Source organism: Lolium rigidum, chromosome 6 (genome assembly GCF_022539505.1).
Source record: "Lolium rigidum isolate FL_2022 chromosome 6, APGP_CSIRO_Lrig_0.1, whole genome shotgun sequence".
Taxonomy (NCBI): domain Eukaryota; kingdom Viridiplantae; phylum Streptophyta; class Magnoliopsida; order Poales; family Poaceae; genus Lolium; species Lolium rigidum.
In genome coordinates, this window is record NC_061513.1 from 341,265,289 (window position 1) to 341,409,467 (window position 144,179).

General features: G+C 43.2%; 4 protein-coding genes across 6 annotated transcripts; 2 read left to right on the forward strand and 2 right to left on the reverse strand.

Moving 5' to 3' along the window:
- Window positions 1-18,940: 18,940 nt before the first annotated feature.
- On the forward strand, window positions 18,941-22,148 carry LOC124667136 (serine/threonine-protein kinase Aurora-2-like). Its single transcript, XM_047204463.1, has 9 exons — window positions 18,941-19,009; window positions 19,620-19,730; window positions 20,299-20,445; window positions 20,544-20,639; window positions 20,723-20,818; window positions 20,903-20,999; window positions 21,103-21,220; window positions 21,603-21,675; window positions 21,782-22,148. The coding sequence occupies exons 1-9, from the start codon at window positions 18,974-18,976 to the stop codon at window positions 21,881-21,883; spliced, it is 876 nt and encodes a 291-aa protein (XP_047060419.1). The 5' UTR covers window positions 18,941-18,973; the 3' UTR covers window positions 21,884-22,148.
- A 1,453-nt stretch (window positions 22,149-23,601) lies between these two features.
- Window positions 23,602-27,260, reverse strand: LOC124661107 (ATP-dependent 6-phosphofructokinase 6-like). The gene is made up of 11 exons (XM_047198963.1): window positions 26,852-27,260; window positions 26,402-26,448; window positions 26,265-26,304; window positions 25,990-26,190; window positions 25,431-25,643; window positions 25,273-25,341; window positions 25,052-25,181; window positions 24,893-24,933; window positions 24,574-24,798; window positions 24,256-24,459; window positions 23,602-24,136 (listed from the first exon to the last, which is right to left on the reverse strand). Exons 1-11 carry the CDS (start codon window positions 27,080-27,082, stop codon window positions 23,921-23,923), a joined length of 1,617 nt encoding a protein of 538 aa, XP_047054919.1. The 5' UTR covers window positions 27,083-27,260; the 3' UTR covers window positions 23,602-23,920.
- A 32,028-nt stretch (window positions 27,261-59,288) lies between these two features.
- Window positions 59,289-64,381, reverse strand: LOC124660353 (mitochondrial-processing peptidase subunit alpha-like). Of its 2 annotated transcripts, none has more exons than XM_047198156.1 (13): window positions 64,272-64,381; window positions 62,788-63,033; window positions 62,406-62,702; window positions 62,146-62,313; window positions 61,883-62,050; window positions 61,707-61,787; window positions 61,524-61,590; window positions 61,067-61,161; window positions 60,883-60,955; window positions 60,741-60,811; window positions 60,623-60,672; window positions 59,764-59,876; window positions 59,289-59,675 (listed from the first exon to the last, which is right to left on the reverse strand). In XM_047198156.1, the coding sequence occupies exons 1-13, from the start codon at window positions 64,305-64,307 to the stop codon at window positions 59,623-59,625; spliced, it is 1,518 nt and encodes a 505-aa protein (XP_047054112.1). In that variant the 5' UTR covers window positions 64,308-64,381; the 3' UTR covers window positions 59,289-59,622. The 2 variants fall into 2 exon arrangements, with proteins under 2 accessions (XP_047054112.1, XP_047054113.1); XM_047198157.1 differs by having other exon boundaries at window positions 62,788-63,030; window positions 64,272-64,351.
- Window positions 64,382-87,017: 22,636 nt separating this feature from the next.
- LOC124665391 (NAC domain-containing protein 75-like) lies at window positions 87,018-92,616 on the forward strand. 2 transcript variants are annotated; one of them, XM_047202803.1, is made up of 7 exons: window positions 87,018-87,096; window positions 87,189-87,372; window positions 87,488-87,668; window positions 88,216-88,796; window positions 89,509-89,760; window positions 90,641-90,733; window positions 91,940-92,616. In XM_047202803.1, exons 2-7 carry the CDS (start codon window positions 87,259-87,261, stop codon window positions 92,018-92,020), a joined length of 1,302 nt encoding a protein of 433 aa, XP_047058759.1. In that variant the 5' UTR covers window positions 87,018-87,096; window positions 87,189-87,258; the 3' UTR covers window positions 92,021-92,616. The 2 variants fall into 2 exon arrangements, with proteins under 2 accessions (XP_047058759.1, XP_047058760.1); XM_047202804.1 differs by having other exon boundaries at window positions 87,491-87,668.
- Window positions 92,617-144,179: the final 51,563 nt, after the last annotated feature.

Here is a 144,179-nt window from a genome sequence, read left to right on the forward strand (position 1 = left end):
GTATTAAAGAATGGACCGGGGTCCACAGTTCACTAGAGGTGTCTCTCCCATAAGATAAAAGCATGTTGGGTGAACAAATTACAGTCGGGCAATTGACAAATAAAGATGGCATAACAATGCACATACATGACATGATAAGTATAGTGAGATTTAATTGGGCATTACGACAAAGTACATAGACCGCCATCCAACTGCATCTATGCCTAAAAAGTCCACCTTCAGGTTATCATCCGAACCCCCTCCAAGTATTAAGTTGCAAAGCAACGGACAATTGCATTAAGTATGGTGCGTAATGTAATCAACAACTACATCCTCGGACATAGCGCCAATGTTTTATCCCTAGTGGCAACAAGACAACACAACCTTAGAACTTTCCGTCACTCGTCCCGTGTGTCAATGCGAGCATGAACCCACTATCGAGCATAAATACTCCCTCTTGGAGTTAAAAGTAAAAACTTGGCCGGAGCCTCTACTAGTAACGGAGAGCATGCAAGATCATAAACAACACATATGTAATAACTTGATAATTAACATGACATGGTATTCTCTATCCATCGGATCCCGACAAACACAACATAGAGTATTACGGATAGATGATCTTGATCATGTTAGGCAGCTCACAAGATCCAACAATGAAGCACAATGAGGAGAAGACAACCATCTAGCTACTGCTATGGACCCATAGTCCAGGGGTGAACTACTCATTCATCACTCCGGAGGCGACCATGGCGGTGTAGAGTCCTCCGGGAGATGAATCCCCTCTCCGGCAGGGTGCCGGAGGAGATCTCCAGAATCCCCCGAGATGGGATCGGCGGCGGCGGCGTCTCAGTAAGGTTTTCCGTATCGTGGTTTTTCGCATCATGGGTTTCGCGACGGAGGCTTTAAGTAGGCGGAAGGGCAGAGTCGGGGGCCAGACGAGGGGGCCACACAATAGGGCGGCGCGGGCCCCCCCTAGGCCGTTCCGCCTTGTGGTGTCGCCACCTCGTGGCCCCACTTCGTATGTTCTTCGGTCTTCTGGAAGCTCCGTGGAAAAATAGGCCCCTGGGTCTTCGTTTCGTCCAATTCCGAGAATATTTCGTTACTAGGATTTCGAAACCAAAAACAGCGAGAAAACGAGGAACCGGCACTTCGGCATGTTGTTAATAGGTTAGTTCCGGAAAATGCACGAATATGACATAAAGTGTGCATAAAACATGTAGGTATCATCAATAATATGGCATAGAACATAAGAAATTATCGATACGTCGGAGACGTATCAAGCATCCCCAAGCTTAGTTCTCGCTCGTCCCGAGCAGGTAAAACGATAACAAAGATAATTTCTGAAGTGATATGCCATCATAACCTTGATCATACTATTTGTAAACATATGTAGTGAATGCAGCGATCAAAACAATGGTAATGACATGAGTAAACAAGTGAATCATAAAGCAAAGACTTTTCATGAATAGTACTTCAAGACAAGTATTAATAAGTCTTGCATAAGAGTTAACTCATAAAGCAATAAATCAAAGTAAAGGTATTGAAGCAACACAAAGGAAGATTAAGTTTCAGCGGTTGCTTTCAACTTGTAACATGTATATCTCATGGATAATAGTCAACATAGAGTAATATAACAAGTACAATATGCAAGTATGTAGGAATCAATGCACAGTTCACACAAGTGTTTGCTTCTTGAGGTGGAGAGAGAGATAGGTGAACTGACTCAACATAAAAGTAAAAAGAATGGTCCTTCAAAGAGGAAAGCATCGATTGCTATATTTGTGCTAGAGCTTTTATTTTGAAAACATGAAACAATTTTGTCAACGGTAGTAATAAAGCATATGAGTTATGTACATTATATCTTACAAGTTGCAAGTCTCATGCATAGTATACTAATAGTGCCCGCACCTTGTCCTAATTAACTTGGACTACCGGATCTTTGCAATGCACATGTTTTGACCAAGTGTCACAATGGGGTACCTCCATGCCGCCTGTACAAAGGTCTAAGGAGAAAGCTCGCATTTTGGATTTCTCGCTTTTGATTATTCTCAATTAGACATCCATACCGGGACAACATGGACAACAGATAATGGACTCCTCTTTAATGCATAAGCATGTGGCAACAATTATTATTCTCATATGAGATTGAGGATATATGTCCAAAACTGAAACTTCCACCATGAATCATGGCTTTAGTTAGCGGCCCAAAGTTCTTCTCTAACAATATGCATGCTCCAACCATGAAGGTGATAGATCTCTCTTGCTTCAGACAAGGCGGACATGCATAGCAACTCACATGATATCCAATAAAGAATAGTTGATGGCGTCCCCAGAAACATGGTTATCGCACAACAAGCAACTTAATAAGAGATAAAGTGCATAAGTACATATTCAATACTACAATAGTTTTTAAGCTATTTGTCCCATGAGCTATATATTGTAAAGGTGAATGATGGAATTTTAAAGGTAGCACTCAAGCAATTTACTTTGGAATGGCGGATAAATACCATGTAGTAGGTAGGTATGGTGGACACAAATGGCATAGTGGTTGGCTCAAGTATTTGGGATGCATGAGAAGTATTCCCTCTCGATACAAGGTTTAGGCTAGCAAGGTTATTTGAAACAAACACAAGGATGAACGGTACAGACAAAACTCACATAAAAGACATATGGTAAACATTATAAGACTCCATACCGTCTTCCTTGTTGTTCAAAACTCAATACTAGATATTATCTAGACTCTAGAGAAACCAAATATGCAAACCAAATTAGCAAGCTCTAAGTATTTCTTCATTAATGGGTGCAAAGTATATGATGCAAGAGCTTAAACATGAGCACAACAATTGCCAAGCATCAAATTATCCAAGACATTTTAGAGTTACTACATGTATCATTTTCCAATTCCAACCATATAACAATTTAACGAAGAAGAAACTTCGCCATGAATACTATGAGTAGAGCCTAAGGACATATTTGTCCATATGCTACAGCGGAGCGTGTCTCTCTCCCACAAAGTGAATGCAAGGATCCATTTTATTCAAACAAAACAAAAACAAAAACAAACCGACGCTCCAAGCAAAGTGCATAAGATGTGACGGAATAAAAATATAGTTTCAGGGGAGGAACCTGATAATGTTGTCGATGAAGAAGGGGATGCCTTGGGCATCCCCAAGCTTAGACGCTTGAGTCTTATTATAATATGCAGGGGTGAACCACCGGGGCATCCCCAAGCTTAGAGCTTTCACTCTCCTTGATCATATTGCATCATACTCCTCTCTTGATCCTTGAAAACTTCCTCCACACCAAACTCGAAACAACTCATTAGAGGGTTAGTGCATAATAAAAATTCACATGTTCAGAGGTGACACAATCATTCTTAACACTTCTGGACATTGCATAAAGCTACTGGACATTAGAGCATCTCCACTAGTCCCCCCGACGAGGCCCCCGGTGAGCGTTTTTTTCATCCGGACGGCGTAATTCGGCCCAGTCGCGCCCCAGGTTCCTCGATTTCGTCCGGATTTGGGCCTAAATTCATCCGGCGATCCCACGCCATCCCCGGCCCCCGGGAGCTCTCGAGGACTCCGGACGAAACAAAAGCGCGCGAAACGGCGAGGAAACTTCCCGCGCGTCTGGTGGCCCCAACTTGTCGGCGAGAGAAACCGATCGTCGTCCTCATCGCATCGTCTTCCGCGCGCTGTAAAAGCCTGCCGCCGGTCGGCATTCGCCGGCCGCGTAGCTTCCACGCGGCGACCAGTCGTCGTCGCATCGTCATTCGCGCACGCATCGTCTTCCGCGCGGCATCAATCGCCGGCGCTCGCCGCGCCCGCCGCTCCTATTTAAGGCCAGGCCGCTCGCCGCGACGCCCCTGCTCCACTCTTCCTCCATTTTCCCCCTCCACTCACCGGCCACCTCCAACGAAGATGGCGTTCTCCAACGACGACGGCGCAGCCTCCAATGGCTTCCCCCGCCGGACGCTCCGTCAGTGGGAGGGGCACCTCCTCCACCAGGCGGGGTACCCCTGCCCGCCCGACACGAGGCCTCCCGGCGGCGGGTGGCGACTCAGCCGTGGCGGCGTACCAATCCCGCCGCCGCCTCAGGGCGACGCCCTCGACACCGCCATCGAGGAGGCGCGGCTGACGATGACGGACGAGGAGCGCGCCGACCCGCGCCACCACCCCGAGAACTACACGCGCTGGAACTCGTACTTCCTTCGGCGGTGGGAGCAGGAGCTGGCGGCCTACGACGGCCCGCCACCTCCGCCTGCGCGCAACAACGCCGCGGGACGACGACGGTGGTGGAGCGCGCCGGATAGAACGCTGGCGAACGTCCTCGATCACATCGAGGGCGGAAACTTTCCGGTGCTCACGATGCCCCCTGCATCGAGGGCGTCGACGAGCCGCCGCCGGGGAAACGTCTGGCAGCCACGGCGCATGGCTGCCAGCTCGTCGTCTTCCGGATCGGCGCCGAGGTCGTCCTTGGCGCCGGTGAAGAGGGAGGAGCCGGCGTCTCCGCCGCCGACCAGAGGGCGCAGCAGCGGCGCCCTCGTCATCCGCGACGAGCCTTCCGCGCCGCAGGGCGGCCGGAAGAGGACGAAGAAAGAGGCCGCCGCCGCAAACCAGCTCGCCGAGGAGGAGGCAAAGCGCGCGGAGGACGCAGCGATGTCGGAGGCGATCGCCGGATCGCTCGGGACATGGAGGAGGAGAAGCGCGCGGACGACGCCGCACCGGACCGGGCCGAGCGCGACCGGGAGCGCCGCGCAGGCGGAGCAGCAGGCGAGGCTGTTGGACCTGGCCGCCGCGCAGCGACTCGCCGCCCGCGCCGGCCGCGCCGCCGCTCCAACCGCCGCCGCCGTCCCATTCGTCGACCTCGAAGCGTCGGACGACGAATGGTACAAGCCTTCCCCGCCTCGATGGGGAGACGCCGGCCAGGGCAGCAGCAGCCAGGCCGCGCCGCCGCAGGTCGACGACGACGGCGGCTCCGACGACGACGGCGGCGACTACACGGTGTTCTACCGCCATTTCGGCATGTAGAGCGCCGTGTTTTAAAATTAGCATTTGAATTTCCGTAGCCGAATTCGAAATATAGTCGAATTCGGCCTCTATGTATGAACTCCGCCCGTTATGTAGTAAATATCATTAAATTTAGTCTATATTCACCCGTTTTTAGCCGTAGTTTGTCAAGTTTCCGTTTTTTAAATTCGCCTCGTCGACTTCGCCTGGGCACGCGGCTGGGAAACTGCTACTCCCCACGCCAAATCTTCCTCCAATCCGGACGAAAATTTCGCCGGATTTGGGCGTGGGGAGCGCCAACGAGTGGGGATGCTCTTAGTGGATCAAAGAAATTCATCCAACATAGCAAAAGAGGCAATGCGAAATAAAAGACAGAATCTGTCAAAACAGAACAGTCCGTAAAGATAGATTTTATTAGGCCACCAGACTTGCTCAAACGAAAATGCTAAAATTGAATGAAAGTTGCGTACATATCTGAGGATCATGCTCGTAAATTGGCTTAATTTTCTGAGCTACCTACAGGGAGATAGACCCAGATTCGTGACGAGCAAACAAATCTGGAACTGCGCAGTAATCCAAATCTAGTACTTACTTTTCTATCAAAGACTTTACTTGGCACAACAAAACTTAAAACTAAGATAAGGAGAGGTTGCTACAGTAGTAAACAACTTCCAAGACACAAATATAAAACAAAAATACTGGAGTAAAAACATGGGTTGTCTCCAATAAGCGCTTTTCTTTAACGCCTTTCAGCTAGGCGCAGAAAGTGTATCTCAAGTAACATCGAGAGATGGTGTGTCAACAGCGGGGTTTGGAGTTTTCTCAACCATGCATAGTATATTGGATACATAAGTTTCAGCGTCTCCCTTCTCATTAGTCTTGGGCTTGCTACTCTCATCAAACAAATTTTCAGGAACAAGCCAAGCATAGTTATGTTCTAGTGCATCATTCATAGCTAGGAGTTTACATGGTATTGGTGCTTTGATCTCCCCACCATCATTAGCATTATTAGTGTACCTTATCCTATCCATATCCATTTTTTCAAGGAGACCAACAAAATTAGTACGAGAACCAAGCATATTAAATTTAGCAAAGACCTTTCTAGCCTCTCTTGCTAGACCACCAAATTCTCTAAGAAGGGTTTATAAAACAAAATCTTTCTTTTCCCCTCTTCCAAATCACCAAGTGTAAGAAACATGTGTTGGATTATAGGATTAAGATTAACAAATTTAGTTTCCAACAGGCGAACTAAAGCAAGCATCAAGCAATTTCATAAGTAGGAGCAAGTTCTACCAAGTGTCTATCTTCAAAATCTTCAACGGTACTAACATGGGTGAAAAATTCTTCTATATTGTTCCTCCCAATTATAGACCCTTGTCCTACCGGTATGTTCTTTGTGGTAAAATTAAAAGAAAACATGATGAATCAAGTAAAGTAAATGCAAGTAAACTAATTTTTTTGTGTTTTTGATATAGAGTGCAAGACAGTAAATAAAGTAAAACTAGCAACTAATTTTTTTTTGTGTTTTGATATAATGCAGCAAACAAAGTAGTAAATAAAACAAAGCAAGACAAAAACAAAGTAAAGAGGTTGGGAAGTAGAGACTCCCCTTGCAGCGTGTCTTGATCTCCCCGGCAACGGCGCCAGAAAATATGCTTGATAGCGTGTATTTCACACGTTCGTTGGGCAACCCCAAGAGGAAGGTATGATGCGCACAGCAGCAAGTTTTCCCTCAGAAAGAAACCAAGGTTTATCGAACCAGGAGGAGCCAAGAAGCACGTTGAAGGTTGATGGCGGCGGGATGTAGTGCGGCGCAACACCGGAGATTCCGGCGCCAACGTGGAACCCGCACAACACAACCAAAGTACTTTGCCCCAACGAAACAGGTGAGGTTGTCAATCTCACCGGCTTGCTGTAACAAAGGATTAACCGTATTGTGTGGAAGATGATTGTTTGCAGAGAAAATAGTAAAACAAGTATTGCAGCAGATTTGTATTTCAAGTATTAAAGAATGGACCGGGGTCCACAGTTCACTAGAGGTGTCTCTCCCATAAGATAAAAGCATGTTGGGTGAACAAATTACAGTCGGGCAATTGACAAATAAAGAGGGCATAACAATGCACATACATGACATGATAAGTATAGTGAGATTTAATTGGGCATTACGACAAAGTACATAGACCGCCATCCAACCGCATCTATGCCTAAAAAGTCCACCTTCAGGTTATCATCCGAACCCCTCCAGTATTAAGTTGCAAAGCAACGGACAATTGCATTAAGTATGGTGCGTAATGTAATCAACAACTACATCCTCGGACATAGCGCCAATGTTTTATCCCTAGTGGCAACAAGCACAACACAACCTTAGAACTTTTTGTCACCGTCCCAGGTGTCAATGCGAGCATGAACCCACTATCGAGCATAAATACTCCCTCTTGGAGTTAAAAGTAAAAACTTGGCCGAGCCTCTACTAGTAACGGAGAGCATGCAAGATCATAAACAACACATATGTAATAACTTGATAATTAACATGACATGGTATTCTCTATCCATCGGATCCCGACAAACACAACATAGAGTATTACGAGATAGATGATCTTGATCATGTTAGGCAGCTCACAAGATCCAACAATGAAGCACAATGAGGAGAAGACAACCATCTAGCTACCGCTATGGACCCATAGTCCGGGGGTGAACTACTCACTCATCACTCCGGAGGCGACCATGGCGGTGTAGAGTCCTCCGGGAGATGAATCCCCTCTCCGGCGGGGTGCCGGAGGAGATCTCCAGAATCCCCCGAGATGGGATCAGCGGCGGCGGCGTCTCAGTAAGGTTTTCCGTATCGTGGTTTTTCGCATCAGGGGTTTCGCGACGGAGGCTTTAAGTAGGCGGAAGGGCAGAGTCGGGGGCCTGACGAGGGGCCCACACCATAGGCGGCGCGGGCCCCCTAGGCCGCGCCGCCTTGTGGTGTCGCCACCTCGTGGCCCCACTTCGTATGTTCTTCGGTCTTCCGGAAGCTCCGTGGAAAAATAGGCCCCGGGTCTTCGTTTCGTCCAATTCCAAGAATATTTCGTTACTAGGATTTCGAAACCAAAAACAGCAGTAAAACGAGAACCGGCACTTCGGCATCTTGTTAATAGGTTAGTTCCAGAAAATGCACGAATATGACATAAAGTGTGCATAAAACATGTAGGTATCATCAATAATATGGCATAGAACATAAGAAATTATCGATACGTCGGAGACGTATCACCCATCCATGTGTGAGTAATTCCCCCGATGTAGGCTGAAGGAGATGGTAGGGATTGGATGAGAATGATCATGTAATAGCATAAGATTGTTAGGGCATAGTGCCTAGTGTCCGTAATTGGTACTTTTATGATATTGTTGCAACTTGTTATGCTTAATGCTTGTCACTAGGGCCCGAGTGCCATGATCTCAGATCTGAACATGTTATCAATTCATTATGATATTCATTGCTTTATGATCTTACCTGCAAGTTGTATACACGTATTGCTGTCCGGAACCCGAGGCCCCAAAGTGACAGAAATTGGGACAAACGGAGGGGATGACGGTGATATGAGGATCACATGTGTTCACAGAGTGTTAATGCTTTGCCCCGGTGCTCTATTAAAAGGAGTGCCTTAATTTCCAGTAGATTCCCTAGAGGCCCGGCTGCCACCGGCTGGTAGGACAAAAGATGTTGTGCAAGTTTCTCATTGCGAGCACGTACGACTATATATGGAACACATGCCTATTGATTGATTAGTACTTGGACACCATTTTATTGTTATCTCGCAAATGCCCCGCTTTGATTGTTACATGAGTTTCTCTCATCCATGCAACGCCCGTTCATCCATCCTCGTGCCTACAGTATTTTAATACCGCTATTTACTATAATCACTACTCGCTGTCTTTGTTATTCTGCTGTCGTTAGTTCACCGTCGCTACTGCTATAAAACTGTTACTACTGATAAACTCTTGCGAGCAAGTCTGTTTCCACGTGCAGCTGAATTGAAAACTCCGATGTTAAGGCTTTCAAGTATTCTTTGTCTCCCCTTGTGACGAATCAATAAATTGGGTTTTACTTCCCTCGAAGATTGTTGCGATCCCCTATACTTGTGGGTTATCAAGACTATTTTCTGGCGCCATTGCCGGGGAGCATAGCTTTATTTGCAAGTTCACTTGGATTGATATTGTTCGCTACAAATTCTCCATCATGGGTAAACCTCGCGATCCTAAAGTCGCCATATTACCATCCACTACAAGAAAAGGTACAACTCGAGTACCTCTCGTCGCTCTTGATTCACCATCCGTGATTGATAAACTTGTTTCACCACCACATGCTTCACATGCCGGTACTTCGCTAGATCTGAAATTTTTTATAATATTGATGATGCTTCGCTGTGCTTGATGATAGTGGTTCATTGGGATCTTTTCTAGATGCTACAATTGCTAGGTCTAGACAAATTGAAAATGCTGAAACTCCTAATGAAAATGCTGCTACACTCGTTAATTCACCCGAGTCCGTTGAATACTCTAGTGATGATCTTGATGAAGATTATGTAGAACTTGATGATGATTTTATTGATAAATGCAATGCTACTACTGATGCAAGAAAAAATAAAAAGTTGCTTGCACAACATAGTGTTAGATATAAACTGTCTCTTGATCCTAAATTTGCCACATCTCCTATAAACATTAAGGATAAGGATTATGATTTTTCTCTTGATTTGTCTCACATATCTATTGTGGAGAAAACACCTTTTTGTGGTACTGAAAAAGAAAGTGTTGTAGAACACATGATTGAGCTATCTACTCGAGTAGCTTGTTTTCTCGATGATGTTAAGAAGCGTACTTATTTCGTTGCTAAAATTTTCCCTTTCGCATTAAAGGATGATGCTAAAACTTGGTATAATAGTTTGCCACCTGATTCTATTAATAATCCAAAAGAATTGCTTGATGTTTTCTTCCGGAAATACTTTCCTGCTAGTGCTCAACATATTGCTTTGCATAGAATTTATAATTTTGATCAAGAAGATGGAGAGAAATTGCCTGAGGCTTGGGCTAGATTTTGCTCTCTTATTAGAGCTTGGCCTGACCATGATTTGGAAAAGCATGATTTACTTGATATATTTTATAGTGGACTAACCATTGAGTCTAGGGCATACCTGGATAGTTGTGCTGGTTGTGTTTTCAGGAAAAGAACTCCAGACGATGTCGAAGAATTATTGGCGAGAATAGGCCGGAATCATGATGATTGGTCTACACCTGAACCAACCCCGACACCGATATTGAAGAAGAGTGGTATGATTACATTAAATGATGAAGATATGAGGGAAGCCAAGAAATCTCTTAAAGAGAAGGGTATTAAATCCGAAGATGTGAAGAATTTACCTCCCATAGAAGATTCATGTAAGATCACTCCCCCTTCATCCATAATTGAGGTACACTCTCTTGAACACTTTACTAGAGAAGATATTCCATATTCAAAACCTCCTGCTCAATGCTTAGATGAGTTTGATAATTATATTGTTAAGCAAAATAATTTCAATATGAGAGTAGAGAATCATTTAATGCAAAATTCTCGAGCTATTGGTGAATTGCATGGTATTGTGGAGAGAACCTCCAATGATGTTAAGATGCTTGTTAAACATTTTCAAATGGTTCAAACTCAAATTGATCAACTCACTAAAGTGCAAAATGACTTGTTAAAAGATAATTCTAAAGAAAAACATGCTTATGTAGTAACAACTAGAGGGGGTGTTTCTACCCAGGATCCTCTATATACTGAAGGGCATCCCAAAAGAATTGAACAAGATTCTCAACGAACTGAAACTAGTGCTCCATCTAAGAAAAAGAAAAAGAAACATAAAACTGTTGTAGAATCCTCCGAGCCCGTTAATGATCCTAATAGTATTTCTATTTCGATGCCGAAACTGAAAGTGGTAATGAACATGATAAAGATGATGATAAGAATGATGCTTCTGATAAAGAAGAGGTTGAAGAAGAACATGAAAAGCATGCTAAAAATAAGAAGTATACTAAAGAAGATTTTATTGCTAAGAAACATGGTAATGAAAGGGAACCTTGGGTTCAAAAGCAAATGCCTTTTCCTGCTAAGAAACTAAAATCAAAGGAAGAAGAACATTATAATAAGTTCTGTGATTGGATGAAACCTTTATTCCTGCAAATACCTTTGACTGATGCTATTAAATTGCCTCCTTATTCAAAGTATATGAAAGATATTGTCTCTAACAAAAGGAAAATTCCTAATGAGGAGATTTCCACTATGCTTGCTAATTACTCTTTTAATGGTAAGGTTCCAAAGAAGCTTGGCGACCTGAGTATACCGACTATTCCTTGTTCTATCAAGAATAATTATGTTAGAACCGCTCTATGTGATTTGGGAGCGGGTGTTAGTGTTATGCCTTTCTCTCTTTATAAGAGACTTTATTTAGATAAGTTGATACCGACCGATATATCTTTGCAAATGGCTGATAAATCTATTGCTATTCCTGTTGGTATATGTGAGGATGTTCCTGTTCAAGTTACTAACAATTGCTTGATATTAACTGATTTTGTTGTGTTGGAAATGCCCGAAGATGATAATATGTCTATTATTCTTGGGAGACCTTTTCTTAACACTGCAGGGGCTGTTATTGATTGCAATAAAGGAAAAGTTACTTTCAATGTCAATGACAAGGAGCATACCGTTTATTTTCCCAAGAGGATTGAGAAAGCATGTGGAGTTAATACAATTTCTAATGTGAGAACTATCAAAGTGGGAACTATTGATTGTCCAATATATGAGCCTAAAGAAGAATATCAAACTCTTGTGATTGGATCTATATCAATACAATACAAGGTAACATGATTGATTTGAGGTTTATTTCTTCATATGCTATGTAAAATTTATTTGCTGGCAAGACTTGATCAACCTTGTTAACAAATTCATTTTATATGCATAGAGGAACTAAACAACATCTCTTTCTCCCTCCACTTGTTCTACTTGCTGTAGCACTTTTGTTTTTGAAAAGTTCTTTAGTTAATTAGAGATTTCAAAAAATTTCCTGCCCAGTAATAATAATTTTGACACCCAGAAATGTGCATTTTTCAAAGTTTTCAGAAATTCACAAAAATTATACCATTGGTCCTATTTTTTGATGAGGCACCTGGGAACACCTGGGGATGACCGGTGGGGCACCCGTGGTGGCACCCCACAGGCCGGCGCGACCAGCAAGGGGGGCGCGCCACCCTGGCGTGTGGGTCCCTCCTTGCCCCACTACATCATCTCTTCCTCCCACTCTCTTCTCTCTCCCGAAAAAACTCGCACCAGGTTCCTCTCACTCGCGTTTTTGCTCAAGAGCTCCGTATTTCTCGATCTCTTTGCTCAGCCCAGATTTCTGTCTGGAATTTGGCACATTTGCTCTCCGGTATGTGACTCCTCCGATTATCCAAGTAGAATTTTATTTGGTGGAGTATATCTTGAATATTGTGCTGCTGTAGGTAACATGTTTAGTGAGCTTGCATGCTTGTTCTAAGTGGTAGAAACTAGTTTTGATGCATGATTAGTACTCTAGCAAGTTCCTATGGTAGTTTCCCTCAATTATATGTCACCAAATCAAATTTTATAATGTTTGTTGAAATTTTTTAGAAAATGGAAGGGAGTAGGCACCAACTCAAGCAACAAGAATTGGAGGTGCAACAGGTCATGAGAGTTCACCGCGAAGAAGGAGTATACCCCGCTTACTACCCGTGCATGGATTTTATGAGAAGTGCAGGAATCTTGCAAGATGTTCAAAGTCTAATCTCTCGTGCAGGGTTGGATGATTTTGTTGTTGGTGAACCATGCCAATATGCAAAATTGACTATGTCTGTAGTGCAGGATTTTGAATTCAATTGGTCGCGATCTAACCCCATGGTTCGGTACAAAATTTATAATAAAGCTGTCAACTTGCCATTCAATGATTTTTGTGCAGCAATTAGAGTGCCGCAATGGGGATCATGCGAGAAGATAAGGGGATCGCCGCAAGAGTTCTTGCACCTCTTCAAGATGATTTGTCATGGAAGAAGCTTCTCAGAGGATGGTGGTAAAATCAGTAGTATTCAACTCCCAGCTATTCGTTACTTTGCTTATTTCATCACCAAGTGCGTTCTTGCTAGAAAGAATGGAAGTAAGTTATCTATCCAGGATCTAGCCTTTCTAGCTGCTGCATTACAAGGTGATAGGACTTACAACTTGGGTGCTTTGATAGCCAATAGACTTGCTACTAACCGTGAGAAGGGTGGAATTTGTGGAGGTCTCATCGCCTCTCGTTTATTATCTATGCACGGTGTAGAACCTCACCATCTTGATATTCAAATTCCCATAGAGAAACTTGACATAGTATCCATGATTAAGCATGAATTTGTTTCTGACTCATCCAATTTGAGTAACCTGTCTTACAGGATTACATTTTACAAGAAAACTTGGAGAATAACTAAGAAAACTGAAAAACTAGTAGGATTGCCTGCACCTGTTCTATTTAACTTTGGTTCCAAGAAGGATTGGTCAGTCACGGAAGGTGAACTGAATGCATACATAGAGGGAGATGGCCATCGTGCAAGAGACAACACGGAGGAGGCCGAGGAACACCTCGACTCGTCATCCGATGCGACAAGTTCTTCGCATCAACAAGTTGGGCATGAGGAGCCTCCATGCTTTTCTTCCGCATCGGGACCTTATTATGACTACGCCATGTATGATCCACCGGCGTGGAACCCAGACCCTCGCCGGGGTTGATCTCCACTTAGGCCAAAAGCCTAAGCTTGGGGGGAGGTATACCGGCATCACTCATTCTTTGCATATTATGGTTGCTGGATACTCGTACATACTTGTTTAGTTTCTTTGAGTGGTTTTCTAATGAGGGGAAGATGATATTTGGGGAAGTGCTGCCTGAAAACAGATTCTGGACTGTTACTAAAAAAAATCGTGTGCACAGCCAGAACGTTATTTTGAGCTGCCAATTTTTGTGCATGTTCCCCAGGTTGTTATCTAACTTTCATTAGTTGAACACTTTTCGATCTGAGCAGCGTAAGATTTTCTTAAAAATCGATTACTGAACTGCAGTTAAGTTTTGGCAGATTTCTGCCATCTTGCTTTTCTGTGTTTCTTTTAGTTTTCATTTTCTTGTTTTTTGCTTTGTTTCTTTCCTAAAACACAAAAAGACCAAAAATATTTCTGTTGTTTCTCTTTATCACTTGTTTATTTTAGTTTCTTGCTTTTATCTTGCTCTATTTGCTATCGTTGGTTTGCTATAAGAAAACCCAAAAAGATTTTGCTTTGTTTGCTCGTTTCCTTTTGTTCTTGTTTCCAATTCGAAAACACCAAAAATATATGTTTTTCTTCTTTGGTTTTGTAAAGTTCATTATGAGTTCAATGGTCTTCGGTGGCTGGAGCGTGGTTTTCATTTCCTATTATTCAAGCTACACAAGTGAAAATGCAATAATGACGATCTACGACAATCCGATTGTGGTGAGAGGCTGGTATGAACTCTATTTGTTTTCATTTTTGTACATATACTCATCCATGTGAGCATGCCTAGTTGGTTCATGTGAGGTATATGTCATTTAAGAAAGTCTAGTAGTTCATGATCTCTCATTATTAGCTCCAATTTATTAATATGAGTAGCATGTCATACATATTTGCTTGCATTGTTTTATTCATAGATAGGTATGACATTGTGGTATCCTCCTCTGAATAATTCACTTGAATCAACTTGGCACATGCTCACGCATGCATATGACTGAACAAAATGTCAATTAAGCCTCGATGATTTACTTTACCTCAGAGTTCTTGTATCACTTTTATGCCTCCATTAATTTATTTTGTCGCAAGCATGATTATGACAAGTCATCGCTCTCTTGATTGTCGCTTCCCGCCTATTGCTAGCCTTCACTTGTACCGAGCGGGAACGCCGCTCGTGCTTCCAAACACCGAAAACCAAGTTATTCCGAGTGTCCACCATAAATACCTATGCATGGCATTTCAAACCATTCCAAGTAAATTTTCATGTGCTACCTTTAAACCTTCAAAATGCTTCTCAATTTGTGTCAATGTTTTATAGCTCATGAGGAAATATGTGGTGTTTATCTTTCAATCTTGTCATTTACTCCCGACTGATTTTCATAATGGACTAGTGGCACATCCGCTTATCCAATAATTTTGCAAAAAGAGCTGGCAACGGGGTTCCCAGCTCCAATTAATCAACTTTCATTAATAATTCTCTTCACATGTTTTGCCCTGATTTATCAATAAGCAACTTAAATTGCAAATAGACACTCCTCCATGGTATGTGATTGATGGAAGGCACCCGAGGATTCGGTTAGCCATGGCTTGTGTAAGCAAAGGTTGGGGGGAGTGTCATCCATAATAAAACTAAAGTACGTGTGTAAACAAAGAGAAGAGGGATGATTTACCTTGCTGGTAGAGATAACGTCCTTCATGGGAGCCGCTCTTGAAAGTCTGGCTGACGAGGTAGTTAGAGTACCCATTATCATTCGTTGACAACAATAAACATCTCTCAAAATAATTTTACTCCTGTTTTACAAATGAAAAGCTCTAGCACATGTTAATCACTGCTTCCCTCTGCGAAGGGTCAATCTTTTACTTCTACATTGCGTCTCCATCCTTTTGTTTGAGCACTTTCTTGAGAGCACAACTGTCATTCTTAGTATAATATGCTTGTCCCAAAATGTGATTAATGGTGGTATAACTTTGATGCTTTAATCTTTGATAATCTATATTGCCAGTCTTCTCATGAACCTCAAAGGTGCCCAATCATTTATGTTTTGCTGTACAATTATGGGCAAGCGACCACTTTATCATATCATTCTATGAACATAGACATGATTCATGATGCTCATTATTAATTTGTTGGTACCTTTTCCATGATTGACATGGCTATTAGATGATTTTATTTGCATGTATCTTATTATGAACTGGTTAAGTACTTGCCATATCATGAGAATATTTACATCATATGAACAAATGTGTTCGTGAAAGTTCTTTTATCGCACTCAGTTGTTAACTGAATTGCTTGAGGAAAAGCAATAAGCTAAGCTTGGGGGAGTTGATACGTCCAAAACGTATCTACTTTCCCGAACACTTTTGCTATTGTTTTGCCTCTAATTTGTGTATTTTGGATGCAACTAACACGGACTAATGCTGTTTTCAGCAGAACTGTTCTGGTGTCTCGTTTTTGTGCAGAAATCCAACTTTCAGGAAAATCCTCGGAATTTATGCGTAAGGTCCTATTTTCCCAGAATATTGGTGGAGCCAGAAGGGCAAGCCAGGTGGGGGCCCGAGGGACCCACACGCTAGGCCGGCGCGGCCCTAGTGTGTGGTGGTCTCGGCTGGCCCCCGACGCCCTCCTTCGGACTACTTATTGCCTTCGACCTAAAAACGCACGGGGGGTTAGAAGAAATCGCCAGAATACATCCAGTACGCCGCCACCGTCGCGAAACTCCGTCTCGGGACCGAAACTCCGTTCGGCACTCCGCCGGGACGGGGAATTGGAGGAGATCATCGCCATCATCACCACCGACGCCTCTCCATCGACCAGCCATGTTTCCCCCATCCATGTGTGAGTAATTCCCCGCTGTAGGCTGAAGGGGATGGTAGGGATTGGATGAGATTGGTCATGTAATAGCATAAGATTGTTAGGGCATAGTGCCTAGTGTCCGTAATTGGTACTTTTATGATATTGTTGCAACTTGTTATGCTTAATGCTTGTCACTAGGGCCCGAGTGCCATGATCTCAGATCTGAACATGTTATCAATTCATTATGATGTTCATTGTTTTATGATCTTACCTGCAAGTTGTATACACGTATTGCTGTCCGAAACCCGAGGCCCCAAAGTGATAGAAATTGGGACAACCGGAGGGGATGACGGTGATATGAGGATCACATGTGTTCACGGAGTGTTAATGCTTTGCTCCGGTGCTCTATTAAAAGGAGTGCCTTAATTTCCAGTAGATTCCCTAGAGGCCCGGCTGCCACACGCTCGGTAGGACAAAAGATGTTGTGCAAGTTTCTCATTGCGAGCACGTACGACTATATATGGAACACATGCCTATTGATTGATTAGTACTTGGACACTGTTTTATTGTTATCTGCAAATGCCCTGCTTTGATTGTTACATGAGTTTCTCTCATCCATGCAACGCCCGTTCATCCATCCCTGTGCCTACAATATTTTAATACTGCTGTTTACTATAATCACTACTCGCTTGTCTTTGTTACTCGTCGCTGTTATTTCACTACTGGTACTCGCTATAAAACTGTTACTATCGATAAATTCTTGCGAGCAAGTTCTGTTTCCAGTGCGACTGAATTGACAACTCCGCTGTTAAGGCTTTCAAGTATTCTTTGTCTCCCCTTGTGTCGAATCAATAAATTGGGTTTTACTTTCCTCGAAGACTGTTGCGATCCCCTATACTTGTGGGTTATCAAGAGTTTATACCGAACTCTCGGGAAAACACTAGTAGAAAATGTACTTCTCTTCGAGTGTGGACTTTTGTAGGACGGGCTAAACATAGCTCGTTTTTTGAAAATTTCAAAAATAGCATTCTAAGTTCAAAAAAATCCAACAATAAAATATTGATGTAGGCAATGTTGAGTTGTATCATTGTGTAAAATTTGAACCCCAGATACCATATATTCGAGGCAGCATAAAAATGACAAAATCTGGCAGATTTTGAGATTGTGAGATTTTGTACTATTCACTATTATAGATATCAGAAATTTTCATTTTTGCATATCCTCGAATATAAGGTATTTCGAGTTGCAAATTTGCATGCTCGGTAGAACACAAGATTGTCTACATCAAGATTTTGTTTTCAGATTTTATTTGAAACTTAAATATATTATTTATGAATTTTTTTAAAATGAGCCGCATGTAGCTCAAGCTACATTTGTGGATTTCCACTTCTCTTTCCTCTTCTAACAACCTACAGAACAAAATAGTGTTGCCTTGTGTGCTCAACTCCACCAAGCGAAGGTTTCGTATTAGAATTGAAAACAAATATGTAAAGTAACAAAGTAAAGAAAGTAAATGCAATACGAAAGGTAAACCAAATGCTATGCAAAAACAAAATAGTATGGTAATGGTAGTGGTGTAATTTTTGTGATAAAGCTAAATGAAATAAAGATAAATATATTTGTATGGTTCTTATGCAATCGGGTATTGAATAGGTATGGTTCTTAATATATCCAACTGCTATTACTATATTATGACATAGACATTATAAATATTCAGTAGTTCAATTTTTCTAGTGAGAAAGACCCGATTCTAGAGTTTGGCACAAAGCCTTGTTGGCTTCGTCCCTGTCCGTGGATGTATGTCCAAAAATGAAGTTGCATTTATCGATTCAAATTCATGTTTGGACCATCAATTAACCAATCATGTATACACAAAAAAGGCACATTGAAATTCATATTCACAAATACTTTTATATAATTATGGTTGGTAACCGTTTACTAAATCTTATATACACCCCCCGTCCATAAAAAAATGTCGAAAGTTTGTCTAAATTTAGATGCATCTGCTATACATTAAAAAGTGAATATATACATCCAAATTTAGACGTGCTCTTAGCATTTTCTTATAGACAGAGGTAGTTTGTGGTCAAAGCTTAAAATACATCTGAAATTTTGAAACAAGACGGAGCATTTGTACACGATTGACGACCCGCTTGCTCTTCCGTAAGGCCCAGCATCACGGCCTCAAAGTTTTTGCTGAGCCCATATGGAGTTTTCAACGGCTGGCACTGGCACGTGAGTGGCACGCACGCAGGGAAGAATAATCCGACCGTTGAGGCCTCTCCCGGAGAGCCTTTAATTGAACTGCGATCCAGAAATTCCCCAATTCCAAACTCGCCTCGCCGCTCCCCACCTCCCCTGCGCTCCCCCGCTCCACCGCCAGCCAGCCGGCCGGCCATGGCGATCTCCACCGATTCGCACTCCGAGGAGCAGGTATGTCTGCTTGCTCACCCTCCCTCCCCTCCCCTCCTCCGGGTACCCCTGCCAGATCTGTGCGGTTCTTGTGGCCGTGTGGGAAATCTTGGGGGTAGCAGCCAGAGTACTCACGACCTCGCCTCCCGGCTCGCTCCCACGAGCGACCCCGGAGGCCACCAAACCCTAACCAAAAAAGGCCCCGATCTCGTGCCTCCCTTACCGCCGCCGTCGCCGGCGCCGGCGGCGGTGGCGGCGCCCGTCCGTCAAGATTCTTGGGATTTGGCCAGGGACCGCCGCCGGGATGTTCTTGGGGGTGGCCGTTTGCTCGCGGCCTTGCTCGAATCGAGCGGCGATCCGATCTCGCATGATTATTCCCCTTAATGCTAGGGTTAGATCGGTAGCTGACGTCAGCCAGCCGCGGAAAGGATCAAGGTCCTCTTTTCTTTGTTTGGTTCAAGATTGCATTTTGGGTTCTCAGCTTCCTGTTATGGTTTGCATGGTAAAAGATGCATTTTGTGCGTCTTATATCGTTTGTTTGGCCCACGAAGGCACTTTCAGACTCACCAGCATAAGATCTTCCCATAAAATGGAAGAACTATAATGTGTCTTTTCTGTCCACTCCCTGTAGGCTACGCAGCATTCGCAGGAGGAGAAGCGGTGGGTGCTGTCTGACTTCGACGTCGGGAAAGCGCTCGGGAGGGGCAAGTTCGGCCATGTTTACTTGGCCAGAGAAAAGAGAGTAAGATGCTCTACGCCATTTATTTATCTCGTCAGTAATATGCTGTAGGCTATTTATCTCGTCAGTAATCGTAGCATGTTTTATTGTTCAGTGCTGTAATGGTACTCTTTTGTTCTATATGTAGTAGGCAGATTAACTCAGAATCATGATTTCATTCAAGGGTTTTATGTTTTGCCATTGATGGGCGCCTGGACCTGATTAGATCGTTACTGTAGGTGGTTCAATAATTAGACCTGAGATCTATCTGTTCTGCGACTAAGCATTGGTCCACATGTGTGCGTTTTGGGTTTAGAATTAGGAAACACACAGTAATACACATGTTGAGGCCACAAGTTTAATATATATGCTATCTGTTGCCTACTTTTGACTTCTAGTTGTAGCACAATTCCATGGTAAGGTACCCGTTTCATGAACATTTTTCATACATAGCACAATTCCATTGTATGGGGCTACATGTTCTCTTAAAGATGGCAGGATTACCAGCAAACATGTTGGATGTGGTAGCTCTTTAATGTCGTTTGGAATTGTTAATACTCAGCCTTACACCATTTTCTTCCTATGGAAACAGAGCAATCAGATTGTGGCTTTGAAAGTTCTTTTCAAGAATCAGTTGAAGCAATCTCAGGTGGAGCATCAGCTGCGGCGTGAGGTCGAGATACAGAGTCACCTTAGGCACCCCAATATTCTTCGCCTATATGGCTACTTTTATGATCAGGTCCTGATTAGCCCAACTACAATACAGAGAAGCTTTATTTTCCTCATTTTGTGTCCTCTCATTCTTATCGTGTGTTCTTTGTCATGTGGATTTTGCAGACCCGTGTGTACCTGATCTTGGAGCATGCTGCGAAAGGTGAGCTTTACAAGGAGTTGCAGAGATGCAAGCATTTCTCTGAAAGACGCTCAGCTACCGTAAGTATCTCTTTGCATGTGTTTCATGGTAAATGTACCTTTTACCCACTGTTCGAAGTACTAACTGATTCACTGGTTTGCAGTACATAGCATCATTGGCACGAGCCCTCATCTATCTACATGGGAAGCATGTGATCCATCGAGATATTAAACCAGAAAACCTTTTAGTTGGAGCTCAGGTATTTGCACTGTTCTATTCGTTTTTTGTGATCTGGAACAGTACTCTCTCTGGCATTTTACATATGCATATGATTTCATGACAGGGAGAGTTGAAGATTGCGGACTTTGGTTGGTCTGTTCATACCTTCAACCGGAGAAGGACAATGTGTGGAACTCTAGATTATCTGCCTCCTGAAATGGGTACTTAATACTTCCATGCCAAAACTGATTTATTGAGAAACCAAATACCCTAAATTTTCATATATGCTTTTTCTTGCCTCCTAACTTGTTGCAATTTGTCCAGTGGAGAAGACGGAACATGATTACCATGTCGACATATGGAGCTTGGGCATCCTATGTTATGAGTTCCTTTATGGTCTCCCACCTTTTGAAGCGAAAGAGCACTCCGAAACATATCGAAGGTAACTCATGATGAATGCTATGATTTTACTTTCTTGACTCAATGTTCTTATGAATCTTGCTTCCTCCTACTTTATAATTTCTTCTAAGTGAGCTACATATTCTGTCATAAGTGCTTTAACTTTCTACTGCTAAGCAAATGCTATGCATGTTGCTTCTACATGAAACAGACATATGTTACATTGATCACTGGTTAGCATGGCTAGGCATCCTTTTTTTAGGTTCAGGTTTCCTGGTATCCATCATCAGTAATAGATTTTTTTTTACTGGATCACATGTTTAAATCGTCGTGATTGAGAGACTAGAGTCACTTCCATGCAACTCTACTTAGCTCCCATTGGGCCTTGTACTTTTCTTATAAGCTGCCTTATTTTTACAATCCAGGATAGTGAAAGTTGACCTGAAATTTCCATCGAAACCATTCGTTTCTCCTGCTGCCAAGGACCTCATTTCACAGGTAATTAGTTCATGGCCTTCTTTCAGATCATGATTGTAATATGAGGTGGTTTTTGTGACAAGTGACGAGAGCATCTCATGACTGGTTTGTCTTGGACTTGTTGCAGATGCTTGTTAAACACTCCGCGAATCGGCTTCCCCTCCATAAGGTCCTGGAGCATCCCTGGATCGTCCAAAATGCCGACCCTTCAGGCGTGTACCGAGGGTAGAGTTTGGCTCGACCAATCACTTCAAAGAGGACCCCTGGAGCACTCTTGGAGCACCCCTGAATTCTTCTCATTGTTGTCATATCTGGCTTTTGTTAGCCGTGTTGTAGTGCTGTTGCTCCCGGCCGCGGGCTTTTGTTAGCCGTGGCATAGTGCTGTTGCTCCCGATCGCAGCTGCATCGATAATGTTCATTCGTTCAAGCTTCAACTTTTCTCTTTGAAGATCCTGAAGCTAGCTTACTTGTAGCAGTAGTGCCAAGAATTTGTTGTGAATGTGTATCCTACTCTGTGTCTCTTGTTGTTCAGGACAGCCGGTAATGTAAGAGGTTTCTGCAGTTTATTTATGTGCTTGTTCATTACAGGCTAATCAACATGTTCATTCGTTCAAGCTTCAGCTGTTCTCTTGGAAATCCTACCAGTAGTGCCAAGCATGTGTTGTGAATGTGTATCCTACTCTGTATCTCGTTGGACAGGACAGATGGTCTACATATTTAAGCGGTTTCTGCAGTTCATTTCTGTGCTTGTTCAACACAGGCAATCAGCGCAGATGCCTTGTTATCTGCATTCTAACTGTGATTCAGCTAGCTTATATTCTCGATGAAGATCCTGAAGCTAACTTGTAGTGTCAAGCGTATGTTGTGAATGTGTATCTTCCTCTGTTTCTCTTCTTAGGCAGGATAAGCCGGTCTATATATTTAAGAGGTTTCTGCAGTTCATGTATGTGTTTGTTCATTTCAGGCTAATCAAAGCAGCTGTTATCGGCATTCTAACTGTGATCCAGGTGATCGAAATAAATAAATTTCCAGATAGCCCAGATTCAGAATAAAAAGGCTCTCAGGTGATTTGATTTAATCAGTGTTTCACCCTTTTCACACTCTCGAGAGCAACACCAACGAAACGATACAAAGTATCTCCACTAGAAGTGTTCAGTTTATTCCGTAAAAAAAGTGTTAAAGTTTAGTAAATTTACAAGAAGAATGATAATGCTTGATATGTCTATGAGAGAGAATAGGGGTGAGAAAAATGAGATCTTGCTTTATCCTCGCTGCTTACAGTGCTTCTTGTTTTCGTAGTGGGACTCACTAGAGAAAATCCTTGTCAGATAGCTCAAACAGCACTTGTACGACTCAACAACTCGAACTCCGCTCAGAAAAATAAACCTAACTTGCTTGCCAACATGACAATCAAGCCATGGCAGAATCTCCAGCTCACCAACCATGTAAGGATGTAGCATGCAGAACAGAACAGAACAGCAGAAGTAACACAAGTAAAACAGAGTGTCAAACAGTTAACTGTATGTAAAACAGTAATTGATATGTCTTGCCTGAAATTTTGTCTCCATCCCCTGGGGCCAATTTTGTGTCGGTGGAAGTGGAAATCATCGGCGGCACCTCACCTCTCCCCTTGGATTCCCTTCCAATCGCCTTCTTGGCTTCCTCAATCTCCAATTCAGAAGTGGGGATCCTCAGGTCCTTCTGGCTCTTGGAATCGGAGATCGATCCGGATTCCAGGGCGTCCTTGTAACTACGCGTTTCCATCTTAATCAACGCGGTGTGAATTTGCTCTAACCTATTCAAGACTGAATTCAGTTCCTCCGAGCGTGAGTCTGCGTTGCTGACTCGTCCTTGTCGCCACTCCTTTCAGATTGAATCAGTTTTGCAACTTCTTTTTTGATCTGATGAAGAGCTTTACAATGTGATCCAACGAAAAAGTTACTTTGCTTGACAAATTTAACCTTGGGTAGGGTAAAATGATAAAAGTGTTCATTTCAGTAAATTTACAACAGAATCAGGGATTAACTGCTGCGAAAAGAGCTGCTGAGCATGCACCCAAAATTGAGCTTCTAGCAAGTCTCCAAAAATGACCTTCTACCACAAGAGATTACTATTGTAGAAACCCTTATTGTATTATACATTAATTCTCAGGAGAAGTTTCTCTACAAGGCAAACTAAAAAAAATGATAAGAGAAAGTGGTTAAAAAAGGATAGCTCTAATTACACACATGCTCAATATATATCCATCTAAATTATCTTGTGCTTCTCACACTACCGCTGCTGACCCATTGCAGTCAGGTGAACACTTCGCCGGGGAGCTGTCGAGGAGCTGCGTGTTTTGAAGGTGGTGGCGCTCGTCGTCATCGTGCTTCATGTTCTCGACATCCTCGTGGCTCAGGAAGCAAGGCTGGTTCGTCGAGCACAGAACCCTCGCCCACATCCTATCAGTGATCACGACTTTGTTCTGCTTCTCCGTGATTCTCTGCATAGGTTACCAAAAGTTTCAGGCTATCGGCACAAGTTTTTTTAGCAAGTATTAGCATAAGGTTTATAGGACTTCAACTGAACGCAAGGTTGATGATCACTGTTCCCTGGACTTACATAGAATGGGATGTAAGCATGTCTGCCGTTTACGGGCGCGACGGTGTAGCCAGTGTACCCTGCCATGGCGCCATGGAGGGCGCTGTGTGCAAGCAGAGTGCAGTAGACGTTGTCAGAGGCGTTTGATCGGACCGCACGGATCATGTATGTCGGATCGATGTACTTGAGAGTTATGGGGAAGTTGGTTTTCTTCTTGAAATGATCCTGCATGATTAAGAAAGCCAAGCAACTCAGTGGAGGAATAAGATCATGTCTCATAAAGAGCCTCGTTTGTCCCCACATTGACAAGGAAATGAAAGTCTGGACCAGAAATCTGACCTTGATCTTCTGGGATAGCCAAAGGCCAACATCCAGAAGCAGCTTATTTCCCGAAGCATCCTGAGTGTCCACAAAATTCATGCTTTGGGCGATGAGATCTTGGCCAGCACCCTCGGCAACAACAATGACCATATGACCACTGTCCTTGAGCCGTTTCTGAATGAACTCAAGGAGGCCTCCTTTTCCTTCAAGGTAGAATGGTGACTCCGGGATTAAGCAACAGTCCTGAGATTACAAGCAGAGCAAAGTGGTCAGTCTAGACTCAGCATTACTGTTACGTTGATTATTGTGATGAACTTATAGGATGATAACAACATACCACATCACGACTAGCTAGAGTAGCATACATGGCGATAAACCCTGCATCAGTAAAATTTAAAACTCATTATTTACTTAAAACCACATTACTTCAGAAAATGCAGGAGCAGGTATTACTTGAAGATGTAACTGCAAGTCTATAATAGGGCAAGAGACGTACCACTGTTACGACCCATTAGCTTCACAACACCAATGCCATTCTCTGCACTTTCAGCTTCGACATGCGCAGCGTTGATGGCTCTTTGAGCCTCCTCCACAGCAGTGTCAAATCCAAAAGATTTGTCAATCACCTGTGTGAACAATGCAACATCAGTCACAACCAAATGTGAAAAACAATCACCCGTGTATACAAACGCAGGGACACTGGAAAAAGGGAAGTACCGCAATATCGTTATCTATGGTCTTTGGGACACCGACCACTGCACATTTGAGTCCCCGTCTACGGACTTCCTGAAATGAAGTTTAAGCAGTTGCATGTGAGATAAGACCAAGCATTGTGCATCTGATTGAGACCTTCCTGAAGTAGCAATCCTTGTTACCTCATATATTACGGAAGCGCCTTGCTGAGTACCATCACCTCCAATAATGTAGACCTGGTTAATACCACGATCCTGAAGACTATCAACAATTTTGGCAGTGTCGTGTCCTCCCCTTGAAGTTCCGAGAATGGTTCCCCCTCTCTTATGGATGTCATTCACCGATTTTGGTGTCAATGTGACGGTGTTTCGTGAATAGAAACCCTTGTATCCACCCTGCACATTGCACATCCAGAAAGAAGTTTAAAAAACAAAAAACAGAATCAACATAACAGATGCCGAATGTTAGTATTATTTTCAGACTTAACTAATGAGCAGCATCAAGTTGTTTGTTAGTGGCGGCTAAAAATGCATATTGGTGTCACCATCAGTATTGTGTTCTCGGGCAGTTTTGCTCTAATAAATCTAAAGTACAGTACATTTCTATAAGCAGTCCGAATCAGTCACTATAATTAAGTAACCGAGCATCGTTAGCATCGTAACAAAGCATTACCTAAAATACTAATTTGAACATTGTAAATTACACATCCGGAACAAACAAGAGCACCACGAAAGTCCTCACCTCAATGCCGACGACGCTGGTGATACCGTACATATCGTACAGGCCGCACACGAGCTCACGGATGACCGTGTTCAGCCCGGGGCAGAGGCCGCCGCAGGTGACGATGGCGGCGTTCACCTCATCGGACTGGAAGTAGACCCTCTGGCGCGGCCCGGCGCGGCGGAAATGGGTGCCCCTCGCACTAGTCTTATGAACAACAATCTGCAACAATCCACAGAGTTTAAGCCACCAGACTAATACCCTGCAACGGTTATCGCATTCTGAAAAATTCTCACCTTCTGCGTGACGGTGTCGTCCGTGTTGACGAAGTACTGCCTGGGAGAACACGTGGAAGAAAGGTCAGGTTTGGCGAACATACGTGTTTGGAAGGGAACTCAACTGTTGCTGGCACGAAAAGGTGGAGAATTCTTACTTGACGACCGAGTAGGCGGGGTTGTCCTGGAGGGGATTCGGGTACGTCTGCAGATCAGCAACAGAAGCAACTGGTGAGCAATTGATTCATCAAGGATACTGTACTACTTTTTTCGAAATTGAAATTTTCAGCTTTTTCAGGGGATCCATCGATTTCTCTAGGTTTGGAAAGAGGAAATTACTGGCTCCAGCAACGGATCGATTTTTCCCTTATGTTTCAAAAATCATCGGACCAACTGAACCGCATGGTGTGATCAGTTCATCCTCGAACCCAAGCTAGAACTGGCAAATTCCTCTTTTTTCGATAACGAACTGGCAAATTCCTGATCTAAATGATGTAACAACAACAGATGCGGCAAACTCACAGAAACGGCGCCAAAAAAAGCATCAGAACTTCGGACAATCGGGAAAACACGAACCGATCGAAAGCGAGACAGCAGGGAGCACGCACCGGGAGCTCGGGGAGGTAGTCGGTGAGGTGGGGCACGTCCTCGAGCACGTACCCGGCGTCGCCGCCCACCAGCTTCTTCTTCATCGCCCACTTGCACGCCGACGCCGGCGCCTTCGCGGCGGCGGCGGCGGGGGGCAAAGATTCCGTCTTCTGCTCAATTAGCTTGAGCTTCTGCTCCGCCAACGCCGCCGCCGCCGCCGCGGGAGCAGGGGCGACGCGGACGGACTCCATGGCAGGGAGGGACCCCGTCGGTAACCACGAGGAGGCAGGACAGAAAGTAAAGAAAAGGTTCGCGATTACAAGAGAGCTTATCCGCGAATTGGGAGCGATCTTGCTGGTGTCTGCGTGTGTGGCGGGAGGGGAGGGGAGCCGCGGGGGAGTTTATATATCGGGATTAGCCATCGCGCGCCGCCGTTAAGCGCTGTGTGTGTTTGACGGCGGCGACAGAGAGGGAGAAGAGGACCAGAGGAGAGTTGGACTTGGGAAGGTTCGCGGGGTTCCCACGAGGGGCAGCGGGGTTTCCGCCTATTTACGGGTCTGCCATTTCGTCCTGGTCTTGCGCGAGAAGAAATGTCGTCGGGCGGAATTACTATGATACCACGGGACACTAATGCGGCGTGTACCGTACTCTAGGGTGTAGCCGATTTTCTGTTTCTGTTAGGTCACTTTATTGGTTGCTCTTTTTAAGCTGGGAAAAAATATGTGCACTGAAATGAAATCGTCTATGTTGTTATGGTAAAATCCCAACAATTACCTCTATGTTGGTGTACCACAAGCACAACATCAAAAACAAAAATCATATGCACACATTAATTGGTTTTCTCCGCCACGCGGTGAGGGGGGGGGGAAGGGGGCCGGCGCCCTTCAAAAATCACTACGTCAGTGCCGACCATCCGACAAGGATTTCTCCCATCCCCTACTAGCGAACCACGATCCCGGACGCTCCATGATGCTCCGCCAACCTCGCTGCCCACCAACTCGCACCACCACGTTCTTTGCCATCACCACAGCCGTCTCACCGTGGGCCAAGTAACGAAGACCGACGGTATCGAGTGAAGGCAGCTAGGGACGAGGAGCGACTGAACAGCGACCACGCGGTAGGGGACAACCTCCACCGCCACCCGGGAGCACCACGGCCGACCGAGGAGATCCCCGTGCCTCCTCTCCAAGTGCGCAGATACGGGCATGGCCGCCACTAGCACCGCGCGGGCTTTACCCGATGTCCTGCAACGATAGCGGCAGAGGGGAGGAGGGGCGCTAGAGTCTAGGGTTTCCGAGGAATCGCCCGAGTCCGCCCTTGGGAGACGATGCTGGGACGAAACGTTTTCTCTCTCAAACTTGTTTGTCCAAACATATAACACCACTCGGCCATCCAACCATGGTTTGTTTTTCTCGATTTTCTACACCTTGATTCCGTGAGAGGGGAGCGAACCGGATCCTTTTGTCGATTCTCAAGAGGGCGGTAGAGACGAGAGGAAGGGAATGGAGAGAGAGCTGGTCTCCTCGCACAGGGTAGCAAGTACATAAAAAAACAATCACGTTCAAACCTCGTGCATAGTGCTCAGATATTTTGTTGCTAAAAACAATTTTAACACAAACGTTCAAAAATATGTACATGTACCTAGCTCTATGAATACACACATCTTATCTCTCTGAACATATTCAAGAGATTCAATTTAGAAAACTGATCTGATAGATCTTAAGATGATGAAGTGAACACAAACACTCTATGACGGAAACGTGGCCACCCACTAGTGCCCAGATTGTATACACGTATCGACATTGCAATTTTCAAAGTGTGTAGGGAGATTTGCTTAACGTGCAAAGCATGATACTTACCACGTCGAACGAATTAAAAATCGATGGACTTGATCGAACCATGTAGCGCTCCTAGTATTTGACCGGTGGGACCAGAAGAACTCCGCGTGCTCACGCCACAACACTTGCAACAGAACAGAAGGGCATAACTGGAAATCCTGAAAAGATTGGCTCACGTGCCCACCGGCCAAAGTCTCTCCCGCGCTGGGACCCACATCACCGAACAGTCTCGACCTGGCAAAGCATATGCTGGTTGGATTAGCAAATGAAAATGGCATCACTTGTGTAATTTCTCCCAACGCCAGGTCCATTCCCAAGTGGATCGTCGTGACGTGTCATCACACCTAGACACATCAAACAAACAGGTGGGGTGCACGGGATCCAACTCGTACATCATTTACTTTTTTGGATTGAAAAACTCTAACAAAAAAGTGTTTTCAAAACCTGACAAAACTTGTTTATTTCAGACCACTTCTTTATCTTTCTCACCTTTTTCTTTGCGCCATCCGCTCGTTGATTTCGACACCTTCGGACCAGCCCACTTTGCATGTGAATACGAACAAAAATAAGTGGATTGTTCTATGCGGTTAATACGGGCATTTTGATGTGGCTTTGTGCGAACAAAATGGTACTCCTACTCATTTTACGTTTATTTTTCTTTTGAGCCTGTTGTTGGCTGCGCCTGAGAGATAAACAAGGTCACATTATTGCCGTTAGTAGCTTCCGTCTGGTGCATGACACGTGGGGATCTTAGCAGCGTGCCTATTGACGTCATGGACTCGCATGCAGGCCTTGTTGACTACAACAACTCCATAATGCTTCTTTTAAAAACAAAATAGAGATCTGGTTTCTTGCATATTGTTTATTTCCATTAATACTTGAACCTCGAATTGACATATTCATTGTTTGAAAGAACCATGCGATTAGTTTCGCAAAAAAAAAACATGCGATTGCTATTTTCTTGCACTTCAAATAATACACAGAAGAGACAAACTTCTTGTGCTCCAACATCTCAGGAGAATTGCAACCAAGGATCATTGATGTTCATTTGATTATTTTGTGAAGAAGAAAATAGGGGTGTGTTTTTCTTGGTTGAATAAAAGAGTTTTGTTAAAAAAAATTACATCCTCGCATGAAAATATAAGATTGCATAGGCATGCGTATAGTGTAGATTTTAATACTTTGATTACAAGTATGTCTGGAACTATATATGGCCTGAATAATGATGTTATACTTGTTTTTCAAATACCATTTTTCAGCTATTTGGCATATTATATGAAAATTAGTCGAAAAGTGACTTTGGCACATGCGCATCAGTGCTCCCGGTTTTAAAAAACATATTTTTGAGATTAAAAAAGTCGAAAAGTGACTTTGGCACATGGTTGTTGACTAGTACAACAACTCCATACTGCACTTCTTTTAAAAACAAAATAGAGATCTGGTTTCTTGCATATTGTTTATTTTCATTAATACTTGAATCTCGAATTGACATATTCATTGTTTGAAAGAACAATGCGATTACTTTCGCAAAAAAAAAGAACCATTCGATTGCTATTTTCTTGCACTTCAAATAATACACAGAGGAGACAAACTTCTTGTGCTCCAACATCTCAAGAGAATTGCAACCAAGGATGATGTTAATTCATTTGACTATTTTGTGAAGAAGAAAGTAGGGGCGTGTTTTTCTTGGTTGAACAAAAGAGTTTTGTTAAAAAAAATTACATCCTCGCATGAAAATATAAGATTTCATAGGCATGTGTATAGTTTAGATTTTAATACTTTGATTACTAGTATGTTTGGAACTATATATGGCTTGCATAATGTTGTTATACTTGTTTCGCAAATACCATTTTTTCAGCTATTTGTCATATTATATGAAAATTAGCCGAAAAGTGACTTTGGCACATGAGCACCAGTGCTCCCAGTTTTTAAAAACATATTTCTGAGATTCCAAAAATTTTAGCTTAAATCAGCACATACATATAAAAAAATCTTCTGAATGTACTGTAAAAAATTTCGGAAGAAAATATTTTTTATTATGAACTTTAGAAAAAAAGACAAATTTCTGACAAAAATCGTCCCTATACAACCATAAGTTTGTTTTTTCTGTAGCTAAAAATATAACATAATTTTTACCGAAACTTCGCACGAGTATTCATGACATATGTATGTATTCATGGAATAATTCTTATGATTTTTTGAAATATAAAAATATAGTTTTAAAATATTTCAAAAACCGGGTGCTCATGTGCACCAAATCTTCGCCAGAGATTTGGTGCACATAGGCACCAGTGATTCCTTTTGAAAAAATTAATTAAAAAACATATTTCTAACTTTTAGAAAAATCTGAGAATAAATTATGATATAGCTATTATTATATCCCACAAACGTGTAAAATTTCACCTGGTAATAATGTGTATTTTGAGCTACAAAAAAAACAAATATGTGGATCTGAGTGTAGTGATTCAAATCTCCAAAAAGAAATCAGACTTTGTTATTTTTGTATAGCTCAAAAAATAAAACATTTGTAATTGAGATTTTGTACGTTAGTGGGATACATCATCAACTCCTTTTAGAATTTTGCTACATAATTTATTTAAACACATAAATATTTTTATTTTATTTTTTAATACGATGAGAGCACTGGTGCCCAGGATTTAAAATGGCTTTTCGCAAAGTTAGTAGTTAAAATTTGGATTTGATTTTTCAAAAAGTCAAACATGCCTTGAATTTGTGGTCGGGGGAGTAGCCGGTAAAACTATAACAAGATCAACACAAAGGTACAGTTAGCTAAATGCGCCGCAGCCAAGTAGATGGCCTTCCTTGCTAAGCTAGTCGGTTCACTTCAAAACTTTGCGACACAATGGTGTATTGGTGTGTACATCAAATGTCCCTCCTTTTAAATAAAATTTCAAGAATAAGATAACAAGAAGTCCACAAGGTTCACAAGCCACTGGCTAGAATATATCTTGGAACTTTAAAACATAAAATGAACGCGGTCAAGAATCTAAATTGGTCACATTCCCTTAGTTCAAGTTGAGCAGAATCGGTGAAATTCCTTTATTTCGAATACCATTGTAGAATGTTCGGTTTCAACTATTACAGCCATGAAAAAACACTAGTTCAGTACAACACTTCTAAAGACATGTACATTGCAAGTCGCCTTTAAAAAAATAGGAGGACTATTGCTTAAGCACTAATTTCTTATTTTATTGGACATGTGCTTAATTAGACACATGTGCTATAAAAATAAACATTGGTGCTTGAGAAAAAACGGTTGTTCACTTTTATTTTTTGAGAAACACAGTACAATCGCAGGCGCTCACATACACGCGCATACACTCACCCCTATGAACGCACACACGCACACCCTACCCCTATGAGCACCTCCGAAAGACCGAGCCGGCGGATTGGATCTTGAAATTGACGAAGTCACCACAGGCGCCTCGCTGTCGACGGAAACGTCGCCTCCCACTGAAAGAATATTCCTCCTTTATGAGACACACAGATGTCAAACCTGGGGTTTGAACGGTTGTTCACTTTTATGAACACCGTGCTAAGCATTTTGCATTGTACACGCCCCAAACATGCAAGTGCCTCAACCTTCTCTGCGTACCGGCAGAACCTTCAAGTTTTAAGAGACAAAAGTACGTGTCTTCACGATTGTGTTGTTATGGTTCCTATATTTGCCGCACAAATGTCTGGCAAGAATTATGCATCCATAAATTAGTATCAGTCCATTCCGAATTATTAAGAAAATACAGTAGTTTTTTTCACATTACTATGTATGTAGAATTGTAGACGTATTTCAGTGTGTCAGATCGCTCATTTCAATCAATCAGCATATATAGTCTGTATTGCTAGAGGATCGAGGAATAATGAATACGTTGTGGCGCTGATATTTTGTTATTATTATTTGCAGTTGCCTAGTTGGGATCGTCTTTGCCCCTTCCCCAATCCACGCCAGGTTATACAGTATATGGTGAAGGACGTTACTAATTAAGCGGCATTAGCATTCTATGTGCTCGCTTTGAACGCTGTCGGCTATACCTTGAGTACTACCAAGCTAGGCGGTATACCATGCATGCAACGCCAACGGTACACCGGAATTTCCCCCATTTAAAGTAAACAACTACTCCTAGTGTTCAACGTACACATGTGCATGCCATGTGAACTCTCTTAGAAATTATATGTACTTCTTGAGTTTATTTCTTTATAAACAAATGATTACCAAAATGCCACCACCGATGTCTAAGCCGGTGCGAATGACTCGAACATTCCACCTCCATATATTATAACAACAGAAAAACTTATAAATGCAGTTCACTATCATGTCTCACCATGCATCATCAGATCTGCTCCCACGTCCGCGTTTTGACTGCGTGATCTCGTACAAGATGATGTGCGACAAGCGAGGACGGGCCATGTAAAGGTCATATCTTTTGAAACCAAACATGTTGCACGAGGCACCTACTATTTATTCTTGTCCATGAACTTCCATATGATCACATTGTAATTAGTCTTGCTTACTTGTAGAAAATAATTTTATGATAGGTAGCAAGTATGATATTTTTGGCTTTTCCGCGGTAAGTATGATTTTTATCTCAAATGGTGGCGAGATGTTCTCCTCATTTGAAAAATTAAGAAATTTTTAGGACATGAGACACAAGAATATGGAAAAGGGAAGTCCAAATACTATAGCACATGCATGTATAATAACTTTCGTAATAATGTACCTCAATAAATTTGTACTGGCAAGTTTCCATTTTGCCCCTCGCTTACAACCTTCGTGAGCGTCGGCCATATTGAGGACCAAGCCTCGTTGAAGCGCCGCAATGGTACACCGCCGCAGACAATGGAGATTAGAAGACGAATGAACCACATCGGCTAGGGCTATGCCCTAATCCTCGCAGACGGTCGGGCTAGCGCCGGTCGGCCAAGTCAGCAACCAGCTCGCAAGAAGGCAAAGGAGCCAGCAGGAACAACACTCGAAGTTGTCGACGATCGCGCTGAATTCTCACCGGCGTCGCCGCTTTCACCGCATATGGAAGAAGCTCCACGTCGTTGCAGGGGAAGTCAACGCCGATGCGAAGGAGGAGCTGGAGTACCGTTATTCCGAACGGCGGTGAAACCTACGCCAGATCGACAACGACGAGGAACACAAACACTAGCAAACTAGGACCCATTGACACGCCAAACATTCTTAAGTCAAAAGAATTTGATGAAAGCTCTCTCTCTCTATCTCACACACACACAAGGAAATAAAATGTATAAACCGTCAAAATAGAAGAAGTAGCGGCGGTCTGGTTGTTTTGACAGACAATTTTTTTTGGTGAGGCTCGTTTTGACAGACATGGACCGGCCAGAAGAAAGTTTTATCCGACGTGAAAACGAAAAGGCGAGGAGTACGAACGGGGAAAGACGAGCTAGAGGGGTCACCGGCCACGCACATAGACGACGACGCGACCGAACGGGAAGGAATCCACGTTCCACGGCCGACCACCATTCATTTTTTCCTAGACTAGATAGTCTCCGCCCATGATGCGTCTCGTCGGTGTCATGATAGCACCAGGGAAAATGGATAAAGGTGCAGCGGATTCCGATTTCTGAGTCGAAACCAGAGACCCGTGGCGTGATAGCCTCTCACGGTCTCACCCGGTTTGTGATAAGCTGATCGACGACACGGGCAGCCGCATGGGATGCCTGCAAACCGGTGGGTTTTGGGAGGGTGAGACGTACGGTGACAGGAGGATGCATGGCAGGATTCCCTAGGGATATTCTTGTGCTGCCTAACTAGTGTCGGATGTTTGGTTGTGACTTGTGCGGTTGGTTTTTGAAGGATTATATTAAGATGACGCGGCTGGTTACAAGTTATTAAATAAAAAAGATGACAGTTGGTGAGAGCAACAAATAATGCATAATATAGGTGGTGTCCTAAAAACTAACTTTTGCACCGCTTAGGACAAAAAAGCAAAAAAAAAAAAAACTGCTCCAACAGATGCTCTATAGGCATTTGGTGTTGCAATTTTTTGCCACAAGTGTTGTAGATTTATCAGTGGACTTCCGCGGCGTTCGATGCCGCCAAGATAATGGCTGACGTCCAGCGTTGGTGGCTCGACACCTTCGCGTCGCAGGAGCTTGCCGCGCCCGCGTACGATGTGACGACGTGGAATTCGGCTAGCCACAGTCAGAGCTCAATTTCCTTGAGGTGAAGAGTCAGTGAGAGTCCGACTTTCTCGCCCTCGAGGTGCGGATGGTCACCCACGAACATGAGAGGGAGAATTGCCATACATTCTTGCAGCTTCGGACCCACACTAGTCCGATGAAGCGGCCGTGGTGAGGTTTCGCCCTAAGCACCCAGAGCTCGTGCAAGCGGTGTTGGAGTTCTATGTTGTGAGGGATGCAGATAAGAAGAAACAAGCCTCGACATCCCAAGGAGAGGCTGGCCTCACAACCGTCAACGTCTCCTCCTCGGACGATGACTTTTGGGATGAGCTTGGCTCCCTCCTCCGTTGATGATGACAACTTCTCGGATGATCTACTGTTGGGTGTGTAGAACTGCCGTTGTCGACCTATCTAGTGTTTGTCAGTGGCGAGGTCAAGTGTTTGTCAGTGTGTGTCGAAATATATGAAGTGTATGAGTCGATCTATGTAATGTCGAAGTCGATGTCGAGTTCTATGCATCGTCGCAGTCGAGTTTGAATGTATCAAAATGTCAAAATGGGTTAGAACTACTGAAATGAAAGTTTGAATTGTTTTTTTTTTTTGCGAATAAAACCCTAGTGATGCGTGTAGTTGACACGTCCGTTGGGAACCCCAAGAGGAAGGTGTGATGCGCACAGCGGCAAGTTTCCCTCAGTAAGAAACCAAGGTTTAATCGAACCAGTAGGAGTCAAGAAGCACGTTGAAGGTTGATGGCGGCGGGATGTAGTGCGGCGCAACACCGTAGATTCCGGCGCCAACGTGGAACCTGCACAACACAACCAAAGTACTTTGCCCCAACGAAACAGAGTGAGGTTGTCAATCTCACCGGCTTGCTGTAACAAAGGGTTAACCGTATTGTGTGGAAGATGATTGTTTGCAGAGAAAACAAGTAAAACAAGTATTGCAACAGATTTGTATTTCAGTATTAAAAGAATGGACCGGGGTCCACAGTTCACTAGAGGTGTCTCTCCCATAAGATAAAAGCATGTTGGGTGAACAAATTACAGTCGGGCAATTGACAAATAGAGAGGGCATAACAATGCACATACATGTCATGATAAGTATAGTAAGATTTAATTAGGCATTACGACAAAGTACATAGACCGCCATCCAACTGCATCTATGCCTAAAAAGTCCACCTTCCGGTTATCGTCCGAACCCCTTCCAGTATTAAGTTGCAAAGCAATAGACAATTGCATTAAGTATGGTGTGTAATGTAATCAATAACTACATCCTCGAACATAGCATCAATGTTTTATCCCTAGTGGCAACAGCACAACACAACCTTAGGGGTTTCTGTCACTCCCCCAGTGTCAATGCGGGCATGAACCCACTATCGAGCATAAATACTCCCTCTTGGAGTTACTAGCATCAACTTGGCCAGAGCCTCTACTAATAACGGAGAGCATGCAAGATCATAAACAACACATATGAAATAACTTGATAATTAACATAACATGGTATTCTCTATCCATCGGATCCCGACAAACACAACATAGAGTATTACGGATAGATGATCTTGATCATGTTAGGCAGCTCACAAGATCCAACAATGAAGCACAATGAGGAGAAGACAACCATCTAGCTACTGCTATGGACCCATAGTCCAGGGGTGAACTACTCACTCATCACTCCGGAGGCGACCATGGCGGTGTAGAGTCCTCCGGGAGATGAATCCCCTCTCCGGCAGGGTGCCGGAGGAGATCTCCATAATCCCCCGAGATGGGATCGGCGGCGGCGGCGTCTCAGTAAGGTTTTCCGTATCGTGGTTTTTCGCATCGTGGGGTTCGCGACGGAGGCTTTGAGTAGGCGGAAGGGCGAGTCGGGGGGCTAACGAGGGGCCCACACCACAGGGCGGCGCGGGCCCCCCCTTGGCCGCGCCGCCATGTGGTTTGGCCACCTTGTGGCCCCACTTCGTATGCTCTTCGGTCTTCTAGAAGGTTCGTGGCGAAATAGGCCCCTGGGTCTTCGTTTCGTCCAATTCCGAGAATATTTTGTTACTAGGATTTCTGAAACCAAAAACAGCAGAAAACAAGAATCGGCACTTCGGCATCTTGTTAATAGGTTAGTTCCAGAAAATGCACGAATATGACATAAAGTGTGCATAAAACATGTAGGTATCATCAATAATATGGCATAGAACATAAGAAATTATCGATACGTCGTAGACGTATCAAGCATCCCCAAGCTTAGTTCTGCTCGTCCCGAGCAGGTAAAACGATAACAAAGATAATTTCTGAAGTGATATGCCATCATAACCTTGATCATACTATTTGTAAACATATGTAGTGGATGCAGCGATCAAAACAATGGTAATGACATGAGTAAACAAGTGAATCATAAAGCAAAGACTTTTCATGAATAGTACTTCAAGACAAGTATAATAAGTCTTGCATAAGAGTTAACTCATAAAGCAATAAATCAAAGTAAAGGTATTGAAGCAACACAAAGGAAGATTAAGTTTCAGCGGTTGCTTTCAACTTGTAACATGTATATCTCATGGATAATTGTCAACATAGAGTAATATAACAAGTACAATATGCAAGTATGTAGGAATCAATGCACAGTTCATACAAGTGTTTGCTTCTTGAGGTGGAGAGAAATAGGTGAACTGACTCAACATAAAAGTAAAAGAATGGTCCTTCAAAGAGGAAAGCATCGATTGCTATATTTGTGCTAGAGCTTTTATTTTGAAAACATGAAACAATTTTGTCAACGGTAGTAATAAAGCATATGAGTTATTGATGTCTACGGGAGCTTCTATTCTTGTAGACAGTGTTGGGCCTCCAAGAGCAGAGGTTTGTAGAACAGCAGCAAGTTTCCCTTAAGTGGATACCCAAGGTTTATCGAACTCAGGGAGGAAGAGGTCAAAGATATCCCTCTCATGCAACCCTGCAACCACAAAGCAAGAAGTCTCTTGTGTCCCAACACACCAAATAGGTGCACTAGTTCGGCGAAGAGATAGTGAAATACGTGTGGTATGAATATATATGAGCAGTAGCAACGGTGCCGGAAAATAGCTCGCCGGCGTGTAGTTGATGGTGGTAGTATTGCAAGCAGTAGTAACGCAGTAAAACAAGTAAACAAGCAGCGATAGCAGTATTTAGGAACAAGGCCTAGGGATTACACTTTCACTAGTGGACACTCTCAACATTGATCACATAACAGTAATAGATAAATGCATACTCTACACTCTTGTTGGATGATGAACACATTGCGTAGGATTACACGAACCCTCAATGCCGGAGTTAACAAGCTCCACAATAATGCTCATATTTTAGTAACCTTGTAGTGTAAGATAGATCAACAGGACTAAACCAAGTACTAACATAGCATGCACACTCGTCACCTTCATGCATATGTAGGAGGAATAGATCACATCAATATTATCATAGCAATAGTTAACTTCGCAATCTACAAGAGATCATGATCATAGCATAAACCAAGTACTAACACGGTGCACACATCGTCACCTTTACACACGTGCAGGAGGAATAGAACTACTTTAATAACTTTGCTAGAGTAGCACATAGATAGTAGTGATACAAAACTCATATGAATCTCAATCATGTAAAGCAGCTCATGAGATTATTGTATTGAGGTACATGGGAGAGAGATGAACCACATAGCTACAGCGAAGCCCTCAGCCTCGTGGGTGAATTACTCCCTCCTCATCATGGGGGCAGCGATGGCGGTGAAGATGGCGGTGAAGACGGCGGTGGAGATGGCTCCGGGGCAATTCCCCGTCCGGCGAGGTGCCGGAACGAGAGTTCTCGTCCCCCGAATTGGAGTTTCGCGATGGCGGCGGCGCCCCTGGAGTCTTTTTGGAGTTTCGTCAATTGGTATCGGGTTTTCTGATCCAGGGGCTTCTTATAGGCGAAGAGGCGGCGCCAGGGGGTCGAAGGGCTGGCCAAACCCTAGGGGGGCGCGGGCCCCCCCTAGGCCGCGCTGGGGTATGGTGTGGTGGGCCCGTGCCCCCCTCCGGTCCCTCTCGTGTGTTCTGGATGCTTCCGGGGATTCTAAGATCTTTGGCGTTGATTTCGTCCAATTCCGAGAATATTTCGTTACTAGGATTTCGAAACCAAAAACAGCAGAAAACGAGAACCGGCACTTCGGCATCTTGTTAATAGGTTAGTTCCGTAAAATGCACGAATATGACATAAAGTGTGCATAAAACATGTAGATAACATCAATAATGTGGCATGGAACACAAGAAATTATCGATACGTTGGAGACGTATCGCATCCCCAAGCTTAGTTCTCGCTCGTCCCGAGCAGGTAAAACGATAACAAAGATAATTTCTGGAGTGACATGCCATCATAATCTTGATCATACTATTTGTAAAGCATATGTAGTGAATGCAGCGATCAAAACAATGGTAATGACATGAGTAAACAACTGAATCATAAAGCAAAGACTTTTCATGAATAGCACTTCAAGACAAGCATCAATAAGTCTTGCATAAGAGTTAACTCATAAAGCAATAACTCAAAGTAGAGGTATTGAAGCAACACAAAAGAAGATTAAGTTTCAGCGGTTGCTTTCAACTTGTAACATGTATATCTCATGGATATTGTCAACATAGAGTAATATAATAAGTGCAATATGCAAGCATGTAAGAATCAATGCACAGCTTCACTCAAGTGTTTGCTTCTTGAGGTGGAGAGAAATAGGTGAACCGACTCAACATTGAAAGTAAAAGAATGGTCCTCATAGAGGAAAAGCATCGATTGCTATATTTGTGCTAGAGCTTTGATTTTGAAAACATGAAACAATTTTGTCAACGGTAGTAATAAAGCATATGCATCATGTAAATTATATCTTATAAGTTGCAAGCCTCATGCATAGTGTACCAATAGTGCCCGCACCTTGTCCTAATTAGCTTGGACTACCTGGATTATCACCGCAATACATATGCTTTAACCAAGTTTCACAAAGGGGTACCTCTATGCCGCCTGTACAAAGGTCTAAGGAGAAAGCTCGCATTTGGATTTCTCGCTTTTGATTATTCTCAACTTAGACATCCGTACCGGGACAACATAGACAACAGATAATGGACTCCTCTTTTAATGCTTTAAGCATTTGACAACAATTAATTCTTTTCTCATTAGAGATTTGAGGATGTTTGTCCAAAACTGAAACTTCCACCATGAATCATGGCTTTAGTTAGCGGCCCAATGTTCTTCTCTCACAATATGCATGCTCAAACCATTCAACTCAGTGTAGATCACCCTTACTTCAGACAAGACGAACATGCATAGCAACTCACATGAAATTCAACAATGAGTTGATGGCGTTCCCCAAGAAACATGGTTATCGCACAACAAGCAACTTAATAAGAGATAAAGTGCATAATTACATATTCAATACCACAATAGTTTTTAAGCTATTTGTCCCATGAGCTATATATTGCAAAGGTGAATGATGGAATTTTAAAGGTAGCACTCAAGCAATTTACTTTGGAATGGCGGGAAAATACCATGTAGTATAGGTAGGTATGGTGGACACAAATGGCATAGTGGTTGGCTCAAGTATTTTGGATGCACGAGAAGTATTCCCTCTCGATACAAGGTTTAGGCTAGCAAGGCTTATTTGAAACAAACACAAGGATGAACCGGTGCAGCAAAACTCACATAAAAGACATATTGTAAACATTATAAGACTCTACACCGTCTTCCTTGTTGTTCAAACTCAATACTAGAAATTATCTAGACCTTAGAGAAACCAAATATGCAAACCAAATTTTAGCATGCTCTATGTATTCTTCACTAATAGGTGCAAAGTATATGATGCAAGAGCTTAAACATGAGCACAACAATTGCCAAGTATCACATTACCCAAGACATTATAGCAATTACTACATGTATCATTTTCCAATTCCAACCATATAACAATTTAACGAAGAGGAAACTTCGCCATGAATATTATGAGCTAAGAACAAATGTGTTCATACGAACCAGCGGAGCGTGTCTCTCTCCCACACAAGCATGATGTAATCCAATTTATTCAAACAAAAATAAAAACAAAAGCACACAGACGCTCCAAGTAAAGCACATAAGATGTGGCCGAATAAAAATATAGTTTCAGGGGAGGAACCTGATAATGTTGTCGATGAAGAAGGGGATGCCTTGGGCATCCCCAAGCTTAGACGCTTGAGTCTTCTTGATATATGCAGGGATGAACCACCGGGGCATCCCCAAGCTTAGAGCTTTCACTCTCCTTGATCATAGTATATCATCCTCCTCTCTTGACCCTTGAAAACTTCCTCCACACCAAACTCGAAACAACTCATTAGAGGGTTAGTGGACAATAAAAATTAACATGTTCAGAGGTGACACAATCATTCTTAACACTTCTGGACATTGCATAAAGCTACTGGACATTAATGGATCAAAGAAATTCATCCAACATAGCAAAAGAGGCAATGCGAAATAAAAGGCAGAATCTGTCAAAACAGAACAGTCCGTAAAGATGGATTTTATTAGGCCACCATACCTGCTCAAACGAAAATGCTCAAATTGAATGAAAGTTGCGTACATATCTGAGGATCATGCTCGTAAATTGGCATAATTTTCGGAGCTTCCTGCAGGGCAGTGGGCTCAGATTCGTGACAGCAAAGAAATCTGGAACTGCGCAGTAATCCAAATCTAGTACTTACTTTTCTATCAACGGCTTAACTTGGCACAACAAAACTCAAAACTAAGATAAGGAGAGGTTGCTACAGTAGTAAACAACTTCCAAGACACAAATATAAAACAAAGTACTGTAGCAAAATAACACATGGGTTATCTCCCAAGAAGTTCTTTCTTTTTAGCCATTAAGATGGGCTCAGCAGTTTTAATGATGCACTCGCAAGAAAGAGTATTTGAAGCAAAAGAGAGCATCAAGAGGCAAATTCAAAACACATTTAAGTCTAACATGCTTCCTATGCATAGGAATCTTGTAAATAAACAAGTCCATGAAGAGCAAAGTAACAAGCATAGGAAGATAAAACAAGTGTAGCATCAAAAATTTCAGCTCATAGAGAGGTGTTTTAGTAACATGAAAATTTCTACAACCATATTTTCCTCTCTCATAATAACTTTCAGTAGCATCATGAGCAAACTCAACAATATAACTATCACGTAAAGCATTCTTATCATGAGTCTCATGCATAAAATTATTACTCTCCACATAGGCATAATCAATTTTATTAGTTGTAGTGGGAGCAAATTCGAAAAAGTAGCTATCATTATTATTCTCATCAAGTGTAGGAGGCATAGTATAATCACAACAAAATTTACTCTCCATAGTAGGTGGCACCAAAAGACCACTATCATTATCATCATAAATAGGAGGCAAAGTATCATCACAGAAAATTTTCTCCTCAATGCTTGGGGGACTAAAAATATCATGAAAACCAGCTTCCCCAAGCTTAGAACTTTCTATATTATTGTCAACAATGGTGTTCAAAGCGTTCATACTAATATCACTCCCAGCATGCAAAGAAGATTTCATAGGTTTTTTAATTTTCGCATCAAACAATCCATGTTTTAAATCAGGAAATAGAATAAGAAGCTCACTCTTGTACATTATGCCAAACTAGTGTAAACAAGAAACAACAAGATGCAATTGCAGAATCTAAAGGAAATAGCTTTGAGCACACACACGACGGCGCCGTAAAAATACTTTACCCGAGACCGTAGTATGAGTGCCTTTTACCTTTCCTCCCCGGCAACGGCGCCGTAAAAGTGCTTGATGTCTACGGGAGCTTCTATTCTTGTAGACAAGTGTTGGGCCTCCAAGAGCAGAGGTTTGTAGAACAGCAAGCAAGTTTCCCTTAAGTGGATACCCAAGGTTTATCGAACTCGTGGAGGAAGAGGTCAAAGATATCCCTCTCATGCAACCCCGCAACCACAAAGCAAGAAGTCTCTTGTGTCCCCAACACACCAAATAGGTGCACTAGTTCGGCGAAGAGATAGTGAAATACAGGTGGTATGAATATATATGAGCAGTGAGCAACGGTGCCGGAAAATAGCTTCGCTCGGCGTGTAGTTGATGGTGGTAGTATTGCAGCAGTAGTAACGCAAAGAAACAAGTAAACAAGCAGCGATAGCAAGATATTTAGGAACAAGGCCTAGGGATTAGACTTTCACTAGTGGACACTCTCAACATTGATCACATAACTGAATAGATAAATGCATACTCTACACTCTTGTTGGATGATGAACACATTGCGTAGGATTACACGAACCCTCAATGCCGGAGTTAACAAGCTCCACAATAATGCTCATATTTTAGTAACCTTGTAGTGTAAGATAGATCAACAGACTAAACCAAGTACTAGCATAGCATGCACACTGTCACCTTCATGCATATGTAGGAGGAATAGATCACATCAATATTATCATAGCAATAGTTAACTTCGCAATCTACAAGAGATCATGATCATAGCACAAACCAAGTACTAACACGGTGCACGCACTCGTCACCTTTGCACACATGCAGGAGGAATAGAACTACTTTAATAACTTTGCTAGAGTAGCACATAGATAGTAGTGATACAAAACTCATATGAATCTCAATCATGTAAAGCAGCTCATGAGATTATTGTATTGAGGTACATGGGAGAGAGATGAACCACATAGCTACAGCGAAGCCCTCAGCCTCGGGGGTGAATTACTCCCTCCTCATCATGGGGGCAGCGATGGCGGTGAAGATGGCGGTGAAGACGGCGGTGGAGATGGCTCCGGGGGCAATTCCCCGTCCGGCAGGGTGCCGGAACAGAGAGTTCTGTCCCCCGAATTGGAGTTTCGCGATGGCGGCGGCGCCCCTGGAGTCTTTTTGGAGTTTCGTCAATTGGTATCGGGTTTTCTGATCCAGGGGCTTCTTATAGGCGAAGAGGCGGCGCCAGGGGTTCGAAGGGCTGGCCAAACCCTAGGGGGGCGCGGGCCCCCCCTAGGCCGCGCTGCAGGTATGGTGTGGTGGGCCCGTGCCCCCTCTCGGTCCCTCTCGTGTGTTCTGGATGCTTCCGGGGATTCTAAGATCTTTGGCGTTGATTTCGTCCAATTCCGAGAATATTTCGTTACTAGGATTTCGAAACCAAAACAGCAGAAAACAGGAACTGGCACTTCGGCATCTTGTTAATAGGTTAGTTCCGTAAAATGCACGAATATGACATAAAGTGTGCATAAAACATGTAGATAACATCAATAATGTGGCATGGAACACAAGAAATTATCGATACGTTGGAGACGTATCAGCTTATGAAAGTTATATCTTACAAGTTGCAAGCCTCATGCATAGTATACTAATAGTGCCCGCACCTTGTCCTATTTAGCTTGGACTACCGGATCTTTGCAATGCACATGTTTTAACCAAGTGTCACAATGGGGTACCTCCATGCCGCTCGTACAAAGGTCTAAGGAGAAAGTTCGCATTTTGGATTTCTCGCTTTTGATTATTCTCAACTTAGACATCCATACCGGGACAACATGGACAACAGATAATGGACTCCTCTTTAATGCATAAGCATGTGGTAACAATTATTATTCTCATATGAGATTGAGGATATATGTCCAAAACTGAAACTTCCACCATGATTCATGGCTTTAGTTAGCGGCCCAATATTATTCTCTAACAATATGCATGCTCCAACCATAAAGGTGGTAGATCTCTCTTACTTCAGACAAGACGGACATGCATAGCAACTCACATGATATTCAACAAAGAATAGTTGATGGCGTCCCCAGAAGCATGGTTATCGCACAACGAGCAACTTAATAAGAGATAAAGTGCATAAGTACATATTCAATACCACAATAGTTTTTAAGCTATTTGTCCCATGAGCTATATATTGCAAAGGTGAATGATGGAATTTTAAAGGTAGCACTCAAGAAATTTACTTTGGAATGGCGGAAAATACCATGTAGTAGGTAGGTATGGTGGACACAAATGGCATAGTGGTTGGCTCAAGTATTTTGGATGCATGAGAAGTATTCCCTCTCGATACAAGGTTTAGGCTAGCAAGGTTATTTGAAACAAACACAAGGATGAACGGTGCAGCAAAACTCACATAAAAGACATATTGTAAACATTATAAGACACCACACCGTCTTCCTTGTTGTTCAAAACTCAATACTAGATGTTATCTAGACTCTAGAGAAACCAAATATGCAAACCAAATTAGCAAGCTCTAAGTATTTCTTCATTAATGGGTGCAAAGTATATGATGCAAGAGCTTAAACATGAGCACAACAATTGCCAAGTATCAAATTATCCAAGACATTTTAGAGTTACTACATGTAGCATTTTCCAATTCCAACCATATAACAATTTAACGAAGAAGAAACTTCGCCATGAATACTATGAGTAGAGCCTAAGGACATATTTGTCCATATGCTACAGCGGAGCGTGTCTCTCTCCCATAAAGTGAATGCTAGGATCCATTTTATTCAAACAAAACAAAAAACAAAAACAAACCGACGCTCCAAGCAAAGTACATAAGATGTGACGAAATAAAAATATAGTTTCAGGGGAGGAACCTGATAATGTTGTCGATGAAGAAGGGGATGCCTTGGGCATCCCCAAGCTTAGACGCTTGAGTCTTCTTAAAATATGCAGGGGTGAACCACCGGGGCATCCCCAAGCTTAGAGCTTTCACTCTCCTTGATCATATTGCATCATACTCCTCTCTTGATCCTTGAAAACTTCCTCCACACCAAACTCGAAACAACTCATTAGAGGGTTAGTGCATAATAAAAATTCACATGTTCAGAGGTGACACAATCATTCTTAACACTTCTGGACATTGCATAAAGCTACTGGACATTAATGGATCAAAGAAATTCATCCAACATAGCAAAAGAGGCAATGCGAAATAAAAGACAGAATCTGTCAAAACAGAACAGTCCGTAAAGATGGATTTTATTAGGCCACCAGACTTGCTCAAATGAAAATGCTCAAATTGAATGAAAGTTGCGCACATATCTGAGGATCATGCACGTAAATTGGCGTAATTTTCTGAGCTACCTACAGGGAGGTAGACCCAGATTCGTGACAGCAAAGAAATCTGGAACTGCGCAGTAATCCAAATCTAGTACTTACTTTACTATCAAAGACTTTACTTGGCACAACAAAACTCAAAACTAAGATAAGGAGAGGTTGCTACAGTAGTAAACAACTTCCAAGACACAAATATAAAACAAAAATACTGTAGTAAAAACATGGGTTGTCTCCCATAAGCGCTTTCTTTAACGCCTTTCAGCTAGGCGCGAAAGTGTAACTCAAGTAACATCAAAGGGTGGTGCACCTACAGCGGGGTTTGGAGTTTTCTCAACCATGCATAGTATATTGGATACATAAGTTTCAGCGTCTCCCTTTTCATTAGTCTTGGGCTTGCTACTCTCATCAAACAAATTTTCGAGAACAAGCCAAGCATAGTTATTTTCTAGTGCATCATTCATAGCTAGGAGTTTACATGGTATTGGTGCTTTGATCTCCCCACCATCATTAGCATTATTAGTGTACCTTATCCTATCCATATCCATTTTTTCAAGGAGACCAACAAAATTAGTATGAGAACCAAGCATATTAAATTTAGCGAAGACCTTTCTAGCCTCTCTTGCTAGACCACCAAATTCTCTAAGAAGGGTTTCTAAAACAAAATCTTTCTTTTCCCCTCTTCCAAATCACCAAGTGTAAGAAACATGTGTTGGATTATAGGATTGAGATTAACAAATTTAGTTTCCAACAAGCGAACTAAAGCAGCAGCAGCAATTTCATAAGTAGGAGCAAGTTCTACCAAGTGCCTATCTTCAAAATCTTCAACAGTACTAACATGGGTGAAAATTCTTCTATATTGTTCCTCCCAATTATAGACCCTTGTCGTACCGGTATGTTTTTTGTGGTAAAATTAAAAGAAAACATGATGAATCAAGTAAAGTAAATGCAAGTAACTAATTTTTTTGTGTTTTTGATATAGAGTGCAAGACAATAAATAAAGTAAAACTAGCAACTAATTTTTTTTTGTGTTTTGATATAAAGTGCAGCAAACAAAGTAGTAAATAAATAAAGCAAGACAAAAACAAAGTAAAGAGATTGGGAAGTGGAGACTCCCCTTGCAGCGTGTCTTGATCTCCCCGGCAACGGCGCCAGAAATTTGCTGCTGGCGTGCAGTTGACGTGGGAGTTAGAAATCTTTGTGGTGTAACTTTTCTTCAGGTCCCCGGTAACGGCGCCAGAAATTTGCTTGATGCGTGTATGTTATCACCAGATTTTGGCTAAATTAGGAGGTGGGCCGCGATCAGGATGGGCTTGGAAGATTACACGTGGAAGATCTCTGAAGCGGCCTTGCACGGAGAATTTGGGCTAGAGTGCCCGTGTATCTTTAATTGCAGTAGATTGTATCTAGATTAAAAGTTAGAATTTGTCTCGTACACGGTGGGGATCTCCCACGTTAGAAAGTCCGCTGGACTATAAATATGTATCTAGGGTTTATGGAATAAACAACAACCAACGTTCAACACAAACAAATCTCGGCGCATCGCCAACTCCTTCGTCTCGAGGGTTTCTCCGGTAAGCACCATGCTTCCTAGATCGCATCTTGCGATCTAGGCAGCACAAGCCTGCCCACGTTGTTCATGCGTTGCTCGTACTGAAGCCTTTTTGATGGCGAGCAACGTAGTTATCTTAGATGTGTTAGGGTTAGCATTGTTCTTAGAATTATATGCTTTCGTTATGCAACCCTTGCGCGTCTAGCCGCCCTTACACCTATCTTAGGTGTAGGGGCGGCACCCCGCTTGATCATAGTTTAGTGGATCTGATCCGTTACGATTGCTCCTTGTTTCATCAAGGATTAGTTTAACATCCGCGATAGTTAGGCCTTACAAAGGGTTGGAGGATCCAGCGGCGTGTAGGGTGGCGTTTGCTAGCCCTAGAAAGGATGTTCCGGGGATCAACCTCGTGTTGGTTTTTAGGCCCTGTCTAGGATCGGCTTACGGTCACCGTGCGCGAGCGCGAGGCCCAATCGTGAGTAGGATGATCCGATTATGCGGTGAAAACCCTAAATCGTCGTAGATCTAATTAGCTTTACCTTGATCAAGCAGGACCACCATATATTCGGACACCTCGTTCGAATCATGGGTGGATCGGCTCTTTGAGCCGATTCACAGGATAACCTGAGAGCCGATCGAGGCTCGTATTTAATGTTTACGTGTATGCCATGCGAGGAAACTAAGCGAGGCATCATCCACACCTTCCCGACCGGGTATAGGTCAGGTGGCACGCCCTTGCGATAGCATCGGACGTGCGACCGAGGAGGCTTTGCGGGCCGTCGCTCCGAGGGACCGGGGCCAGCCGCAGCCCTAGTTGTTCCCGGCTCTACCGTGTTGCCCGTCTCTGCCCGCCGGGGGTTTCGACGTCAACACATTCCGGCACGCCGGTGGGACAACCTTCGACATCTACAACATCGCCATCTACATCCGAGATGGCGGAAGGCACTCCGGTCACGTACGAGGATCTGCCTGATGAGCTCAAGAAGAAACATGACGAGATCAAGGCAACCCTCGAAGCCGAATTCATCGGCTCCTTTGAGAAGATCCGTCCGCACGGTGTCAAGCTCGATAGAAACTCACGTCCGTTGTTTGGCGTCAGCATGGTGGATCTCAGCCACTCCATATGCCAGCCGCAGTTCTCCTTTGGTGTCAACATGGCAGGGCTTGCAAGCCGCCATGGCAAAGATGAAGCAGAAAGCAGCCACTCCCGTGGCAAGGATGAAGAGGAGGCCGATCCACACGACCGGCCCCAAGATGATGACAGACGGTACCTGGCAGAGGAGGAAGTGAGAAGCGTGCGGTATCAACGTCCACTCTCCGAGCATCTCCTCAACAAATACGAGCAGCAGTACGGCCGACGTCGGCGCTACGACGTAGATGATGAGAGAAATTGTCGGTCTGATGCAGAGGTCAGGAGGTACCGTCAGCATGATAGAAACAACGACGGGTACAATCGTCGCGCTGAAGGAAGGTCAAGGGGGCAGGATGACATGGATAGGCACTGGGACTGTCCGTTCTTCAAACATTGCTCGGGACTCGGGAATGAGCCGATTGCCAACAATCGAGAACTGCCGTGAATGCAAGCAAAGGAAGAAGGACGCCGTTAACGTGTCCGTGTTCAAGCGTCTAGGGCCTCTCCCGCCTCGGAACAAGCATGCTGAGTCCGCTCGGGTGGAAGATCTCGAGGAACTAGAGGACGATGATGAAGAAGATAAATATCATCGGCCCGGGTGGTGCCCCGATGGGCTCAGCCGTTCCCAAAAGCGAAGGGTTCAGCGTCCGCGTGGGTTGGAAGAAGCCGAAAGATTGTACTCGCACACGCCGAGGAAGGCACGGCCTGATCCGGCCGCCAAAATTCAGCAAACCCTGGACGAAGAAGGTCGGCCACAAAGAAAAGAGTGGCACCCCAAGCGAGAGGAAAGCCGATGATGATACATCGGGCTGGCACAAACATGGTCTTCATTCTTCCAACGGAGTTTAGCGCTCCAAGATTATATGAAGCACTTGTGGCACAATTGGACTGCGGCCCACGGCCGGTCATCTTTGAGAAGCCGAAAGAAAGAAGTTACAGGCATCTGAAGGCCCTGTACTTGCGAGGTTACATCAATGGGCAGCCTGTCAACAAGATGTTGGTAGACACCGGGCGGCAGATTAACATTATGCCATACTCCATGCTACGTCGGTTGGGACGCTCCAGCTCGGATCTGATCAAGACCAATGTGACATTGAGCGATTTCAACGGCCAAGCATCTGACGCACAAGGTGTTCTGAATGTGGATCTGACCGTAGGAAGGAAAACTGTCCCTACGACGTTCTTTATTGTCGACAGCAAGAGTACCTACGCTGTCCTACTAGGGAGAGATTGGATCCACGCCAACTGTTGCATTCCATCCACGATGCACCAATGCCTAATACAGATGGGATGGAGATGAAGTAGAAGTCGTCCATGCGGATGATTCGGTCGAGGTTTCAACGGCCGGCATGGACATTTGGGAGACATCGAGGCCAAGAGCCGCTCTCAGGCATCAATTTGGACGACTGTGAGCGCATCGACGTGACAAAGAACGGGGTTAGGCTGGTTTTATCCACCGGCCTGACCGTGTAACAAAGAAAATGTCGATGGATGAACGTGGCGAGGCTGATCCTTGTGATCGGCCCCAAAAAAGAAAAAAAAAAATTATGAAGGGACATCACAAAACCTTTACCGAGCAAGCAACGTGGAGGCCGATTCCAGCAATCGGCCAAAATTATCCTCACCATCCATTCTGCCTGGGTTCAACATGTTATCCAACAGAGCCGATACCATCAATTATCTTGACAGAATCGGCTCGGGGGGGGGGCACCCAGGTGGATAAAACACGAGGATATGCAGTAGAAGCGTCTCATCCTTTGGAGATGGGTATCGAAATATGGGGGCCGATACATAAATCGGCCAAAAATTCGCAAATTTTTAAACACAGCCGATGCGCAGACATCGACTTAAGGATAGAAAGCCGATGCATGGATTCAAGAGGCTCAGCAGTGCCAGCAGAAGCGTCAGTTTTGGTGACCAGATGCAGAGGCTAATGTTCAAAAGAAATCGCCACGTCCAGATCGGCTCTGTTGATTGGAACAAGTCTGAGGGATCACAACCCTGGCCAACAACAAGAGCAGCATGGACGTGTAGATCAGGTTAAGGGGGAGCCCACGAAGGGAGCACATCTCTTCTAGGACTATGAGAATAGCCGATGACGAAGCGATCGGCTGTGGCGTGTCTGCCTGGGGGCTTGGCCAAGGTGGCGACTTGATAGCTGTCACTTTCAGAGGTTGTTACGTCCAAGGTGGTGGAGGGCATCAGAAATTCAAAACATCCTCACCGGAAGTTGCAGCAGCCTGCCAAAGGTGATGAGCCGATCTGGTCAGCAAGGCGCAAGAATTGAATTGAAGAAGCTCGGGGGGCAGCTCACCCTGAAGGTTCTCTGCTCTTGGGGGCCGATTCTGTTGGGACCGGCTGGCCCTGCTCTACAAGTTGGAAACCAAGGATGGCTGAGTTGGTCGGCTCACTGCTGTCCTCACTCTGATTGAGGCTCGGGGGGCAGTTTGCCCTGAAGGATCCTTTGCTATAGGGAGCCGATGTTTACTGAAATCGGCTGGCTTTGCATCTCAATTTTTGTTTTACGAGATGGTTGCTGCAAGAAAACAGAGCAGGATTATAAACATCACTGCAGACTACCACAAGGGAATTTGTAGACGAATGATGCCTGTTCTGCAGAAGTGGCAGCTTCAACATTTGAGTTGACCCAGCAACAGTCCTGGGGCTCTCCTGAAAGCAAAGAGGATCTGGAAGGGAGGGATGCGGCAGAAGAATGTCTAAAATTTGAAAGATAATAAGGAGACTGGACCTTATTTCAGGAGTTTTGCCGCTAAGTTTAACGTTCCATTCGGTTGGATCTGCATTGACAAGATCTAGGGGATGCACGATTATGGCTTGGCCTTGTTCGACCGGGAGTTTGGGTCCGGATGAACCTATCTTGAAATTTATCGTGAGAGACCGATGCGCTGCCCTCGGCTCATTGGGCATTGGTCGAATTGACAATCGGCAGAATCAGTACAAAGGACAATCGGCTAAATTATTATAAAGGGAATCGGCAAAATCAAATTGGGAAATTTCTTCATTGATAAACCAGATTTCTTACATAGAAGAGCTGATTGCGCTCAAAAGGGAGTGCTAAGGGGATACATTGCCCCGTCTACTACTGCTGATCCTATGCTAAGGATCCTATCTACGGGCCGTCGCTGCCCTCGTCATCGCCCTCGCCGTTGCTGTCGGCGCTGCTCCCGGCGGGCTCGTCGTCGCTGCTGTAGCGGCCACCGGGGGGACCTTCGTTGTCCTCATCCTCCTCGTCGTCGTCATCGTCGCTGTCGAAATCACTGAGATTCCCTGGCCAGGGGCAGTGGCGCTTGGCCGGCGGCTCGTCGGAGGGGCTGTCGTCGTCGTCCTCCTCCTCTTCTTCCTCCTCCTTCACCTCCTCGGAGGAGGTGAAGTCATCCCGAGAGAAGCGATCGTCATCGCTCCCCTCCTCCGTTTCCCCGTCGGCAAGGAAGCGGAGGTCGCTCTCCCGTCCGTCGAGGACTTGTCGTCCTCGGACCGGATGGAGAAGTCATGGTCCGGCTCCTCCCCGCCTCTATGGCGCGGCGGGTGTTGGCCGCATGGACCTCTTGTGGGTTCGGTTCTGGCGTTGGCTCGTGGGAGGAAGAGGACTCGAGGGAAAGTCCCGATGAGGCGGAGGAAGAAGAAGACATGGTGCGCAGAAGGGTTTTCGGAGTGCTAATGCGGGAAGGATGAGGAGAAGAACTGTTCGGTGCGGTTAAATAAAAGAAGTGGGGATTTAATGTTCGAACAGTTTTCGAGGAGGTGGTGCCAAAAAACTGTCAAATCGTGCAGAGAAGTTGGGAAGGCAAGTCGTCATGATGAAACTTACTGCGACGGTTCTGCTCTGCCACGACATGACCCGACGAAAGAGAGCATAATGATTTTGGAAATGTCATTTCCAAAACCAGGGGGGCATGTGTTATCACCAGATTTTGGCTAAATCAGGAGGTGGGCCGCGATCAGGATGGGCTTGGAAGATTACACGTGGAAGATCTCTGAAGCGGCCTTGCACGGAGAATTTGGGCTAGAGTGCCCGTGTATCTTTAATTGCAGTAGATTGTATCTAGATTAAAAGTTAGAATTTGTCTCGTACACGGTGGGGATCTCCCACGTTAGAAAGTCCGCTGGGCTATAAATATGTATCTAGGGTTTATGGAATAAACAACAACCAACGTTCAACACAAACAAATCTCGGCGCATCGCCAACTCCTTCGTCTCGAGGGTTTCTCCGGTAAGCACCATGCTGCCTAGATCGCATCTTGCGATCTAGGCAGCACAAGCCTGCCCACGTTGTTCATGCGTTGCTCGTACTGAAGCCTTTTTGATGGCGAGCAACGTAGTTATCTTATATGTGTTAGGGTTAGCATTGTTCTTAGAATTATATGCTTTCGTTATGCAACCCTTGCGCGTCTAGCCGCCCTTACACCTATCTTAGGTGTAGGGGCGGCACCCCGCTTGATCATAGTTTAGTGGATCTGATCCGTTACGATTGCTCCTTGTTTCATCAAGGATTAGTTTAACATCCGCGATAGTTAGGCCTTACAAAGGGTTGGAGGATCCAACGGCGTGTAGGGTGGCGTTTGCTAGCCCTAGAAAGGATGTTCCGGGGATCAACCTCGTGTTGGTTTTTAGGCTCTGTCTAGGATCGGCTTACGGTCACCGTGCGCGAGCGCGAGGCCCAATCGTGAGTAGGATGATCCGATTATGCGGTGAAAACCCTAAATCGTCGTAGATCTAATTAGCTTTACCTTGATCAAGCAGGACCACCATATATTCGGACACCTCGTTCGAATCATGGGTGGATCGGCTCTTTGAGCCGATTCACGAGGATAACCCGAGAGCCGATCGAGGCTCGTATTTAATGTTTACGTGTATGCCATGCAGGAAACTAAGCGAGGCATCATCCACACCTTCCCGACCAGGTATAGGTCAGGTGGCACGCCCTTGCGATAGCATCGGACGTGCGACCGGGAGGGTTTGCGGGCCGTCGCTCTGAGGGACTGGGGCCAGCCGCAGCCCTAGTTGTTCCCGGCTCTACTGTGTTGCCCGTCTCTGCCCGCCAGGGGGTTTCTGACGTCAACAGTGTAGTTGACACGTCCGTTGGGAACCCCAAGAGGAAGGTATGATGCGCACAGCGGCAAGTTTCCCTCAGTAAGAAACCAAGGTTTAATCGAACCAGTAGGAGTCAAGAAGCACGTTGAAGGTTGATGGCGGCGGGATGTAGTGCGGCGCAACACCGGAGATTCCGGCGCCAACGTGGAACCCTGCACAACACAACCAAAGTACTTTGCCCCAACGAAACAGTGAGGTTGTCAATCTCACCGGCTTGCTGTAACAAAGGGTTAACCGTATTGTGTGGAAGATGATTGTTTGCAGAGAAAACGAGTAAAACAAGTATTGCAGACAGATTTGTATTTCAGTATTAAAAGAATGGACCGGGGTCCACAGTTCACTAGAGGTGTCTCTCCCATAAGATAAAAGCATGTTGGGTGAACAAATTACAGTCGGGCAATTGACAAATAGAGAGGGCATAACAATGCACATACATGTCATGATAAGTATAGTGAGATTTAATTGGGCATTACGACAAAGTACATAGACCGCCATCCAACTGCATCTATGCCTAAAAAGTCCACCTTCGGGTTATCGTCCGAACCCCTTCCAGTATTAAGTTGCAAAGCAACAGTACAATTGCATTAAGTATGGTGCGTAATGTAATCAATAACTACATCCTCGGACATAGCATCAATGTTTTATCCCTAGTGGCAACAAGCACAACACAACCTTAGGGGTTTCGTCACTCCCCAGGTGTCAATGCGGGCATGAACCCACTATCGAGCATAAATACTCCCTCTTGGAGTTACTAGCATCAACTTGGCCAGAGCCTCTACTAATAACGGAGAGCATGCAAGATCATAAACAACACATATGAAATAACTTGATAATTAACATAACATGGTATTCTCTATCCATCGAATCCCGACAAACACAACATAGAGTATTACAGATAGATGATCTTGATCATGTTAGGCAGCTCACAAGATCCAACAATGAAGCACAATGAGGAGAAGACAACCATCTAGCTACTGCTATGGACCCATAGTCCAGGGGTGAACTACTCACTCATCACTCCGGAGGCGACCATGGCGGTGTAGAGTCCTCCGGGAGATGAATCCCCTCTCCGGCAGGGTGCCGGAGGAGATCTCCAGAATCCCCCGAGATGGGATCGGCGGCGGCGGCGTCTCAGTAAGGTTTTCCGTATCGTGGTTTTTCGCATCAGGGGTTTCGCGACGAAGGCTTTAAGTAGGCGGAAGGGCAGAGTCGGGGGCTAACGAGGGGCCCACACCACAGGGCGGCGCGGGCCCCCTTGGTCGCGCCGCCATGTGGTTTGGCCACCTCGTGGCCCCACTTCGTATGCTCTTCGGTCTTCTGGAAGGTTCGTGGCGAAATAGGCCCCTGGGTCTTCGTTTCGTCCAATTCCGAGAATATTTTGTTACTAGGATTTCGAAACCAAAAACAGCGAGAAAACAGCAATCGGCACTTCGGCATCTTGTTAATAGGTTAGTTCCAGAAAATGCACGAATATGACATAAAGTGTGCATAAAACATGTAGGTATCATCAATAATATGGCATAGAACATAAGAAATTATCGATACGTCGGAGACGTATCACCTAGCCTTAAGAGAAACATCGAACAGTACAAAGCACCTCAACAAAAACGAAAATTACAATGAAACTCTTGAGATGCCCATCGTCTTCAACCTCTAGATCGTGTCGACGACTCGCCGCCACTGCCGCTCCTCCCTAAGATGGCCTGGCATTGTTGGTTGCGGACGGGAAGTCGCCGAACGGGTCAAAAAAACCACATCCATCCCGGAGACGAAGAAGAAGGACTAACCACCGATGAAGCTCCATGAAGATCTGGAGATCCTCCAGCCAGAAGAAATCTTCGAGAATCACACCACTCCCACAAGCTTCTCGACGTCGCTGTCGAGATGGGGCTGAAGCCGGGGAGACTTTATTGGAGAAGGCGTCGCTGCCACCACCTGAACCCCGCCTAGCCAAACAAAAAACCTAAAAACCAGGGGAACGGAGCTCTCCCGCCGACGGGGGCCGAGATCCACGCCGCCTCCATGGCCCGAAGGCCACAGAAGCGAGGTAGAACGGCGGCGCTAGCGGGAGGCGGCTAGGAACCCTAGTCTCCTTGAGATCGCCTCTTCCTGGGTCTAGGTACATGTTCACGTGAAAGTTTGAATTGTTGAAATCCAAGTTTGAAGTGTCCAAATGCAAGTTTAAAGTGGTTGACATGCCTTAGTTTACATCATCTAAAATCCATCAGTTGCCCTATTTTACATCTTGTATGGCCATATAAAATTGTATGCCTTAGAAGTTAAAAGAGGTGCCCTAAAACTATTTTGGAGTGCCCTATTTTGGATCATCTGTTAAAGATTGATCTTTCAACACAGTACCGTACTACTATACTGGGATACAATTAACGATATCTCTACGGGGCAGGCTTTTTGTAGGGATGGGTTAGCGGTTTAGCATGTTGGCCGGTGGCCAACTATGCCTGAACTTAAGGGTGCGTGTACTCATTCCGAGAAAAATAAACACCATCAGGACTCGTTTTGGTTTCTTTCACATGTTGCCATTTCCTTTTTTCTTTTCTTTTCTGCCAGAATTATGTGTGCATAGCATATGGCACAGTTTACGTAAGAGGGAAATTCGTTAGCCCATTTTCCGCAAACCACATGTTCACTTCTACTCCTGGATATTACACAAACCATCTGCTCATTTTGTACTTGGCCGGGTCGTTAGATGGATTACTTCTTTTAGACGAAAAGGCTTGAGGTTTGATGGATTACTAACTCAAACACCAGGCGTTCAACGAATACGAGCGAAACAGGTGCGGTGTTTTTCATGGTTGACCACCAGGGAATACTTTTCTTAAGCAACATCAGTGAATACAAGAAACATGCAAACATAATTATTCTGAAAGTGTCCGGCCCGGTGGAGAATAGAATTTTGACGAGTATAGCCTCCAAAAACTTGGTGTCCATTGCTTCCTCGCTTTGCTTTGCTCATGAAAACGACACATACCGATGGTATCAGAAAGTAAGATTCAAATGCTCCTTCTATTGGAGCACAAAAGGAGTTGTTAATCAGTGGCAAAGTCGAGCTTGCCCATTGCTCATTGGATTAGCTGGGTCTCCAACCCATGCCCAAAGGGTACACATCTCTAATTAGAGGAGATCATCATGATATGCCAAATGAAAGGAGCAAACACCAACTTGTAAAAGTATCATGTTTCATTAGTAGTATCTCTCCATGTCCATGACCAACCTCCCTCCTTGTCCCATCTTCAGCTCTATAGATCCATTGGCTAGAGATTTGATCCAAGCTATAAAGCTTGATTAAGGTGTACCAATCGATGACGCAGTACATGAAAGTTACATCGATCCATACATACAGCACTTAGACAAGCTTATAATTTGTTTGAACGGTGAAATGCACCCTCCATAGATGGAGTCATCAAATATAGCATAATGCGGCGTAAAGTAATCCTTGCTGCTTTCTGAAGCGATGTTCAGACTTTCTAAATTTCGCAAAGTTTGCGCTGTCAGATGATGTAATCTTTTTTTTTCCTTTCTCCTTGTCCAGATGTGAACATGTTTTTCTAATACAAACTGATGGCGATTGCTATTATGACGACGACATCATTAACGAGTTTAATCCATGGCTCGAAATTCGCTTGTTCCGGGAGACTTAAAGTTCGTGTTTCAGTTGACTACTGTATGGAATATAAAGGCATCATCGCAGTACGTTATAAAGTAGAATAAGTCGATGCGAAAATGCATGCAACCTCCTCGATACATTTTAGAATTGTAGGATCCCCAGTGATATATATAAAAAAAATCAGCTGCATAAAACAACTGACCAACCTATCGTCTGTGGCAAATCCTATACGATATACTAATCGGCAGTGATATTTCAGATAATGAAGGGGTCTCTTAACTTAATAAATCGTGATTTCATTATTGCAACCAGGTGAGAAGGAATTTGAAATACGATATTCACCTCCTTCCGCATGCATATCCTACTATCTCCGTTGTCGCAGATTTATCTAGATTCACATATATCTACGTACTAAAACACGTCTATATACATGCGTATATAGAAAAAAGCAACAGTTAATATTCAACAGAGGAGATACTAATTAGTAAGATGGTCACCACACTCTTAGCTAGCCTCTAGTACATAGTTCTTCTACACTATAGTTCCTCCGTTCGGGATTATAAGGCCAAAGAGCTTTTTAGAATTGTTGGGAATTATAAACCCTCTTTTATTTATTGTCCTCTCTCCACCAACGAATGTTCACTATTTCTCTCCCTTCTCTCATGCATGTGAAACTATTGATGCATGTAGTCGTTAATGAGAGGAAGTTATAAACTTTCTTGGTGTTAGTGAATTGGTCTTCTATCCTAAAATAGGATGCCTATAATATTTACATAAAGTCATAGTTCTCAAAGTTTGACCAACTATATAGAAAAAGCCGTCAACATTTATAATCCTAAATTAATATTTTTAGAACCATCATGAAATATATTTTCATATTATATGCATTTAAAGTTTTAGATGTTGATTTTTTTATAGATAGTTGTTCAAACTTAAAAAGGTTTAACTTTAACTAAAAACTATAAACATCCTAACTTGAGAAGGAGTGAGTATAATCTAAAACAGAGGGCATATCTTGAAGGAACTCAAGCTCTGGAAGCTGACAAGGAGGGAGGTTTTGCGAGAGTAGCCCTAGGAACTGCTAGGTGTGTGTCTGTCCTCCGATGTTCCACTAGAATATGATCTACTCCCTCTGTTTATAAATTTAAGACATTTTAGCTAGCTAATCTAGCTTGCTTAAACGTCTTACATTATCAAAATATAGATACATTTATTTTAGAAAAAAAGTTACAGTATAAGATCTAAAATGGTTGAAGTACAAAGCATGGAGATAAGCTGGTGTGGCTATCACTCCATCAGTAGGCCTGGGAGCCGCGTGTAGTATCTTTGACTAGGGACGTCCACGGATTCCCTATCTCCAAAACCACGATGGGCTGTTGTTGGTTGGCACTGCGGAAAAACGCCGGCGCTTCCCATCCTCGTGCGGCCATGGGGCGTGGAGTCAAAGCCGATGTGCTACGGCCAACTGCCAACCGCTGCCCCAGTTCATGCTGGGGACAGCCAGCAGAGGAGCGGCAGCGACCGGCGTCGTTCCGAAGTTGGTTCCTACCACCTGCTGCTGGCCCGAGCTTCCAGCCGCCTCGCGAGCGAGCTCAGGGGTCAAAAAACGACGGCTGGGAGAAACCAGGAGGCAGGCAGGGAAACCACACGTTTTGGATATATGGAGCTGCAATTTCCAGTTGTATCATTTCAGCTTTGATGTGCTGCAAGTCAAGCACGCTCTGTCTTTTTTTATGTGTTGCTTTTGCCTCAACGAAACCATCTTAGAAGTTTCGGCTGCAGGATTTCCAGTCTCGGTTCAATAACTCGGTCAGATGATTGCCGAGCAAGTGAGCACAGCACAGGTCACGGTCAGTTGCATCTAGATGCGTAGCAATTTATTTCACGTCCACAGGAGAGAAAAACGCAGCAGCTGCTAGAAGAGTTCCGACTTCTGAGTAGCTTCATTTCTTGACCGACTAAAATCAAGGAAACCAATCACGAAAAACATGACAGACAAACTGGTCGGTCGAAATCCAGAACAGAGGCAGAATGTTTATTCATTTTGACGCCTAGTTTCAACCATTTATCAAAAAAAAAGTGAAGGAACATTTTGTACACTCTTCCAGACTGCCGCCGAAAGAGGACCCATGCATGATTTGACTAAATTTACAATCGCATAACTCATGAGAACGACATTACACCACCAACTCAGGTGGATACATGCTCTGCAGAAAAATAAGACCCCGAAGTGGCCCGCAGTAGGAGTTAATGATCAAAATTGTATGTTCCTTATTTTCTGTGAAAATGTGACCAGAAATGATCTTGGGCAGAAAAAATATCAACAGTTAACTTGTCCGGAAGCCTACTCATTTCGAGCTGAACTTGCCACGCACGGTCTCGTAAGCTGGTACATTGAGAACTGCAAAACAAAGGGAACCTATTAATTAGAAACAGTGCAGTCAAAACACTTGATGTACAGATGGCTGGTAACAAATGAGGAAGCTCACCGTTTCCATGGGACGCCATTGTCAAGGGAGATGAGATGATTTTCTCAGCGAGAGTTGATACATCTTTCAGAGTGACACCATCAACAATCTTCAGAAGGTTCTCCACAGGTTTCCTGAAAGGTTTTACATGACAAGTGTCAGACAGTGCAAAGATACATGCTACAAATGTTACACTTAGCAAACATTATACAGATTCCAGAGATGCAGAAATAATACACCAATTGTGGAGTTCTTTTTCTTATCACCAACACACAGTAAAAAGTACATGAACTTGGATGAGCAAGGTTCTACATTGATTATGCATGTGAAATTTACTGGCTTCAAAAAGGGGCTGTGAGTTCATGACACCATTACAGCACATGTTCTGTTGTTACAGTGCAATTACACATTTCAAACATCAGATAGCACTCAATATTGTGGGGCAAAGATGTTCCTAACCCACCAAGTCACTAAAGATCTTGTTAACATCAAAACATGCATTTTACTTCTATTTGCTACCAGTAATTTAGATAATTTCTCTTAGTATCATAGGGTTGGCTAAAAAGAATAGCCATGTGTAAAACCTGATTTTCTCCAGATATCTTGCAGTTGTCATACGGATATAAAAAACAAGTAGGCATCGCATTTTTCTAGAGAATACTAACCAACAGTGATAACTAAGGTAAAGAGGGCTCCTTGGTATCTAATATGGTTACAATACGTGCTATAAATTAAAATGTCACTATTCTGTGAACCAGGTATAATTGCAGAGTATCTAGAGCATTGCTTAAACTTATGCATATTCTCGGCCTTGCAGGGAATAGAAGCATAGGCACCATGACAAATGTTGCAGTTAAGCATAAATGTTTAACAACTGTACCTTTCACCGAATGCCAAAACTTGGCGCCCCATATCTTCGGTTGCTGATGCCTGTGAGTTGAATTGTTAGTACTAGATCATTAGGCACAGTTACAGAAATATCACACGAGCATGCATACCTTTGATTCCAGGCTTGCCAAGATTGCAGATTTAGCTGCTGCTTTAGCACGATCTAGCTGGGTCTGGTCAACTGTAATAAAAAAAAAAATTCAGGCAAAAGCAACTTATGACTGATGAGTCAATATAGGAGAGTTAAGGTACCTTGACCAGGAGTCGCAAGGGAAGTGAGTTCTCGGGCTGCTAAGTCAATAGCTTTAGGAGCAAATGCTGCAGCCTGATTATGAAATTATATTTCTATCAGTTGTCAAAGTACAATACTCCGTAGCTAAAAAGGAAAATACTATGCATAACAGGCTTTGCTTATCCAATTGTAAATGATACTTACAGTTGATGTATGAATTCCAAAAATGCCAGTGGTACTGTGAACATCCTTGAAAGCAGAGATTGATTTGATTTGGTCAAATTCATTTACAAGATGATCTGTACAAAGTATACCACGGTTAAGGCACTAATGTGATTACTAATACAGATACAAGATAGTTTGTGGTGCTATCAGAATCTGAATAGAATTTTCTTTTTAAGCCCATTGGCGTTACACTGCAAATAATAGTAGCTATAACCTAGAATGGTTGCCAGAAAAAGGATTTGACTATTAGCTGACCTACATCATCTATGGTTTACAGTTTGCAGAATAGCTGGCTCAGAGCAAATCATATGAACTATCACCCAGTCAGATAATTAAATAATATGTGCTATTGGCAATATAAGTTTCATTGTTTCTCAGAGTTCCCCACAGATATAACCAAAGCTTGAGTGTCAAACAGTAGAATATGTCTGCTTACTTAGGCGTGAATGCAAGCCTTTTCCAGGTCTTCCCCAAGAAAACAAACCACCACCACCCAAAAGTGTCTGTAAAAAACAGATTAGTTCTTCTTATATTAGACCACAATGCTGCATGAAATCAGTATAAGTGGATTGTTAAATAAAATTATCAATGCAACTTAAAGCATATATTTATCATGAACCTGGAGAACTGATGCAGTAACATAATCTTTTTCTTTCAACCATCCACCAGGGAGCTCAAAAGCCAGAGCAATATCTGTGTTCTATTTTTCGAGAAGAAACCAAAGTAAGAACAAAGATACATGACAAAAGACATCACATAAATGACTAATGAGTGGCTCAAAACCATAACACATACGGATGAATCTGCTGCACGTCTATATTCTCCACCAACGTAGACAGACTTTGGCTTTACTGTTCCAGTTGCATTGGGAATGTCAGAGAGGAGAGGTTCAGCAATTGATACAAGTTCATCATGGTCGACACCAGATGCAGCTAGGACAATTCGAGGGGAGGTGTAGTTCTCCTGGCATCCATGAAACAGAAATACAAATAGCATGTTAACAAGAATACCAACACAACTATACTACTAACTAAAAGGATTTGTGGGATGAATCTCACAGCTAGGAACTCTTCCAGAACATCTGTATTTAATCTGCTAATGGAAGCTTCTGAGGCAATCAATGGGTTTGCCAAAGCCCCAGAATAGCCAGCCGAATGAAGGGCGTCCAAGAGGAAACTTTCTGGGTTAGTTGAAGCTTGTGCAAGCTCTGCCTTCAGTTTTGTTATCTACGAAGGCAATAAGTTAGCATTCAGCAAATAACATATTCCAATCATCTAAAAGTACAGAAGCAAAAGGGCATAATATTAAGAAGAAATACCTCTTCCTTTACTTCCCAGTCAAGCAAAGCAGGATTCCGAACACAATCAACAAGAACTTCAACCATTTCAGGCATGTAAGTCTTCAGAGCTCCATAGCTGTAGCTCGTGAGCTCACGGTTAGCTGATGCTTTGGCATTACCACCTATAGCACAGATTTCACGCACAACACGCAACTGGCTCCTGTTTCTAGTGGTTGCAAAGGCCAGTTTCTTCAAGAGCTGAGTAGCACCAAGTGTTTCAGGTGCTTCATAGACAGACCCGCTGTTGACATAAACTCCAACGGAACATGATGATCCCTAGAAAAGAGATAAAAAACATAGGTATCACTAACCGACCACCATGAGGAACATGCATAGATTATAAGAAATAAGGAACACATACCGGAGATGTCTCAGATGCAATTTTGACACCATTTGAAAGTGCTGTGATTTTTGTCTCAGAAGGCTTCACAAGGTCGGGTAGCGGATCAGGAATGGTGACTCCTGGGAGTGCAAAGTCAGGTGGGAGCAATGCACTTGAAGGTGCGCCTGTGAGCCAGCTTAGGAAGCCACCGGATGAACGCTGTGCAACACTTGTGCTAGCAGACCTAATTGCAATATTCAACATCTGAGCATCCGCCCCACGCTGCTGCAAGTGGTAAACAGTAGATATTATGTAAGCAGCTAAAGTTGAGCCAACCAGTATGAATTATTATATTTAAAACCCAACAAAAACAAGCTTTCTCTGCTTGGTGATTATTAGTTATTGCAGTAAAATATCACATGACAGAGCGTCTCAATGACAAAATAATTTTCTGCATCCCTATATAGATGTTATCTAAATGCAAGGCTATGGCTCTACCCGTGACTAAAACATTTCATGGGCCCAACTAATAAGCCAAACACTAGTTGCTACGACTGTAAAGCATTTCAAGCATATGCAGGCTGTCTCTGCTTGGTGATTATTAGTTATTGCAGTAAAATATCACACATGGCAGAGCTTCTCAATGACGAAATTTTCTGCATCCCTATATAGATGTTATCTGAATGCAAGGCTATGGCTCTACCCGTGACTGAAACATTTCATGGGCCCAACTAATAAGCCAAACACTACTTGCTACGGCAGTAAAGCATTTCAAGCATCTGTACGGAGCAAATATATCATGTGGATTCAAAGTAAATATTACTGGTTCCAGAAGACTACTTCTATTTCTCTATACTAAGATAAGACTGATTAAATAAATACAAAACTAATTGTTCAAAGGGACTTTAACAAGCATTTCCAATTTCAAGAAAAGCTCTTCCAAATCATACATTTGACTACATGCAGCCTGAACACAAAACAAGAGCTCATGAAGCAGAACACAAGATGAAACACAATACAAAGCTATGTCATTAACCTGGTGTAGCACAAAAGTTATAGCTGCCGAGCTCATGATATTGTGAAGAAACAGAGCCACCGAGAAACCTGGCGACATCGGAACTAACTGGTTCCACTAATAACATAAGCCAATTGTCATGCCTTTGCAAACGACCGTAGAGATCACCCTTCCCCTCATAATTACATGAAACCATGCCACGTCACAAACTAAGCAAGCACTCACCGTCGCATCTCGAATCCATGGTTTCTCAATTCAACATACGAGGATAAACATTCAGACAGCTACGATTGCTACTTGCAGCGTCCAGAATGCCTCCACTACACGCTCACCCATCGAATCCACGTGACCAAACCACGGATGCTATGTCAGTGCCAATCGCGACGCCGCCATGGGCTGTGGCCGTTCGGATCGGGCGCATCGCGGCGGGATGGGCGCCACGGAGCCATCAGATCTAGCGAAACGCAAGGGAGGGGAGGCGACGCCTTGAGGGCGAGGGAGGGCTGACCTTGAGGGCGCCGAGGCCGGAGGCGGCTCGGTACATGGTGGCCGGCGCCTGCGGAGGATTCGCTCGACGGAGTGGTCGCCGGCGGCGCCTGCGGAGGGAGCGGCGGAGGCGGAGATGGGGACGGAGACCGTGGGACAAGTGGAAGGCGACAATTCGAGAGACTGGTTGCGCATATAGCAGTGGGTGAGCTGAATTCGTGGGCAGTATTTTAACGGGCCGGGCCGGCCCAGCTTAGGCGTCCTAATTGGGCCGGTCCGGCGCAAAGAGTTGGGCTAACCTGGCCTCATTTCGCGGCCAGGACATCGCACCGCGCATCAAATCCCTAACGGCCGCTCCGCGTGATCCCAAAAAACAAAAACGCCTCTCCGTCTCCGCGATCACCGAGACGCGATCACCGCCGCCGCGTGCGCTCTGCGTCGCCGTCGGCGACAAGGGAGGCCTGCTCAACACGCGTCCGCGCGCGGCGGTGATGGATGTGGTAAGTTCTGCGAAGCGATTGGCCTCGATCGCGCGCCGTTGGGGAGTTAACTTGCACCGCTCCGCGCGCGGAGGAGCATGGGGTTTTCCGGTGGTGCCCGCCGGCCGCCGGCCGTGGCTAACTTCGTGCAGGTGAACTGTTTGACCAAACGCCGATTAGGTACTTACTATCCTCCGGGACTCTGATGCCCTGCATGTGTTCTGGCCTGTTGCGTTTGTTATCTTGCGGATTCTGTTGCCTTTGCAAATCGCAATTGTGTTCGGCACTTCGGCGAAATTGTTCGGTGAAATTGTTCGGTGATGGTTCTCTGTTCAGTTGCAGTCGAGCGGAAAAATAATCGCGCTGGTCTGGTTGTAGGTAGTCCACCTGGTTGACGAAATGCCGTTCTCAGTTTGGAAAGAGTAGCAGCTAGTTTAGCTACCAGATTCCCTGAAGTCTGAACTGGAGATGTGTTTGTACTGTCATCTACATGGTTGTCAAATGGTCCAAGCTGCCTGTTGAGTTGTACGGTTTGGATGTGGATACAAGGATACAGGTCAAAGAGGCTGTGTGGGCCAGATTTTATTTCAAGTGTGTTCGGTGTATGTGTATGGTTGTTGTCTGAAGGTGCTTGGTCATTGGGGGACTTCTCTACTGTCGAAGATATTTTCGTCTCCTCGTTTGGCAACGTTAGCATATTAGGGATGCAGACTATTGTGCCGACCCATTTTCTTGGTTGATGCCAGGGACTTGGTGATCTACCAGAGTGTATTTGTTATGATCTTTCAATTTATTGCTTGCTTGCTACAAACTGCTCGCCGGCTTATTTCATATACACTGTGGGGAATCTTTTATATATATTATAGTAAGGCAGCATGTTGCACCTTTGGCTAGTTTTGCTGGTGTCAGTGCATTGCCAATACAATTTCTTACTGAGGAGGATTCGTATCTGAAGACAACTTTGTCACAGTTGATTCTCTTGCATCCAGAATTAGCAATTTTCCACTTTTAGAATCCTGTTGTGTTTTATGTCCTGAAAATGACACCATTTTGTCCCGTTTGTTGGTGAACATACGAGCCGACCATATATATTAAAAGTACATTCCATCTATGTCATTTCTGAACTGTTCCATTTGTTATCTTGCGGATTCTGTTGCCTTTGCAAGTCGCAATTGTGTTCGGCGAAATTGTTCGGTGATTGTTCTCTGTTCAGTTGCAGCCGAGCAGAAAAATAATCGCGTTGGGCTGGTTGTAGGTATTCCACCTAGTTGATGAAATGCGGTTCTCCGGTTGGAAAGAGTAGCAGCTAGTTTAGCTACCAGATTCAGTCTGAAGATGTGTTGTCAAATGGTCCAAGCTGCCTGTTGAGTTGTACGGTTTGGATGTGGATACAAGGATACAGGTCAAAGAGGCTGTGTGGACCAGATTTTATTTCAAATGTGTTTGGTATATGGGTAGGGTTGTTGTCTGAAGGTGCTTCGTCATTGGGGGATTCTGTACTGTCGAAAATATTTTCAGCAGCTGTGTTTGCTCTTATATTTGATCAGATCACGTCAGCATACTAAGGATGCAGGCTACTGTGCTGACCCGTTTTCTTAGTTTATTTATGCCAGGGACTGGGTGATCTACCAGAGTGTATTTTAGCTAGTCAGCTTATTTCACAAATACTATTATTTTGTGAGGAATCTTTTATATATTTTATAGTAAGGCATGTTGCACCTTTGGCTAGTTTTGTTGGCATCAGTGCATCGCCAATACAATTTCTTACCGAGGAGGATTCTTATCTGAAAACAACTTTGTCACAGTTGATTCTCTTGCATCCAGAATTAGCAATTTTCCACTTTTAGAATCCTGTTGTGTTTTATGTCCTGAAAATGACACCATTTTGTCCCGTTTGTTGGTGAACATACGAGCTGGCCATAAGTATGAAAATTCGTTCCATTTGTGTCATTGTCGGAAAGTTGAGGTTTGATTGGTTGCTATTTAGTTATTTTAGCAAACATCATGTCCTATTCCCCCTGTTTTGACTAGAAGAGTTTACACAGCTAGAAGTAGGTAACACAATATTCTTATGCATTTGAACATGCCTGTAAGACAAGTAGACAACACAACCACTCAACAACTATTAATCTTTGATTTTTTTTGGCATAAGATAGAAATAAACAAATTGCCTTGAATTTGTATATTACCTCTGTCTTTAGTTGCCTATGTTTCTCTCGTGAAGTTCTCCTTTCAATTGCTGATGTTAACTTTTTTTGAAATGGAATTGTCGAGGTAAAATGACTTTACCAATTGATACTCTTGCACTTGGAGTCTATAATACCCATAATTAGAATATTTCCATTCTACTTTTATGTTATTTTGTCGGTGAGTATTTGAGCCGAACAGATATCAGTTCATTTCCATTTATGTACATATGCTCAGTTTTTGTCGGTTTGTATTTGTGCCGAACAGATATCAGTTCATTTCCTTTTATGTACATATGCTCAAACCTAACAAAGTTGTCACCATTGGGAGTCAATGTTTAAGTGACTGAAGGAAGAATCTACATAGTTGGAAGTAACACAATATTCCGAAGCAGTTGCACATCCCTATAAGATAACACACCCACTCAACAGCTAGTATTCTGTGTTTGTCTGTTTTTGGCACATAAGCATTGCTGAAAGAAAAGGATGCCTGGTATTGGCAAACTACCTCCGTTTATTTAATTTACCTATCTTCTCATGCATTCCCTCATGTAATGTCGCTTCTTTCTATAAAGCAGCTCTTGCAGTGTGATCAGCTAATGATTGTTGCACCACTTTTTGTCAAATAGGCAAATACTTAAATAACCATCAAGGGAAGCATGTGCGAGAAGGTTACGTATGATGATGTTTAAAAGTCCTCATGGCGCATGGGAGGGGACCTGTACCACTTGGGGTGTATGAGCATGGACGCAACACAGGTGCAAACCACGTAGTTATACGGAACCCTTTCATATTTGACCTTCAGATTTCTTTGAAAATGGATTAGCTATGCATTGTAATTGATATCATATGGTAGCCATGAACGCTTAATGCACGAGTTAATTTGCCTTCTTCATCTGTCTCTATCTGTTTTTTTTTTATGTAGCATACAGATCAACCACTTGATCTTGTGTACAACTGCGGCATTTTATTCCTGGAGCTGATGCCTGGTGGCTATCTGATTTCATGGAATGTGACGAGATTGATAATATGAACTGACTTTTACTTTTACTACAGATTGCGTTGCACATAGCGGCTATGGCTTTTACCGACTTTGAGGTGGCTATGACTTTCACTATTTGTCCACATTTGCAGGTGAACGGTCAGTTCTTCAGAAAGATATCTGTTTCAAACTATATGTGTGTGAATGCGACCGCATCGGTGGAATTCAACTGAACAGATGAAGCTGGAGTTCTAAGTTTCTTCAGGTACTTGACCCACCTCTTGACACGTGATTGATTGGTACTTAGACACGCAGTGAGTTAATGAATAGGATTATAAGTATTTGACTGTTTGCTGCGACTTAAGCCTCAGGTTTTGCACGTATACAAAGCAATGCATTGCAATTATTGTGAGGTTGTGACGGATCTGTCGGTTGGCCAGAACCCCAACCTCCAAGTGTATCTATACATAGAAAATCTACTTTCATCGAAGAACTCTCGCGGACTAAAACCAGAAGTTGAGTAGTATGTATATATACAATGCATCATACAGTCGATTAGTCACGAATGGTATTTATGAACCCTGATGAGGTGTTGCTACTACTACTATAAATCCTAGTAGCAGTGTGGCTGACAATGAGGCACACACAAGCACACATATATTTAATTGACATGCCAGATGATGGTGATGAATCTTTCTTGGCTGCCAGAAATATCAAGAATGACCAGGATTTTCTCGGCAAGCTGTCATGTCAACATTGGGATGGGTTATCAGGTCATAATGGTTTGATTTACCTATGAGAGGCACAATGCAACTCGCGGGGAGGTAGATTGGTCGACAGAGATGCAAAGATTGTGTTGGACTCTTCTCTCGGAGCAGGCAGGGAGACAGTAGTAGGCAACCACAGAGTGGCAGGTTTTTTCTTGGATGGAGTATGGCACAAGTGAAGACGATCTGAGCTGACCCGGAGGCCGTAGGAACGTACTGCAGAAGGTGACCGGCGTCAGGGACTCAGGGTGTATCGTTGGACCTAAGTACCTAATTAGGCTATTTTTGTCGCCACCATGCCTATCTTTGACGCCGTCGTGGTCGCGCCCACTTGGATTCTGGAGACTCTGGACAAGCGTATCGATCTTGGTCGAGCTAACCTGGGTCCAGGGCACCAGCTCTGTTGTTCTGACCGGGGCCATGTTTTCCTCATGACAGCAACGATGGTAGCCTCAAGTTACAACAGTACTGATGAGCACAATTCCACCCGGGACCCAGCTGCGTGCGTAGGGGGTCATCAGTTGTCATTTGCAGCCTCATGATCTACCGCTGAGGTGACAACATGGAAAAGGTGTCGAAATGGGAAACATATATCTACTGTTGCCTGATGCAGACTGTAAGCCGGCCGTAGGTGCAGCTCTATGCTTTGGGTTGATCATGGTCGAAGATGAAGGTATGTTTTTTGTATATTTGCTTTGTTTTACCACCTGAAGAGTTTCGTCCAGATTTTTAAGACGTTTTTCATTGCCATGCACAGTTACCCCACTATATATGGAAGTAGGATTGCCGATGGACTGTTTAATAACCAAAATAATGACCAGAATTTGTGACGGTCCTTACACCTTATATTAGTTGATCATATAGATGCTAGATTACAACACTTATAGATAAAATAAATTTGATGCATTGCGGCACTAATCTTTAAGTGAAAGCCAGTCACCCAGGACCATTTTCGACAAACTTGTTCGTACTACTGATTCTATCCGATCAATGGACCGGATTAGACAACCGTGCTGTACTGACTCGCGAATGGTTTTCCATGTCTGAGATCAAGCAAATGGGTCCTGCTTGAAGGAGAAGTTTGTTCCCCTGGTCAGGCATGCGATGCAGCACGGGCATATTTTTATGTGCTCTAGCCTGAGCTTGTCTATATCTCAGCGGTTGGGGTCCATCAAGTGTTGTACTGCTTCATTTGCCTTGGGTGGGACGCAAGTTCTGGGATTTACCTCTCTCTCCCTCCTCAACATCACTGACTCCAATGCCAAAAAGTATCATCATTTGAGCACAAGGCCTCCTCCATATACCCATGTGAGCTCATATGACATCCTTATATTTTTCTCCCTGTTGCGATTTGCAAACCACATTATTGTGCATTGGAAAGAAATACCCTTTTCCATCATTCCAAGCATGCAACATAAAACAAAATGAACTTGTATGTACATGTCCCTTCCTCATTACTCTCAGGTTTACTTCTTCTTTCACATAGTAATTACACATTTTCTTTTACGCTCAAAATCTAGTTTAATGTCCATTTTCTGGTTAATTTATAACAAACCTCGTCAGAGGGTGAAGTTCATTAAAAACAACAAACTGACCTAGTTTACGAGGAAACTAGGCCAGCCGTTCAAACATGTTGTTAAGAAAAAGCTAGGAGAAGTTCATTACTATGACGGGTAAATGAAATGATTTGCAAATAGTTTTTGTGCCTTCCCAACTTACGCGAGCGTCCTCTAATCCCTTATGGCACCATTGACATGATGGACTTTCCACTGATGCAAAATGAAGTAGAAGGGACTGCAAATGCTTGGAAGTGCCCCTACAAAAATCACCCCCTCGAAAAAATGCTTGGAGGTACACTTGTCACTCGTGTGATGAACACTAACTCGATCTCGGGGGGTTCTTTGCTAACTTAACTTAATGTTTTTTCTTGAAGTGCATGCATAAATTATGCCACTCTGTGGTGATGAAGCGATGTGTTTGTGTTGGGTTAGCTGGTGGTACGACCCCAATGGGATAGTTTCAATCTTCTGCATTTATACTTGTTGGTAGTTGTTTGAAGAGCGTGTTCCACATTTATGCAGCTTACTACCCTAGCGATTGGTGATGGTGTCACAACCTCTTTCTAGTATGACGAATCCATGACTGGGCGGCGACTAGGTTGGATTCTCCTCAAATCATGTGCATCCTCGCCCTTTCCCTCTCACCTCTCTGCTACCATGATTTGATGGCACTCCTCACTAGTACAAAATAGCATGTCAATAACCCACATCGTTGAGCGGTTTTACGGAACCCCTCGGCAGTGGGCTCAACAAATGAGAGATTGACTTTAGAAAATTCATCACTAACATGTGCGATGATGGGAAACAGGGCATGCCAATTGGCGTAGATGCCATAGATATAGACTAAATACAGTTTATAGTAAAGGAATGTATATGCGAAAAATAAATTAGCGAGTATTTACGTGTTGAGAAAACGCAAAAGGGTTGTGTCCCATTTCATTGAAAGGAATAAGGAGTATTTACATGCCAGGTACAAGACACAAGAAAGGACACATATGACGAGTCGAATAAGGTAATTCTATTGATATTTGGGAGGATGAAAGGATTCCATAGTTTCTCCCGAAAAATATTTACTAATAAAGGCTAGAATGTGATCACCAAGGTGAGTGACTTGATAAATTCAGCTACAAATCAGTGCGATGAAGCACATATTGATCAGACCTTTTGGAAGATTGATTCTTGCCGAATCAAGTGTATTCCATTGCCTCAACATGATATCACTCATCTTGTTGCGTGGCATCTCACGAAGAACGGGGGGTTTTCGGTACGTTCTGCATACCATGTTGAATGGGAGATGCAATATGGTAGAAAATTACATGTTGGCCAAGGTCTAGGGCCAATGAAAGCTCGTCTGATGTGGAAGAAAATTGTTAGGCAACGTACCACGAAGATCTCCTACTCTAGATACTTGTGGCGGTTAGGATCTAGATTTCTTGGTTATCAAGTTTACTTGTAACACAATGTAACTTGTCTATATATATATGAGAGGGATTGAGAGGCAGGCCATCGAGCCGCCCTGCTTGCACGATTACATGGTATCAGAGCAGGCTTTCCTGCCCCCCTCCCACCGCAACCCTCTCCTAAAAACCCTAGCCGCCGCCTAACCTCTCTCCCTCCTCTAGCCTTCCTCCCTCTCCATCACCATGACGCCCGACGAGATCGCTGCCAAGGAGCGCGAACTTGATGAACGCACCAAAGCCCTCGACGCCCGCGAAGCTACCCTCACCCAACAACTTGCGGCGAACACCACTGCCAATCCCAACGCCGGCACCATCAACGCCGGCGCCGCCACCCCACAAAACCCTAATCCCAGCCTCGCCATCACCACCGCCCAAAACCCTCCCACACACACTCCCAACCCCTCCACCTATGCACCCTCCATCAAAACCCACGTCCCAATTACTCTCAGCCTCAACGACGGCCACTACACCAGCTGGAGGGAACTCTTCCTTGTGGCGCTCGGTCGCTACGGGCTCACTGCCCACATCCTCTCCGACGAGACGCCCTTCGACAACGGCCCCAACTCTGACTGGGGCCGTGTTGACTACACCGTTCTGCCATGGATCCATGGCTCCATCTCCACCGAGCTCCTAAACATCGTCATGCGCCCCGGCTCCACCGCCCGGGCAATCTAGAACGCCATCGAGAATCTCTTCGGCGACAACAAGATGCACCGTGCTCTGCAACTCGAGGCTGACTTCCGCAACACACCTCAGGGTGATCTATCGATCCACGACTACTGCGCCAAGCTGAAGGCCCTCGCCGACTCCCTCGGCGATGTCGGCCAACCTGTCTCCGATGAGACCCTCGTCCTCACCGTGCTTCGTGGTCTCAATGAGAGCTACGCGCATCTGCGTTCTTTTCTTCCGTTTCAGACACCCTTTCCCTCGTTCCTGCAGACAAGATCAGCCCTCCTCCTCGAGGAATCACAGAAGAAGCTGGACACCAAGAACGCGGCTGGGACGGCCCTATGGGCGAGCGGTCAGAGCGTGCAGCCCAACCCTGGCGGCCCGCGTCCCCCTCCACCACCACCATCGTCGCTCGGGGGCGCGTCGTCCGGGGGCGCCACGTACGGGGGCGCTGGCCGTGGCTCGGGCCAGTCTACCCTCTTTGCGCCGTACCGTGGCAGCCGCGGTCGTGGACGTGGTGGACGTGGTCGTGGCCGCGACTCGCCCTGGCAGTTCAACCCTTGGACAGGCGCGCCGACTCGCGCCAATCTTCAGCAACAGCAGGCTCCCTGGTAGTCTGCACCCTGATCGCCGCGTCCCTGGACTCCTCCCACACACGGCCTCCTCGGACCATGCCCCGGCATCGCTCCTCCGCAGGCCTACACTGCATACGGCCAACCCTCCACCAGTTAGGGTCCGCAGCCGCCTCCCCCACCGCCGGGTCATCACCAGCCTCCCCTGGACCCGGCCCTCGTCAACGCCTTAAACAACATGCAGCTCTCCGGCAGTGAATGGTACATGGAGTCATGGACTCTGGTGCATCCTCCCACATGGCATCCGACCCCGGTATACTCTCCTCTCTTAAACCTTCCCCTTCCAAATTTGTCACAGTCGGCAACGGCTCCTCTATTCCTATCACCCACACCGGCTCTCACACACTTTCCTCTCCATCCAAACCACTACACCTTAATAATATTTTTGTCGTTCCTCACATCATCAAAAACCTTATTTCTGTCCGACAATTCACTATTGATAATTATTGTTCTATCCAATTTGACCCATATGATTTTTCTGTGAAGGATCTTCTCACCGGGACCGTGATCATTCGATGCAATAGCTTTGGTCCTCTCTACCCGCTCTGTCAAGCCCTCCACCATGCCGCCCTCAACGTCTCCCACCATCCAGACATCTGGCATCGTCGACTCGGTCATCCCGGAAACCACACCATGAAGCGTCTCCTCAAGCATCCCTCCGCCAATAAACCAGGGTCATCCCTATGCCATGCATGTCAATTAGGAAAACATATTAGGTTGCCATTTTATCCGTCACATTCTAGCACTAGTCGTCCGTTTGAGCGTCTCCATTGTGATCTTTGGACATCACCTGTACCCAGTACTTCCGGTTTTTGCTATTACCTTATTATAGTCGATGATTTCACTCATTATTTCTGGAGCTTTCCTTTACGCAAAAAGTCTGAAGTTTATGCTACTCTCACTGCTTTCCATGCCCTAGTCCGTACCCAATTCAACCTCCCTATTCTCTCCCTCCAATGTGACAACGGAAAAGAATTTGCCAACTGCAAACTCGATGCGTTTTGTTCCACTCATGGCATCCTCCACAGATACTCCTGTCCCTATACCTCCCAACAAAACGGTAAAGCCGAACGCGCCATTCGAACCACCAATGATGTTATTCGGACCCTTCTCTTTCAGGCTTCCATGCCACCCTCCCTGTGGGCTGAAGCTCTCCACACAGCAACCTACCTACTCAATATTCGCCCCACTTCTCTCCATCCAGCCACCACCCCATACTTCTCCCTCCATGGCATTACTCCTCGATACAATGACCTACGTGTTTTTGGCTGCCTTTGTTACGTAAACACCTCCTCCACAGCCCCAAACAAACTCTCCCCTAGATCAACTCGTTGTGTTTTCCTAGGATACCCTTCTAAACACCGGGGCTACCGCTGTCTTGATCTCAAAACTCGCAAAATAATAATCTCCCGTCATGTCACCTTCGACGAAAACAGTTTTCCATACTCCACAACCAACACCCCATCCCTCGCCGCCCCTCCCAATGACCCACAACCTGATTACCTCCCTCCTCCTATACTCCACTTGCCCACTACCGCATCCTACACAAATCCTGCCGGGGGCACAGAATCGCTGCCCCGGCAGCCTGACCCGCTGCCCTCTCCTGCCGCGGGCACAGACTCGCTGCCCCGGCAGCATTCTCCGCCACTGTCCCCTGCCGCGGCAGCGCCACCAAATCCTGAACCAACTCCCGCACCCGCACCACCCCAACCCAGAATCACTCGCGTCTACACTCGCCGCACTGCAGCCGTGCCTACCCAACCTCCTCCTACACCAACACCCCCTATTATCCACCGCACACGCAGCACCACCGGTAGTATCCCTCCCCCATCAACAAACTTAACCTCTCGGCCGTTGTGTCCTCTCCTCTCCCTCACAATTACCTCACTGCGCTTCGTGATCCTACTTGGCGCCAGGCCATGCAGGACGAATACGATGCACTCATCCAAAACAACACCTGGTCCCTCGTCCCTCCTCCTCCCGGTGCCAACATTGTCTCTGGCAAGTGGATTTTTCGCCACAAACACAACTCCGACGGCTCACTGGCTCGACACAAGGCCCGTTGGGTCGTCCGGGGCTTCACTCAGCAGCCGGGCATCGATTTCGATGAAACCTTCAGCCCTGTAGTAAAACCAGCCACGATTCGCATTGTCCTATCTCTTGCTCTCTCTCAACAGTGGCCCATCAACCAACTTGATGTCAAAAACTCCTTTCTCCATGGTGACCTCACCGAAGATGTCTATAGCCAGCAACCCTCGGGTTTTATTGACCCTCGTTTTCCCACCCATGTTTGCAAACTTCAAAAGTCTCTCTATGGTCTTAAACAAGCACCCCGTGCTTGGTTTCAACGGTTTGCCAACCATGCCCGCACCATTGGTTTCCTTGCCTCCAAATCTGATGCCTCTCTCTTTACATACCACCACGGCCCCCACACTGCCTACCTCCTTCTCTACGTAGATAACATTATTCTCACAGCTTCCTCCTCCACTCTTCTCACATCCATCATCACCACTCTTAGCTCCGCATTTGCTATGAAGGACCTCGGTCCTCTTCATCACTTTCTAGGTATTTCTGTCACCCGCACAACCTCAACCCTCCACTTGTCCCAACGTCAGTACATCCTAGACATTCTTTCTCGTGCTGGTATGTGTGACTGCCATCCTGTACCTACACCAATTGACACAAAGTCCAAACTTTCTGCTTCTAGTGGTTCTCCTTATCCTGACCCTTTTCACTACCGCAGTCTAGCTGGTGCCCTACAATACATCACCCTCACACGTCCCGACATATCCTATGTTGTCCAACAAATTTGCCTTCATATGCACGATCCTCGTGACTCTCACTATCAACTCATTAAACGCATTCTTCGCTATCTCCACGGCACTCTAGATTTAGGACTTACTCTACACTCCACCTCCTCTCATGCCCTAATTGCCTACTCGGATGCTGATTGGGTCGGCTACCCGGATACACGTCGATCCACTTCCGGTTTCTGTGTGTACTTGGGTGATAATCTTGTGTCCTGGTCTTCCCGCCGACAGCCTACTGTCTCTCGCTCGAGCGCTGAAGCGGAGTACCGTGGTGTTGCTGTTGTGGTTGCTGAAACTTGTTGGATGCGTCACCTTCTGCAGGAACTTCAGCGGCCTGTGCACAAAAGCTACAGTGGTCTATTGTGACAATGTCAGTGCAGTTTACCTCTTAGCCAACCCAGTTCAGCATCGTCGCATAAAGCACATTGAGATTGATATCCACTTCGTGCGGGAGAAGGTCGCCATTGGTGCTGTTCGCGTTCTGCATGTGCCATCGAGCTCTCAATATGCGGACATTTTCACTAAAGGGTTGCCTAAAGCTTTGTTCCAAGAATTTCGATTCAGTCTTCACGTCTCTCCCGCTCCTCGTTCAGACTGCGGGGGCGTGTTAGGCAACGTATCACGAAGATCTCCTACTCTAGATACTTGTGGTGGTTAGGATCTAGATTTCTTGGTTATCAAGTTTACTTGTAACACAATGTAACTTGTCTATATATATATGAGAGGGATTGAGAGGCAGGCCATCGAGCCGCCCTTCTTGCACGATTACAAAAATCTAGAAACTAAAAGCATTTGCCAAGGTTAAAATATTTGTGTGGAGGGTAATGCATAATACTTTACCGTGCCGAGTCACACTTGTAAGTCGACATGTTAAAGTCAGTGGTCAATGTCAAATACGCAACAGTGGTGCTGAAGATGTGTTAAACATCCATTGTTCCTATGTCCAAGAGCAAAGCGAGTTTGGAAAAATCTTGGCTTGGAGCTTAAAATTTCAGAGGCATGTGCTATAGATCGTGCTGGCCAAGCAGTTCTAGGGTTCCTTTTGTGCACATATCAACCAAAGTTTCCAATTATGGGCCAGTTAGTCAATGTTGTAACCTACGCGATTACATGCTGGTATCCATGGTTTTAACGACGACATGTGATCAATGGTGAACCTATCCACCCTGAGAAAAGATCAATTGTGGCAATCAGTTCATTAATATCCAACTTATCAGCTTATTCGCCTAGAGCAAAATCAAAGAAAGCAAGTTGGATTAAACCTCCCATAGTTATGTTAGGGTCAATGTTGATACTTCTTTCAACGAAGATAATTTGAGAGGGACTATTGGGGCTGTTATTCGTGACAGCAAAGGCCAGTTCGTGGTGGCGTGCAACACAAAGATTGAGCATGTGGTCGATGCACTATCTGCTGAAGCGCAAGCACTAAAGGAAGCTACGGATCTTGCACAGTTTGTTGGCTGTAACAAATTAATCATCATGTCAGGCTATTTGGAGGTGGTGGAGATGATGAAGAAGCTAGCCATTGCGTGGCAGCTGCGATCTTAGATGATTGCTATCATACTGCATGCAAAAATCCCCATCTACGTGGGCGTCCCGGTCTTATCCTGGACATCTATTTTTGCATCAAGATCAGTGCAACTACTTCTCAACAATGCAAAGAGCCCCTTGAGTGTATCTTTCTGTTTAGTGCAAAAAAAACACCTCCGATCTGGAACAAATTTTACAAACATTTTGCATTCATCTTTCGATCTGGAACAAGTTTGTAACCTGGGAGTATATATTAGGAACAATTAGTACAGTATATAAGGCACAATTAGTACTGTATTAGACATTATTAGTTTGCAATCTGGTAGCACTAGGAATCTCGTCTGTGAACTCCATCCCGTTTCATTGATAAAACATGGAAGCAAATGGCAGCTTCAAACATAGAAGCAAATCAAATATGTAATCTGGCGCTTGGGTTTGGATGGAAATCATCTGTTAACAAAAATGGAAAGAACAGAAACATCCATGAATTCTGGAACCTATGCAACGCTAGAGGAAGAAAAAATCAACCAATTCTATCAACGACCATGGCTGGAATAATGACAGCTTCAAACATGGAAGCAAATTAGGACGAAAAAAAAAATTCCAGATCCGGTTGTGCTCGCCGGCAGCCGCCTCTCTTCTTGATGTCCTCGTCGATTTGAAGGAGACTGGTGTGGGGCATGGGATTGGAGGCCGTTTTGGATCTCAGGTTCGTGGCCTCCGTGCTCCTGGCGGCCAGTGTGATGGGCGTCCTCGGGATGGCAGCATAGTCGGGGATACCGGATCCGGTGCGGTAGGCTACCGGTGGTGTGCCGCTACAGGAGGAGGTGGATGAGGGAGAGTGGAGCGGCGCAAGTGAGGTGGAGGATGGAGGAGGTGGATGCGGAGAGGAAGAGAATGTCAGATGGAAAATGAGGTGTACATGTCCACTTTGGTTCCTATATGGAGGAGAAGATGTACAATGTCCATGATGTAGATGTAAATGTGCAAACACGAATCTTGAAGCAAATGTGGCCTTCGGATAAGCCAGGGACACCCACGTGTATGTAGTAAAACTGTTGTCCTGCATGTGATTTTGGTAAAATCACTTTGGAACATGTTTCAAGATATGCAAATGTAGCAGCCCTTAGCTAGGAAGCTAGGAGATCTCAACCATCTGGTTGGATGGACGATTCCTCCAAATTTTATTCGTACTTGTTTGTTAGACGATGCAACCTTGGTTTGAGTTGTCAAAAAATGGCTATAGCTCCTGTGTGCCCAAAGTATGGCTTCTGCCTTGATCCTGCACTAAGAGTTTGGCTGCGTCTTGGTCTTGTCTTATTGCGGATACTTTAGTTCCAAAATTCTTATATTTACATCAGAACTCGGTCAATTATATCTATGAAAACAAAAAACCATGATTAAGAATTCCACCATTACAAAGGATTGAAACATATGATTATTACAAAAGATAAATAAATATTCTCGAAATGATTGATGATGAACTCTTGCCACTCATCCCTCCATACCTTCATATAAATCAAGAAAACCATCTATTAGTTTTGATGAGGACATCCCTACTACACTACTATCTCCATCATTGCAAGATGAAGACGATGTTGCTGTGAAGCTCAAGTCCAATGAAGTCAGGATTGGACCAATGACACGAGCTCGTGCGAAGCTACTCAAACAACAGGTGAACTTGTTCCTAAGTGATACTTTGGTCGATGAGAACTTTATACTGCCTAAGTCCTATTACTTATGTATGATCAGGTATGAGGAGGGAGCAAGCATCGCACGAGGAGGAGAGGAGCAACTGGTCAAGAAGCTGGACGTGAAGCTGGACATGGAGCTGGCCCTGAAGCTGGACATGAAGGCATCCCATGGAAGCGCGAGGGAGGAGAGGGAGGCATGCGCGAGGGGAGAAGAAGAAGTCCAGGCCGGCGCCAGGCCCGGTCAGACCAGCCGCCACGCCGACGCGCCCGGTCCCAGGCCCGGTCCAACGAGGCGCCACACCGGATCAGCCCGGCGCAGACCGGACGCCACGCTTGTGCCAACCGGGCACTATCCAGACCCTTAGCCCGGTTCCCACCTGGCGCCAGACCCGGTTGAAACCGGATGGCCCGGTCCCAGGCCCGGTCGACCGGCCGTATGACCGTCTGACTTCGAGTCTGTCTCGACCAGATCTGATCTGGGTCGGTTTTCTATGTATCTTTTCGACCTGAGGTCGTCCTGAACCCCTATATAAGTGCCCAGGACACCCCCAAATTAGGTTTAGACCACGTTTAAGATAAACCCTAGTTCATAGTTGATTGCTTTGCAACTCTATTGAATCTTTACACCATATTGCCTTGATTTGGTGTAAACCCCTGAAAGTCTTGTGTGATCTGCTGTTCCATTGGGAATTAGACGCTTGCAACTTACCGCTTCATGGTCGGCGGCTACGTGCGCAAGTGTGTGGAGTTGTGAATATCTTGCAGGGTTGAGAGCTGTTGCATTGGCGACAGGGACCAATCGAGAGACTTCGTTGCGTCATACAAGTTATCATCTACTTCATCATCGTGTATCTCCGCTGTGTTCATCTCGTGATCATCATCACCACCGTTGCTTACTGAGAAGATCGGGCCACCCCTTATCAAGTTTTCTTGCATATATTTTGTCCTATGTTGACATCAATTAAGACATATTTTCTCCATATAAGATCATAGTCTAGTTCCCTAAATGATGAGTTGCATTGTGTGGTGCTAGTTGTGTAGACATGAAGCGAAGACCAAATAGAGCGACACCTCTATCTTTGTTCATGTAAAATGGGAAGTTGACTTACATACTATTGGAGTAGCCGGGGCTGAAACCGATTGTATCGACAAAATTATCTTTGGCGGAGCCACCTTCTTTGCAAGCACATGCCACTCCTAAAGTATTATGCCATGGAATCTTGTCGAAGCTTTGCTGACTTATAGACTTGACATATGTTTCCTTTGTAAAGCTAGGAGGAACCGAGTTAGAGGATGCATCCTGGTGCACACTCATGTGGTGATCAAGTGAAGTAGTTCTTGAAGATTTTGCTACAACCCACATCCTCCTTTTAGGTGACTTGGACATCATACCCCCGAACACATCCTTGTTGTTAAATAGATCTCTTTTTTTCTTTTTCTGATTCGGAATGGGAAATAATCTTTCTCTTTAGAAGAGACTAGTGACTTGTTTGCTGGTTTACTTCAGCTGAAACTTAGGAGCTTCCAAACTCAAAGAGACCAGAAGAAGCTAACAAGTTCAAATTTCGGCACATACCATTGGATATTAGGTCACATGCTTGAGACTATTTTGTGATAAATAATATCATTCAAATTAGATTTGGTCCAGATATACTTAAGAGTTAAATGAAAGGAAAGAAGGTTGCAAAGAAGGCATTGGAATGTGACAGATGATAGACATTGTGTGTTGTGCCCAGGAAGGATCCATGAGGATAGAATACACTTGTTTTTTGAGTGTAACTTCAGTGTGAGAATATGGAATTACTTGCAGATAGAATGGCATCACCATGATCATATGCAAGATGTGTTAGATCAGGCGAGGAGAAGCTTTGGACATCCTTTCTTTATGGAAGTTATTATGGTTGCCTGCTGGAACATTTGGATAATCAGGAATGAAAAAAATTTCAGAAGCGAGAGGAGCTCTTTCACTAAGTGGAGAAGCAAGTTTATTCATGAAATTTCTTTGTTGCAATATAGGATCAAAGTCAAGCACAGAGATAGTTTTCTTTCTTGGTTAAAGTCTCTGCCTTAGAGGCCTTCTCCTTGACTAGTTAGCTTTTTAGTAGTTCTAGCTTCTTTTCTTCTTTTGTATATATTGCAGACTCTCTTTCTCTTTTAATTAATAAGAAAAAAAAATGCTGTGGGGCTTTGCCTCACAGTCCAGGGTCAAAAAAAAAGGAAAGAAGGTTGCTACAACAAAATGTGGCTACCTTCAGGATGACATGGAGTTGAACAACACTTAGGATATGGATCGTTTTGTAGATGTTAGTTTAAAGGTGGCATTCTCCAAATAGGATGCCATCGAGTCTATATGATACCAAGATCGAGGGTGACGACCTAGACTCGTCGTCCAGTATCAAGTGAAATAAGAAACTAATGGTTCATGCTATATGCCAGGATATCGAAGAGCTTGGTGAAGCGTTTAAAAGGACTTCCCAGGAATTTGATGTTATGTCCATTGGTGTTTTAGAGGATGATAGATTGATAGTGAATCTATTGACTTCCCTGAAGAAGAAGGGTCAAAAGCTGATCAAGCCCATCATATATCAAGTCACCGGCTAGCCGACCCACATCCTATGCCTAGAAAGGAGCCTAAGAACAACAATATAGTTGTGAATGAAACAACGAACCCTATCTGTAAGTTGTTGGTCAAGTATGATGTAATTTGCATTTGAGAAAAAAAGATATGCCTTCTATGTATGGTGGTTTACCTCTTTCTCTAGATTTGTGCAAGGATTTGGTTATAGCTTCCTAGAAGATTATGAAGTGGAAGTCTCACAAACTAAAAATGAATTGAATGATGCGCTAAGGAGGACATGCTGCTAGACTCAAGTAAGCACAAAAAACCTTTTTCTTAGTTCATTTAGTTTGATGATTTATCTAAAAATTGCATGATTGTTGATGTTGGATCACCAATAAACTTGTTATCTCTCCATACTCTAAATAGAATAGGATATTCCATGAGACATTTGTTTTGGTCAAATGGAGATATCCATGGATTAAACAACCGGGCCAAGAAACCATGTGTACAACATCCTTGGGTTTCAAATTCGAGAAACGATGCACTTACATGATATTCCATGTAATTGATACAACCACCCCATACAATGCTTTGTTGAGTCGACCATGATTGCATGACAATCAGGTTGTACCATGAAAATCAAGGATATGGTAACCATGGCTTCTTGATGTGATTGATCAAAGCCATGAATAATCACATTGGACATACTCAAATCTCTTGTAGAATATCCCAATCTTTTCAGAGTGTGCAGAGGTAACAAGTTCATGGCCGATCCACCATTTATCATAATGTGATTTGTAGGTAACTCATTCATCTCACTAAACATAAGAAGATGTATATCGTGATTACTTGAGCCTGGCAGCATGTCCTCACAAGTGAACGTGATATTTAGCACATAATTTAATTTAGTTTGAGTTTGTGAGACTTACACTCTATAATCTTGCCATAATGACAATGATATGACTAAAGCCTTTCCCAAATTAGAAGAAAAATAAAAAGTCATAGATAGAAAGCATAGTTGGAATTTTCTTCGAATGGGCAATTGCACTATACTTGATTGAAACCTTAGAGGTAGGGTCGGTTGTTTCATTCGCAACTACATATTCTTCCTAGGCTCCTTTCTAGGTGGAAGATGTGGGTCGAATAGCCGACGACCTGTCTAAGGTGGACTTGATCAACTTCCGGTGTTTCTCCTTCATGGAAGTGAAGAGAGTCACTATCATCCTCAAAAGCACCAATGGTCATAGCATCAAATTCTTAGGGTAGTCCTTATAAACTATTTGCCAAGCTCTGTGATATTCCCAACCCAGAGCGTGGAACATGCAATTTTCTTATTTCACTTGATGTTGGCTTAGTCAAGGTCCTCGTTACTCTCGATCTTCTTACCTTTCGGACTTAATGGCATATAATTCTCCTCCTCGAAGAGTGTCTCTTTCTAGTTGACATCTACAGTGCCCTTCATACCCCAAGTGTTGTATTAACCATCTTTTTTCTTTAAACTTTCAAGAAGGTATGCATAAATCATACCTTCATCTATCATTTTTTAATGATATTCTTTACCACAAAACAATCTTTGAGCGTGTGACCCAATATCCGATGGCATGGGACGGAATTTGGGTCGAGTTGTTAGTTTCTTTCGGTATTTTTTAGTTTGGAAGCTCAATAGGTTTCAGATGAAGTAAAACGACAAACAATTCACCAATCTCTTCTATTGGGAATGTGTATTCCTGTTCTGACCCTTAGTGACGGTCGACCTCCTATAAGTTCGTGCACATGTACGCTCTCAAGGGTGCTATTGTGTCCATAACTTGCACCATCTTCGGCTTGGTGGGGAACTTATCGCGCTGATTGTATTCTCAACCAGCTTGATAGCTACTTTGTTTAGCATGCTACGAGCTTCATATAATTCTCAATATATGTAAATTTTGAGGCCATCTCCACAAAAGTTAGAGTCTGCAAGTGCAAATACATGTGATAGGATGCAGATTATTCATACACATACCCACCACTTCATGTTCAACAATCGCTAGCGGGCAGTGGGGCTTAGGTTCCTCCATATATTAATAAAATCATGCAGATTTGTGAGTTATCCCTTGCTCTGTTAGCCCAGTGATGCCCACAGTTTTCGAGTGTTGTTGAAGCTCTCGAGAAGTGTCTTGTATTTGTTCCTATGTCCTAGCCAAACTCGACGGAAGTGTAAAAGCAGGACTTGAGAATGTTTGCACAAATTGTCGTAGGAGGAGTGCACCATTTTTGAGCCATGCCTTGACACGCTGCGGGAAATAAGCTATGTGTTCATGTGGAGATCCACCTCCGTTGAGTTTACTGAAGTGAGGCTGCCGGAAAATTGGCTGAGAATAGTACAAGGTCAACATCTGGTGTGTATGGCTTAACATATGCCGGTTGCATGTAGTGAGTTTCCATATATTGTGTCTTGACTCCTTCGGCTGTCATTTTCTTAATTCTTAAAGGGTTAAGTTTTTTATTTTCTTGATTATTGTTATGACTAGGACAAGCATTTATCTCAACTTCTAAATTTGTAATTATTAGCTATACTATTCCGTAAAGCAACCAACTCATCTTCCTTTTGCGGGAGTGCAGTTGTAAGTTGTGCCACTCCTCTTCATCCTCACATGCGAAGTTTATAAATGTGAGGATGAGGAGTAGTGACACAATTTACAACCACACTACCATAGAAATAAAAATGATTTGGTTGCTTTACGCAATCACGTAGCTAATAAAAGAAATTCAGAAGTTGGGATAAATGTCTTTGCTAATAACCTAATAACCAAAAAGTCCATAAATTAACCTTGAAGCTATTAAAAATGATATCCAAAGGAGTCAAGGCACAATATATGCAAACTCACTACTCCATGTGACCATGATATGTTAAGCCATATCTGTCGGGTATTAACCTTGTACCATTCTCGGTCATTTTTCGGGCATCCTCAGTTAAGTAAATATGGTGGAAGTGGATCTTCATATGAACACATAGCTCATTTCCTCAGAGCGCGTCAAGAAATGGCTCAAAATAGTTCACTCCTCCTAGGACATTATGTGCAAACATTTCCAGTTCCTGCTTTTACTTGTACAACAATTTGCCACCAAGTTTAATTAGGACATAGGAACAAATGCAAGACACTTCTCGAGTGCTTCAACAACACTCAGGCATCACTGAGCTAACTTAAGCAGAGCAAGGGATGAATGAGACAGTTGCATATTTCATTAATAGATGGAGAATAACCTAAGCATCCATTGCCCGCAACCAGTCACAGAACGGTATGTATTTGTACAATCTGCATCCTAACACGTGTATCTGGCACACAGTGCAACCCATTACTTTTGTGGAAATGGCCTCAAAAGCCTGAAGATGACTAGGGTTCCCGTGAGCTGTGCATTTGGACCGAGGTGGCGATAGCTAGGATTCTGATGAGTCGCTCATCCCTCCCGCGAGTAGGGTTTCCGGTGAGCAAGATGTCATTGTCAAGCTCACACTCCTTTCGAAGTGTCGAGCTTCCTGGCCTGAAGTGGCCGCCTTGTCGGAGTTGAACATGCACCTCATTTTTCAAGGTGTCACACACCAACAAGAACTCCAGGAATCTATGCAACAATCGTATGCAGGAAGGTAGGTAATTGGTCAGCAACACTTTTTAACTTTTCCTATGCACCTAAATTTGTAGATGGATTTTGGTTCGATTTCTTACAATGTCGTTACTTGTATGGGTGGATGAGATAATATGATCCATGATGGATCAAATTGCTTCTCAAGGTTATAAAAAAGTACATGATGTTGCAATACATTCACAAAAAGTTGCAGATGGCTCGTTCAATTGGTATTGATGGACTTGCAGAGTGCAAAATTGCTGGATAAATGGTTGAGCTGAAAATTTTACCTTTTCTATGTTCAGTCATTGCCAACACCCTCCTCCTACGGGTGCTCTAAATAATTTGGAAGAGCGGGAACATAATTTTTTTTTGGACGGTGATCGCTCCCTACCCGGTAGATTGTAGATATTCTTGAAGAGCACAAGCATACCTGGCCATGGGCAGCCCGACTAGGCCTAGGTAGCCCAAAAACACCATTTTACACTACGGGCCGGCTCGTGGCCTGACGGCCTAGCGGGCTTGGTGGGTATTTGGTCGGGTCGAGCCGGGCCAGGCTTGGGCCTGATTTTTCTGCGTCAGGCTTTCCTCGGCCCGGCCTGGCCCGAGACATGGCCAGGTATAAGCACAAGTGTCTTTTGTTTTCTCTACACATTTATTTATTTAATTTTATCTAGGTGGGTTTTTCTAATTCCTTGTTGTTATTTGCTAAAAGGCTAACTCTCCTTGTCTCTATTTACATGGGCAAACATATTTCAGCTCAACTTTTATCATTAAATTGAACAACAAAACTTGAGACATGTGCTACACAAATTATACCATTGAATTCATATTCAACCCATATGTTATAATTTTATGACACATATTTCTATATTATTGGTATAAATTTGATAGTTAAATTTAGATCACGTCTTAAGAGGACATCGTGTAAGTATGGATGGAGGGAGTACTTGACAAAATGGGATTTAGCATTGTACTCCCTTCGCCTCAAATTACTCCGCATGCAAATCGGAAGTTTATTTCAAGATGATTTTAATAACAGTGATTTGATTTTATGGATGTAGATACATTTCTCTATAAATTTGTCCATACTTTACAAAATATAACTGTAAAATTTGATTTTGCCAAAATCTAATATGCAACTTAATTTGAAACAAAGAGAGTACATGGTAATTTAAACCGGAGCCCAGAGGTCAATTATATGTTAGTTTTTAACCCTTTGAGATGCATGGCAATGCTAGCTACCATGAGTCTACTACAGATGCTAGCTAGCCTCCGTTGGTAGGGGGGCTTTAAGCTCACCTTCTCTTTCTTTCTGCGTGTGAGTGAGTGCATCACAGTGTGTGGAATCTGCAGTAACAGCTGTGGTGTGTGGTGTGGCGTTACAGAAGCTCTTCTTGCTTTTACTTTCCGTTTTACTGTAGTTTGCTGGCCAGCAACCACAGCCTCTGAACTTCCAAGTCCTATAAAATATAGAAGCATCAACACCAAACATCTACTACTGGAGGTGCATATGTGTGGTTGCGGCATCATCTTACTTCTTACAACCAGTTTGCACTAAAAATTAATGAGAATCTTCCTGCCGGTTCGTTCAATTTTAGCAGACACACGAAAGTTGTCTGTGTGCGCGTGTCAGTGTGTGTTGTGTATGCTGTGTTGTGCCTGAGAGAGAAAGAGAGAGCGAGAGAGAGAAGCTAACGAGGAGGGGCCCTTTAACTTTTCCTCAAGGGGCCAGCCGAGTGTGGCTTGAGTTAAAGTAGACAAGGAATTCTGCTCTCTCTCGTATTAAACCGGTGAAAGCAGCAGGCTGCCTGCCTCGATTTTTCTGTTATATGTACGCCTCTCTCCCTCACTCGTTGCCCTCTCTCCTTCGTCGCTCCCCTACCGTACCCCAACTCTACTCTCCTCTCCTCTTGGTTGGCTTCTCGGCTTCCTCTCTCGATCTCGATCTCTAGGTTGCCAATTGTGCTTGTTAACCATAGGCGCTTGTCAATTTGATCCTTTGCAGCTAGCTAGCAAGACGGAGTGCACCCGCGCATGCATGGACACCGTGTCCGGCGGCCGCGCGTGAACCAGACATGAACAGGGGTCACATCAGCAGCTCGGAGCTCATCGACGCCAAGCTCGAGGAACACCGGATCTCCACCGCCAGGCACTGCCCCAACTGCCGCCACAAGCTCGACTGCAAACCGGTACGTATGTCAATTCCGTTTTGCCTTTCTGCCACCGCTAGGCTTTAGGGTTTCTTGAATGGTGCAACTTGCTGATTTTGATGGAATTATTGATCTGATTGGTGTAAACTGCAAGAAGGATTGGTTGGGTTTGCCGGCTGGCGTCAAGTTCGATCCGACAGACCAGGAACTGATCGAGCACCTCGAGGCCAAGGTGAGGGAGGAAGGCTCGAGATCTCACCCTCTCATCGATGAGTTCATACCGACGATAGACGGCGAGGACGGCATCTGCTACACACATCCTGAGAAACTTCCAGGTGAGCGAGTGAGATGGCTATCTAGCTAGCTACTATCTCACAGATAGCCGTGAACAGAAACATTAATTGAAACCGTATACTTGCACACAGATATATTCCTTGCTTTTAACAAACTTTAGCTTTGCTTTCCATGGTGTGATACATATATCGTATGTTGGGATTATATATATATTTCGCCATGAATTTTGTGTTGTGGTTTGGATTTGGGGATATGGCATATATTCTCTTGTTGTTCTGGATGTGCTCTAGCTCCCCCTCTATTCTTAGTGTTCTCTACATGTGCTCTTGGGTTGGGTATATGCAAAGAGAACTAATATTGTTTATGGAAAGTTGTGCCTGCCTGCCTAGTCTCATCTCCCTCTCTCTCCTCTCTATGTCATGATGGTAAGATGCTTCTGAAGTTTCCAAATAGGTTTCTTTCCTCCCTTTCCATGCCTTCTCTTTTTTCCAGAGGTTTGTTGCATCTGTCAAGAAAACATAGGCCTCCCACCCACCAATACCGCGTACTCACACAGTAAATTAATTCCTGCATCTGATCACTGACCAGGTGTGACAATGGACGGCCTAAGCAAGCACTTCTTCCACCGTCCTTCCAAGGCCTACACGACGGGCACGAGGAAGCGGCGCAAGATCCAGACGGAGTGCGACGTGCACAAGGGGGAGACGAGGTGGCACAAGACCGGCAAGACCCGGCCGGTGATGGCGAGCGGCCGGCAGAAGGGGTGCAAGAAGATCCTGGTGCTCTACACCAACTTCGGCAAGCACCGCAAGCCGGAGAAGACCAACTGGGTGATGCACCAGTACCACCTCGGCGACCTCGAGGAGGAGAAGGAGGGGGAGCTGGTCGTCTGCAAGATCTTCTACCAGACGCAGCCCAGGCAGTGCAGCTGGTCCTCCACCTCCGCCACCGACCGGGGTGCCGGCGCGGGATCCATTGCGGCGGCGGCGGTGCAGGAGCAGCGGATGAGAGACAGCGGGAGCGGCAGCTGCTCGTCTAGGGACCATGAGGCGTTGTCGGCGACGTCCTACCCGGGCGGGTATGCCGTGGCGGCCGCCGTCGAGATGCAGCATCTGAAGCATTCCGGTGACCATTTCAGCTTCGCGCCTTTCAGGAAGAGCTTCGAGGAGGTAACTAATTAGACATTCTTTCGTCGCAGCATTTCGGTATGTGTGGTTAGTTACTTTGTTTGCGAAGTCGAGTAGTGCTGGTGAAGGAATTCATGTTCGTAGCTAACGCTGCCGGTAGGTCCAGGTGCACATCATGCAGATCGCGCAAAGTACAGCTTGGTCGGCCCGTCCATTCCCAATTTCCCATGCATGCACGCAGGCACTACTATAGTTTTCTTGTTCGCTCAGAGGCGCAGAACGATATAGATAGGTCATTTCTGTTTGGTTAGATGGGTTTTCCTGACGCATACGTGTGGATGGGGCGTTTGGGGTAGCTGACCTAATGTGCCATTGTAAAGCAAGAGATGAGCTACATACATGCACATCACACAGCATGGGAGAGAGAGTAGAGAGGCAGAGGTCCCTTTTAATTAGTTCGAGCCTCACATCATTTTACTCAAACTGCAAGCAACGCTGCCTAGAAACCATCCACCCACCGTGAAAGCAAAAACTACCAACAGATTTCTTTTTTGAATAATTGATGCATGCGTCCCATTCTCTCCTACCTAAGAAAAAAATAGATTTCGAGAAAGCTCAGACAACGCACGTAACAGCATAACAGAAAGGGAACGCAAATAAATGAGTGGCGATACATAAAGGAGACTAGCTATATACGATTTTTCATGTGAATATGAATGCATTATTAATTTCACCACTTGTATATGTTGAGCAGGTTGGTATAGGTGGTGACCAGGTGCCATCCGATCAGCTGCGAAGATCAGAGCAGCAGCACCGCGACGGCCAGGAACAACAACCTCATCGGCCGGATCTTGCAACGACGGTCGTGCCTGCCACGGCCTTCCTCATCAGTAGGCCAACGAATCCCATTTCAACTACGGTTCCGCCACCATTGCAGCATTCCTCTGTTGTGCTTGATCATGATCAGTTTCATGTGCCAGCAATTTTTCTCCATGACAAGTTTCAGGTGATTCCTTTCCTGCCAGTTTATTTTACAACTTATATTATCTTAAATAATCTGCTTCTATTTTCTGAGTAACTGAATTCTGCAACGCAAGTTTGAAACCACCATATGAACACATGTGTCCATTCACATTGAGAACGTTCACGGTAAGGAAAAAAATAACTACTGTGTGCTTCTATCTATACACAAGTTTAGGCATTTGCCATACGTTCTCCGTACAAATTAACATCCATTTTCTTACTTAATATTTCACACTATTTTTTGCACTAGCTAGGGTTGCTAACAAATATACCAAAAACAATTTCCAGATTTTATATAAATAAACCTCACTTACATAAGCACATCTAGGATGTCATAAATAGTCATTTCGTTTGAATTTGCATTAGTTTATGAAAATAAAACATGCCGTGCAAAGTGAGTAAGTGACACTGTTTTTAAGCATGGGTATTTTGTTCTTTTCTGAACGTCAACTTGGGTAATCTGTTACTCTCAATGTACAATGCACATTAGCACATATATGTTCCACCAACTTTATGTTGTGTAACTTGTGTTGGAAGATGCATTGCAGTTTTTACAGGAATATATAGGGAGAGCATAGACAATTTTGGAAGAATTCTTTGTGCTGTGGCATATTGTTCAGTTCTGTAGCTAGGTTGATACTTATAGTCCGAAAAAACACTATTTTGTTAATAAGCAGCTCTATAATTCCACCCTTCGCACTTCGATACATTTGGAATTATGGCAATACATTACTTTTTATTTGATGTATATATTGATCCATTGTGCAAGACAGAATTATATTCGTAGTTCCTTTACCCTTTTCTTTTCCTCTTTACTAAAAGAGCGCTTTAGTTACTGTTCCATTCCCACGTTATTACCACAGAACATGCAACAACAGCAACATCAAAAGATTGACCGTAGGTCTGCTGGCTTGGAAGAACTGATAATGGGCTGCACGTCTACATGCACAAAAGGAGTAAGCAACAATTTCCTTCCACTTATATTTGATTGCCTCCTAAGCTCGTTGAAAACTGACAAGAAATACACCAGCTTAACATGATTTGTATGTTAGTGATTCCTGAAAATATCTAGTGAGCATATGGACAGCTGCAGCATGTGACCTTTTCACACGGTTTAAGCTAAGCACGCATTAGTCTCTAATAATTTAATCTACATTTGGTTACCTTGATTCATATAGATATAGGTGGGAAAGCTGCAAGTTGTGTGGTATAGGGCATAGAAAAGAAAGACTGCTCCAGGGGGGCCTGAGGAAACTTCAGTGTGGGGTCTCCCAGTTTCTTTGTCTCCCTAGCGCTCTGAAACAAGTCCTTCACCATGACAGCTTTTCATCCCATTTGTTTCCTGTTTATAAATTGGTCATTTTAGGTGCTTTTACAGCATGCATGCCGGGAGAGACCTTTGGCGCTCCTAGTGAGATAGAAGAGACATCATGAATATATGCAAACAAGGACCACCCTTTGCTTTTCTTTCGAGTGCCAAAGGGGTGTCCAAAGACCAACGTAAAAAACAAGGCCATACTTTCCTGCTTTCATGACCATATAGGCTAAAATGGGAGCTTTTTATCCATGTCGGTGGCCCCTTCTTGTTGTTCAGACTTGTACGTACTTTGGCCTGTAGAACTAGAGTTATTTTTACTATTATCTCTTGTGTCAAGAACAAAGTAAATGGAGTATGTTTTGATCTTTTATCTGTCTTTTCTGTCAACCGATTCACATTGAACCATGCATGCATTGAACTTGCAAGCTATTGTTATCATTGATAGTCTGGGGTTCCTCCTAGTACAGTTTACTAGATTGTCTTGTCAAGTTATCAGTTCAGCCTTAGTGTAGTACAAGGTCCTGGTTTGCAAACTGTACATATTCCGACAATACAAACGAACTGCTTTCATATCTCTCATGTCTAATCCAGCTTTGCCAAGTCCTTGCAAAGACACCTCAAGTGATGATGTATCTCTCTCACTTGAACCTTGATGTCTTCTGGACTCTGGAGTGTAAAATGGAATTCTAAGTAGTTGGATTGAAATACACATTATCGATTCTTTTTTACCTACTGACATGTATCCTGCTCTCTTTCAAGTGATGTCGTAGCTTTCTCACTTGAATCATATGTTGCACTTCTCTGGGGCTGTTCCTTTTTGACCACTTTTCCTATCCTACTGCAGGAGACCTCGATTCCTCACTCCCAAGAGACAGAATGGCCTTACCCATACTGGCCTCCTGACAACCAAGATCATCATGGATAGTAGCAACAAGACTTGGTAAATAGTGCCAATCAGTACCAGATTAAAGAAAAAACCAGCCACGACCTCTTTTACTAGTGTGGTCTCTGCCTCCTTGAATATACAGTGTTGCTTTCTTGGAGAATGCACAACTGTTAATTGGGAGAAGAGAGAGATCTCATAGATCTTGGTGTGGCAATGGAAAAAAAATAAAGGATCCAATTTAACTTTGCAACACTCCAAGATAGAAGAGACAAAGGTGTTGAAGCAAAAGAAAAGAGGAAAACGGTTGGGGGAAAGGTATTGCTGTGCTGACATGAGAATGGGGCCTAATCAATGAATCTTAATCGAAGTATTATTTAGTTTATCACAACTTTTGGTGTAGTTAATTAGATATTTCTTAATTGTAAAAAGTAATTCTACTGCTTGCATGTACATTAACCCTTGTATAACCTGTGCTCCTAGTGTGCAAGGGTAAATGAATTTGACACACGTTTTTTCTCCCTTTTTAGCGGCGCGGTATTTGTGTTGTTTTGCTTACTGGTGTTACTTCACTTTGTGATGAGTTGAATTCATGTGCCAGATTATTTTCAAGAAACAAAGTGATCATGTCATGTGTACATAATGTTATCTTACATGCAAATTTGTTGTGACCTGAATTTATTTTGTTCAATAAAAAAGGTTCGTATGTAGCTATCATGGACACTACATATAAATTTGATTCATAACACATTTGTGTGCACCATATTGTATTATTCCCTCCGTCCCATGAAATTTATATTAACTTTGTCCGAATTTGGGTGTACCGAGGGAGTACATGAATTTATAACATATTTTTGGCCTTGGAAATCATATGTTTTGTACCAAGGTTAGTAATGCTAAATAAATTTCTTTTGGCACGCAATTAGTTTTACCACAATAAAGATAACTACTTTATCAAACATATCAAATTAGATTATGGAAACCCATATATCAACACTAAAACTAATATGACAAATGATATTCCAAATGAAAGAATATGGCATGAACTTAAATCAATATTCCTTTTGCCTTGTTCTCATCTATTTAGAATTGTTGGTGATTCATCCTTTCATTTAAAATATGTTCTTTTGTTCCACGGGGTATCACCCCTAGTTCTCTAACAACATATCATGTCTCAGGAATATAATGTTGGCAGAAAGTTGGCACTCGCATGTGCTTGTTTTAAGGTTGTAGCTTGTACTACATATCCTATACGTTAATGTTATATGTAATTAATGATAATACATTCTACAAACATTACAAGTATATGCACATCATATGCTTATTCCCTTATTATTTCTGATATTTATTGTACTTACTATAATATGTGTAACTTTTATTCCCCAAGACAAAACAAGAAATTGATTCAGGAGTGCCACCGAACACTTCAGTTCTCATTTTGAATAAAGAAATTCAAGTATAAAAAATGTAAAACCATGCAAATAAAAAATACATATAAATTGGAATAAATAAGAATTGTGGAACTTTTCTGCGATTTTGGCTATCCACATCTCGCCGAAAGCAGTGCACCATCCGGTGGTGAGCCCAGATAGCCATGTGGAGCCATCAGGACGGAGCACCCTCTCCTGCTCCCACCACGCGCCCTATCCACCCCCCCCCCCTCGTCGCTATGGTCGCTAGACCCCACTTCCCCCCTCCCCCGCCATCAACCGCAGGTAGGATTTCTCTAAGTGAGAAAAGTTTAGGGCGCGTGAGAGCTCCGCTTTCATCGCGGAGTGGGACCTAATTTTATAAGCGGTGTGATGAGTGGACTTCACACTCATTTTATATTGATTTATATTGGATAATTCTAAATTTATTGATGTTATTATTCCTCTAACTTTCGTTAATCACTAAATATTTCATAGATGTTCAAATATTTTTTATCATTTGTTTCCTTGTAGAAATGGACGTTTTTATGATGACATCTAAGCATATATGGGAAGAATTCCGTGATAGAATGCCCAAATCAATAGGACCTCAGAATGATGCAAAACAAGACTTAATGGGCATTGGAACGGTCCGCCTGGCCGTACGACATGTTGGTGGATCTGTGAGATCAAACCACACAACTTTCGTGAAGGGCCCCACTAGAAATTTGCAACAAAAAGCCTTTAAAACCCTACGCTCATCCACTGCCATATAAGGAGAGAGAGAGAGAGAAACCGATGCTACTGGGAGAGAGCCACCATTCTATGCTGCAACCATTACCACCATCTCCATAGCCATTCCCTTAATTTTTTACATTGCCATCCATACGTGTATCATTGATTCATTCGGGTTTGGTGACATTGTAAGATCTATTTTGTTATTCATTTATAAGGATTTTCAATACAATGTTTATGATTGTTGATATAATTATGTGTGAGTAGTCCTCAAGGGCTGAGGGTTGAGGCCTATCCTCGCAACATAGGTGTACTTTGATATCGGATTGTTGGTGTAATTGATATTTCATTATGTTTCATGTATTTTGTCTCTTGTCTTTGCCTCGATCCTAGGCTAGTATCTAAGAATCCGAAAGATCGGTAAATGTAAAGGTATTTGTATAGGAGAGTGGATGGATACTCGCAAAACCCTGGTGTTAGTAAAGGGGAGTAAGCTAGCTGAAAATAATTCTCTAGGGAACAACGGTTATGTCACACAACCTAATGATTTGGTTTATTTATCTGAATAAATAGGCATCGCCACTATGTAGATAGGATACCTATTGGACAACTTAATCCATAATAACTACAATTTTAGGCTATGGTGTCATAAGGACAAATCACCCTCAATCGTAGGCTATTTCACACTAATTATGCTTCATTTTATTATTTAAATCCATTATGTATGCACAGCTCCAGGTGGAACCTTGGATCTAGGCTATTTCAATACGTTGATACCAATCCTAAATTGATAAACAGTTGGTATGGTAAACAAAGATTCTACAACGCTTTAGAAGTCTTGCTCAAGTGATCTTTCTAAGAAAATACTTCCCCGGTTGGATATACACCTAGGGCCTCTTAGGTAAAAGGCAACTATATAATATAATACATCTGTGATCCGGATTTAATGTATCAACCATTTTTCTAGCGCTATTTTCGGGGGAGTATTTCATCTACCCTCGCGAGTTCATTAGTGGTTTTTTTGCTAGTTTAATTTTGTTTTAATCTATTTAGTTTTCTTAGTTTATATTTTGTTCTCAATTTAAAACCCCAAAAAAGTTTACCTTTTTTCTTAGTTTATTTAATTGTCTTTATTTTAAAACCTAAAAAATTGGTGCTACGGAAATAAGTTGATTGGGGAGTTTTCCTGTGCCAATGATGATTATCTTCGTGCATCCATCACTCAACCCGCTGTTGCAGCGGAGAACTATGAAAGTAAACTTAACGGTTTAAACTTGAACTTGATTCTGCATAATCAGTTTGGTGATTCCACTTCTGGGGATGCATGTATGCCACTAAATACTTTTAGTGAGATATGCGACATGATGCACATAAAGGTTGGTGACCCTAATGTAGTGAAGATGTGTTTATTTCCCTTCTCACTTAAAAGGAAAGCTAAAAAATGGTTGATATTTCTACCTAGAGGCACCTGATTCTTGGGATGATTGTTGCAATATTTTTTAAACTATTTCTTCCTGCATATAAAAATTGTGCAACTGCATTCTAATATCACTTGTTTTTGACAGGAAGATCGTGAGCCACTAGCGCTTGCTTGGAAAAGGATGTGCGAGTCTGTGAGGAAGTGTCCCAACCATGAGATGGAAGAATGATTAATTCTCCATTTATTTTTGGTAGGAATAATTAACATAAGTTAATTATGAGATAATCCATGCATGGCCCGCATTTGTAATCTCACCCGCATGGCCCCACACTTGTAATCCCACCTTTTGGAAAAGGATGTGCGAGTCTGTGAGGAAGTGCCCCAACCATGAGATGGAAGAATGATTAATTCTCCATTTATTTTTGGTAGGAATAATTAACATAAGTTAATTATGAGATAATCCATGCATGGCCCGCATTTGTAATCTCACCCGCATGGCCCCACACTTGTAATCCCACCTTTGTGGAAACCATCGTAGCAATTAACCTTGGAGCATCACCTCCAGTGAACCACCTTTGTAAACAAGTATTTGTTCAATGCGTATGTTAATGTTGTATACAAGGATTTGTCTCAATAAATAAAGACCACCAATTGAATCATTGTCTCTCATTCTTTGAAATTTCACTCGTTACACGTTATCAACATTGCTATCCGGCAAGAGCATTTCAAGGAAGAAGGATAGGTAGCTCTCTACGGGGACAATCCGATGGAAAAGGAATTACGCCTTCTAGATAGCGCTACCACAAACTTCATACTAAGGGAGTTAAAATATTTCCAAATGCTGAAAAAGAGGAATGGAGATATTTTAACTATTGTTGAACACGATACGGCAATTGTTGGCACGGGACGCGGTGCCATATTTACCATCCCAAATGGTGCCAAGTGACAATTGAGTATGCCTGGTTATATCCCCCTTCTTCACCTACCTTAATCAGTTATCAATATATTTGTAAAAATAGTTTTCACATTGAAACACATGAAGACAACAAATAGGAGTATCTACTCTTCACAAAAGATCACAGATATGGCAAGAAATTACTTGAAAATATTCATTCTCTATCGTCCGGACTGTTTTATACGTGCATCAAGCTCGTAGAACATGTGGCTTACAAGGTAATTTTACAGAAAGTTTAGGCAATCCAAACCTAGCATGATCGCCTAGCTAGGCTATCCCAGCATCGGGATGATGACGAAGATTACTAGCAATTCCATTGATCATAGTTTGCATGAGTCAATATTTCCTCGGTCATCCAACTTTGTGTGCACATCTCATGTGCCACAGTGAGCTAATTTTGAGGCATTGGCACCTCAAAATACAAGCTAAACCATTTCTTCAAGGAGATATTTATGGTCCCATCCAACCATTATCTGGATCATTTAGGTATTTCAATATTTTCATTGGCGCATCTACACGATGGTCACATGTGTGCCTTATGTCCACATGAAACAATGCATTTGCCAAGATCCCGAGGGAAGTAATTAAGGGCCCATTATTCGAAAAGTCGAATTAGATCAATTCCCATGTTCGCGTGCCTTCAATGAATATTGCATGGCCTGGGGATTGAAGTTCAACACTCTATTTCATATGTCCATACGTACTAAAAATGGTTTAGCTGAGACCCTTATTAAGAGGACCAGACTCATTCCAAGTCATTTCAATGAATTGCAGCTTGCCAATCTCGTGTTGGGGTCACGCGGTTTTAAACGCTACTGAATTAATCCAATTGCAACCTACTATATATCACGGTATTTCCCCTTTGCAATTGGTATGTGGAAATATACTTACCATTTTCCATCTTCGTAAGTTTGGATGTGCTACATACATCCCGATCTCACCACCTCAACGGACATCCATTGGACCCTATATAAAAATGGGGATCTATGTGGGTACAAATCATCGTCGATTGTTAAGTACTTGGAACCCCTTACTGGGGATCTATTCATAGCCCGTCATGCTGATTTCATATTTAACGAAGAACATTTTTCAACATTAGGGGGAGATTTCAAGTACTAGAAAGAATGCCTAGACATATATTGGAATGCTATCGTCATTTCATCCTCTAGTCCACGTACCCAAGAGATCGATCTCCAAGTTCGTAAAATCATCAATTTGCAATATTTTGCAAATAATTTGCCGGATTCATTTACTGATCTAAAAGGTGTTACAATATCTTGGAAACTGGCCAGAAATGCGCTCGAAAGAGTGGAGGTACAAATAAAAACCACTCAACTCCCTAATCCCAAAAGGAGGGGGTAGTACAGCCTCTGACCCGGAGCCTGCTTCTCGCAAAAAACAAAGGAGAGGGGGGAGAAAATCCTCCAAATCAGTAAATGCAAGTCAGCTCAACATTGACAAACAACTTATGGGTAGTATACACCTGGTGGGAGGGCAACCTCCACAACCCATCCCTAACTTGCACACACTGGTTGGGACATCCGAACACCCAAACTCATGCGTATTGGGAAATCACGAAGATTCACCAAGGGTGCAGGAGATATCCACCAACTATATCGATTATGGAGAACATTTAACCGTAAGTCTACAATTATCGATACTTATTTTTCTGCTACAATTGCAAAATCTCTTCTTAACGATCATGATACAATTAAGGACTATCGTTGAGTGTGAAAAACACTACGAATGGCCTAAATGGAAGGATGCAATACAAGCAAAACTTGCCTCGCTTAATAAAAGGAACGTATTCATAGAAGCAATACCAACACCTTCCAATGTTTTCCCTGTGGGATTCAAATGGGTTTTCCTCCGAAAATGGAATGAGAACAATGAGGTGATGAGATACAACGCAAGGCTCGTAGCACAGGGTTTCACGCAGAGGCCCATCATTGATTTCAGTGAGACATATCCTTCGGTAATGAGAGGTATCACTTTTCGATATCTAATATCCTTGGCAGCGCAAAATCATATATATGTGAAGTTGACAGTCGTCGTGACCGCATATCTTTGCGGGTCACTAGAGATTCAGGCATATACAAGAATATTTCTGATGGAGTCTCTGTCCTCGATGTAAGCGCAAAACACAACACGTATTGTGTAGAATTGAACAAGTCTCTTTACAACTTGAAATAGTTGGTACGGATGTGGTACAACCAACTTAGTGAGTTCCTTAATCACAAAGGTTACTCCAACAGTGTTGACTTCCCATGTGTCTTCATCAAGAAGTCCACTTCAGGATTTTAAATCATATCAGTGTACGTTGATGATCTCAACGTCATTGGCAACACACAAAATATTGATGATCTTGGCCTATTCTTTCAGTTTCTGGACACCAATATGATTGGATACATATATGATAGTTATTTATCAAATCCCATAATGCCAGATCGTAGACCGGCTTCATCTTCCTACATGGTGGAACAACTATATCATGGAAGTCTTCGAAACAGAATCTAATTGCAACGTCCACAAATCATTCTGAAATAATTTCATCATATGAGGCATCGCGTGAATGTGTGTGGCTTCACAGGATGATAAAACAAAGACAATGTCATGTGGGATTGGCTCTATCGAATCACCTACCATTATCTACTAAGATCATGCGGCTTGTGTTGCACGGATGCAAACATGATACATCAAGAGCAAAATCACTAAGCATATTGCTCCTAAATTGTTTTATCCCCATGAGCTCCAAAAGAGTGAGGAAATAAACATCTTGCAAGTTAAATCATGCGATAGCCTTGCTAATCTATTCACGAAGTCTCTACCAACTTCAACATTCTAGAAATATATTCATGGAATTGGTATGCGACGGCTCCGAGATTTGCAAGAACTAGATGGAGTATCTTCATGAACTATTCATGTTCAAAGCATCATATCATACTATTTTCCCTTAATGAGTTTACTTTCCATATTCTCATTAAGGCTTTTAATGAGGTAATATCAACATAAGATCATATTTCATACTACCCCTTTTCCCCACCGGGTTTTTCGGAAAGTATATACACGACATATATTGTTCTATAAACTCTATGGGTTTTTCCCTTTACATGGGTTTTCTCATATCTAGTTAACAAAGAGGCAATACCAATTATATGTTGTATCATTTTATCCTTATTTTCCCATTGGGTTTGAAGGAGTTTTAACAATATATCCTACACTACCCCTCACATTTTCCCACAGGGTTTTCGGGAGAGACTTAATCAAGATGATGGATCCTTATGCAATGAAGCGGTGATTAGGGGGAGTGCTAGGAATAATCAACACTAGTTAATTATGATACAATCCCCGCATGGCCCCACACTTGTATTCCCAGGTTTATGGGAACCGTCGTAGCAGTTAGACCCTAGAGCGTTGCCTCTGATACGTCTCAAACGTATCTATAAGTTTTGATGCTCCATGCTTATTTTACACCAATTTTATATGTTTTCCTCATGCTTCGTTGCACTTTTATACATTTTCCTGCACTAACCTATTAACAAGATGCCCCAGTGTCAGTTCCCTATTTTCTGCTGTTTTATATTTCAGAAAAGTTGTACAGGAAATATTCTCGGAATTAGACGAAACAAAAACCGAAGTTCCTATTTTACCAAAACGAAGACAGAGTCCAGAGGAGAGACGGAGGGGGGGCAGGAGCCAGCCATACCAACCCTAGGCGAGGCCTGGCCTTGGCCCGCGCCTAGGGGTGGTGTGGGCCCATCTGGAGCCCACCTACCTCACCATTCCGCCTATAAATTGCCTCTGCCGCGAAAACCCTGAAACATCCAGCCTCCGTCCACGAAAAGTTTCGTCGCTGCCGCCATCGTCCAGACATGTTCCGGGGGTCAAAAGTTCCTATTCTGGCACCCTGCCGGGATGGGGATTGACCCCTGGAGCCATCTCCATCGACTCCACCGCCTCCACTTCGACTCCATGATGGTTCTCGGCTGTAGCTAGTTGGTACTCTCTCTCCCATATACTTCAATACAATGATCTCATGAGCTGCCTTACATGATTGAGATCCATATGATGTAATTGGTGTTGTGTTTGTTGGGATCCAGTAAATTGTGGAATTGTGATCAGATTGTTCATCATATTATCATACTATTGTTATTTAAGATCTTGCATGCTCTCCGGTACTTGTAGTTACCTTGATCAAGTAGTTGTTTGTATCTCCAAGAGGGAGTATTCATGCTCGATAGTGGGTTCATGCCTCTAGTTTTCTGGAAGAGTGACAATAACTTCTAAGATTGTAGATGTGTTGTTGCTACTAGGGAGAAAACAACAATGTTTTATCTAAGGATAATTCTATTGTTTACTTACACACATTTCTTAATGCGATAGTGTGTTGCTTGCAACTTAATACTGGAAGGGGTTCAGATGATAACCTGAAGGTGGATTATTAGTCATAGACGCAATTGGGTTACGGTCTATGTATTATGTTGTAATGCTCAATTAAATACTACAATAACATTTATCTTATCATCGCATGCATTATCATGCCGTCGCAATTATCAATTGCCCAACTGTAATTTGTTCACCCAACAGATGTTATTTGGAGAGTTACCACTAGTGTAGATAGTTGGGAACCCCGATCCTTCTGTCATCATCATTGCTCTACAGTCAACTCCGCACTGGAATATTTCCCTGTGCCATCGCCTCGCATGTTACTGCTACTGCTGTTGTGTTACTATTGTCATTGCTCTCATATTACTGCTGCTTTCACGTCACCCCTATTACTAGTGCTTTTCCAAGTGCAGCTGAATTGACAACTCCGCTAATAAGGCTTATAAGTATTCTTCGTCTCCCCTTATGTCGAATCAATAAATTTGGGTTTTACTTCCCTCGAAGATTGTTGCGACCCCCTATACTTGTGGGTCATCAAGACTATTTTCTGGCGCCGTTGTCGGTGAGGCATAACTCTACTCATAAGTTCACCTAGGGAGTACACTTTACCTGTCTCTCTGTTTTTATTTTATTTTATTTTATTTTGTCTTGTCTAGTTTATTTTTGCTTAGTTTATTTGTGTTTAGTTGTTTTTTGTTTAGTTTACTTTTGTCTTGTTTTATTTTCTTATATACCCAAAAATCCATGAAAATTTGAAAAAACGAAAATCTAAAAAACTATTGTTATGGAAGAACCTGTTAGAACCTCTATGGAATAATTTATAAAGTATAGAGAATCATATAAGGGTAAAGTCATGAGAGGCGTGTTGCAAAAGTTGGATCTAATTGCTAGAATTTTGCTTAAACGTCATGATATAAATTGTTGCTCTGAACATGATACTAAACATATTAAATTCCAATGTGGCTTTAGTAAAGAAGTTTTAGTTGTGAACTATCATTGGAATAACTATATTCATCTTGGGTTTGAAGAAGTAGAACAATTTGTCTTATTCATGGGAGCTTCTGAAATAGAATCATTCATGTCTAAAAATTATGAAACTTGTGTTGCTTGTTGATGTCTACGGGTGCTTCTATTCTTGTAGACAGTGTTGGGCCTCCAAGAGCAGAGGTTTGTAGAACAGCAGCAAGTTTCCCTTAAGTGGATCACCCAAGGTTTATCGAACTCAGGGATGAAGAGGTCAAAGATATCCCTCTCATGCAACCCTGCAACCACAAAGCAAGAAGTCTCTTGTGTCCCCAACACACCTAATAGGTGCACTAGTTCGGCAAAGAGATAGTGAAATACAGGTGGTATGATGAATATGAGCAGTAGTAACGGCGTGTAGTTGATGGTGGTAATATGGTAGCGTAGTAACGCTAGCAGTAGTAACGCAAGAAAACAAGTAAACAAGCAGCGATAGCGATATTTAGGAACAAGGCCTAGGGAATAGACTTTCGCTAGTGGACACTCTCAACTTTGATCACATAACATAATAGATAAATGCATACTCTACACTCTTGTTGGATGATGAACACATTGCGTAAGATTACACGAACCCTCAATGCCGGAGTTAACAAGCTCCACAATTCAATGTTCATATTTAAATAACCTTAGAGTGCAAGAAAGATCAACACGACTAAACCAAGTACTAACACAGCATGCACACTGTCACCTTCACACTATGTAGGAGGAATAGATCACGTCAATACTATCATAGCAATAGTTAACTTCACAATCTACAAGAGATCATGATCATAGCATACGCAGGGTACTAACACGGATGCACACACTGTCACCATTACACCGTGTAGGAGGAATAAAACTACTTTAATAACATTGCTAGAGTAGCACATAGATAAATTGTGATACAAAACACATTGCAATCATAAAGAGATATAAATAAGTACTTCACTACGCCATTCATAACAGTGAGTAAGTATTCTGTGAAATATAGCCTAAGAGACCCACACGGTGCACACACTGTCACCTTTACACACGTGGGACAAGGAGTCTCCGGAGATCACATAAGTAAAACTCACTTGACTAGCATAGTGACATCTAGATTACAAGCATCATCATATGAATCTCAATCATGTAAGGCAGCTCATGAGATTATTGTATTGAAGCACATAGGAGAGAGATTAACCACATAGCTACCGGTACAGCCCCAAGCCTCGATGGAGAACTACTCCCTCCTCATGGGAGCAGCAGCGGTGATGAAGATGGCGGTGGAGATGGCAGCGGTGTCGATGGAGAAGCCTTCCGGGGGCACTTCCCCGCTCCGGCAGGGTGCCGGAACGGAGACTCCTGTCCCCCAGATCTTGGCTTCGCGATGGCGGCGGCTCTGGAAGGTTTCTGTGGGTTTCGTTCTTCGTAATAGGGTTTTCGCGACGGAGGCTTTAAATAGGCGAAGAGGCGGAGTCGGAGGGGCGACGAGGCGGTGGCACCATAAGGCGGCGCGGCCAGGGCCTGGGCCGCGCCGGCCTATCATCTGGGGCCCCTGTGGCCCCCCTCTGGTCCTTCCCGGGTGTTCTGGAAGCTTCGTGGAAAAATAGGAACCTGGGTCTTGATTTCGTCCGATTCCGAGAATATTTCGTTACTAGGATTTCTGAAACCAAAAACAGCAGAAAACAGGAACTGGCACTTCGGCATCTTGTTAATAGGTTAGTTCCAGAAAATGCACAAATATGACATAAAGTGTGCATATAACATGTAGAAATCATCAATAATGTGGCATGGAACATAAGAAATTATCGATACGTCGGAGACGTATCAGCATCCCCAAGCTTAGTTCTGCTCGTCCCGAGCAGGTAAAACGATAACAAAGATAATTTCGAAGTGACATGCCATCATAACCTTGATCATACTATTTGTAAGCATATGTAATGAATGCAGCGATCAAAACAATGGTAATGACATGAGTAAACAAGTGAATCATAAAGCAAAGACTTTTCATGAATAGTACTTCAAGACAAGCATCAATAAGTCTTGCATAAGAGTTAACTCATAAAGCAATAAATCAAAGTAAAGGTATTGAAACAACACAAAGGAAGATTAAGTTTCAGCGGTTGCTTTCAACTTATAACATGTATATCTCATGGATAATTGTTAACATAGAGTAATATAACAAGTGCAATATGCAAGTATGTAGGAATCAATGCACAGTTCACACAAGTGTTTGCTTCTTGGGGTGGAGAGAAATAGGTGAACTGACTCAACAATAAAAGTAAAAAGAATGGTCCTTCAAAGAGGAAAGCATCGATTGCCATATTTGTGCTAGAGCTTTTATTTTGAAAACATGAAACAATTTTGTCAACGGTAGTAATAAAGCATATGTATCATGTAAATTATATCTTACAAGTTGCAAGCCTCATGCATAGTATACTAATAGTGCCCGCACCTTGTCCTAATTAGCTTGGACTACCGGATCTTTGCAATGCACATGTTTTAACCAAGTGTCACAATGGGGTACCTCCATGCCGCCCGTACAAAGGTCTAAGGAGAAAGCTCGCATTTTGAATTTCTCGCTTTTGATTATTCTCAACTTAGACATCCATACCGGGACAACATGGACAACAGATAATGGACTCCTCTTTAATGCATAAGCATGTGGCAACAATTATTATTCTCATATGAGATTGAGGATATATGTCCAAAACTGAAACTTTGATGGCGTGTATTTCACACGTTCGTTGGGCAACCCCAAGAGGAAGGTATGATGCGCACAGCAGCAAGTTTCCCCTCAGAAAGAAACCAAGGTTTATCGAACCAGGAGGAGCCAAGAAGCACGTTGAAGGTTGATGGCGGCGAGATGTAGTGCGGCGCAACACCAGGGATTCCGGCGCCAACGTGGAACCCGCACAACACAACCAAAGTACTTTGCCCCAACGAAACAGATGAGGTTGTCAATCTCACCGGCTTGCTGTAACAAAGGATTAACCGTATTGTGTGGAAGATGATTGTTTGCGTAAAACAGTAGAACAAGTATTGCAGTAGATTGTATTTCAAGAAAGAGAATTGGACCGGGGTCCACAGCTCACTAGAGGTGTCTCTCCCATAAGACAAGCAAGCATGTTGGGTGAACAAATTACAGCTTGGGCAATTGACAAATAAAGAGAGCATGACAATGCACATACATATTATGATGAGTATAGTGAGATTTAATTGGGCATTACGACAAAGTACATAGACCGCCATCCAACCGCATCTATGCCTAAAAAGTCCACCTTCAGGTTATCATCCGAACCCCTCCAGCATTAAGTTGCTAACAACGGACAATTGCATTAAGTATTGCGCGTAATGTAACTAGTGACTACATCCTTGAACATAGCACTAATGTTTTATCCCTAGTGGCAACAAGCACATCCATAACCTTAGTGGTTCTTGTCACTCCTCCAGCATTCACGGAGGCATGAACCCACTATCGAGCATAAATACTCCCTCTTGGAGTTACTAGCATCAACTTGGCCAAAGCATCTACTAATAACGGAAAGCATGCAAGATCATAAACAACACATAGACATAGTCTTGATAATCAACATAACAAGTATTCTCTATTCATCGGATCCCAACAAACGCAACATATAGAATTACGGATAGATGATCTTGATCATGTTAGGCAGCTCACAAGATCCGACAATGATAGCACAATGGGGAGAAGACAACCATCTAGCTACCGCTATGGACCCATAGTCCAGGGGTAGACTACTCACACATCACACCGGAGGCGACCATGGCGGCGTAGAGTCCTCCGGGAGATGATTCCCCTCTCCGGCAGGGTGCCGGAGGCGATCTCCTGGATCCCCCGAGATGGGATCGGCGGCGACGGCGTCTCGGGAAGGTTTTCCGTATCGTGGTTCTCGGTACTGGGGGTTTCGTCACGGAGACTTTTTATAGGCGGAAGGGCAGGTCCAGAGGCGGCACGGGGGCCCCACACCATAGGGCCGCGCGGCCAAGGGGGGCCGCGCCGCCCTAGGGTTTGGCTCCCCCGTGGCCCCTCTTCGTCTCTCCTTCGGACTTCCGGAAGCTTCGTGGAAAAATAGGCCCCCGGGCTTTGATTTCGTCCAATTCCGAGAATATTTCCTTACTAGGATTTCTGAAACCAAAAACAGCAGAAAACAAGAATCGGCACTTCGGCATCTTGTTAATAGGTTAGTTCCGTAAAATGCACGAATATGACATAAAGTGTGCATAAAACATGTAGATAACATCAATAATGTGGCATGGAACATAAGAAATTATCGATACGTCGGAGGCGTATCAGCATCCCCAAGCTTAGTTTTGCTCGTCCCGAGCAGGTAAAACGATAACACAGATAATTTCTGGAGTGACATGCCATCATAATCTTGATCATACTATTTGTAAAGCATATGTAGTGGATGCAGCGATCAAAACAATATGTATGACATGAGTAAACAAGTGAATCATATAGCAAAGACTTTTCATGAATAGCACTTCAAGACAAGCATCAATAAGTCTTGCATAAGAGTTAACTCATAAAGCAATAATTCAAAGTAAAGGTATTGAAGCAACACAAAAGAAGATTAAGTTTCAGCGGTTGCTTTCAACTTGTAACATGTATATCTCATGGATATTGTCAACATAGAGTAATATAATAAGTGCAATAAGCAAGTATGTAGGAATCAATGCACAGTTCACACAAGTGTTTGCTTCTTGAGGTGGATAGAAATAGGTGAACTGACTCAACATTGAAAGTAAAAGAATGGTCCTCATAGAGGAAAAGCATCGATTGCTATATTTGTGCTAGAGCTTTGATTTTGAAAACATGAAACAATTTTGTCAACGGTAGTAATAAAGCATATGCATCATGTAAATTATATCTTATAAGTTGCAAGCCTCATGCATAGTGTACCAATAGTGCCCGCACCTTGTCCTAATTAGCTTGGACTACCTGGATTATCACCGCAATACATATGCTTTAACCAAGTTTCACAAAGGGGTACCTCTATGCCGCTCGTACAAAGGTCTAAGGAGAAAGCTCGCATTGGATTTCTCGCTATTGATTATTCTCAACTTAGACATCCATACCGGGACAACATAGACAACAGATAATGGACTCCTCTTTTAATGCTTTAAGCATTCAACAACAATTAATTCTTTTCTCATTAGAGATTTGAGGATATTTGTCCAAAACTGAAACTTCCACCATGGATCATGGCTTTAGTTAGCGGCCCAATGTTCTTCTCTCACAATATGCATGCTCAAACCATTCAACTCAGTGTAGATCGCCCTTACTTCGGACAAGACGAACATGCATAGCAACTCACATGAAATTCAACAATGAGTTGATGGCGTTCCCCAGCAAACATGGTTATCGCACAACAAGCAACTTAATAAGAGATAAAGTGCATAATTACATATTCAATACCACAATAGTTTTTAAGCTATTTGTCCCATGAGCTATATATTGCAAAGGTGAATGATGGAATTTTAAAGGTAGCACTCAAGCAATTTACTTTGGAATGGCGGGAAAATACCATGTAGTATAGGTAGGTATGGTGGACACAAATGGCATAGTGGTTGGCTCAAGTATTTTGGATGCATGAGAAGTATTCCCTCTCGATACAAGGTTTAGGCTAGCAAGGCTTATTTGAAACAAACACAAGGATGAACCGGTGCAGCAAAACTCACATAAAAGACATATTGAAAACATTATAAGACTCTACACCGTCTTCCTTGTTGTTCAAACTCAATACTAGAAATTATCTAGACCTTAGAGAAACCAAATATGCAAACCAAATTTTAGCATGCTCTATGTATTTCTTCATTAATGGGTGCAAAGCATATGATGCAAGAGCTTAAACATGAGCACAACAATTGCCAAGTATCACATTACCCAAGACATTTATAGCAAATTACTACATGTATCATTTTCCAATTCCAACCATATAACAATTTAACGAAGAAGAAACTTCGCCATGAATACTATGAGTAGAAACCAAGGACATATTTGTCCATATGCTACAGCGGAGCGTGTATCTCTCCCATAAAGTGAATGCTAGGATCCATTTTATTCAAACAAAACAAAAACAAAAACAAACCGACGCTCCAAGAAAAAGCACATAAGATGTGGCCGAATAAAAATATAGTTTCGGGGAGGAACCCGATAATTTGTTGATGAAGAAGGGGATGCCTTGGGCATCCCCAAGCTTAGACGCTTGAGTCTTCTTGATATATGCAGGGGTGAACCACCGGGTGCATCCCCAAGCTTAGAGCTTTCACTCTCCTTAATCATGTTGCATCATACTCCTCTCTTGATCCTTGAAAACTTCCTCCACACCAAACTCGAAACAACTCATTAGAGGGTTAGTGCACAATATAAATTGACATATTCAGAGGTGACACAATCATTCTTAACACTTCTGGACATTGCATAATGCTACTGGACATTAGTGGATCAAAGAAATTCATCCAACATAGCGAAAGAGGCAATGCGAAATAAAAGGCAGAATCTGTCAAAACAGAACAGTTCGTATTGACGAATTTTAAAATGGCACCAGACTTGCTCAAACGAAAATGCTCAAATTGAATGAAAGTTGCGTACATATCTGAGGATCATGCTCGTAAATTGGCGTAATTTTCTGAGCTACCTACAGGGAGGTGGACCCAGATTCGTGACAGCAAAGAAATCTGGAACTGCGCAGTAATCCAAATCTAGTACTTACTTTTCTATCAACGGCTTAACTTGGCACAACAAAACTCAAAACTAAGATAAGGAGAGGTTGCTACAGTAGTAAACAACTTCCAAGACACAAAATAAAAACAAAGTACTGTAGGTAAAAACATGGGTTGTCTCCCATAAGCGCTTTTCTTAACGCCTTTCAGCTAGGCGCAGAAAGTGTGTATCAAGTGACATCAAGAGATGAAGCATCAACATCATAATTTGTTCTAATAATAGAATCATAAGGTACCTTTATTCTCTTTCTAGGGAAGTGTTCCATACCTTTCTTGAGAGGAAATTGATATTTTATATTACCTTCCCTCATATCAATAATAGCACCAACAGTTCGAAGAAAAGGTCTTCCCAATATAATGGGACAAGATGCATTGCATTCAATATCCAAGACAACAAAATCAACGGGAACAAGATTATTGTTAACGGTAATGCGAACATTATCAACTTTACCCAAAGGTTTCTTTGTAGAATGATCAGCAAGATTAACATCCAAATAACAATTTTTCAGTGGTGGCAAGTCAAGCATATTATAAATTTTCTTAGGCATAACGTAAATACTTGCACCAAGATCACATAAAGCATTACAATCAAAATCTTTAACCTTCATCTTAATGATGGGCTCCCAACCATCTTCTAGCTTTTTAGGAATAGAGGCTTCGCGCTCTAGTTTCTCTTCTCTAGCTTTTATGAGAGCATTTGTAATATGATGCGTGAAAGCCAAATTTATAGCACTAGCATTAGGACTTTTAGCAAGTTTTTGCAAGAACTTTATAACTTCAGAGATGTGGCAATCATCAAAATTCAAACCATTATAATCTAAAGCAATGGGATCATCATCCCCAATGTTGGAAAAAATTTCAGCAGCTTTATCACAGTGCAGTTTCAGCAGTTTTAGCAGCTTTCAGTGCAGTTTTTCGCGCTTTGCATTAGAAGTGGAAACATTGCTAACACCAATTCTTTTATTAGTATGAGTAGGAGGTGCAGCAACATGTGTAGCATTAGCATTACTAGTGGTGGTAATAGTCCAAACTTTAGCTATATTCTTCTCTTTAGCTAGTTTTTCATTTTCTTCTCTATCCCACCTAGCACGCAGCTCAGCCATTAATCTTATATTCTCATTAATTCTAACTTGAATGGCATTTGCTGTAGTAGTAATTTTATCATGATAATTCTCATTAGGCAAAACTTTTGATTTCAAAAGATCAACATAGAAGCAAGACTATCAACTCTAGAAACAAGAATATCAATTTTATTGAGTTTTTCCTCAACAGATTTATTAAAGGCAGTTTGTGTACTAATAAATTCTTTAAGCATGGCTTCAAGTCCAGGGGGTGAATTCCTATTATTGTTGTAAGAATTTCCATAAGAATTACCATAGCCGTTGCCATTATTATAAGGATATGGCCTATAGTTGTTACTAGAATTGTTCCGGTAAGCATTGTTGTTGAAATTATTATTTTTAATGAAGTTTACATCAACATGTTCTTCTTGTGCAACCAATGAAGCTAATGGAACATTATTAGGATCAATATTAGTCCTATCATTCACAAGCATAGACATAATAGCATCAATCTTATCATTCAAGGAAGAGGATTCCTCAACAGAATTTACCTTCTTACCTTGTGGAGCTCTTTCCGTGTGCCATTCAGAGTAGTTGATCATCATATTATCAAGAAGCCTTGTTGCTTCACCAAGAGTGATGGACATAAAGGTACCTCCAGCAGCTGAATCCAATAAATTCCGCGAAGAAAAATTTAGTCCCGCATAGAAGGTTTGGATGATCATCCAAGTAGTCGATCCATGGGTTGGGCAATTTTTAACCAGAGATTTCATTCTTTCCCAAGCTTGAGCAACATGTTCAGTATCTAATTGTTTAAAATTCATTATGCTACTCCTCAAAGATATAATTTTAGCAGGGGGATAATATCTACCAATAAAAGCATCCTTGCATTTAGTCCAGGAATCAATACTATTCTTAGGCAGAGATAGCAACCAATCTTTAGCTCTTCCTCTTAATGAGAAAGGGAACAATTTTAGTTTAATAATATCACCATCTACATCTTTATATTTTTGCATTTCACATAGTTCAACAAAATTATTAAGATGGGCAGCAGCATCATCGAACTAACACCGGAAAATTGCTCTCGCATAACAAGATTCAAGAAAGCAGGTTTAATTTCAAAGAATTCTGCTGTAGTAGCAGGTGGAGCAATAGGTGTGCATAAGAAATCATTATTATTTGTGGTTGTGAAGTCACACAACTTAGTATTTTCAGCGTTGGCCATTTTAGCAATAGTAAATAAAGCAAACTAGATAAAGTAAATGCAAGTAAACTAATTTTTTTGTGTTTTCGATATAGCAAACAAGATAACAAGTAAAGTAAAACTAGCAACTAATTTTTTTGTATTTTGATTTAGTGCAGCAAACAAAGTAGTAAATAAAACTAAGCAAGACAAAAACAAAGTAAAGAGATTGAGAAGTGGAGACTCCCCTTGCAGCGTGTCTTGATCTCCCCGGCAACGGCGCCGGAAAAAGAGCTTGATGGCGTGTATTTCACACGTTCGTTGGGCAACCCCAAGAGGAAGGTATGATGCGCACAACAGCAAGTTTTCCCTCATAAAGAAACCAAGGTTTATCGAACCAGGAGGAGCCAAGAAGCACGTTGAAGGTTGATGGCGGCGAGATGTAGTGCGGCGCAACACCAGGGATTCCGGCGCCAACGTGGAACCTGCACAACACAACCAAAGTACTTTGCCCCAACGAAAAAGTGAGGTTGTCAATCTCACCGGCTTGCTGTAACAAAGGATTAACCGTATTGTGTGGAAGATGATTGTTTGCAGAAAACAGTAGAACAAGTATTGCAGTAGATTGTATTTCAGTAAAGAGAATTGGACCGGGGTCCACAGTTCACTAGAGGTGTCTCTCCCATAAGACAAGCAACATGTTGGGTGAACAAATTACAGCTTGGGCAATTGACAAATAAAGAGAGCATGACAATGCACATACATATTATGATGAGTATAGTGAGATTTAATTGGGCATTACGACAAAGTACATAGACCGCCATCCAACCGCATCTATGCCTAAAAAGTCCACCTTCAGGTTATCATCCGAACCCCCTCCAGCATTAAGTTGCTAACAACAGACAATTGCATTAAGTATTGCGCGTAATGTAACTAGTGACTACATCCTTGAACATAGCACTAATGTTTTATCCCTAGTGGCAACAAGCACATCCATAACCTTAGTGGTTCTTGTCACTCCTCCAGATTCACGGAGGCATGAACCCACTATCGAGCATAAATACTCCCTCTTGGAGTTACTAGCATCAACTTGGCCAAAGCATCTACTAATAACGGAAAGCATGCAAGATCATAAACAACACATAGACATAGTCTTGATAATCAACATAACAAGTATTCTCTATTCATCGGATCCCAACAAACGCAACATATAGAATTACAGATAGATGATCTTGATCATGTTAGGCAGCTCACAAGATCCGACAATGATAGCACAATGGGGAGAAGACAACCATCTAGCTACTGCTATGGACCCATAGTCCAGGGGTAGACTACTCACACATCACACCGGAGGCGACCATGGCGGCGTAGAGTCCTCCGGGAGATGATTCCCCTCTCCGGCAGGGTGCCGGAGGCGATCTCCCGGATCCCCCGAGATGGGATCGGCGGCGACGGCGTCTCTGGAAGGTTTTCCGTATCGTGGTTCTCGGTACTGGGGGTTTCGTCACGGAGACTTTTTATAGGCGGAAGGGCAGGTCAAGAGGCGGCACGGGGGCCCCACACCATAGGGCCGCGCGGCCAAGGGGGGGCCGCGCCGCCCTAGGGTTTGGCTCCCCCGTGGCCCCTCTTCGTCTCTCCTTCGGACTTCCGGAAGCTTCGTGGAAAAATAGGCCCCGGGCTTTGATTTCGTCCAATTCCGAGAATATTTCCTTACTAGGATTTCTGAAACCAAAAACAGCAGAAAACAAGAATCGGCACTTCGGCATCTTGTTAATAGGTTAGTTCCAGAAAATGCACGAATATGACATAAAGTGTGCATAAAACATGTAGATAACATCAATAATGTGGCATGGAACATAAGAAATTATCGATACGTCGGAGGCGTATCAAACTTCCACCATGAATCATGGCTTTAGTTAGCGGCCCAATGTTCTTCTCTAACAATATGTATGCTCCAACCATTAAGGTGGTAGATCTCTCTTACTTCAGACAAGACGGACATGCATAGCAACTCACATGATATTCAACAAAGAATAGTTGATGGCGTCCCCGTAAACATGGTTATCGCACTAACAAGCAACTTAATAAGAGATAAAGTGCATAAGTACATATTCAATACCACAATAGTTTTTAAGCTATTTGTCCCATGAGCTATATATTGCAAAGGTGAATGATGGAATTTTAAAGGTAGCACTCAAGCAATTTACTTTGGAATGGCGGATGAAATACCATGTAGTAGGTAGGTATGGTGGACACAAATGGCATAGTGGTTGGCTCAAAGATTTTGGATGCATGAGAAGTATTCCCTCTCGATACAAGGTTTAGGCTAGCAAGGTTATTTGAAACAAACACAAGGATGAACGGTGCAGCAAAACTCACATAAAGGACATACTGTAAACATTATAAGACTCCACACCGTCTTCCTTGTTGTTCAAAACTCAATACTAGATATTATCTAGACTCTAGAGAAACCAAATATGCAAACCAAATTAGCAAGCTCTAAGTGTTTCTTCATTAATGGGTGCAAAGTATATGATGCAAGAGCTTAAATATGAGCACAACAATTGCCAAGTATCAAATTATTCAAGACATTTTAGAATTACTACATGTAGTATTTTCCAATTCCAACCATATAACAAATTAACGAAGAAGAAACTTCGCCATGAATACTATGAGTAGACCCTAAGGACATACTTGTCCATATGCTACAGCGGAGCGTGTGTCTCTCCCATAAAGTGAATGCTAGGATCCATTTTATTCAAACAAAACAAAAAAACAAAAACAAACCGATGCTCCAAGCAAAGTGCATAAGATGTGACGGAATAAAAATATAGTTTCAGGGGAGGAACCTGATAATGTTATCGATGAAGAAGGGGATGCCTTGGGCATCCCCAAGCTTAGACGCTTGAGTCTTCTTGAAATATGCAGGGGTGGACCACGGGGGCATCCCCAAGCTTAGACTCTTCATTCTTCTTGATCATAGTATATCATCCTCCTCTCTTGACCCTTGAAAATTTCCTCCACACCAAACTCGAAACAAACTCATTAGAGGGTTAGTGCATAATTAAAAATTCACATGTTCAGAGGTGACACAATCATTCTTAACACTTCTGGACATTGCACAAAGCTACTGGAGGTTAATGGAACAAAGAAATCCATCCAACACAGCAAAAGAGGCAATGCGAAATAAAAGGCAGAATCTGTCAAAACAGAATAGTCCGTAAAGACGAATTTTAAAATGGCACCAGACTTGCTCAGATGAAAATGATCAAATTGAATGAAAGTTGCGTACATATCTGAGGATAACTCACGTAAATTGGCATAATTTTCTGAGTTACCTACAGAGAATTAGGCCCAGATTCGTGACAGCAAGAAATCTGTTTCTGTGCGGTAATCCAAATCTAGTATGAACCTTACTATCAAAGACTTTACTTGGCACAACAATGCAACAAAACTAAGATAAGGAGAGGTTGCTACAGTAGTAAACAACTTCCAAAACACAAATATAAAACAAAGTACTGTAGCAAAATAAACACATGGGTTATCTCCCAAGAAGTTCTTTCTTTATAGCCATTAAGATGGGCTCAGTTTTAATGATGCACTCGCAAGAAATAGTAGTTGAAGCAAAAGAGAGCATCAAGAGGCAAATTCAAAAGAAATTTAAGTCTAACATGCTTCCTATGCATAGGAATCTTGTAAATAAACAAGTTCATGAAGAGCAAAGTAACAAGCATAGGAAGATAAAACAAGTGTAGCTTCAAAAATTTCAGCACATAGAGAGGCATTTTAGTAACATGAAAATTTCTACAACCATATTTTCCTCTCTCATAATAACTTTCAGTAGCATCATGAGCAAACTCAACAATATAACTATCACATAAAGCATTCTTATCATGAGTCTCATGCATAAAATTATTACTCTACACATAAGCATAATCAATATTATTGGTAATAGTGGGAGCAAATTCAACAAAGTAGCTATCATTATTATTCTCATAAAGTGTAGGAGGCATAGTATAATCACAACAAAATTTACTCTCCATAGTAGGTGGCACCAAAAGACCACTATCATTATAATCATCATAAATAGGAGGCAAAGTATCATCAAAGAAAATTTTCTCCTCAATGCTTGGGGGACTAAAAAGATCATGAAAACCAGCTTCCCCAAGCTTAGAACTTTCTATATCATTATCAACAATGGTGTTCAAAGCGTTCATACTAATATTACTACCAAGCATGCAAATAAGATTTCATAGGTTTTTTAATTTTCGCATCAAACAATCCATGTTTTAAATCAGGAAATAGAATAAGAAGCTCATTGTTGTCCATTATGCCAAACTAGTGTAAACAAGAAACAAAAAGATGCAATTGCAGGATCTAAAGGAAATAGCTTCGAGCACAAACACAACGGCGCCGTAAAAGCATCGTTACTCGGAACCGGAGTATGAGTGCCTTTTTACCTTTCCTCCCGGCAACGGCGCCGTTAAAAGTGCTTGATGTCTACGGGTGCTTCTATTCTTGTAGACAGTGTTGGGCCTCCAAGAGCAGAGGTTTGTAGAACAAGCAGCAAGTTTCCCTTAAGTGGATCACCCAAGGTTTATCGAACTCGTGGAGGAAGAGGTCAAAGATATCCCTCTCATGCAATCCTGCAACCACAAAGCAAGAAGTCTCTTGTGTCCCCAACACACCTAATAGGTGCACTAGTTCGGCAAAGAGATAGTGAAATACAGGTGGTATGAATGAATATGAGCAGTAGTAACGGCGTGTAGTTGATGGTGGTAATATGGTAGCAGTAGTAACGCAGCAGTAGTAACGCAAGAAAACAAGAAACAAGCAGCCGATAGCTGTATTTAGGAACAAGGCCTAGGGAATAGACTTTCGCTAGTGGACACTCTCAACTTTGATCACATAACAGAATAGATAAATGCATACTCTACACTCTTGTTGGATGATGAACACATTGCGTAGGATTACACAAACCCTCAATGCCGGAGTTAACAAGCTCCACAATTCAATGTTCATATTTAAATAACCTTAGAGTGCAAGAAAGATCAACACGACTAAACCAAGTACTAACATAAAGCATGCACACTGTCACCTTCACACTATGTAGGAGGAATAGATCACGTCAATACTATCATAGCAATAGTTAACTTCACAATCTACAAGAGATCATGATCATAGCATACGCCAAGTACTAACACGGATGCACACACTGTCACCATTACACCGTGTAGGAGGAATAAAACTACTTTAATAACATTGCTAGAGTAGCACATAGATAAATTGTGATACAAAACACATTGCAATCATAAAGAGATATAAATAAGCACTTCACTACGCCATTCATAACAGTGAGTAAGTATTCGTGAAATATAGCCTAAGAGACCCACACGGTGCACACACTGTCACCTTTACACACGTGGGACAAGGAGTCTCCTGGAGATCACATAAGTAAAACTCACTTGACTAGCATAGTGACATCTAGATTACAAGCATCATCATATGAATCTCAATCATGTAAGGCAGCTCATGAGATTATTGTATTGAAGCACATAGGAGAGAGATTAACAACATAGCTACCGGTACAGCCCCGAGCCTCGATGGAGAACTACTCCCTCCTCATGGGAGCAGCATCGGTGATGAAGATGGCGGTGGAGATGGCAGCGGTGTCAATGGAGAAGCCTTCCGGGGGCACTTACCCGCTCCGGCAGGGTGCCGGAACAGAGATTCCTGTCCCCCAGATCTTGGCTTCGCGATGGCGGCGGCTCTGGAAGGTTTCTGTGGGTTTCGTTCTTCGTAATAGGGTTTTCGCGATGGAGGCTTTAAATAGGCGAAGAGGCGGAGTCGGAGGGGCGACGAGGCGGTGGCACCATAAGGCGGCGCGGCCAGGGCCTGGGCCGCGCTGGCCTATCATCTGGGGCCCCTGTGGCCCCCCTCCGGTCCTTCCCGGTGTTCCGGAAGCTTCGTGGAAAAATAGGAACCTGGGTCTTGATTTCGTCCGATTCCGAGAATATTTCGTTACTAGGATTTCTGAAACCAAAAACAGCAGAAAACAGGAACTGGAACTTCGGCATCTTGTTAATAGGTTAGTTCCAGAAAATGCACAAATATGACATAAAGTGTGCATATAACATGTAGAAATCATCAATAATGTGGCATGGAACATAAGAAATTATCGATACGTCAGAGACGTATCACTTGTAAAGACCTTAAAGATATGGTCTCTTTTATCCTTGATTATTGCATAGAAAATTTCAGCAATAATTGTTATATCATTGATTATAAAGAGAGACTCAGTCATGCACAAGAATGTATCCACAATTTGCAGAACCTGTGGAAGAAGAAATGACTGAACCCGAAAGCTCATTAGATAAAAAAGAGGAGGAGAGTGATGAACAAAAGGAGGAAGAATGGATTAGCTACCCATACCTACCTTCTAATGAGAGTAACTCTTTATCCCTTATATTATTTGATTGTCCCCCATGCTAACCAAAGGAGGATGAATGTTATGTTCCTGTGGATTCTCTTTAAATATCTACTATGAGTAAAACTTGTGATAATAATCATGCTCCTATTATCTATCATAATCCATGCTATTTTGATAAATCTTATGATAATTCTTTATTTGTGCCTAACTTCGAAATGCATGGAACTAAAGAGTTTTGCTTAGAAAATGTTTATGATAAAGCTCTAGATGATGTTCCTATGTTACTTGATAATATTAATTGTACTACTAATGAAAATGAGATTGGAGGGGTCTTGACTTTATCTTGGAGCCACATACCTCCTGAGAATGATCAATAATCTTGTAATAAAATTGTTAAAAGTGGGTTTGATTGTTTTAATCCCACTATTTTTGAGCTTGATAAAAATTATGTGTTTGTAGATCATTAAAAGCATGATTTATGTGATAGTTATATTGTTGAGTTTATTCATGATGCTACTGAAAATTATTATGAGAGAGAAAAATATTGGTGTAGAAGTTTTCATGGTACTAAAACACCTCTCTATATGCTGAAAGTTTTGAAGTTACTCTTGTTTTATCTTCCTATACTTGTCACTTTGTTCTTTGTGAATTTATTTGTGTATAATATTACTATGCATAGGAAGTGGGTTAGACTTAAATGTGTTTTAAATTTCCTTCTTGATGCTCTCTTTTACTTCAATTCCAAATTCTTATGTGAGCATCTTCTCAAATTACTGAGCCTAGCTAAAATGCATTAAAAATCGCTTATGGGAGACAACCCATTGTTTTATTTCTGTAATTTTTATTTTATGTTGAGTCTTGGAAGTTATTAACTCTGTAATAGCCTCTCCTTATCATTTTTTATTTTTTATTTCGTTTTTGTACCAAGAATATCCTCTAATAGGAAGAAAGTAAGATTTGGGGAAGTTGCTGTCCTGAAAACAGATTTTGTGTTGTCACCATAAAAACTCGTATGAACAGCCAGACCGTAATTTTGAGCTGCCAGATTTGTGCATATGCCCCAGGTTATTATCTAACTTTTGTTAGTTGAACACTTTTCGAGCTGTGCAACATAAAATTTTCGTAAAAATCGATCTTTACCTGCATTTATGCTTTGACAGATTTCTATCACCATTTGCATTTGCCGCTTGATCTCTTTCATTTTTTGAGTTCTTTTGAGAGAATGAGCTTTTCAAAGAAATTGATACAATAGCTAAATATTTTAATGGATGTTTGATTTATGTTAGAACTGAACCAAGTGGATTTGTTATTTTGATTGCACTAATGCTGCTAATGAGATTGTGTGAAGTCTTGTATGAAGGAAGTTTTAAAATGTAGGGAGATAAGAATGGTGTAATGAGATGAAGAATGGACAAAAGATCAAGATTGGGGATGCCAATTTCACCCCAAGAAATATCCAAGAGGTACACGCATTAAAGCCTGGAAATTCCCAAGGCATCCCCTTCTTCATCAACAAAAAATATCAGGTCATCTTTCAATACGCTATATTTTTATTGCTTCATATGTTATGTGTTATTCTTGGAGCGTATTTGTTTGTGTTTTTAGTTTTCTTTTGTTTTGTTTGCTGTAGCATCTGGTTGGATCCCGACATATTTGTTTTGGAGAGAGACACACTCCGTTTTCATTGCATAGAACACTCTACTTTTCACTCTTATTGTTCTGCGGGTGTTCTAATTTGCTAGTACTGTGTTTAGCTCTTATTCTTTCACTCGAATTATGTTCAGATCTCGTTAGTATTCTTTATTTATGTATGATTTGCTCTCTGGTCCATATGGATTTTCATCTCTGAGAGCTATTTCAAATAAGTTTATTGGTGTTCGAGACGAGTAAAATGTGTCATGCTTATAGTGATGCAAAAGGAATCTTGTCTAGACTGTGGCATAGACTTTGGCATGTCATGTTGGATGTTATTCTTATTAATGCTTAGTAGTTATTGTTGGAGCATGAATTGTCTCAAATATCTGAGAGTGCTTAATGTGCCATAGAAAGAATCATGTGTTGTTTTCATCATACAAAAGCATAATATTATGGTATTCTCCTTTGATGTTGTTATTGGGTGGACTTGGCACATGCTTACACCATGTTATGACTACAACCCAGTCACCTTAAACCTCTATGATCATTTAGTTTTTGACTTGTAATATCACTTTATGCTTTGATTAATAATGTTTTGTCGCTATGCATGATTATGACCATTATTGCTCTCTTAGTTGGTCGCTCCCAGTCTTTTGCTAGCCTTCACCTGTACTGAGTATGAGCTCTACTCGTGCATCCAACCCCCAAAAACCAAAGTGCCAATTGTGTCCATCATACATACCTATATGTGGTATTTCACCGCCACTCCAAAGTGAATTGCTTGTGTGCTACCTTTAAACCTTCAAAATTACTACCTGCTTTGTGTTTTGTTTTAGCTCATGCGGAAGTATTGAATGGTTTATTTTCTTTTCATGACTTCACACCTTGACTAGCATGCATAATGTGCTAAACTCCTTAATATTGCAAAAAGAGCAAGGCAACCGGGTGCCCATCCCAAATAAAATATAAAATAAACAAATAATGCTCCGCACATTATGTACTAGAGAGATCATAAATAATGGTGTGCATTGGAGAATTACATGGGAGCCGCTCTTGAGGTCACTATATGAAAGGATGGTAAATTTTTTCATGACATTCATTGACATAGACATGCATACTTCTCAAAAAAAATTCAACACTCCTATTGCTTTCAAAATAAAAAGCTCTAGCACATGAGTAATCTTGATTCCCTCTGCGCAGGGCCTTTCTTTTTCTTTTGTGTTGAGTCTTCATATTCTTGCTTTATGCACCGCTAAGAGAGAATAGTTTTCATTCTGAGTATAATGTGCATAGTCCCAAAATTTATTATTGATTGATTCATGATTATGATTATTGCTTGTTCTCAAATTATTTGTATCTAATCACCCTCTAAACTTTAAAGGTGTCCTAGCATTTATGTTTTGCTACTTCATAAAGGACAAGCGGAATACCACTTTGCTATGTTTTCTCTATGCCCATAAACAAACAGTTGCTTTCAGTGCATTATTATTCATGATCTTTTGTTTGAGTTACTTATCTTGCTATAACATAGTTGCTAAGTTCTATTAAATTATATCTATCATGCATATGTTTAGAGTACTTTGATCCCAGCTCACAATGCTTTTACAATAACTTGATCAAGATTGTGTTGGCCTCATGTCACCTCAAAAATTATCTTTTTTCTCACTTACCTACTCGAGGACGAGCAGGAGTTAAGCTTGGGGATGATTGATACATCTCAAATGTATCTATAATTTTTTATGCTCCATGCTTGTTTTACACCAATTTATATATGTTTTGCTCATGCTTCGTTGCACTTCTATACATTTTACGGCACTAACCTATTAACAAGATGCCACAGTGCCAGTTTCCTATTTTGAGCTATTTTGTATTTCAGAAAAGTTGTACAGGAAATATTCTCGGAATTGGACGAAACGAAAGCTGAACTTGCTATTTTACCGAAACGAAGATAGAGTCCAGAGGAGAGACGGAGGGGGCGTAGGAGCCGGCCAGACCAACCCTAGGCGTGGCCTAGCCTTGGCCCGCGCCTAGGGGTGGTGTGGGCCCACCTAGCGCCCACCGACCTCGCCCTTCCGCCTATAAATTGCCTCCGACGCGAAAACCCTCAAACATTCAACCTCCGTCCATGAAAAGTTCCGTCGCCACCGCCATCGTCCAGACAAGTTTCAGGGGTCAGAAGTTCCTGTTCCGGCACCCCGCCGGGACGGGGATTGACCCTCGGAGCCATCTCCATCGACTCCACCGCCTCCACTTCGAATCCATGATGGTTCGTGACTAGTTCCCCCTGGACTACGGGTTCTCGGCTGTAGCTAGTTGGTACTCTCTCTCTCCCATGTACTTCAATACAATGATCTCATGAGTTGCCTTACATGATTGAGATCCATATGATGTAACTGGTACTTATAGTTAAATTGTGGAATTGTGATCAGATTATTCATCATATTATCATACTACTGTTATTTAAGATCTTGCATGCTCTCCGGTACTTATAGTTACCTTGATCAAGTAGTTGCATGTATCTCCAAGAGGGAGTATTTATGCTCGATAGTGGGTTCATGCCTCTAGTTTTCTAGAAGAGTGACAATAACTTCTAAGATATAGATGTGATGTTGCTACTAGGAAGAAAACAATAATGTTTTGTCTAAGGATAATTCTATTGTTTACTTTACACACATTGCTTAATGTGATAGTCTGTTGCTTGCAACTTAATACTGGAAGGGTTTCGGATGATAACCTGAAGGTGGATTATTAGTCATAGACGCAGTTGGAGTCTATGTATTATGTTGTAATGCCCAATTAAATACTATAGTAACCTTTATCTTATCATAGCATGCCAATTATCAATTGTCCAACTGTAATTTGTTCATCCAACACATGTTATTTGGAGAGTTACCACTAGTGTAGATAGTTGGGAACCCCGGTCCTTCCGTCATCATCATTGCTCTACAGTTAACTCCGCACTGGAATATTTCCCGGTGCCATCGCCTCTGTGTTACTGCTACTACTATTGTGTTACTATTGTCATTGCTCTCATATTACTGCTGCTTTCACATCACCCTGTTACTAGTGCATTTCCAGGTGCAGCTGAATTGGCAACTCCGTTGTTAAGGCTTATAAGTATTTTTCGTCTCCCCTTGTGTTGAATCAATAAATTTGGGTTTTACTTTCCTCAAATACTGTCGCGATCCCCTATACTTGTGGGTCATCAGCCTCCAGGGAACCATCTTTTTAAACGACGCATGTGTTCAAGGCATCCGTTTATGTTGTATATAAGGATTTTGTCTCAATCAATAAAGACTACCGTTTGAATCATTGTCATTTTCTCTCGTTCTTTGCAATTGCACTCATTACAGTGTTATCAAGTTATTAATTACGTGTACAAATTCTAAGCTTGACACGACAGTGGGATGAACATTTATGGGAAAAAAACGACATTGCCAAGAAGCTCCAAGATAATATGCAAGATAACCATGCCCGGTGGCATGTGAAATCCATCACCGAAGAAAAAGAATGAAGAACTCCCAGCTAAGGTAGATGAGGTCATAGGTATAATCAAAGGTAAATAGGAAAATCAAATTAGTGACGTCACTGAAGATAAAGTAGATGAGGTTGATTTTTTTTGCTCACGATACTTATAAACCTGCAAGGATAAGCTAAAACTATGGCTTGAATTTTCAAAAACCCTCCAAACAACTACAATAATGATAATAATGGAATGAACAGTGGCGACCTCCGCTCTCTTGAGGATACCCTGAAAACTTTCATGAATGCTCAGACCGAGCAAAATAATGTTTTCGGTAAGATGGCTAAAAACCATGATGTACACTTGGAAAACTTACTAACAAAGTTAGCAACCTCTTAAAAGAAGTACTAACAAAGTTATCACTATTAAAACTGATACATATACTCTATAAGAAACTAGAACAATACCCCGCGCGTTGCAGCAGATATCTCTTTAAGACATCTAATAAAACACATAAAACTTGGTTTATAGAATATGCAATATTTAGTTGGCTATAGGAGTTGAGACACTAAATTTAATAGCCATGAAATGGATAGCCATTTGAAAATTTTGAAGATCATTATATTTCAAAGGTGTACGTGATTGATTTAGATAAGGTAAAGAACCAAATGATATTGATGGCTTGCATGAAAAATGCATGCATATTACCGCATGTTTTTAAAAACATCATATGTGGTTATAAGAGCACATAATTAACAATGAGTTTAATTCACAAAGAGTTCTTTTCGTTGTCAAACTATTTCGGTGTTTAAGTTGCACATGACTTAATTATGTAATTATATAATAGGAGGGTGCGATATTATCAATCGAGCGGAAAACAAAAGATGACATTGCTAGTTTAATGGTTAAAAATAGATAATATAAATATCTTGCATGTAGAGATAGATAATAAATAAGAACTATTAGTGGGATGAGGTGGACAAATGATTGGCTAAAGAAATAGGTGATGTGGATAGCTTGCATGTTGAGATAGACAAATATTAATGAAGTTTTGTTTTATAAAAAGTATAGATAACAAAGACCGTACAGTCACAACCATTTACCCTGCAAAATGGTGGGTTGCTTGCTAGCTTGATCGATCGATACCTTGTATCATCGATTCATAAGTTATTCTCAACATGCATCCTATACCTTTTATTTTAGGTTCAAATGCGAAACAAGCAAAGTAGCCGGAAAATCAAATCTGATCTCGGGTGCATATGCACCCGGTATGTATAAAACATATTTCTAAACCGTAAAAAATTTAGGAAAAAAATTTAGCATGTAGAGGGACATGTTCTATGTGTGCACGTAAATTTTCACCTAAAACCAACATTTTTTGTACCCTGTGTAAAAAAGGCAAATAATGCCTCAAAGAATAGACTATTTTAGCACATAAGATTTGTCTTTTTTGCACAAGGCATGAAACATATCGGTTTTTGCTGAAACAACTTTGTAAGCATGTAACATGTCAAGGTATACGCAAAGAATTTTTATTTGTATTTTTCTAACATTTTTAAATATATTTAATATGCGTTTCAAATAAAGGGTGCATATGCACCCGGGTGTAGAAACACCCTGTCCGCAAAGTAGCTAGCTTCATATTCCCGTGCATACTTTCGTTAATTAATAATTATATAACTTAGAGACATATTCTTCCATCAAGTTCGTGCAACTCCATATACTATCTAGGGCCTACCAACCAGGTGGTACGTTCTTGCCTTCTTGGATCGAACATGATCACTGGGTCTTTTTTTCCATATAGCTTTGGTTACTTTTTTGTACCATCATCTCGAATCTTCACTTGTTCTGATGTTCCATAGGTAAATATATGCACAAACTAATTATGAATCAGTTTGGGCAAAATGCTACCTCTATAATGGCTGCATGCCAGGAGAATATATTCTTGTAGTACCAAGAGTTAGGTAAGAGATTCCAATGTTCTTCGCAAGGATGCGCATGCAGTTCCGTTTTGCACTTTCATCTATCCTGTTTCGTTTAGCATCTTGCAGTACTGCATCATTTTTAGAATACCAGGGGTTCCTCGGAGCAAGCGAGTTTTATATTGGCGTTTTGTTTTCATCTCTGAAACCTCTTTTTATTCTTGTTGCAAACATGTGTACGTGCATGTAGCTGCCTGCAGGCTGTGACTGCGTGCATCTACATATATATGTTGGAATAGGAATATGATTCTCTCCATATGTCCAAATAAGTTGCTCCTGTTTTGTCGGCTGTCTGGACAGAATAGGCTCAGACCGGGGAGAAAACATGAACTGCTCAGAGAAGGAACCATGGCTACCATGGATTTAGCCGGAAAAGGTGTGATGGTTCCAAGTGCATGCCAACATCATAAATCAGTAGCGCGCGCTTACAATTCCGTGTCTGTCCCTTTCTGGATGGAGAGGGAGAAAGCTTTAGTTTTTGCTCGGAACTAAAAAGACACACTCTCTCACGACGCAACAAGAACATGTAAATCGGAGACGGAAAAAAGAAGTACGCATGCGTGTAGTACATTTAGCTAAGTTACCACACTGCTAGGCTCTCCCATGTGTGGTTGATTCGGTCCCGTAAAGAAGTTGCAGGGAGAATTTGTGTTAGTGGGATTGGGAATAACAGAACATGGGGCCTGCCTTTTTGGATATATTCTCTCAGTCCCAAGTGCCATCTTGATCGAGCTATCTTTCCTCCTAAGCAATGGATAAACAAAGTGATAGAAAAATTTACCTAGCTCGGAGCATATGCGGATGCGAATATAGAGAAGCGTTTGGTTTGATTCTTCCCGTGGGCCTCCCGCACACATGAGTCCATCCATTAACAGACTACAGTCTCAAAGCGATGGGTGCGGGCCGACGGTGAACCCTATTTGACGCTCAACGCTAACGCAAGCTAGTTACACGTACCCTGTGCCCATGGGATGTTCCTGTACACCGACTAGATCAGTGCGCGCCGCACACCCTGCGTGCAGTACGGGCCGGCCCAGTTCGGGTGTTGGCCGCTTTTTTTAATCATTTTTTCTGTTCTGTTTTTTATTTCTGTTTCTTTTCTGTTTTTTTCTAGGATTTAAAAAATGTTAAAATTCAAACAAATGATAAAACAAAAAATTTCAGCTTTTATTTAGAATCTAAGAAAGTTTAAATTTGAAATTTGGTCGGTTGAAAAGATGTTCAACTTTAAAAATTGTTCAAATTATGATTTTTTAAATTATTCAAATTTTAAAAATCCGTTCAAATTTTTAAAAAATTCAAATCTATTTTTTAAGTTTTAAAATTTTTCAAACTGTAAAACTTTTCAAATTTTGAAAATAATATAATTTTCCAAATATCTTCAAAATATAAAACTATTCAAAATTTGAAATTTTACAAAATTTAAAAATCTTCAAATTTAAAAATATTCATATTTTGAAACATCTCGATTTTTTTAAAAAAATGTTAGATTTTGAAAAAATAAAATATTATTAACAGAAAAAGAAGAAAAAAGGGAAAATAATCGTACCTAAGCCTAATGGGCCGTGGTCTAGCCTACCCGACCTAGTCGTTGGGGGGTGTGGCACCCCGCACGAGCCAACAAGGTCGACGTATAGCAGTCCCCGTGTCCCTGTTGTCTATCGCCAGCGATTCTAAACGGGCCGGCCCACTAGCATCCTGGTGTTTGTTTGTTTTTTCTTTTTTTGGAAGATTCTATGATGCTTTGGTTAGGTTTAGTCAGGCTTTGCCAGTTTTCCCATTTTCGGTTGAATTTTTCATGTTCTAACCGTTTCTTTTTTTTCTATTTTCGTTTTTCTTTTACGTTTTCTCCTTTCTCCTTTTTGTTATCTAAACATTTTCAAAATATTTAAAAAAAATTCAACATTTTTTAAGAATTTGAACACTTTCATGATTTGAACATTTTCTGATTTGAACAGTTTTTTTGTTTTTTTTCAAAATTTTAAGAAATTTTTGGATTTAATTTTTTTTGAATTTTGAACTTTTAAAAATCTAATTTTTTTGCCGAATTTTGAACTTTTTTAGATCTGGATATTTTAAAATTTTGAACCTTTTTGGTGGTACTGCAAGACTCCATAAGCTTTTCCAGCAGAGAATCCCATGTTTTCATTAGTCACTTCTTGAGCATCTGAGGCTAAAATTTTGTAACATGACCTCACTCTAAGGGTGTGTTTGGTAGCCTGGGGGAGCTCAGAAAATCCCATCTCAGCTGAGATAAATAGCCTATCAAGTGATTGGTAGCCCGGCTCGGTCCACCCTAGCACTGCCCGACTCGCCCCGAAAACGGCTCTCAGCCAGGCCGAGGTGGGAAGCTCGAATCGAGCTTCGCACCTCGCCCGGGCTGGCCTCATCCCGCAAGGTACTGTACCTGGTTTGGTCCCACACGCGAGCTACCCCCAGACCCCCACCCCTCTCCTCATTTTCCCCCAAACGGGAGGCCTCCTCAGGTGGAGAGCCACGGGAACGAGGTGGAGACGCCGCGCCTGCAGCTCCACGCAGACGAGCTCTGCCACCCCTGCCTCCTCCTCCTCCACGCGACGCGCCGGCGGCCTCCTCCGCCTGGAGCACCACGGGGACGAGCCGCCGCGCCTGGAGCTCCACGGGGACGAACTCCTCCACCGAGCTCCTCTACTGAACGCCGGCCGCCGCCTCCTCCTGCTGAACACCGGCCGCCGCGCAGACGACCTCCTCCGCCTGGAGCGCCACCACCGTCTCCTCCAACTCCACACCTGGATGCGCCGGCGGCCACCACGCGCACGCCTCCTCCGCCTGGAGCGCAACGGCCACCGCCGCCTGGAGCGCCACGGCCACCACGCGCGCCTCTGTGAGACCACTCGGCGTCGCCTCCTTGCTCCGCCGCTGACGCACCCCGAAGTCCGCCAGGAAGCACCGCCCCACGAGCCGCCGGAACAGCCACGCCCGCCAGGATGCGCCGGTACGGCCGCCACCTATGGCCGGAGCATCTTCCTTGATGCAGTGGTTGGATGAACCAGGGACCCGATTGCTTTTTCTTTTTTCGTCTAGGGACTTTTGCGTAAAAATCTCCACTCAGCACTATCTCAGCTCATCCACACACCAAACAACATCTCAGCTGAGCATCTCTTCCCAGATACATGCTACCAAACAAGGCACAAAATCTCAACACATCATATCTAAGGTCAGCATGTATGAGGTGGGAAAGACATGTTGAGGTGGCTCAACCTACCAAACACACCCTAAAGCACCCATTTTTCTCTGGTACCCACGCTCATATAACTTGTGTAGATCAGCCAAGGGGAATACAACATATAGACGATGCATCAATAGGTTCAAAATTTTCTTTGACCTTCTCATTGTTCCACTGTACTTATACCTCATCTATCAATTCATGCACCAAATTTAATTTGGCTTCTGGTTTTCTAATCAACTGTTGTTCAGTGATATTATTAGGTATGCAAGGATTATCCCAAACACGAATTGAACAACCATCACCAACCCGTTTGATGAGACCCTTTTTAAAAGTTCTCGACAATGCAGAATAGCATTCCAAAATGTGTGGTCCATTTCATTTCATTGTAGCAGCCGAAAAATCACGATCATGGAAATACTTGCCTTTGATCACACGGACACACAAGGAATTAGGGGTCGTCATTAGTCTCCATCCTTACTTAGAAAGCATTGCCTGATTAATTAAACGTTGTAAGTCCCTAAACCCCATACAACCTGCAGATTTAGGAATAGAATTTTTGTCCCATCTTCTCCCATGGATCTTCCTCTTCTTCTCATCACCTCCCTACAAGAAGTGTGCCACGCAACTAGTGATCTTGTTGCACATTTTCTTTGATAACTTAAAATAGCTCATAGAGTGTTTTCACTCCTTTTCATTTTACCTTTTTAAAACCATGTTTATATATTTTCCATGATCTTTATATTCCCCCTCGGTAGTATTAATTTATTTCTTGTATGTTTGATTTTTTTTCGCATGGTCTAAAGTACGTTCCCTCAGTCATAATTTTTTATTCCCTTTGCACTCATGATTTCTTTCACAATCCCTATATTGTGTTCCATATTTTCTATTGTTCTGTTCCGCGTGTATATTTTATTTGTTCCCTCGAGCTATTTTTTTCCTCAACTGTAGTGTGATTTCGTTTCGTGTAGTCTATTTTTTCCCCTTTGGAGACGATATGTATTCCTCGTGGTCTATAGTTTTGTTTTACATGCGTTCTTATGGATTGGTTCAGATGTATTGGTGATCTTTTAGTCTGATATCGCTTGTCTAAGAAGATTTAGACATGTGTATATACCCATTTTACTTTATCATGTATAATTTGTGGTTGGAAAAAATGAAGGAAGGAAATGGGAAGCTTCATGAAAGATTGGCATGTCCTGTAGTTTATAAGAGCTTGGTGGGCTATCTAGGCCTAACCATCACCCGGTGACAAGGGATTAACTTGTCAATGCCTACGGGTTATAGGCTAGGGTTTAGTTAGAAGTAGAGGGCAAGTAGATCTCGAAGGTTTCAGCCGAAAAGTACTCGACGATTATGAAAACTAGGGTTTGTGAACAATGATTCGATGATCTCTTCGCCCCTCGACTCCCCCTTTATATAGGAGGTGGAGCCGAGGGTTTCGTTTCGTACAAGTTACAGAGTTCGGGACGGTTTCTAACTCATCCCGCCAGATTACAAACAATACTTCCTATTACAACTCTACTTTCCTTAATATATCTTGGACTCTCGAATCTTCTTATTCTTCGGATAGTGGGCCTTCAATAAACCCCGGGTACTATTTCCGGCAGGCCCATTTGGGATGCCTATGTCAGTAGCCCCCGAGATTTCGCTTGAATCGTAGAGTCAGGGAAAATCTCCACTGTTTATTTTTATCTGACAATTTAAACTTTTATATATTTCTTCATATAAATTTCTATATTGTACAGGGATACTGGTAGTTGGGGCTAGTTCATCTGACGGATCAGGTACTAGTTAACTGCTCTAGTGGCAATCCGCAAAAACCTACTTCAAGATCACGTCCCCGGACATGATCTCGGGATACCGGTGTAAACTCCGACAGGTGCCGCTTAAGGTCTTACCATTCCGTCGAGTCCCGGTCAAATTTATCGAGTACCTAACGCGTCCGTTAGGATTTTTCTTCGTATCCGTTGATACGGATAAAAGTAGCAGAGCGCAGTCTTAGGCGATGCCACGCCCAGCAGAACGGATCCGGGGTCTTACCTTCGCAAATTTGCGGCATTCAGAAATTGATCGCAACTTTGGCGTTCTGAGAATATATTGTCGAGTGCTTTTCCGGCTGTTGGAATGGCACATTTTATCGAGTCAAATATGACTTATATTAATCTCCCGATGGGAGTATATGTAGAGTTATTTATAACTCGAAATATACTCTCTTGCTTTTCTATCTTTCTTCCTTTTCCTTTTTTAATTTCATCGGGTACGCGAACAGCGTTCCCGATGGGAGTAACCCCCGAGGCTACAACCACGAACTTGTGCTTGGTTGTAGGCTCCCGCAATTTCTATATTGCCATAGTCGAAATTTTACTTTTACCGAAGTAGCCCCCGAGCATTTGGGCAAAAACTTGTATTTGACCAAAGGCTCTCGAAGTATTCAGATAACCTCTTCTGTCGCCAATCTTTTTTTATTTTTCTTGCCGACATGCTTTCCTTAGTCAAATTCACTTCGTCTTCCATAACAACCGAGATTTTTCTGCTTTGTGGGTCCATTATTTCCACCTTGTTGACACGTCGTGCAAGTGGGGGACACACGTCCTCCGCTTTTCCTGGCGCACGTACGGTAACGCCTGTTCTATTCCATTGTAGTAAAAATACCTTTTTACCCTTTGCTATTTCACCACACGATTTCTTCATCCAACGGTGCATTGCTTCGCCCAATTCCTATATAAACCTTTCTTCAACCTCGGTTCTCCCCTTCGCTCGCACCGCACATCTGTTCGTCTTTGCAAAAACTTCTCCTACGCCCAATTCTCTTTGAGCTTCCGCACGCACGAGCACAGCTTTTCCAGCGCCATTGATGCCACCGCGCACGCGACTCACTCGCCACAGCACTCCGGAATCCAAGATGGCTGCTGAAGACCTTGAGTGGGAGAGATCTAAGATCTCCAATCAAGATGTCAGCCTGTCGAAGAGGCTTGGCCTGATGAAGAAGGAGGACGCCATCCGCTTTCCCGCCGAAGAAAGCTACCCGCACCCTCCAATGGAGTACCGGGTTAGTTTCGTTGATCACCTCATCCGCGGCCTTTCTACCCCAATCCACGATTTCCTCCGCGGCCTTCTTTTTGTGTATGGGATTCAACCGCACCGCTTGACCCCTAACTCCATCCTCCATATTTCTATCTTCATCACGCTGTGCGAATGCTTCCTTGGAACCCCTCCTAATTGGATTTTGTGGAAACGCATTTTCTGCCTTCGCCGTAATGGCTCCCACAACTCCACCTACAACATAGGTGGCGTTGTTATCTGTGTTCGAACTGACGTTGACTATTTCGACGTCAAATTTCCTGATTTTGTCCAAGGATGGCGCAAAAGGTGGCTCTACATACACGAAGAAAGTGCCAATTCTGTCGAACACAACATAATTCCTTTCGACGGAAGTGCTAAAATCCAACGCCGCCGCTCCTGGGATGCTGAAGTTTCCGAGGAAGAGAAAAATGCGACAGAAGCGCTTATGTCTCGCATCCACCAGCTTCAAAATACTCGAGGCAAAGAACTGTCTGGTGTTCAAATCACTGCCTACTTTCTTAGGATTAGAGTGCAGCCTCTTCAGGCCCGGAAAAATCCCCTTTGGACGTATGCTGGTGAAAATGACGCCAATAGGCTCTCCAATGATCTTTCTGTGAAGGACTTGGAGAAGCTGATCCGAAGAATCTCCTCGCTGAGCAAGAGGGATCCTATTCCTTCCTCATGCCGCGTGGAACCATACAGCTCCACTAATCCTCTCCCCGAGGTATTTTATCTTCTCGAGTTTTTATCATGTTTCGAACTTTCCCTGTACCTCACTGTATTGATATCCCTCTAATTTTTCTCTTGTCGTTATTTTTCTGCAGAACCATCCTACTATGGCCTCTCTTCCTCCTCTTCCTGAGGGTGGAGATGTCGAGGAAAGGGCCGTTATTTCTGATGACAACCAGGAGGCCCCCTCTTTTGTGAATGAACCCGCAGATTCTCGAAAATCTGCGGGATCTATTGAAAAGGATGCTGCTTCTGAAGGTACTACATCTGCACAATCTCCTCCTCCTGCTGTTTCTCCAAAGAACAAAAGGAAGAGGAGTGATGCCGAAGATTCCGGGACCTCTCAACCCGAAGAAACTGCTCCTTCACCACGAAAGGCAGCTTATGACCCATATCTCGAGAGTCTCATCAGTTCGTAAGTTCCCTGTCTCTTTTTATTTTTCTATTCGAAGAATTTTGCCTTGCTTTTTATGCCGTCACCTTTTTTCGACAGTGATGATGACGAAAAAACACCAACTTTGGATGTGGCTGCTCGAACGAGTACGTCACATACTCTAGTTATTTCGGAGAAACCAGTTGAAGGAGAAGAATCTTCGCCTCCTCAACAAAACGTCGGCACATCTACTCCTCCTTCGAGCCCCCTTGTCCCTTCACCGAAAAGGGCAAGGATCGAAGCGATTCCGAGCCGAGTCTCCATTTGAGTAGCTCTTCGAACCCTCTCTTGGATGATGTAAGTTCTCCATACCCTTGCCACTCGTCTATACTTCGTTTGCTTCTAAATGCCATTATGTTTTTCTCATACCGAAATTTTTCTTGCTTTGTCTTTTTCTTTCCTTAACAGCCCATGATCAAAGAGCTTATTCGCATTGGTGCTCAATTCATTGGGTATCGTGAATATGCTCACCAAACTGAAGGTAATGCTTTGCTGCTTTCTTTTTTACCATTACTCTGTTACTCTTTTGTTGTCGATACTTTAGCAAAATTCTATCTTTCTTGGCAGAGAAATTGGCAGCTATCAACGAGCGCTCCAATGCACTAGCTCAAAAATTAGAGCAAAGTGAAGAGGCTCGTAAAAAGGCCGAGTTGGACGCTGTTCAAGCTAGAGCAGAGGCTGATAAGGCCAAGACTGAAGCCGCCGGTGTCGAAGATCTTAGAAAGAGACTTCACGCCGCCGAGAATTCGCCGAGCGAACACATAGCCGCACAATCCGCTCGCGAGGAAGCTATCCTTAAGCGTATAAGGACACAAAGCCGCCGCTTCCTCGCAAGTATCCGAACCACTTCATATCCTTTGATTTTCTTCTCTCGCATTCATTTGTTGCTCAATAAGTTTCTTTCTTGTCGATAGAACAGCTCAAGAGTTTGAACTCGAAGAACCCGAAACGATGCTCTTCTTGACGCCCTTTCATTCCTCGAGTTTCATGGGTCTGAGGCACGCGAAGGCATTGATCATGCCAAAGCAGGGCTGTCGCGGCTCTTTCCCTATTTCTTCCCAAAGAAAGAGGAACCCGCGACTTTCCTTAAATTGGCCGAGTTCTTTGATCCATCCGAAGATCTTGGTTTGAGGGTGCGTCATGAAAATATGAAGGTCGCTGTTGAGAGCACTGTTGCCTTGGTCGCCGATAGCCAGCAAAATATCGACTGGGCGAAAGTTGGCGACACTGATCAGATAGAGCAGTCGAGATGGAGGTCGCTGATTAAGGCAGCCAAGCCCAACGCAAAGAAAATCTTGGCGTATCTCGGGATCAAGCCAGCTTCGACTCCAAGCTCATCGAGGCCGGAGGTCTAGTTGCATGCCTCCTTGTTTTTCCTTTCTCTGTTTCTTTTGCTCTTGTCGCCATTTTAGCCTTGGCGACAGTTACTCTGTTAGTCCCTCTGTAAAACTTCTTTTGTAATGTCCGTGTAAATTTTCTAGAAAGTAATGAAATTCCTCTTCGTTCTTATCATTGATCCCTGGGACTCTCTTTTCCAGCTAATATTTGATAATTACTCGACCCTCCTACTTCGCCGCTGCTTCACCTCGCATCTTCCTTCTCGAGGAAAGTACTAGTCAACCACAATCCCCTCGAAGGTTCGTCAAGCGTACATTTGTCTGAAGATTTGCAAGAACTTCGACAACGAACTTCAATCTATGAAGAAACAAACTCTGGCGATGATGGAACAATCTCGGAAAGCATCTGAGCAAGAAAAACTTGCTCTCCAACAAGCCAAAGAAGTTATAGCTGCCAAGGATGCTGCTGTATTAGAAGCGAAAGGAGCCACGACCCGAGAAAATAGTATGCTCGAGCTGATGCTGGAAGCTAGCATAGATATGTTGGGTACGTTTTTTGCGATCTCATGATGCCTTCTCTTTATTTTGCTGTGCCTTTCTTCAAAGAATTTTTTGCCTTGGTGCTTAAATAGGCTCGGTTCTTGATGCTGCTGCCGAAGATCAGAGAGTGAACGAGAGAACAAATCTTCTTGTCAATCTCTCCCTTAACCATGACTGTTTGTTCTGGGCCACTCCTGAACGAACCCAACAAATTGTTAGGTTCCAAGACCGTGCTTGCCAAGTACGCGAATTTCTCAATTTTTGCACGACAACATTAACCCTTGTCTATAGGAATTTATTTCCTCGAAATGAGGTTCCAAAAACTCTTCCTGAATTATTAGAGGTATTCAGAGATGCTCCCCGCATTCATAACTTTGTGCGTGCTCAACTCTCCGCTGGAGCGAGATTCGCCATGATTATGATAAACATCCGTCATCCAAAGTTAGACCCGACGAAGATTGTTGCCGATTGTCCGGCCAAGAAGACGCGGCGGAAAAATGATATTGACTCAATCGATGACATGGTAGCTCCCGTGGCCGAGTCGATGATAGATGAGCTTCTTCGGATGGACTCAGAGTTCTTTATCAAGGGTTCTTATGTTGAACACAAAACAACCAGAGGCTTGTCCGTAGATAGTATCTTGGGATTTAACTAATTTGTACTATATTGAAAACCTTGTATCTCACTCTTTTTTGATTGATTTTTTTTTTGTATTTCCGAAGAAATTTATTGTATATTGCCGAAATCCTCTATATTGTTGAAGCCCCCGAGCCTAATTGGGCAAAGGTTACACTATTTTTTCCACCTTGAAGGTTTATCTTTCTGTTGTAATAAGATATCCTTGTTTTTCCCTTGAAGGATTGCCAATCTTCAAGTATTTTTGATGTCGACGTTCTATATTTTTATTGTGAGGTTCTTAGACCAAAGCACTTGAGATTTTGACGAGGACACTATATTTATGATTGCTGTCTTCCGATTTTTATATTTGGCGAGGTATTAATGTACCAAGGCGAAATATTTCAGTGAATCTATATTGTACGTTTTTTTGAGACTTTAGGCGTTGAGCCCCCGAGTGTGTCAAAAAAATAAGAAGTATATCTCCACTATCTTTATTATATTGCAGCACCGCGAGCCCGCCTCATTAAAAACCTTTCCGGCCCCACTCGGTGCCCCGAAAAGGAAAAGAGTGCGTCTGAAAACTCGCGGGCGTTTCAGTACATTGTATTTTTGCAGAGAAGAACTATATATTTCGACTTCTAGGCGTAGAACCGCCTGAGCCGCGCCACATTCCGGGGTTTTGCTCCTCCACCCCCGTCTTCTTGTCCTTTATCCCGTATGCTCCTCCTCCGATTACTTCCGTGACGATGTAAGGGCCAAGCCATGGTGACTCGAGTTTTTCATGACTTTTTTGCGTGAGCCGAAGAACTAGGTCTCCCACCCGAAAAGATCTTGGCCGCAAACGTCGACCGTGGTAGTTCTTCAAGTCCCGCCGGTACTTGGTTACCCTTGATAATACTTCGTCTCGAGCTTCGTCAAGTGCGTCTACGTCGTCTTCCAATGCTATCCCGGAAGTTTCTTCATTATACTCGTGACTCGGGGGAGTCGTGCTCTATCTCTATTGGTAGTACCGCTCCGCTCCATGGACCAGAAAGAACGGGGTTTCCGTGTCGTCGTATTTGGTGTTGTTCGGATGCTCCACAACACACTTGGTAGTTCTTCTCGGCCGGTATGCCGAGCTTTTTCCAGTGGTCCCAACGAGCGTTTCTTGATGCCATTGCAGATGATGCCATTGGCTTTCTCGACTTGCCCATTGGTTTGAGGATGTGCAACTGACGCAAAGTGCAACTTGATACCCACTTCCTTGCAATAATCTTTGAATTCATTGGATGTGAAGTTACTGCCGTTGTCTGTGACGATGCCGTGGGGCACTCCAAATCTGAAGACGAGGCCTGTTATGAATTTTACCGCGGATGCTCCGTCCGGCGAATTTATCGGCTTCGCTTCTATCCACTTTGTAAATTTGTCGACAGCTACTAGCATGTATTCCTTTCCTCCTGGCCACGACTTATGTAACTTGCCTACCATATCAAGTCCCCATTGTGCAAAGGGCCATGACAATGGTATTGGTGTTAGTTCAGCTGCCGGAGAGTGGGGTTTTGCGGCAAACCTTTGACACGCATCGCAAGTCCTTACTATTTCTTTGGCGTCTTCGATTGCTGTCAACCAAGCAGAATCCTCGCACGAAAGACCTTGGCTGCTATGGCTCGACTACTCGCGTGGTGGCCGCATATTCCTTCGTGTACATCCTTCAGAATTATTCTTCCTTCTTCGGGTGTGACACATATTTGCAAGACGCCTGAAATACTCCGTTTGTACAACTCTCCTTTGATTACCGTGAAGGCTTTGGAGCGTCGAATTACTCGCCTTGCCTCGACTGGATCCTCGGGTGTTTCTTTCCTGAGGATGTATGATACATATGCTTGCATCCAAGGAACTTGTACCATCATCACCAGCTCTTGTTCCTCCTCCTCCTCCGTGGCCTCTGTGAGGGATGTCGAAGTTTTCTCTTTTGCTTTTTTTTGCCCCTGTTTTAGTTTCGTAGATCTTTCCGCTATTTCTTCCCAAAATACTCCTGGCGGGATTGGGAGGCACTGCGACCCGATATTTGCAAGGACGTCAGCTTCATCGTTGCTTAACCTACTGATGTGATTTACCTCGCATCCATCAAATAGCTTCTCGAGTTCGTTGTACACCTCCTTGTATGCTACCATGCTATCATTGACTGCATCACATTGGTTCATAACTTGCCGAGCTACCAATTGTGAGTCGCCAAAGATTTTTAATCGAGTTGCACCGCAAGCTTTCGCCATCTTCATCCCGTGTATGAGGGCTTCGTATTCTGCTTCGTTGTTAGATGCGTTAGGGAACGTCATCCGAAGGATATGCTTCAATTTGTCGCCTTCAGGTGATATGAGTACTAGTCCTGCGCCAGCTCCTTCTACTCTCTTGGACCCGTCGAAATTCATGGTCCAGGTTCTCGACAAATCTGGTGGTCCCGTGTTTTGTAGCTCCATCCACTCTGCGATGAAGTCTGGCAGAACTTGCGACTTGATTGCCTTTCTTTTTTCATACGTGATGTCCCGAGGGGAAAGTTCTATTCCCCAAAGGGAGACACGACCCGTAGCTTCTGGATTGTTCAGTATATTTGACAAAGGAGCTTCATTGACCACTATGATCGGGTGTGCCGAAAAATAGTGGCGCAATTTTCGTGCTGTTGTGAACACCCCGTATGGTAGCTTTTGGTACTGAGGGTATCTTTGTTTCGATGGCGATAAAACTTTGCTGACGAAGTATACTGGCCTCTGTACTCCGTGGAGTTTTCCTTCTTCTTCTCTTTCGACAACTAGCACCGTGCTCACCACTTGGGGCGTGGCTGCGATATATAGCAGGAGAGGTTCCTTGTCCTTCGGCGCCACCAAAATTGGTGGTGTCGAGATTTTCCGCTTCAAATCCTCGAAAGCTTTGTCAGCCTCCTCGTTCCACTGGAATTTGTCTCCTTGCTTTATCAGAGCGTAAAATGGTAACGCTTTTTCTCCCGACTCGGCGACGAATCTACTCAAAGCCGCGACTCGCCCGGTTAGTCGTTGTATCTCTTTCAACTTTGTTGGCTTTCTCATTGTTACGATAGCTTGTATTTTATCGGGATTTGCTTCAATCCCTCTTGCCGAGACTAGAAATCCCGGGAGTTCTCCCGCTCGGGACGCCAAAGGAACACTTCGTTGGGTTCAACTTCAGACAAAATTTGTTGAGGTTGTCGAAAGTTTCCTCGAGATCCTCGATCAGTGTTGTCCCCTTTTTTGATGTTATGACGACATCGTCGATATATACTTGCACATTTTTTCCAATCTGTGTCGCCAAACACTTCTGCATCATCCTCTGGTATGTTGCTCCCGCATTTTTCGCACCAAAGGGCATTGTTCTCGTAGCAAAACACGCCGTAAGGTGTGATAAACGCGGTCTTTACTTCATCTTCTTCTTTCAACCTGATCCGGTTATAACCGAATACGCGTCCAGGAAGGAAAGACGTTCGCATCCAGCCGTGGAGTCGATAATTTGATCGATCCTTGGGAGGGGAAAGTGATCCTTTGGACAATGTTTATTTAGACACGTAAAGTCGACGCACATGCGAAGGACCTTAGTGTTTTTCTTTGGCACCATCACAGGATTTGCTACCCATGTGGCTTCGTGAATATCTCTTTGATAAAACCAGCTTCTTGTAGTCGATTGATTTCTCGACAAAGATAGCTTTGCGGTTTGGTTCCGAAAACGCCGCAAAGGTTGTTTGATTGGTCTCGCCATCGGATCCAGATTTAGGTGGTGCTCGGCAAGTTCCCCGGGTACTCCCGGCATGTCACTCGGACACCATGCGAGGATTTTCCAGCTCTCACGGAGGAACTCGACGAGCGCGCTTTCCTATGCGATATCCATGTTGTTTGCGATAGATGTCGTCTTTTTCGGGTCCGTCGGGTGAATCCGCACCTCCTTAGAATTTTTCTCCGTATTGAAAGTTGACTCTTTATTTGGCCTTCCAACGTCCGGTAGTACGTCGTAATCGGTCATGCTTTTGGACGGCAAATACTCAGCTTTGCATCCCGAAAGTTTCGATAACCGATGAAAATCCTTATCGCACTTGTCGGCTAAGGCGAAGCTTCCTTTGACTGTGATTGGTCCCTTTGGTCCAGGCAATCTCCACAACAGATATGTATAGTGTGGTACCGCCATAAATCTAGCATATGCTGGTCGTCCCAACAAAGCATGATATTGCGACGGAAAATCCACGACTTCAAATTCCAGCTTCTCGATTCTATAATTTTCTCGAGTTCCAAATTGAACGTCGAGATTTATCTTCCCCAACGGATAACTTGGTTTCTCCGGGTGATGCCGTGGAATCTTGTGTCCGTTGGCTTCAGTGTTTGCTAAGGATATGTTCATCTTCCTCAATGTATCTCGCGTACATAAGGTTTAAACTCGCTGCCACCATCTATGAATACTCGAGAAACATCAAATCCCGCAATAACCGCCGGCGAATAAGTGCTGACTGCCCTGGTCGAGGAACTTGCTGCGGATGATCCGCTATGCCGAAGCCGATGTCTTGCCCCGACCAATTGAGGTACTCAACCGTTGGTGGAGGCATTTTCTCCGCCATGAACACCTGTCTCGAGATCACTTTTTGAGTTCTCGTTGGACGGCCTTCCCTTCGAATCATCGACACCGCTCCGTTTGAGTTAGGATCGACATAAGGTGGTGGTGGAGGTGCTGCCGCTATTCCGAGCCGGTGTCGGTTGTCGTCCGTAATCGCGGGAGGTGGTGGCAGGTGAACTTCACTCCCGGGTTCCCGAGGATTTCTCTCGTGCCGCTCGAGCATGAGCGTTCTCTCGCATACCCGAACATTGCCTCGAAAATTTCGACGCTCTTCCGCAGGTGCCCCGACCGTCTTTTTCCGTTGCCGTCGATGAAAAAATGCATCCGGCACGGTCCGTTCATCATTTCTTCGGGTGACACGAAAGGCCTTGGGAACCTAGGCCCGCTATTTTGCCTGCTGCGAGAGTCATCCCTGTTTTCGCCTCTCTGCTCGCTGCTTCTCTGATAATCATCTCTATTGTTTTCCCCTGTGTTTGCCCGAAAGCCTGCCGAAATCTGCCCTGGGGCGTCATAATTCGGGTATTGCCGGGGAAACCGTCGCCTCGCTTGGTAATTTCGACCACGATCCTCCTCTGGTGACCTGTGCCGTTTGTTGTGGACAGCATCCTCTCCATCTGCCCATCTATTTGCTATCTCCATTAATGCTGATACTGTTTTTGGATTGGTCCTTCCCAAGTCCTCGACAAAATCTCCACGCCTAATTCCTCGCGACAAACGCATCTATTGCTCTCTCGTCGATATATTTTCTCGCCGAGTTTTTTATGATGTTCCACCTTTGGATGTATTTTTTCATTGATTCATCTGGCTTTTGTCGACATGCTCTCAGCTCTTCTAACGACGCAGGTTTTTTGCACGTGGACCTGAAGTTCTTGACGAATACATCTTCGAAGCTTTCCCAGCTGTCGATGGATCCTGGCGGAAGTTTTTTGATCCAAGATCGTGCGGCTCCACTTAGGTGCACCTGAATACTTTGCATGGCTGTTGCCCTAGTTCCTCCAGTTAACTTCACCGTCTCGAGGTAATCAACTAGCCAATCTTCCGGGTCTTGCGTACCGTCGAATTTTTTGAAATGATCGGGTAGCTTGAAACCCGAGGGGACTCGAGTTTTTCGGACTCTCCTCGTGAAGCATGGTAAGCCGCACATATCCTCGTCGTCAAGTTCGTGTGATTGCCGATGATCCCTTCCGCTTTGCCTCGCTCTATCAACCCTTGCTTGTGCTCCCGTGTCTCTTGTTCCGCTTGGACCTTCGTGAACCGCCGCCGTTGCCGCCGCAGGTCGTGGACTATTTTGCCTTGCCGCTCCTTCGGGAGGCGTTGATACAAACGCCGTCCCCATAGCTCCAACCCCTGCTAACGCCATATTGTATAATGTCTCCCTTGGATCACTCCGGGGTGGCCTAGATGCGAGGATATAAGCTTGTGTCGCCATATACCCAGCTTTCCGGTGTCTTAGGGATAATGTTTCCTCTTGTATCTATCGACATAAAGGACATGTCGAGGTTTTGAACCAAGTGCTCTCTTTCTCGCTTCGGGTATGTGTTGTAACCTTGATCTTCCTCTCGTTCCGAGCCTCCCCGTGGCTATCACCCGAAACTCTAGATTGTCGACTTAGATCTCGCTCTTCTCCCGCTCGGATGCGTAAGCCGCCTCCTTTCTCCCGTTCAACTCAGCCGCTCTGTTTTTCTATTTCTCCGGCAGCTCGTGCGAGCCTATATTGATAAGCTTGCAGCTCTTGAGCCGTAGCCGTTGTTGTCATTGGCTCCGAACCATCTAAAGCTTTTGCAGCTCTATCCCAGTGCTGCTTGTGGAAGTTGAACTCTGACACGTGGTGTGGGCCCGACATATTTAGTGCCCATACCTCTCCTTAGATCTGAGGGATCGACATAGGGATTACCCAAATCGTCGAAAGCCTCTGATGTTTCCTCTTGGTTTTCGATAGCATAAATCTGATGATATTTTGTACTCAGATCTATGTTGGGTTTGGTGACATCATTGTTGAGATTGATGAAGACCTCGCCCACCGTGATAGATTTGTCGATGAAGTTGTAACTTTCGACATCACTTGAGTCATCGCTTATATATGAGTCCGCAGATGACTCGGATGATATGTCGCCGAAGATCTTGGCGAGTTTCTCTCTTGCTCTGGTGCTGACGTAGCGTGTTTCTGAAGTTTCTTCCTCTTCTGACTCAGTTGATGATGTATAGCTTGAAAAATCGGAATCGACCGCCGACGATCCCGACGAAATCGGAATTTCGACACGATACGATCCTTCCTTCTCGACGTGAAAGTGGAACCTTCCGAACGTCATCTCCATGGGCTCCGCCGCATACGCATATGCATCCAAACGGGAGGGTGGGTGAGGAACAAAATCGACAAGACCAAGCAGCCGATCCGTTTACCTCGATCCATTGTGTTGCTTCCGGTTGACGATGTCGAAGACCTTGAACGTGCCATCGAGATCAGATCCTTACGCCTCTAGTTCCCACAGACGGCGCCAATTGACAAGGGATTAACTTGTCAATGCCTACGGGTTATAGGCTAGGGTTTAGTTAGAAGTAGAGGGCAAGTAGATCTCGAAGGTTTCAGCCGAAAAGTACTCGACGATTATGAAAACTAGGGTTTGTGAACAATGATTCGATGATCTTTCGCCCTCGACTCCCCCTTTATATAGGAGGTGGAGCCGAGGGTTTCGTTTCGTACAAGTTACAGAGCTCGGGACGGTTTCTAACTCATCCCGCCAGATTACAAACAATACTTCCTATTACAACTCTACTTTCCTTAATATATCTTGGACTCTCGAATCTTCTTATTCTTCGGATAGTGGGCCTTCAATAAACCCCGGGTACTATTTCCGGCAGGCCCATTTGGGATGCCTATGTCACCCGGTCCAATTGGACAAAACAAGAGCAACACAATGTTCGAGCGTTTTTTTCTAGCTGGGAAGGGTTCCAAAGGACCCTAGGTTCGGGCACTAGGAGACGCAGTTCCGCTGCAGTGCACCACGCGTGAGTCTTGTAACAAAACTGCAGTGCAATAAAAGGATCCAAATGTAGTATACTATAGCTGGACGACTGTGGATCGAGGCTTAGCCCGATGGTTGGGATGGGGTGATTTCATCCCCGCCCGTCATGGTTCGAGTCTACGCACTTGCATCTGGTGTTGGATGCACAATCACTTCTACTAAAATCACAACACTTTGGACTTCTTACCCTTAAACAGGGGCGGACCTACGTTTTGCTTCCAGGGGTCACATGACCCCGGGTAAAAGTTGTTTTGTTTGTAATATTCAAGCTATTTCTAGTGTGTGACACCCCTAAATTCAGAAGAAAAATAGTGTGAACTTGTAGAGTGACACCGGATAGTTTTTGTTCTAGGTCCGCCCTTAAAGCCAACCTTTTTTTTATATAACTAGAGGATTGGATTTTTTTCGAAAATAGTGGATTGGATGTAATTTTTCAATCTAGTTTCATAGAAGTCAACACAAAAAAAGTAAGTACAAGAGAGACATATTCAAATTCTAATAGAGGACGGAGAGGGAGAAGCTATTACAAGCCAGCCAAAGCTCAGCCGCCTTTCAGGTGATCCAAACCCAGGTGACTCCACCCGCACGCCATCCAGTGGTGGAGCCTGGTCATTCATGGAGCCTGAACAAGGATGAGAGTTTCAGGGTTCTTTTAATACATAGGATTTGTGTAAAATTTGTGTAGGATTTGAATCCTATATGAAAATTTTCTATACAAGTTGTTTGACTCATAGGAATATATTCTATATGAAATAATCATAAATAAATCTAAATAAATCTTGTAGTGCAAATCCTATAGGAAAAAAATATTAGGTCATACCTCATGGAAAATTCCTTTGGTACAATCAAACGTATTTCATCTTCCCATATAATTCAACTAGGCATATCATCTCATTTCTATGTTTTTCCTATTCCTATGTTTTTCTATCCTATAAATCAAAGGGACCTCATATTTTGCTAGCAAATACTCACAAGAACTCAAGATTAATTACTCAAGCAATAGTAAAACTAATTGAGTGTTTCCCGGTGGAGACCGGGCAGCTGCCCAGGCTAGCCGGGTCGTGGCTCCAACATTGATGCCACCCCATGCCCTTTAAGGAATGGCCTCAACTAACTCTTACACGTGGACCCCATCATTTGGTCCATATGGTGCCTAGTGTACCGTGTGTTTGTCGTAGTTGTACACCTTAGCCTCTTCTCTGTTGGTATACCTTGTCGTAGATGTGTGCCGCTTCCCCTTGTTTGTGCGTGTTCGACATGATAGCACCTCTGCATTCACTTTTGGATACGCCGGTCTATTGCAATCCATCCTGGAGACCTGGCGCCTGGAGATCTTGACCTTGTAGGCTCTTGAGCCCACCTAGCTACCCTGCCTTCGGGGGCAGCACGTCCATGTCCCGAAGAACTTGAGCGCCTTAAGCTCCCTTGACCACACTCCCCGATGGAGCGTGGGATGAGGTTTTATACGTTGCGGCATATGTACACCTCGTCGCCGTGAAACGTGGCGGGAAAAAAGGGGGTGAGGTCCCATTTGTCACCAGCAATGTCCGCACCGTCGGATCCCGAAAGGGGGTTGGCAGTGTCAAGGACTGACATGCTGGGGGCTCTACAATTGCCTAACGTGTATCCGACAAGTGTCCCAAGGGGGGTTTTGGACGGCAGAGCCTAGGGTTTTGTACTTGGGAAAAATAAGAATGAAGAGAGATAGAGACCTCACAAGAGGACATGACATAGAGGGGCGAATCCAGCACCGTTGATTTCCGTGCCTATCAGAACGATGGTCACACTCCTTGACTGTCTGTCGGATAGTCACAAATCAGAGACTCGGGCCTCCGAGCAATCTTGAACGTTTGGGTTTCTATACGTGGTTTCAGGTGGCACACACTCGTGACAGAGGAGGCGAGGACTAGAGGCTTCCACACGTTCTCCTTTCCATGGAAGTCTCCGTGCCTAGCACCACACCCAGACACACTAAGTAACGGCTTCAACCAACTATTATAGGTGGACCACATCATTTGGTCCATCTGGTGAGTGTATGGTGTGTTTGTCTTAGCTGCACCGTTGGCTTCTTTTCTGTCGTAGTATAGCTTGGTGTAGATGCATGTCGCTTCCTGCCGTTTGTCCATGTTTGACATGATCGCTCCTTTGCCTCCACTTTCGGGTACATCGGTCTATTGCAATCCACCATGGATACCTTGGCGCGTGGAGACCTTGACCTTGCAGGCTCTCGAGCCCACCTAGCTACCCTGCCTTCGAAGGTAGCACGTCCATGT

Coding starts and splice junctions, on each gene's coding strand:
- LOC124667136 (XM_047204463.1), top strand. CDS start 18,974: ATGGCGATCTCCACCGATTCGCACTCCGAGGAGCAG. Junction 20,640..20,722: donor CTGAAAGACGCTCAGCTACC/GTAAGTATCTCT, acceptor ACTGGTTTGCAG/TACATAGCATCATTGGCACG. Junction 21,676..21,781: donor CCAAGGACCTCATTTCACAG/GTAATTAGTTCA, acceptor GACTTGTTGCAG/ATGCTTGTTAAACACTCCGC.
- LOC124661107 (XM_047198963.1), bottom strand. CDS start 27,082: ATGGAGTCCGTCCGCGTCGCCCCTGCTCCCGCGGCGGCGGCGGCGGCG. Junction 25,182..25,272: donor CCATAGATAACGATATTGCG/GTACTTCCCTTT, acceptor TTGTTCACACAG/GTGATTGACAAATCTTTTGG. Junction 24,799..24,892: donor CTCTAGCTAGTCGTGATGTG/GTATGTTGTTAT, acceptor TTGTAATCTCAG/GACTGTTGCTTAATCCCGGA.
- LOC124660353 (XM_047198156.1), bottom strand. CDS start 64,307: ATGTACCGAGCCGCCTCCGGCCTCGGCGCCCTCAAG. Junction 60,956..61,066: donor TTGGAATTCATACATCAACT/GTAAGTATCATT, acceptor TTTCATAATCAG/GCTGCAGCATTTGCTCCTAA. Junction 60,673..60,740: donor TGGCAAGCCTGGAATCAAAG/GTATGCATGCTC, acceptor TTCAACTCACAG/GCATCAGCAACCGAAGATAT.
- LOC124665391 (XM_047202803.1), top strand. CDS start 87,259: ATGAACAGGGGTCACATCAGCAGCTCGGAGCTCATCGACGCCAAGCTC. Junction 88,797..89,508: donor TCAGGAAGAGCTTCGAGGAG/GTAACTAATTAG, acceptor TATGTTGAGCAG/GTTGGTATAGGTGGTGACCA. Junction 89,761..90,640: donor TTCTCCATGACAAGTTTCAG/GTGATTCCTTTC, acceptor TTATTACCACAG/AACATGCAACAACAGCAACA.